The sequence below is a fragment of the Lutra lutra genome, chromosome 7 (assembly GCF_902655055.1).
Source record: "Lutra lutra chromosome 7, mLutLut1.2, whole genome shotgun sequence".
NCBI lineage: Eukaryota > Metazoa > Chordata > Mammalia > Carnivora > Mustelidae > Lutra > Lutra lutra.
In genome coordinates, this window is record NC_062284.1 from 20,978,785 (window position 1) to 21,122,963 (window position 144,179).

A 144,179-nucleotide genomic window follows, 5' to 3' on the forward strand; every position below is an offset into this window, starting at 1 on the left:
TATCTAAAGGAAAGTATCACATCCCTTTTAGCCAACACCTCTACAGGAGGGAGGTGTCTCAAATCTAATGAGACTTAAGGGAATGGACTTGGTCCCATAGCAAGGTAAGAGAGACCTCAGAGAGAGAGGGGAGGGGAGCTGTGAAGGGAATGGAGAACAGGGAGTTGCAAAGATAAGCTTTGCCTTCACACCCATTCTGTTGAGCCGTCTTAGGTTCTCCAAGTTATTCTGAGAAACCCTTTTTTCTAGAACCTGGCAAAGGGCTGAAAAGTTTCTTGGCACCAAAAAGAAAGATTTAGGAATGAGGTAAAATGTAATGGGTTAAGCATTGGGTCAAATAACGCAAATAGCAGGATTGATTAAACAGTCTCAATGTAGCAGTAGCTTTATTTATTAAATAAATGTTATCATTTCTTACATTTCAAAGCCCCATCATCCATGCAATGGTATCTTTTGCTTTTTGATCAATTCACCCCGGTTCAGGGATTTGAACCTGATTATTAAAAACTTCAGTCTTATTTAGTTGTTAACTATTTCTGATCACTATCTTTATAACTAACATAACTACGTAACTAGCATAACTACAGGGAATCTCTCTCTCTCTCTCTCTCTCTCTCTCTTCCCTTGCCAGTTTATGACGATGTGACAGTCTGAGTCTCACATGAGAATGGGTGTAGTGGTTATTTTGTGATCATCCCCATTTCTGTCTGACCTGCTTCCCACCATGAGAAACTTCACTAAAGTAGTAATAGGCATGTAACTTCAGGCCTGAGGCTGGCCTTCTCTGTGTGCTCCCAGACTCCTTCTTGAGTCCTCCCAAGAGATGCCATTGTGAGATGGTAAGGATCCAACTCTTAGCCTCTATGAGTGTTGGTGCCCTCTGCATTAGCCAGAGAAGATCCCTTTCTGCCCCTCTCTGCCCCTGTTTGTATAGTCAAGAGTCGTGGGGGGCTAGGGGTGGTATTAAGGGTTCTAGAGAGTGACCCCTGACCTGAGGATGGGGGGCTCAGTAGTCTGAAAGGTTTTTGAACTTATAATTTGAAGTGTAAGACCCTGTATTCTCAGCCATGAATGGTCTCCGTGATTCTCAACAATTCGACCTTCATGATGTTTCTTTCTGGTTTTAGCCACAGCTTTGCACAAACCATTGAATAGGCAGAGGTACAATTTATTTGTGTTTGCTATCAGGGACTCTATGACAACAGGAAAATGCACATTGGATACTTTATTTTTACACATTAACACAACTCCTGGTCACCCTAGACTATGACAGTGTGATCTTTGACATAATAGTGTATTTTTGTTTCCACCGTGTCATTGTAAAACATAAAACATTGAAACAGAAAACAAAGACCCATAAAAAAATATGATGCCGATGGCTTCTTTCCACTTTTTACTTCTTGCACTTCACAATTTTTTCTTCTCCCCCTTCTTTTTTTTTTTTCATGTTTGCTTTCTCTTTAATTTTTCTTTTTACATAGCTGTTTACTCCTTTAGTAACCTACTGGCGGCACCCAAAGGCATTTCTTAGGCTACTTGGAGGAAATAAATAACGGGAAATAAAGAGGTTGTAGAATCGTTTACTGATTAAGCAATTTAGAGATTGCCTAACAAAGAGATTGTAGAATTGTTTACAGATGAAGCAATTTATTGCAACTGGAATATTGTCACTTTCATCTGATCCTACTCCAACTAAAAATAACCTAAGTTTACTAACATGTGCTAGAGAAATATGACTTTATGTTTAGTGCATTGAATTTTAAATCTTATGTCCAAAGTGCCGGACAGTTTTAATGAAAGTGTTTTCAGAAATTGATGCTATTTAGATGACCAAGATGGTAGTCATCAGTGGTTTCGATTTAAAGATCAAAGAGACAGAACATGTCAACATGCAGTTTCTGTGGAAGTTTTCTCTTGCCTGGCCTTCTGTTCTTCTGTTGTAATCCCAGACACAACTGCCAAGTTACTTAAACTGCTGGCATGTCCAGGTCTGTCTAGTTTGTCCTGACCGGCTTTGGCTTTCCTAGGGTGGCCGTGTAAACTTTTTGACCTTAAAGATGGGAACCCCAGAGTTGGGTCTGGTTTCACAGACAGTAAGTTTTCCTTTTTGGTTCTGTCAGGGACAGCTAGAGATAAATGAGAGATCTGAGAAGTTGTTTCAGACCCACAGTTCTCATCTTCGGTGTCCGCGAATTGTTCTGTATGCTCGGCTTGCCTGGCCGCTTCTGACACAATGTAAGGGATGTCAGTACTGCGAGAACGTGTGATCTTTCGAACTTGATATTTCCATTCTGTCGTCCACTGTTGAAGTGTCGAGAGGTGTGCTGGGTCCATGATTGAACTGTACTCTGTGCTGCAGGTGTTAACCCCGCTGACCGGCTTCCGTCCGCGGGAATACACAAAGCTTCTGGACTTCGTTGTTTTATAAGTACTGAACATTTCCTCAGGGTGATAACGCCTCAGCTTTGCTTCTTCCAGGGGATAGGAAATTGTGCCTTCTATCTGGGTTGTTTCCACTGTGAGCTGAGGGTTTTGAAAATCTGATTTGTTCTGTCCATGCATAACATCTGGTTGATTTACACTTGGGGGAACAGTTTCTTCCCTTTCAGAGTCGGCCTGCCTTCCATCATCTTCGGCTGCAATCCCAGTATCTGGACCTAATTTCAGCTCTGAAGAGTTCTTGACGTTGTCTAATGCAAGTTGACCGCAGTCTGGTGTTGCTGGCGGGCTTGTGCTGGACAAAAGGTGAAGGCTGCCTTGACGCTCTGGTACCAGATGCATTTTTGACTCCTTCTCTTCCTTCATTCGGAAGGAACAGGCTTTCTTCCTGAATCCTGTCCCTGGTGGCATGGAGAGAGAAGCATCTTCATACAGCAACTCCTCACCATTGAAATGGTATCTATACATGCTGTAGCCATCGGCGCTGTTGATACTGCTTTGTCTTAGAAGATAAGTAGCATCACATTCGGAAGAAGCTCGGGACCGGGTCTGTATCAGGTCGGACTTGTCAATTCCTGCGAGATTTTCAAGAGCATTCACCATTCTGCTAGACAGTTCTTCCAGCTGAGAAAGTCGAAGGTCAACAGTCTGTAGGGAAGTTTTCATAAAATTTTCTCTTTCGTTGATTTCTTCCAATCTCATTGACATGTTTTCGACTCTGGGGAACACAAAGGGATAGAATTATTACGCTGAGATTAACTAATTATTAAAAACAGAACTATAATGTTATCATTGTTACTTTATTTTCTGGTCTTTTGAGAATCATGAAGCTCATTGGGCATGTTTTCAAACTTCATACTACTCCATACTTCAAACTACTAAAAATTACTGTGAGGAACATCAGAAAGTAATAGAATTATGGTTAATACATACAGCGAGTACTATTTACCATCCATGGCTCTAAATGTTTTCTATATTCATTAATAAGTACTTACTGAGGCAGTATTCTAGGTTGGTTTAATCCTTATAACAGCCTCATGAGGTAATCGCTATTATCATCGTCCCCATTTTAATGAGGAAATCAAGTCATCATGAAAATAATTTGCCCAAGTTCACATGGCTGGTAAGCAGTGGGGCGGTACACAGTGTACATTTGAATGCACACAATCTATTTTAACATTTGCTTCAGCCTTTGTCTCTTAGAGGCATATCACATTGCCTCTGAGAATAAAAGAAGATACTAGCCTTTAGGTTTTTGAGGTTTGATTATAGTTGCCAGCAATTAATGGTTATAATGATAAAATTAATTAAAATCCTTATTTGAAGTTCAGGGGATTCAGAAGATGAATTGTTGGTAATTAAGTACAGATTATCAGATGGCTTACTTAAGGGACAAAAGATCATTTAATTATCTGAAGAATACCACTAGCTTTAAATTGCTCATTATATTTAATAATTAGCATTCCCTTAATGGGTTTTTTAAAATATTTTATTTATTTATTTGAGAGAGAGACAGTGAGAGAGAGCATGAGTGAGGAGAAGGTCAGAGGGAGAAGCAGACTCCCCATGGAGCTGGGAGCCCGATGTGGGACTCGATCCCAGGACCCCGGGATCATGACCTGAGCAGTCGTCCAACCAACAGAGCCACCCAGGCGTCCTGGGTTTTTTGTTTGTTTGTTTGTTTGTTTTAAAGTCCATGGTAGATTATAAATATCTGCAGTTAGATTTTTAACTCCTAGAAGATCAGGCAACAATTTATGAAACCATAATGTTGTCTGAACTAAAGCCTGCTGGAATAGACTAGGTTTTATATTTCAAGAATGTGTACAAGATGAACTTTTTCAACTGGTTCTTGAAATTTAACACTAAGAGGCAGTGAGGTATGCCTAGGACCTAGCACTGCCTTCTAAAAGTTGGATTTGGGGGCTCAGTGGGTTAAAGCCTCTGCCTTCGGCTCAGGTCATGGTCCCGGGGTCCTGGGATCGAGCCCCACATCGGGCTCTCTGCTCTGCGGAGAGCCTGCTTCCTCCTCTCTCTCTGCCTGCCTCCCTGCGTACTTGTGGTCTCTCTCTGTCAAATAAATAAATAAAATCTTAAAAATAAATAAATAAATAAATAATAAAAGTTGGATTTGGGGCACCTGGGTGGTGCAGCTGGTTAAGGGTCTGACTCCTGATTTTGGCTCAGGTCCTGACATCAAGTCCCTCCTCAGGCTCACATTCAGTGGAGAATCTGCTTGGGATTCTCTCTCTCCCTCTCCCCCACTCACAGGTGCATGTGTTCGATCTCAAATAAATAAATAAATCTTTAAAAATAAATAAATAAAAGTTGAATTTGCCCCCCAGGATGTGATGGGGGTGGGCAGTGGGGATAGGGCTCTGGGCCCTCTGAACCAGGGGTACGGTGGGCCATTCCAGTAAGTTCTTCCCTGGATGAAGACCAATACTTTGGTCTGATTCTGTCATGCCTGGGTTTTCTCCCACCTTCTGATCCTGTCTTAGAAACATACAGGCAGTCTCTAGGGTCACCTGGTTTGCACTTAGTCTGTTTCTAGAAGGTCCTTGCTACCTTCTTTACATATCCTTCTAAATCCTTCCACCTGTTTTCCTTTCTTTCTTCTTACCCACTTCCTGAGTTCCAGCTGCTCTTTTCTGCACTAAGTTTCTGCTCTACGACCATGTATCCTGTTCTTTCCTCACTCCCTGCTACCTCTGTGGTTACCTTTCCCTACATCCTGCCAGAGCTGCTTTTGCCAATGCTGTGCTTCTGTTGGACACATTGACAGCTGTGCTCTGATGTGTGGGAGGGTCTTTGGCTTCTATTCTTAACTTTTTTGTGTGGGGAAAAGACTATTTATATGTCCCCTAGGAAACCACATCATTTGAGCAGGAAGGGTCTGGCTTCCTGGAAATTTGCCACCATGAGGACCAAATTCACTGTGTATGAGAAGTCCTGACTTTCATACCATAGACACTACACCTTCTAAGGGTTCTCTTTCCTCTTGCATTTCGGGGACCAACAGAACTTTCACTATTAATTTACGTGACTTCAAGTAAGATTTGATTTTCTCTGTGAAATGTCATGTCTCCTCACTCACTTCAAATCTATTTTTCTCGAGGATTCCTTTGATGTTAAAATCCACAATGTCCTCTCTAAAGTCAAACTTGAGACCCTCTAACAAATACTACTTTAAGAGATAATGCAGGGGTGCCTGGGTGGCTCAGGGGGTTAAGCCTCTGCCTTCAGCTCAGGTCATGATCTCAGGGTCCTGGGATCGAGCCCCACATCTGGGCTCTCTGCTCAGCAGGGAGCCTGCTTACCCACTCCCCATGCCTGCCTCTCTGCCTACTTGTGGTCTCTCTCTGTCAAATAAATAAAAACTAAAAAGAGAGAGAGAGAGAGGGTGGGAGAGAGAGAGAGAGAGATAATACAAACTCTATCCAAACTCTGAAAAATAAATATACTGGTAAAATATAGATAAATAGCTCTCCTTTTGAATCTTCTATAATTCTCTGCCTATTTTTTCCTGCGTTACCTAATTCAGATACTAGCACGACCAGCCACTCATACATAAAAAGGAAATTTGCTATTTGTGACAGCGTGGATGGACCTAGAGGGTATTATGCTCAATGAAATAAGTCAGACAAAGAAAGAAAAATACCCTATGACTTCATTCATTTGTGGAATCAAAAAAAAAAAAGAAAGAAAGAAAGAAAAAGAAAAGAAAAGGAACATGTGAACGAACAAACAATAGAGCAAAATAAGACCCCTAAATGCAGACAACCAACTGATGTTACCAGAGGGGAGGGGGAATGAGGATCAGCAAAATGGGAGAAGGGGGGTTTGTGGGAGGTATGGGCCTATGGTTATAGAGTAGGCCAAGGAGATGAAAGGTACAGCATTGGGAATATAGTCAGTGGTATTACACTAGTGTTGTGTAATGACAGATGGTAGCTACACGTGTGGTGAGCAAAACATAAGGTACAAAGCTGTCAAATCACCATTGTATACCCACACTAATGTCACACTGTGTCAAACACACTTCAGTAAAAAAAAAAACAAAATAAAAAAAATTAAAAAATAAAGAAATAAGAAGTCATCTGATGCTGAAGTCTCCCTTACTGTACTCAGCCGCCCTACTTCTCTAGCTCCCCAGTCCCCTGCATTGAATAAACTGCCAAGCTCCATAGTGGGACTCTTCCGTGGGTGTCTCTAAATCTCCTCCCTTTCATACTGCCACTCTCTTAATCGAAACTGTGGAAGAATCAAGGTTCATGACGTGGCTTAGATTAAGAAAAATGATCAGATGCTTATTTCAAGCCTATAAAGAGCTACAGCATTGGAGACAAAGTGTAAATGCTTATATCAAATCAAGGGACATTGGATTGAGTTTTAATTTTTTTTAATTTTTAAAAATATTTTATTTATTTATTTGTCAGAGAGAAGGAGAGAGAGAGAGAGAGAGAGCACACAAGCAGGCAGAGAGGCAGGCAGAAGCGCAGAGAGAAGCAGGCTTCCCGCCGAGCAAGGAGCCCATGCAGGACTTGATCCCAGGACCCTGGGATCATAACCTGAGCTGAAGGCAGTGGCTTACCCCACTGAGCCACCCAGGCATCCTGGATTGAGTTTTTATAGTATGCGTGAATGGAGTAAGAAATAAATGAATTTAAGGTCACTTATGTCTGGAATGATGAACCAAAGAGATGGATAATAATCCATCTTCTATGCTAGCCATATTTCATGACTTCCCTCAATTACTTAAGATGGTTCACAAATCTTGACATCCCTAAAAAGAGTGATTTCCATTTCAGATGTAGAAAGACAGACTAGCTAGGAAACACTTTGACAAGAGTCCCAGATCTGTTGACACTCTGAGTGGCAGGAAAACACACAAGAGAAATCTGTCATTTCTGTAGAGCTTGTAGCAAAACATGAACTTCCTTACTTTTCTAAGTCTTAATTCTACTTTCCTTTCAGCAGGGAGTGAAATATTTTTTCAGTATAGCACAGACTACAAAGGTATTCTAAGGCTAAGCGATTTGCTCTTAAAGACATATTTCTCACATGCCATATTTTTAATTTCATATTTTCCTTTTTAAATTTTCCTTTAGAAATTTTCATATGGTAAATCCACTGTTTTTTTTTTTCTGGCATTCAGTCGTATGAATCACTGAAGCATTGTGTAACTTCAAGATGTCACATGTGTTGATACATTTATATATGGCAATGTGATTACCACTGTAGTATTAGCTAATGCCTGTATAATGTCACATAATTATCCTTTCTTTTCTGTGGTGGGAACAATTAAGATCTAGTCTTTTAGTAATGCTTAAGTTAATAATACAGTATTTTTTTTTTTTTACTCTAACCACTATGAGGTACATTAGATCTCCAGGACTTACTCAACTACTAGTTGCAAGTTTATACCCTTAAAGAACATATCCTCAATTCTCTTGGTAATCCCTGGGTAGGCACCATTCTACTCTGTTTTTATCACCTTAGCTTTTTCTGATCTCACATAGACATGAGATCATATGGCATTTCTCTTTCTCTGTTTGACGTATTTCATTTAAGCATAATGTCCTCAAGGTCATCCATGTTGTCACAGATGGCAGGGTTTCATTGTTTCTCATGGCTAAGTAATATTCAATTGTATATGTAAACCATGTCTTCTTTATCCATTCATCTGTTGTGGACCCTTGGGCTGTTTCCACAGCTTGGCTGTTACAAGTAATGCTTCAATAAACATAGGAATACATCTATCTCTTGGATGTCCTGTTTTCATTTTCTTTGAATATACACCCAGGAGTGGAATTACTGGATCATCTGGTAGTTCTATTTTTAAATTTTTGAGGAACCTCTATATTGTTTAACATAGTCTGAACCAATAAGTTTTCATTTCATACCTAGAGAACACAGTGAGTATATTAGCTTTATAAGAAACTGCCAAACTATTTTTCAGAGTGGCTGCACCATCTTATAGTCCCACCAGCAGCGTAAGAAAGTTCCATGAGCTCAGTGTCTTTGTTGGCACTTGGTGTTGTCAATATGTTTTTATTTTAACTATTATAATATGTGTGTGATCTCATCATAGTTTTAATTTGTGTTTCACTAATAGATAATAATGTTGAACATCTTTTTTTAAAAGATTTTATTTATTTGATAGATCATAAGTAGGCAGAGAGGCAGGCAGAGAGAGAAGGGGGGTGGGAAGCAGGCTCCCTGCTGAGCAAAGAGCCCAATGTGGGGCTCCATCCCAGGACCCTGAGATCATGACCTGAGCTGAAGGCAGAGGCTTAACCCGCTGAGCCACCCAGGTGCCCCTGTTGAGCATCTTTTTATGGGCTTATTTGCCAAGACCAAGTCTTCTCTGGTGTGTCTATTTTCATCTTTTGCCCATTTAAAAAATTGGGTCATTTTCTCCCACATTATTGAGTTTTGAAGTTAGAAGAGTTATAGAAGTTTAAGTTCTGGAAGTTTAAGACTTCCAGTATGTTGTTCAATAGCAGTGATAGAGTGCACATCCTTGCCTTGCTCTTAATTTTAAGGGAGAAACAATTCAGTCTTTTACCATGTTAGCTGTGGCTTTTTTTTTTTTATATAAATGCCATTTATCAGATTGAGGAAGTTCCTCTCTGTTCCTTGTTTTCTGAGAGGTTTCTGTCTCTTTTCTTAATTTCATTTTATTCTTTCTTTTTCTTTTTTTTAGAATTATTTTTATTAACATGTACTGTATTATTTGCCCCAGAGGTACAGGTCTGTGAATCATCAGGTTTAAACATTTCACAGCACTCACTATATTCTTTTGTTTTTTAAAAAAATCAGGAATGGATGTTGAATTTTGTGGAAATAATTTTTTCTTCACCAGTTGGTATTATGTTTTCTTTAAACTGTTACTATAGTGGATAGCATGGATTTTCAAATATTGAACATCTTTTCATTCCTAAGATAAATCTTACCATTTGTGGCTAGACTCAACTTGCTAATATTTGTTGTGAAGTTTTTATCTATGGTCATAAGGGCTAGTATCCTATAGTTTTCTCTTTCAATTCTTTGAATTTTGTGTCACGGTCATGCTGGCCTCAGAAATAAGTTAGGAAATGACTATATCATTTACTGTAGATCTTATGGTGGTTGATCTAGGAATACAAAGTAGATAGTAACATTTCACAGTCTACTTAGCTTCAATACTTTACCACTTCAATTGGATATAAAAACATTACCACCATATGGGTCCATTTTCTGTCCATGCCTTCATGCTTTGGTTGTCTTAGATATTACACAGACACATATTGAAAACCCGAACATTCCTTCATTCCTGATGTCCCAAGTTTACTTCTGGTATAGGTTATTCTGTCTGAAGAACTTCTTGTAGTAATATTTTAGGGCCCAACTCATAAAATGAGTTCTCTAAGGTCTTTATTTCATATTCATTCCTGAAGAATTTTTGTTGGATATAGAATTTTGAGGTTGATAGTTATTTCTTCAGCTTTAGAACCATGATGCTACTTTCTCCTGGCCTTCTTGGTTTCTCACAAGAAAACTGCCCTTATTTAAATAGCTATTCCATTATAAGTTATAAATCCTTTTTCTCTGGATGCTGTAATTTTTTTTTTTAATTTGTCTTTTGTTTTCAGAAGATTCTAACATGTACCAGGGTGAGGATCTCCTTGAATTATTCCTATTTGGTGTTTGCTAAATTCCTTTAACATGTAAATTTATGTCTTTCACCCATTTGGGAGTTTTTCAGTTATTATTTCTTAAAATATTGTTTTCTGCATCACACTTTCTCTCTTCTACTGAGACTCTGGTGGCACAGTGTTACACATTTAGTTCCACAAGGTTCCTTCCCCCCCCTGCCCAGTTTATTTACTCTTTTTTGCTCAAATTAGGTAATTTTTACCTATATATGTCTTCAAGTTTACAGATTCCTTCCTCTGTCATTTCTGTTATGCTATTGAGCCTAGCCAGTGGAATTTTAATTTCATTTATTATATTTTTCAGTTCTAAACTTTTCATTGGTTCTTCTTTATATCTTCCATTTTTCCTGAGACTTTTATTTTTCAATTAGTTTCAACATTCTTTGCAATTTTGTTCAAGCATTTTTATAATAGTTACCTTAAAGTCTGTCAAATATTTCAAACATCTGGGGCGCCTGGGTGGCTCAGTGGGTTGGGCCTCTGCCTTCAGCTCGGGTCATGATCTCAGGGTCCTGGGGTCAAGCCCCACATCGGGCTCCTTGCTCAGTGGGGAGCCTGCTTCTCTCTCTGCCTCTGCCTGCCTCTCTGCCTGATTGTGCTCTCGCTCTGTCAAATAAATAAATGAATAAAATCTTAAAAAAAAAAAAGAAAAAATAATTCAAACATCTGCACTACTTTGGCCTTGACATTTATTAGTTTTTTTCTTTAACCCAGTAAATTAGATTTTTCTGAATTCTTCATATTCTAAGTTATTTTAGCTTATATCATGGATATTTCAAATCTTATGTCATGTGACAGAGTCTTGTTTAAATCCCATGACAGATTTTATATTTTTCTTTTAGCAATTGATTGACCTAGTTAAGCTCAAGGTGTAAGTTCCACCATTACTTTTGTTGGCTGTGATCCCAGTTGCAGTTCAATTTTCAAAGTCTTGGCAGTGCCTTTGAAATCTGTCTTGTGTTTGTACAGCCCAGTGATCAGTTTAGGACCTTGATAATTGTCTATTCATTAGTTCAGGACTCAGTACCTTTGAGATCTTTCTTCTTTTTTAATACAGGCATTCACTATTATAATTATTTTGAGTACCACTTTGGCTTCATCCTATAAATTTTGGTTATTTTGTGTTTTCATTTTTATTCACTTTGAAGTATTTTATTTCTTTTTAAAAATGTTTAAATTGTGGTAAAATACATATAATATAAAATTTACCATCTTAACCATTTAAAAATGCACATTTCAGTGGCATTTAGTACATTCACACTGTTGTGCAACCTCAAAGTACTTTCTAATTTCCCTTTTGGTTTCTTCTTTGACTCATTGGTTATTTAAGACAGTGTTGTTTAATTTTCATATATTTTTGAGTTTTCCAAATGTCCTTTTGTTATTAACTTATCATCTCATTTCACTGTGGTCAGAGAACACACTTTGATTAATTTTAATCTTTAAAAAATTTCTTTAGATTTGTTATATGGCCCAACATAGGGTCTATGATCTATCCTGGATAATGTTCCATATGTTCTCGAAAAGAATCTATATCCTGCTGTTGTTGAGCAGTGTTCTGTTAGGTTGAGTGGGCATGTAGTATTATTTAAGTCTTTTATGTTTTTATTATGTCTGTCTAGCCACTTAGGTGTCCCACAGCTATACTAATTTTGATAACTATTCATGTGGAATATCTTTTCCCACCCTTTTATTTTCAAACTATTGTGTCCTGAATCTGAAATGAATCTTTAGAGAGAATGCAGTTAGATTGTGTTTTTAAAAATGTACAGTCTGTGGGCGCCTGGGTGGCTCAGTGGGTTAAGCCGCTGCCTTTGGCTCAGGTCATGATCTCAGGGTCCTGGGATCGAGTCCCGCATCGGGTTCTCTGCTCGGCAGAGATCCTGCTTCCCTCTCTCTCTCTCTGCCTGCCTCTCCATCTACTTGTGATCTCTCTCTGTCAAATAAATAAATAAAATCTTTAAAAAATAAAAATAAAAATAAAAAAAATAAAAATATACAGTCTGACAGTCTTTGTGTCTTAATTGGAGAGTTTAATCCATTTATATTTAATATGATTACTGATAAGGAAGAATTTACCCTTATCATTTTAGTGTTTGTTTTCCACATGTCTTATGCCTTCTTTTGCTCAATTCCTCCATTGCCACCTCTTTCTGTGTTAAATAGACATTTTTTAGTGTACCATTTTAATTCCCTTTCCGTTTATTTTATTATATTTATTATATAATATATTTGAGTTATTTTCTTAGTGGTTGCCCTAGAGACTACAATGAACATCTTAATTTATGACAATCTAATTCAGATTAATGTCAATGTAATTTCAATAGTATACAAAAATTTGCTCTTTTAAAGTTTATCACTTCTTTCTCTACTTTATGTTGTTGTCACAGATTACATCTTTATTTGTTCTATGCCCATCAGTATAGACTAGTAGTTATTGCTTTCTGCAGTTATTTTTTAAATTATATAGAAAATAAAAAGTAGTTACAAACAAAAAATATACTTATAATGTCTTTTATACTTATGTAGGTATTTACCTTCCCTGGTGCTCTTTATTTCTTCATGTAGATTTTAGTTACTGTCTGGTGACCTTTCATTTCTGCCCAAAGAACTTCTTAGTATCTCTCCTAGGGCAGGTCTAGTAGCAAATAAAATTCTTTCAGTTTTTTCTATCTAGGAAAATCTTAATTTCTCCTTCATTTTTTTGAAACACTATTTTGCTATATACAGTATTCTTGGTTGACAGTATTTTTCTTTCAGCACTTTAAATATTTCATCCCACTGCCCACTTGCTCCAATAAGAAGTCAGCCTTTTATTTTATTTAGGATGTTTTGTATGTGATGAGTTCCTTCTTTCTTGCTGCTTTCAAGATTTTTTTCCTCTGGCTTGCAACACTTTGACTATGATTTGAATAAGTGTGGATGCCTTTGAGTTTATTTTACTTGGAGTTCATTGAACTTCTTGTATGTGTAGATTAATATTTTTCCTTAAATTTGGGAAATTTTTGGCCTTTATTTTTTCAGATATTTTCTCCCACTTTCTCTTTTGTCTCCTTCTGGCACTCCCATTATGTGTATGTCATGCTGACAGTGTTCCACAGTTCTCTGAGACTCTGTCATTCTTTTATATTTCTCTTTCTTAGACTGAATAATCTCAGTTGACTTATCTTCAAGTTCACTGATTCTTCTGCCTGCTCAAATCTGATTTTGAGACTCTATAGTAAAATTTTCATTTTAGGGGCACCTGGGTGGCTCAGTGGGTTAAGGCCTCTGCCTGCAGCTCAGGTCATGATCCTGGGGTCCTGGGATCGAGCCCCGCATCGGGCTCTCTGCTCCACAGGGAGCCTGCTTCCTCCGCTCTCTTTCTCTGCCTGCCTCTCTGCCTACTTGTGATCTCTGTCTGTCAAATAAATAAATAAAAATCTTTTAAAAATTTTTTTTCATTTTAGTTCCTATATGTTACAATTCCAGAATGTCTGTTTCCTCCTTCTCCTCCTTCTCTCCTGCTCTTTTTCCTCCTCCTCCTTTTCTCCTTCTTCCTCTTCCTCTTCTTCTTCTTCTTCTTCAACTTCTTTCTTTTTAAAAATATATTTTCTATCTCTTTATATTCTCCATAAGGTGAGACATCATTCTCATTCCTCCCTATAAATCTTTAGTGATGGATTTCTTTAGCTCTTCGAATGTGTTAACGGTAACTGATTTAAAGTTTTTGTCAGAAAGTTCAACATCTGGAACTTCTTAGAGCCAATTTCTTTGAGTGCCTTTTCCCCAGGTGTGGACCATACTGTCTTGCTTCTTTTCCTGACCTTTTACTTAAAACTGGGCATTTTGAGTAATAGAGCACAGCAATTCTTGAAGTCAGAGTCTCTCTCCTCCCCCAGGGTTTATTACTGTTGCTTCATTTTGTGGTAGTTGTTGCTTATTTAGTGATTTTTCTAAAATGATCCTGTAAAGCCTGTATTCTTTGTTGTGGGTGGTCACTGAAATCCTGCTCTTTTAGTTCAGTGGTCAGCTGATGATTGAACAGAGATTTCTTTAAATCTTTGGAATAAAAAAATTCTCCTAGACTTTGCTGAGGGACTCTGTGCATGCACATCTTCGACACTCAACCAGAGTTTGCATCTTTGTCTTAGCCTTCACTTCCTGTTTGCACAGAGCCTTTAGGTAGGCTAGAATTGGAAGCTTTCTGCCTTATCAGGTATTTTCTGAGCATGTCACAACCATATGCATGCACAAGGTCTTCTAGATTCCCAGGAATATGTCAGAGCTTTTCAAAGCCCTATGGACATCTCATTTCCCAGCCTTTTCACTGAAGCTTTTTGGTTAGTCTTGTTTGCCCCAAATCTATTATTTTTTTTTTTTTTTTACCTCAGGGAGTAGGGACTAAAACATTTGCCTGTAAATGTTTTTGAAAAATGCCCTCTCCCCATCTCCACCTCTGGCTAGCAGTTTTAGCCCTTGGCTAGTTCCAAGCCAGGGGAAATTAAGACAAGCCTTTGAGCCAGACTTTCAGGGAATCACCAGATCGGTCAAAACAGATAATTACAATTCTTTGTGGATGGGGTCCTTTTTGCTTCCACTGGTACCAGGAATTCAGGCTATTATTTTCATGATTGCCACTGAACTGAGGAGTGGGGGATGGGACTAGGCAAATTGAAATGCCACAAATCTCATTTAAAAAGAAAAAAAAGATCAGCTATGTTTCTTGAATAAGCACTCCACAAATGGTTGCAAGCCATTGGTTCATTTCCATCTTTCTAAAAAATTTGATTCTGAAAGTTTTGCCAGTTTTATGGAGGGATGGAGTCCAAGAGTTCCTTACTCAATCATTTTTTGTTCACTTTGTCTCCCTCAGTGCTTTAGGTATGTTAATAAGGAGCAGAACCACACACACACACTCACACACGCTTGCACACACACATACACATACAAATACAGTTTGGGGGGTGAGCTCTAAAGTTCATAAGCAGCCTCATAGTGTTACTTTCCCAATCTCCTCCCACTCTATAATCTGCTTGGTATTTCCAGTACCCTGGAGCTCCCTCTTTTCAACATCTAATCAGAAATCTGGGACTTTAATTAATCCACTCTGCCTGCACTTCCACAACTTCCAGGGCCAAGTGGCAGGAGGATAGAGAGAAAACAAAAACCAAAAATTGGCTCCACCTTCTTGGTTTTTGATGAAATAGGTAGGGACTTTGCTAGAGCACTGGATCTCCTACAACTGACTCAGTTAGGGGAAAAATAGGAAGGGAAAGAAGACACTTTTGGAATAAGCAGGATGAAGTCTCAATAATTTTCCTTAATATTTAAAGAGATATGACCTCATGTTATACCCCAGGCTGATAAAGAAAAAAAGTGTTAGTTGTTAGGAATAAGTTCTTTGCCTCCAATGGCTACTCACTCTAATCCAAAACAATAACACAGGTACTCAATCATGCTACTCCTAGCTTAAACACAGTAGCAGCTTCTCATAACATTTAAGATTAAAAGCCAAATTTTATTGCAATGATGGGTACCAAGGGTATGTTAAAAAGAAACCTTATGGCTGCCTGGGTGGCTCAGTCAGTTAAGCATCTGCCTTTGGCTCAGGTCATGATCTAAGGGTCCTGGGATCAAGCCCCACGTTGGGCTCCCTGCTCGGCAGAGAAGTTTGCTTCTCCCTTTCCCTCTCCCGCTCCCCCCATTCATGCTCTTTCTCTGTCTCTGTCTCTCTCTCAAATAAATAAATACATAATCTTTAAAAGTAAAGGAAACCTTGTAATCTCCATTGATAATGTTTCTGTGATAGAAACAGTAGCACTACCTCAGTATTATGTAAAGTGCCACATAAATGCAGATTCAGGTTTTCTCTTCCAATTCCATAGAAGCTCTTAACTTCCTTCTATAAAGATTACTGTTTATTGGGGCACCTAGGTGGCTCAGTCAGTTAAGCATCTGCCTTTGGCTCAGTTAATGATCTCAGGGTCCTGGGATTGAGCCCCACATCAGGCTCATTGCTCAGCAGGGAATCTTCTTCTTCCTCTCCCTCCCCACTGCTTATGCTCTCTCTCTCTGTCTCAGATAAATTAATAAAATCTTTAAAAAATATTTCTGGTCCTTATATACACTCAAGACTTTTCAGAATGTGTTCCCCATCCTTCCTTTCTGTTTCATCTTGTTCTTCATCCTCCAATTTGCTTCACAAACATTCCATCATCTCCAAAATGGAAAAATAAAATTCTCCTAGAACTTGAGAACCCCAAATGTCAGGGCATTTGGTGAGCTCAGTTTGAAAAAACTTGTCCTAGAACTTGCTACCTCTGATGTTTGTAGAACCAGATGAATGAAAGCTGCCTTGGTGATGCCAGGGATCCCAGCCATTGTGTATAAAATTATGTTGTTGCCCTGGCTTCTACTATTATTTAATTAGATTAATATGACTGGATTGTTTTTTATTTTTCAAAATCATATTCATTTTATAAAAGAAGTCAATATTTGTCTTTGAGTATTTCAAATCATTTGGTCAAGTCACTTGTAACTATTACTCTAGTATGACAGTATTTGGCTCAAAAGGACTATTTCTTTGGATGTTAAGTATTTTTACAATACAAATGCATTTTCTTAGACTGAAATACTGATGATTTCTTATCAGGTCTATCTATTTTTGCCAGTTTGAATTCATGGCTTCTCATAATTATTTATGTGTTTGGATTTACATATACATCCCATAAGTAGCTTCACTAGGCTTTTTTTTTTAAATTTAAATTCAATTAGCTAACGTACAGTAGTACATCATTAGCTTTTGATATATTGTTCAATAATTCATCAGTTGCATATAACACCCAGTGCTCAGCCCATCACAAGTGCTTCTCTAGGTTTTTATTTCACACACTGTGGTAGCATTTACTTCGCAGTAAAAATTCTCCCATTTAGAATATTATCGAGAAGAGCCAGAAGGCCATTTTTCTAACTACCAAACTTCCGAGTTTCGGTGGGCAGGTCAGAACAATTTGTGAGGAGTAGGCTTTTATATCAGAGGAAACTAGAACCAAGTGGTATCTACAAACTGGCTGGGACCAACGTGATCATTCTCCTGTCTTCGAATGGAATTGAAGCTGCTCTTGACTTACAACAATATTTGCCCCGCCTTTTACTACTTACTGTGTATCTCCTACTAAAATCCTGGGAGCCCAGACCCCGACTTGTTTTATCAGTCCTAGTTCATAATAGTAGCATTTGCCTCCCTCACCTGTTTGATTCAGAGATTAGTACAGATCAGTCTACAGGGTTTTCTGTTAAAAGGCCACATCCCAATGCCCTCATCAGTCTCCTAATTTGGGCCCGTATATATTCTACTTGTTTTATAAATTCAGAAAGTTAGAGATAAGGGTACCAAATTAGCAACTGACATTGCATATCAGGACTTTGTTTTCAAGAAAAAAGAAGGGCTATGGAGGATCTCAACATTTTGTCAACTTCGGTATTCTCTTTGAGATGTGGCCATATTCATGTTAGGGATGGAGTGCTCCAGCATCCCCACCAGTGGCAATAAACAACATCAGCAAAGGCAGCAAAAACAACAGTGGTAGCATGATAGTGTTGTGTTGTGTGTTACACAATTAAGTGAAATTGTGTAAATGAAAGCACTCGGTGAGGTATGAATGCTATGCAAGTGTACAATAACATGACCATGTGAAGGGGGTGTGATTGCAAATCTCCAGATGCTTTCATTGTTATCTCATATATCTGTTATTTAGGATATTTGGTTTTGGACATTGTACTACTAAACTTGAAAGGAGCTTAATGAAAACACAGTTTTTGTTGTTGTTGTTGTTGTTTTATTTAAAAAAAAAAGATTTTATTTATTTATTTGACAGGCAGAGAGGCAGGCAGAGAAAGGGGGGAAGCAGGCTCACTGCTGAGCAGAGAGACCTATGCGGGGCTCGATCCCAGGACCCCGGGATCATGACCTGAGCCGAAGGCAGAGGCTTTAACCCACTGAGCCACCCAGGTGCCCCTGTTGTTGTTGTTTTTAAGGCACTGTAAATAAAGTTTTCCATTTCATTCAACTACTAGGCACAACAATATATAAATGTGTGGCACTTTGTAGTAACTTCCAAGAGAATACCGATAGATAGCATAACTTTATTGGAGTTTCATAGACTCTTATCTATTAAATATAAGGTCAAAATTCATGTTCTCATGGTAAAAGTCTCTCGTGTATTTCCTAAGGACAGAACTTAGATATTTGGGGTTTTGTAGCATGGTAGTTACCAAAACCTGTTTTATGTGCCATCATCTTTTCATGTGCAATCATTACCCTTCACCTGTAAGGCATCTTATAAATTATATGGGAACATTCCCTTAATGATAGAGCTCAATGTTAACATAAAAACAATGTTAGTGGAACAACTAGATCCAGTTTATACTTGAAGAAACCCATGTTTCAAGGTCCCATGGTGTTCTATATTGAGTTCTAAGACTATTCTTACCCTGTAATTTTATTCCAGGTCTACAGATCATAAACTTGTTTCATCCAGTCCAAATTTTATATCCAGCTATTTTAATTTCCATCTTTGTATGAGGCTGCCTTTTAAGTTTAGTCATTACAGTGAGAACACTCAAGATGGAACCTGGTTGTGCCTACTTACAGAGTTTTTATATGTGAAAGACTAAATGAAGAACAAGACTTAAGTCTTAAATCTTTTGGCTTTCTCATTGTTTTTAATAAACAAAATACTGAAGACTTACTAAAAGAATATTAAGCTCTCTAGGATCTTAACTCTAAGCCACATCATTATATATACCAACATGGCCATACTTCAGACCTCCTCGGTTTCTAGAATTCAAGTCATCTAAATCAGTGGACTTTTCTGGCTATATTCCACTTTCTGTTCAGGCAAGACTCAGGTCAGCCACTCATTGAAGCTCTTAATAATATCCTAGGTTCTCTTTCCCTTACTTTCGGATATTAGTGCCAACTCTACTCCTTCCTCTATTGCCACTAGGACTCCACAGCTGGGCAGGGAAAAATGGTGTCTTGAGGCAGTGTAAAATGTTTATGCTACCATTTGCAAACACTAACATCATTTGTGGTATCCCCATTGATTAGTTCTAGGGATCACAGGTCCCTTTCAGCCTCCCTTTTGCTATGCCCCATGCTTCATTCGCTAACTGCATTCTTGCCCTGGAGCTGTAGAGAGTCACTGATGAAGGTCATAGGAGTCACCTTGACTTGGCCCAATACAAAGTCATATTAGCTAATTTCATTACATCCCAAATATTCCTGCTGAGCAATCGCTTGGCTAGCTCCTTTCCTATCACATTTCCCCTAAAGATGAACTCGAATCCTCCTTAGAAACTTTAAGTCTGTAATATTGCTAGGGGTACTCTTTCCCCAATCCTATCATTCCTTCCTATGCATCTGGACTTTCTATTAGTGTAAAACTCTTGGCCTCTCTCCAGTCCTTTATTTATTCTTGAGGAGGACTGATTTTCTGGTTGGAATTTGGGGACCACGACACCAGCTTGCTTTTTTTTCTCTCTCTCTGAGAGCCAGCTGCCAGAAGAGAGCATGGGTTCTCACTTTGTTTTGTTCATACGGTAAGCTTCGTGGGGAAAGCTGATTCTGCCTGTGAGAACAGAGGTCTGCAAGTGCCTGTGACTGAATGGCTATGGCTAATTCTGGCTAATTCTGTGAATTTGGCAACAACTGAACCACATCCTCTAGCACCTTTATTACTAGTAAAGCCAATACTATTTTTATCTCTATCTGCCTGATATCTGCCTCTGTCCTTGAATTGGCTCTCAAAGGTCAGGTAAGGAACAAGATTGTCATTCACTAGACACATTAAAACTCCCACATTTAATCCCACCCCTTCCCCATAATCCAAGCAACTTTGACTCCTATTAATTTCTACATCAGAGGAATTACCCACCTCCTTTCTGAGGCTCATCTCTCTTTCAGGTCTTCTTCTACTGACTATCTCATTTCTCTCCTTCTTGTCTTTCTTATTATGATCTCTGTTACCACTGTCTCTACTTGATTACTTGGGAAAAGGATGCCAAATAAGATCTCAAGACCATGAATCGCTTCGTTCCTAATCAAGCCTAGAGGAAACCCAACACCTTAACCCAGATCCACAAATATGACAAGAAACCAGTTGACCCAGAGGTTTTGGGGGGAATCCACACCTTCTATTGTAGGTTTGGCTAGTCTAAGACCTATAGATGCTTAAGTATAAGATCAACAGCATTTAAAATGTATGATTTATGAATTATAGCCTGCATACTTGAAAATATCATACATGCAAAATGAAAGTTCATTTAAGTGTTAGATATGAATGAAGAAGAGGTAATAAGGAGACAATGTACGCCATGTATTCCAAAAATCTATAATAATATACCTGTTTTAATTAAATATTAAGTTGGTGCTAAGCTTCCTGGATGCCATGGAAAAAAGGAAAACACACTGGATTACATAATTCTCATTGTTCAAGAAAAGGAAGTTGAAACTTGGACAAAATTTTTTTAGAAAAGATTCTTTTCAACTCAATTGCTCTTGAACCTGTGAACTGAGGGATGCCAAACCACAAAAGGAATGATGTGCTCAACCTTGGATTTTCAAGAGACACAGATTTGGCCTTCAAGTTGTAGATTGATAAAGATACATGTTACTAGGTATTAGCCTGGTATGATGAATATCTAGGTTGACAAATTCTACTTTGGTTGTGCTGGCAGATGTATTTGTAAAATGTTCTTCCACCAGCCCTCTAGGTTACCTGATATTAAACTTTCAAGCAAAGAAATAACACCCTTCAACACCACCAGTTGTTTTGGTGTTTGCTGATATTAAAGATTCTTCCTGACAGTTATGGGTAGCAGAATCATTTGTATATTGAAATTCTTCCTGGTTGCCAATAACAAAATCAAAGTCGCAAATCCAGAGGGAGCATAGTTGGTATCTTATTTGATATTCATTGAGGATAGGATGGAAATTTACATTTAAGTCAGGACATGAACTTTTTAGTCATCCATTCACTCAAAAATTCAAGGTCTTGCTCTGTGGAGATGTGCAGGCTTCTTGACCTAGTCTAAGGTGTAAGGCGGTCAGGGAAGTTTTCCAGAAGGAACTGACATTTGAGCAGAGATCCAAAGGATGAGTAGACAGAGGTTACAACGAGTGCAAAACCCCTAAGGCAGGAAGGGAGTGGTGACTTTGAGGAAATGAAAGAAGGCTGACAAGACTGGCGAACCAAGCATGAAGGGAGGACAGTCCAGGGTGATACTGGAGCTGGGAGCAATGGGAGCCACTGAAAGACTTTTAAAGAGAGCTGTTAGGGAGCAATGCAACAGGATTCGAGTCTAGTGAGTGCACATGAATTGAAAGAGTAGAAATGATTATGGAGAGCTTAGATGCTCTCAGAGCTCAGATGTTTTCCAAGCAACCACAGGAATCCTGGTGAAACATGATGGTAGCTTGTACTAGTGTGCTGGTGGTAGAGAAGGAAAGAAGTGTGTGTGTATGTGGGGGGGCATGATTCATTCACAGGGGGAAGAAAGCAGAATTTGATGATTTGACACTGTCAAATGAAATGGCTAGTGGTGCCACTCTCAGAGCCCAGAGCATGCAAGAGGATGTCCAAATTTGGGAGGAAAACCATGAGTGTGTTGCCGTAAGTCAGCTAAGTGGATATGCTACGTGGGGCTTTGGGCTAAATACCCTGCTTCAGGGTTGTATTAACTAACAACTGGATCATAATGTAAATCTCTGATTGAGAGACTAAATGTTAGATCTCATGAAATGGAGAAGTTGGGTGAAATTGTTAAAACTTCATATATTACTCTCTAAACATTAAGGGAAAGCCATGAATTTGGTTCCTGCACGTAAGCCCTCAAAACACCCTGCAAGGAGGAGCACAAGCACGTAAACTTCCCGTGTGAACACGTTTGTTAGACTGAGTCATGCAAGTTGCTGGCTCCGGTTTGGCAAGGGACTGGCCAACAGCAGGGACTGATGCCAAGCGCGTCTTAGGAAGTTAGGAGGCTCACTCCTAGCCAGACCCTGCAGAGAGAATCATGCCGGGGATGATAAGGAGAACCATCAAATGGCAAATGGTGATGTGAAAAATGAAAAGAAGCCAACATATAAAGTAGATTTTTTAAAATGGCAGAACTATATGAGTGCTCAAAAATTTGACTTAAAAAATTATCATGGGTGTCAAATTTAGGTAAAAATAACTAATTTTATTTCTATTCTTCCACCCTTAGGACCTCAGCTGTCCTGAGGTTAAGAGTGAAGAAAAAGTACCTTCTCCCCAAACCTCCTCCTCCATTTGTCTCTGATATTCACCTGTGATTCAGCCTCGAAAGGGTCAACAAGGGAACCGGAGGGGCAGGAAGGTACTCCGAATCCCTCCTGGAGATCTCAGCCAAGAGAAACAGGAAGTAGATGTTTTTACTGCCCAGCACACTTTCATTCCTATTACGTGTGCATGAAGCCCCAAGAGGAAAATGCAGTTTGGTAGTGACCTGATAACCACATTCTTGGAGGCTTGCTCCAAGAATGGTAAAAATCCAAACAATGCTAGGGGAAGGGGGAAGGGGCAGAAGCAGAGTGAAACAAAACACAATCTCCATTGTAAATTACTGGCTGTGATTAAATCCAAGTTAATGTCCAACAAAAAGTTGAGATTTTAGATTATTAAGATGGGAGTAACTTATCTTTCTCAGGAAGAAATAATTTTTGTATCTTGAAAGCTTAGCAGTTGCTATTAAAACAGAAAAGATGCATTTAAAAGTTGTTTTGAAAATGTGCCTTATCAAGGCCAAAAGTTGGTGCAGATTATCCTTGAATTTGGTAGACTGGATTACAAGGTGACTAGAGCTAGGAGGGGAGATGGGCCAGAGACCTGGAGCCTGTGGGCTGTGGCAGAGTCACTGGCTGGAATGTGTACAGCAGGGAGACTTCAAGGGTATTATAATTCCGTTGTAGTGGTTGAGGCCCTTGATTGGATGGTCTGCTGAAACAGTCTTGTGAATGTCTTTATGTTTATCAATATATACAGGTAGTTGTACCAAGAAACTTTAATCCTGAGTACTGAATGACAGAATGATAAGCTAGAATTCCCGTAGGTGTCATCCTTCTACCTGCGTTGTTGGTTAAACTCTTTGGAACGATGTTTTATCAATGATCACAGTCTTAGTAATAATAATAGCTTACATTTCTTTTATTAAGTGATAAAGGTTCTTAAAAGTTATATGATTAAAAAATATAGATAGTGTGGTTTTATTGTTCCTGTCTACACTTCGCTGGTTCCCCGTTCTCAGCTGCAGGAGGAGCAATAACGAAAAGGTTGGAAAATGTCACCCTTTCTGGTTCTCCCTCACCTGCCTTCATTCGCTTATTCATAGATTGGCTCACACATGTGTTCATTCATTCATTGTGCATTCTGGGAAAGGAGCATCAAGAACATTAAGGTGGGATGAGGAGGTCAGTCCCTAGGGGAATACCATCCTTGACAAAGGCAACCATCAGTCAAAAGACCACTTCCCTAGCCTTTACACAGCCCTGCAGCTGATTTTTCTCTTCATTCGTGCAGGGTCCTGCAGTAAAATCTCCCACTCTGGGGCTGGGCAAGAACCATCAGGGGCTTTTGGTTTGCTTTAGTTTGGGTCTGGGATATTTGCAATACACCCCATCATTCACTTCTATATACAATTTACAATCACCTTTTCACACGAGATATTTTCCCACTCTTTCGGGAGAAAACACGTAAAGAACCCAAAGTGTGAACCAACAAGAGAACTTGGAGGGAACATTTATATGAACATCGGCATCTCTCTTAGAATGGGGCGGGTTGGCTCGCACACCCTCTGTCCGCGGCTGGGCCCCGGCCCCACGCTGGGCTCACCTCTCACAAGTGACGCGGATGCGCTCGTCGCTGGACGACTGCTGCTCGTCCTCCTTCTCCTGGAAGTGCTCCTGGACACACTGCTCCTCGAACTCGTGCAGCCTCTTCAGCTCCTCGTCGCTGAGAAATAGCTCTGCTTAAAGGAAGAAGGGTTTGCCACGTGAGAAATGAGCCCTGTCCACGAAGAATCAATTGAGTTGCGCCATTGCACATTTCACAACCCAACCGGTATTAAGCTCCTTTGCTCCGCAGTTCTGCCACTACTCCAACTGTTTTACTCAAACAGGCGATCATCTTTCCATTGGAGCAGAATGGCTCACTTTTTAACACAAAACACCACTATTACAGCTATTTGCAAAGTGAAGCCAAGTACTATTTTCTGGAGAAACTGTTGCATCTGTCTTATGGATGGAGTCAGGTGGACAGCAGTATTTTTCTATCCTTTTGAGATGCAACAGGTGGAAACATTCTTAAAGGGGCATTGAATTTATACAGACAAGTCATTCTCAAGAACTCTCTCGATTTCTAATCTCTTCATGAGCAAGCTTTCAGTAACATGAATTACTCACAAACTAACAGAACTGGAATAAAATCAACATAAAATGAGAAGCGTTCTGCAAAGAACAGCAGTTGGACTCGGGTGTTACGTTTTCCACAATTTAAGTAGTTCAGCGAGATTTCTGGGAGGGTGTCCAGTTAGAACCCTCTTGAAATTCGTGCAGGATAGAAATGAAAGAGTCCTGTACATACTCAGCCCGCGATCCTGTTCGTCTTGGTCCCCTTCTCTTTTCTTCCTACAGCGGCCACTGAGACGCATGATGATTATATAGATGTGGCTTATAATGATCATTGGTGGAGGTAGGACTGGCCGGTCATGAAATGTCATTATCAGCTGATATCGCTGGAATTTCCACACCTGGTTGGATATGGACTTGACTTCAAAGAAAGTATTGCTTTAAAAAGAATAAAGGTTTAGTTATTTTGCTTTTCATTTTGATTTCCCAGGACAATCGGTCACTCACATTGAAATGAAAATAAACAGTGAAAGGGCCTTTTAGTGCCCTTTAGTACTGACCCCTGAATTACCCTTTTGGTTTATCTATCATTGTGGATTATCTACACCCAAGGACATTTTACTTATATAAATAATTAAGGATTAAGTATATTAAAATGGCTACCTATTGCTCTCTTGAGACACCATACTACAGTCTACTGATTCATATGCTCAGGAAAATATTATTTCATATTTTTAAAGGTAGGAGCTATTCAGCTAAGCATTTTGAAGTATTTAAACCTGAAATACACTTGAATAAGAGTTTGAATCAGATTCTTTCCAAAGCCCTGGTTAGCTCTAAGATTCTATATTTCTGTGAAGTATTTTTCCCTTATATTTTCATCTTAGAAGCTAGAATTTTTAAAAAATCATTTATTAAGCATGGTCACATGCTCAACACATCATGCCAAAATGGGCAAGTTTTACAAGACACTTGATTTTATAATTTAAGCCATCTCTTTCCAAGGCCATTTTATCTTCTATTCTGTTAATAATTAGGAAAACATTTTATATTATATCACAATAATTGTCACAGCTTATGATGTTGACATTGCTTTCTGTGCCTGTGATAATGAATTAAAGGCATGCCTTGATCAAATCTTCCCTATTCCAGGAGACTTTCATCTAAGGAAATATTTTCATCAGATTAAAATACATGTTTAAGTGTTAAAATACTAACCAAGATTGAGTTTAAATGTATTTAAGACAAAGACAAATATCATATGGTTTCATTCGTATGTGGAATATAAGAAACAAAACAAACAAAGAAAAAAAGAGATGAAAGAAAGAAAAAAAAAAAAAAAACCAGACTCTTAAACACAGGGAACAAACTGGTGGTTGCCGGAGGGGAGGTGGGTGGGGGGATGGGTGAAATGGATCAAAGGGGATTAACAGTACACTAATCACTGCCTGTTGAGCACTGAGTAATGTACAGAATTATTGAATCATTGAACTCTATACCTGAAACTGATACAACATGGTATGTTAATTATACTTCAATAAAAAATAAAATATTGGGGCGCCTGGGTGGCTCAGTGGATTAAAGCCTCTGCCTTCGGCTCAGGTTGTGATCTCAGGGTCCTGGGATCAAGCCCCGCATCGGGCTCTCTGCTCAGCAGGGAGCCTGCTTCCTCCTCTCTCTCTGCCTGCCTCTCTGCCTACTTGTGATCTCTGTCTGTCAAATGAATAAATAAAATCTTAAAAAAAAAATAAAATATTGAATCATCAAAAAATTTGTTTAATGTATTTAAGTGTCAACTTTTGATTCACGAATACGCGAAGGCTGATTAAGTTTGAATGAAAGAGATTGCAAAAACTCTGCATATTTAAAAGCCCCACTGAAATTCTGTGTAAATCCATGGCCGCATGAGTGTTCCCAGATTAAACTGGAAATCTGTAATGCAATAAATAATAGGCAAAAGCAGTCAAGAACCTTGATACCTACTTGAAAACCGCAATAAGCAAGTTCACCAGCAGGATGTTGGCCACCAGTAGGTAGCACGCCATGATGGCCGGGGTGAGCCAGGCACCCGGGATACAAGGAGGGAGCCGCTTGCCTTCCTCGTCGTACTGGTTGTCACCACAAGGAGCTGAAACAAAGGTTTGCCCTCTTGTACTTTTTACATAAGATGAATAGAATAAATAACTTACATATGCCATTACACAATCTATTTCTTTTTAAAGATGATTTTTCCCTGATTTCATAAGCAATAATATTCCATATGAAAAATATCAACTCATACAAAGAAAAAAACTCATTTCTGCACTCCGCGATAGTCATTCTTGACTTGACGTATTTATAAACATTTTCCCATTTCTGTATTTGCGTTTTTCATACACATTAGAAATATAATTTCTAGGCAGATAAATCTATCTTTTTTTTTCCTGTACTGTTATCCATTAGAAAGCTAGTTTCTAATGGATAATGGATAATCTGATTATTTAACATCACCTCATGTTGTCCCCTTGGTTTCACTTGTACATGAACTTCAGCAATAATTTTGTTATGAGGAAGGAGGTAAGGATCCCCTCTACCCTCAAATCCATTAATCAACGTTTCTGGTGTCATTTTTGGAAAATCACCTTTTCTTTCTCTCAGTTCATTCAAAATGCCACTTTGATTCTATAGGACCTATGTCCTGAACTAAAAAATAGAATGATCCCAACAGTGATCAGTGAAGTAATGTCCGTGAATTTATAGTCTACCTACTTTTTACTTACTTACAGTTTAAACCTCTCTTGTTTTCTGACACCAGAAAAAAAAAAAAACAAATCTTGTCTCTGACACCAGAAAACAAGAGAGGTATTTAAAACCAGCGTAAGGCTGTCGGTAATTAGCTAAGGGAGAGACTGATTAATACACAAACTTCATGGAGTGAAGTCATCAATTCTGTGTAAACTTACGATTAATTTCCATGGCGTAGACTATATAGTGATTGGAAAGCAGGGTTTGGGGGTTTTTTTAGGTGTGACAGGAAGGGAGGAAAGAAAATAAGATGACAGTTGAGAAAAAAGTAAAACAAATGATTAACAAAACAAGAATGGTTTTGGTTGTCACGAAATGCAAAGTACTCAAGTTTGGGAATTACAGATTCACACTTGGAAGCAGTGGTCTATTTAGATGAAACTGTATACATTATTAATTCTAGAAAATTCATATATATTTCATGAATATTGATTTTACCATATGTCATAAGCAATAAAAAGCTAACTAGTTAAAAATACTGTGAAAAAGATATGAAGCTACTGGCAGATGATCATTTTAACCAACTGGTTAACCAATCAGGCATTCTCCATAGCCCAATTCAAAAACCTCATAAGCACAAATAAATGAAAAATTATTATGCAATAATCAGATCAAGAATCAAAACCTAACATTTAATAGTGTTACTGAAAATAGCCTCATTTGTCTCTTTATCTTCTCATTACCCAATTCAATAATAAAAAATAAAAATACCACAATTTATGTCTGGATCATACATTTACTGAAGCAACTATTCTTCGGAAAGCAAGTTAGATTTTTATGTTTCAGTTTACCAAGGTACAAACACATTCAACAATCGACTTTGAGATGTACAGGTGGTAATGATGTGTTCGGAATCACGTTATAAAAGCTAGGTAGAAGGCATTGGGTGAACTAGTTATCAGTCTAAACCAGTGGCAGGAGATATACTGAGAATCCTGCATTTCATACAAGAAGAGGATGTTCAAGACCATCTATCCCCAAGAAGCAGAGTACTGGAAATAGCAGATGTGCTGTTGTATCTGTATCTCTGACAGAGTAGAACATACAAATGAAGGTATGGCTCTGGACACAAAAACAGGTGTGAAGAGCCTCATTCATCCGTGGGACATTAACTGGTCAGGTGAAATAGGTATAAGAACATTTGAGCTTCACTTCCTATGACACAAGAGACACCATGACCTGGCAGCTCAGCCTGGAGAGGAGCTGGGTCCTGTGCCCCTCAGAAATTCACATAGGATTATGGCTCATTTCCTCTGCTAACATTCAGATTATTGTTGATAATAAAAATTTTTAAAAATTGAACCCCCTGGGGCGCCTGGGTGGCTCAGTGGGTTAAAGCCTCTGCCTTCAGCTCAGGTCATGATCTCAGAGTCCTGGGATCGAGCCCCACATCAGCTCTCTGCTCCGTGAGGAGCCTGCTTCCTCCTCTCTCTCCCTGCCTGCCTCTCTGCCTACTTGTGATCTCTGTCTGTCAAATAAATAAACAAAAATCTTAAAAAAAAAAAATTGAACCCCCTAAGTGAAGAGGAAATTGATAGCCATATGGATAATGGGCTTCGGAGAAGAAGCCTGAAGACGAGGGTGACACAAGGCACCAGTCACCCTGTCATGCTTACCATCTCAGTCTATTGGAATAACACTACCCACTCTGTCTTGGGGTAGAAAGAGATTTAGGTTGAAGAAATATTGGGATATTGGCACTGGGATTATATTCACGGGATAAGATGTTCACCAGGTCCAGCTAAAAGAATGGGAGACTCTTTCGAAATTCTGGTTAATGGTTTTTAGAATAGAAGAAATGACTGATGGCTCAAAAATCCACATTGCATATTCTGCACTTATTCCTTCATAAAATAATTTGATGCTTGTGGCAGAATAAAAAGTAATTCATTTCCAAATTAACACATGCTCTTCCATTAATTTGGAACTGATCATCTGCCTCAGAAGCAGGGAAGAGAATCTTACTATCAATTCTATTCTTACGGTCTATCTGGTCTGCAAACACCTCCCCATAGATCATCCAGTAAGGCATGTAGAAGATGTTTCGGGCCAATTTCCAGGAAGGCTCCTCATCTGGGTGCAAAATGGCTTGACGGGCTACTCCAAAACTCATCAGCACAACCAGCATGATGACCACAAAATACAGCATGTCAATCATCTGAATAGAAAGAAAATGCGTCTCTTACTGTTTTGACTCATGGGCCAGGTTCTCTTGCTTTTGCTCTCCTTGATGACTTCATGAGTGTCTAATTAGGATGAAGAGAGCCTCTTTCCTTTCTCTCCATCCCATCAATGGGCTCCTAGTTTTTATACGCTACACAATACATACATCTTATTCTAGAATGTTGACTTCCTCATTTGCTCTTACTCTTCTCTGCTTTTGTTGCCCATAAACAAATATTTCTCTCTTAACATCAGCAAATAGAGAGAGGGAAGAATTATGAGGTAAGCATGGGAATTTTTCAGGGAGACAGAGGAGGAGATATCTAAGAAAGGAACAAGAAAATGAATTGAGAGTACAGAATATTCATTCATTACACAAATGCTGCATGGTTACAGTGAGCAATGCTCTGGTTACTGTGGATACTGAACTGGTGTAATTCCCAATTTTGGATATCCCTGAAGATGAGAGCCCTTGCCAGGATAAGCTAAACCATATATTCCTTCACTCAAAATGGCTTGTGCTATAAAGAGTTATTCCTAAACTTAAGAGATTTCCTTTCCTCTGGGACCAGTCCTAACACTGAAGCTATTTTAGGTGATATAAGGATGATCTGCTGGCTCATTTTTTTTCTTTCATATTGTATGATTTAATCTGGAAGAAATGTTGCCATGGATTTGTCTTGGTCTTATAACATGAATTGCCTGTGCCCACTCCAGGCCAGAGTACATGGGCTGAAGACTGTTTGGAATACTGGAGGGGGTGTGACCCTAGGCCCCATTTGTTTCTGGCTTTCATCCCATGTTATGAGCCAGATTATTGCCATATATATATATATATATATATATATATATATACACACACACATATATATATAGTATATGTATTATAATATATATACACACACATACATATACATATACAGTATTAGTATTGTACATATATACAGTAGATATATTTCTCTATATAAAGTAGTATATACTGGGTATATACATATACATGCAGTATTAACATGTAGGAAAACTCTGTATTTTAAAGCAAAAATGTTTCCTGCAAGAAACCAACTGCAAAGGAAAGACCAAATGAAGCCTAACAAAGCCACACCCAAGGCCTGGTGTCAGGTTTTCACCACAACCACAACATCCCTAACTCCTAATGGGATGCCGGTACTAACCATCTTTCCAATCATCATCACATAGGGCCCCAGATACTTGTTGACACCAAAGATGTCCAGGACACGAATGTACCAGAAGATGATATCCACACAGTAGATCACTCGCCCATAGCCCATATATGGCTGCTTCTGTAGGCGAAGGATTGCTCCAATCATGAACGTGGAAATAGCCACGAGATCCGTGATATTCCAGTACTCCTGAAGCCAAACTTTTATTTTCTGGCTGAGTTTGCCTGGCTCTGACATGAGGATCTGAAAACAATTGCCAAAGAACAATAAACAGGGAGTGCTGTTTTGGAAGCCTCTTAGAATCTTGGAAAGATAGGACTGGTGGAACATTCCAGGGCATCTGGTCCCATTTCCTACTTAAGACCTTTAAACACTAATCTTCTCAGACGGAGAAAGATATCTCGAAAGGGAAATTCCACGGAATCCTCTATATTCCTAGATGCAGTGTTTCACAAATTCTCAGGAAATGCCTTCTAAATTATGTCCTTCTGGGTGAAATTAAAGCAGCTGCCTCTTGATTTCTTTTTAATTCTCTGGATATGTGCCCATCAGCCCGCGTTCCAGAATTAGTCCAGGAGGAAAGTCTACAGCGGAGATACACCCAGGTGGTCTCACGAAAGGGTAATCTACCTGGTGGAGATGGCAGAATTGGGCTAGCTGTTTGTTTGCCACAATTCCTTTGCAACTTAGATATGAGAAGTGAGGGGAAGGTTAAATGATTTTTCTCCTCCTTGAGATATTACTCTTTAAAAATCACCATTTGTTTGGGGTTCCTGGGTGTCTCAGTCAGTTAAGCATCTGACTCTGGATTATGGCTCAGGTCACGATCTCAGGGTCCTGAGACTGAGCCCTGTGTTGGGCTCTGTGCTCTGCAGGGAGTCTGCTTGAGACGTTCCCTCTGCCTCTCCCCCCATGCACACTCTCTTTCTCAAATAAATCGGGTCATGATCTCAGGGTCCTGGGATCGGGCCCCGCGTTGGGCTCTCTGCTTGGCGGGGAACCTGCTTCCTCCTCTCTCTCTGCCTGCCTCTCTGCCTGCTGGTGATCTCTGTCTGTCAAATAAATAAATAAAAATCTCAAATAAATCTTAAAAAAAAAAAACCCACCACTGATTAAAAAAACACTACTTCCTCAGGGTAAAATTAAAAACATTTAACAAACAGCATGCCACAATACACAGAGAGTGAACCCCATGGATGCAGCTACGGTGTGTAGTAGGGTGGGGATCTGTTGTGCCATGTAGCACCACTTTAGTTATGGAGACTGAGTGGGTCCTGGAGATCCCACAGATGGGATGGGCTGGTATCTAGGTTTTGGCCACAACAGAAGGGATTGAGTAGTTTAACCACCTGTGTACACTGTAGCCTAGGTGGGGGGGTGGCGAGCTGTAACTAGAGGGTGAGCTCCTAGAATAAAGAACAGTATCTTAGGGGTGCCTGGGTGGCTCAGTGGGTTAAGCCTCTGCCTTCGGCTCAGGTCATGATCTCAGGGTCCTGGGATCAAGCCCCGTATTGGGGCTTGATCTGTTCAGCAGGGAGCCTGCTTCATATCCTCCTCCTCTGCCTGCCTCTCTGCCTACTTGTGATCTCTGTCTGTCAAAAAAAAAAAAGAACAGTATCTTAGCACATGGCTGGTGCTCAGTGGGATCATGGTGGCATAGGGATGGCATGGCAGGCCACTTGGGGAATCCCAGTTGTAACACCTGCAGACTTTGTTGAAGCCACCTGGAAAAGAAAGACTAGTAGCAAAGGAGATGGGTTGAAAGATGTTGGATGCTGCACTTTTTTGTGTCTCAGTCTTTCATTAGACTGACAGCATCAAACTACCTTGGCTGGGAAGGAGTTGCCAGTAATGGGTTTTTTGTTTGTTTGTTTGTTTGTTTGTTTTCAGTTCAGTGAAAGGGTTAATAACAATGGCAAAATAATAGTACTTGGTCTGTATCAGTTGGAAGAGGCACATGAAAGTCTTCTGTGTGCTTTTCCAGTTCAAATTCATTTTTTACTTGGATGTAAGCTTTCTCTTTACAAGCTAATATAGTGAGTTAAAACTTGAAGAAAAGTGCCTGGCCTTCTTTCCTCTGCCATACTCTCAGAATCTCCTGAGAGCTCTTCCTTAATAAGAAGGTAGAGTCCCCATTGCAGGTGGTAGGGAGTCATGATTCTGAGTCTTAAGTTGTAGGTAAAACATCATCTTGGGTCTCTCTTTGTTTTTCGTTTCAGTTCCCAGTAAACAGCCAAAATTTGTACCCTGTTGTAGTAATTGGTTTATCTCCTGGAAGCATTTATTACTGCTTTTACAGGACCTGAGACGGTTTTTACTACTAAACATCGTTTATTTTGCTTTTTGTGTGTGTGTGTGTGTGTGTGTGTGTGTGTGTGTGTGTGTGTGTGTGTGTTTAAAGATTTTATTTATTTATTTGACAGACAGAGAGATCACAAGTAGGCAGAGAAGCAGGCAGAGAGAGAGAGAGAGAGAGAGAGAGAGAGAGGAAGGGAAGCAGGTTCCCTGCTAAGCAGAGAGCCCCATGTGGGGCTGTGCACCACGACCCTGAGATCACGACCTGAGCAGAAGGCAGAGGCTTAACCCACTGAGCCACCCAGGTGCCTGCTTTGTGTTTTGATCTACAAATTCAAATCAGAAGCAGAAGACATAGACATCTTAAGCAAGGGAATGGAATAAACTTGGGATGGTGATAGCCCAAAAGAGAAAAAGGTACCATGGTATCATGGGATCATGTCACTCATGATTTGCATGGAGTGTTTTCGCAATGAGAAGCTATATCTGAATTGAAGTCAGCGTTCAGTGGGCCTAGGACAGGACTTTGGAATAATCACCTCTCGTATTTTCTCTAATGCCAGGCTCACGATGTAGGAGATGACAATCCACTCCTGGAGACAGGGCCAGCGTTCCATCCGCACCAGGATGACATAGTTGAAGAGCAATAGGTAGCCCAAGTATGATATCTGAAGGACAGAACAACTGTTAACAGTGTTTGGGGAGATAACACATGTTGGGGAAAAAAAAAAACCCAACAACTTTGAAATCCTATTTTCAGGTTGACAGGTCTTCTAAAATTTGCATTTCCACTGGACTGACTCACTAGAGGAAACCTTCTGTTCATATCACCAGTGCAGATAAACTTTGGGGCAGGTCAGGAGCCATTTTATGCTCTAGGATGATATGGACACTGGCATTTCATTTTCTACATCAAGATGTATTTCTGGCCACTACCACTCTCGTGGGGGAATTATGGAGCTGCACAAAACTATGATAGATGGGGAAATCTTTAATATTTCACTGATGTGTCTTCTACATTCCTGGAAGTTGGAAAATGTTACTTATTCTCCCTGCTTTGCAAATTTCCCTCTTGAATCTTTACACTGCCGACAGATATGGGAGGTTAGAAGTGGGAGAGTGAAAGCTGTCTGCCCAGGTGCACAAAGCTGTCCGGAGTCCCCACAATTAGGATCGACTTATCTAGTATTTGCTGTGGCCACAACATGCTCCCTATCTTTGTGATAAGAAAAGATGCAGAGTTTGGAGACGTATGGGAGTGAGGCATGGGGTGGAGGGAGGTGATCTGAAGTTGATCTGAGGCTGATTCACTGTGGAGTGGATGAAACTTCACCTCCAGGGCCTCTTGCTGGCCCAGGGCTCTTCAGGACTTATGGCAGTGGGGTTGTGTGATAGGAGGGGGTTGTTCCAACAATTGTGTATTTGTGATGTAACGGTTTTTTTTTTTTTTAATTCACCTTCCACCCCTCCCAGTTGTATAGTCTTTACCGGTAATATAGGTAAAATCCCTTGCACCCATGATTTATTCTTTGCAGAAGGATTAGAACCAGAGTTCGGAAAATTGGGCTTCATCAGAATCCCCTGGGAAACTCTAAAATGTGCGATGTCCTCCCACAGGCCAGAGATAGTATTCAGAGGTGCGGGGTGACACTGGGGCTCCTGTGCCTCCTGGCTCTGCCCTGTGCTGAGCTCTCTTGCAGGCCAGGTGTATCAGCGGTACTCAGCTGGTTCTGACCAGAGCAGGTGGGTAGCAGTGGCTTCTCTCATTACCAGCTGTGGCTACCAGAAGGTTCGGTGTCCAGGTCCACAGCTGATCTGATTCCCCATGAAGACTTCCTCTGCCTACTGCCTACCCTATTGCCTAATGTTCCATTTACAGCCTTGGACCCATCTCCTCACCTCCCATCACCTGCTCCTGCCTAGTCCCAAATGGAACCACATGCCAGGACCTGCCTGATGTAGGCTGTAGCTTGGTGCTTGGGACTTCATGTCCCAAGTCTTGTCCCACCCTCCCCAGCCTGCAATGGTTGTGGGAGCCTCTGCTTGCCTGCTGGGGCCTCCTGCAGCCAGAGCCTATCTGTGAGAGTCACAAGCAGGCATGTGTAAAGCCAGGGCCACTCTTGTTACAGATGTAGCAAGATGTTACAGATTAACACTCTTGTTGTTACACATCTTGTTACAAATGTAACACTCTTGCCTCACTCTTGGGGATGGGGAGATAGTGGCCACCAAAGGCATCTGGAGGAGAGTGTGCAGCCAAGCAGTGGTCAGTTGGGTGTGCATTTCAGAGTGGAGAGGACTTGACTTGCTCCCCTGTTCTAGGAGTTTGTGATCTGGGTTCAACCACACTGCTTTGGTAACCCCACTGATATTATGGGGGAAAAAATGGCACCTGTGAGTTTGCTGTTTAAATCATGAGTCATCTTTGTTGGTTTAAAAATAAAACGGTATTTCTCTAAGCTTTTATTACCAAAGGCATTTAATAAATCCTTCATCTTAAGCAAACAGAACTGTTTTGTTTTACAAGGTGGTGTATTTGGGGCTAGAAGGGCCATATACCTACATGCATGTAAATATAGGACAAGATCCCAGATACAGTTTCAGCTGAAGATTTGAGTCAGTCCTGGTTTTGTTTTCATAATTCATTTTAATTCTGTGAACTTTAAAACATCTGTAAAAGCCTTTGACATGTTTGACATATTTCTCAAGTCTCACAATTCTGTGTGTTCAACACTTAGCAAACGCTAATGAGGAAGCCTTACCGTATAGAACCAGAATTTGACAATGGGAGCATTATAGAATTCACAGATCTTCGTTCCTATGGGGATGCTTTTTTGTTTTTTGTGCTCATTTTCTTCATCACCCTTTTTTGAACCAGTGTCTGCATTCGCATCCTGGAAAACAACGGCACACAGCAAGCAGGTTGCTAAATGGGAAGTGCACAGCAGTTAACAGATAGACGTCTTCAAAAATAAATAATTACACCGAGTTCCCCCATTATTGTGGTTTCTAAACTCGTGGCAAGAGAAATCTCAACAATTTTGAGAATGAGAGTGAATTGATACTGTTGCGATCAAGGGTGGCACTGACCATATTCTCCTCTTCTTTCTCTTTGCCGTCTTCGTTCTCCTTGGATGTCTGATATGAGAAGTCATCATATGTGCGAAACTCCAAAAACAAAATGGTAGGGGGAAAAAGAATCCCCATTATAACCTACATAAAAGGAGAAAAAAAAATTTTTTTTAAAGATTTTTAGATTTTTAAGCTCGGGCAATTCTAGAAAATGATCCTAGTATATGTAAAAATTTTAAATTATGACCTTCAGTGTTACTCAATAAACTGAGCAGTCCTAGAAGAGCTTTGTCACTGCTCTGATGTTCTGTGGCTTACTTGGTTTGATATATTGGCAGAGTTGCAGACTGTGAAAAATTTAAGAACTTTCACCAAATTATTTCAGATAGACAGCAAACAGTATTGTGTGGAATCCGGTTTTAAAAAGCAGAGAGTTTACATTGAGTTTCAAAGAAGGTAAATCATTAAATTAAAATATAATAATATGAGTGAGAATAAATACATAATAATACCTTTAGTAAAGTAGATAGAAAATATTTTATATAGAAATGACTTAGATGTAAATGTGAATGTATGGATTAAGAATTAAAAGATGAATGTAATTTGGGCTAGATCCAGACAAAAGGATGGCCTGACCTATGGATGGAAAACTTTGTTGTCATTTTTATCGGTGCTGTGATGTGTACCACCAATACAGAAATCTGTTCCCAATGTTCAGTGCTGAGTTTGAGAAATTTCCCTCAGTGATCCATTATTAAGAACACTACAAAGGGGTTATTTCTACCATATATTAAAAAGTATATACAATTTAAAAATCCATAATTAAGATAGTACGATATAGGTGCATGAATAGAACAAACAAAGGAATAGAATAGAAAGTCCAGAAATAGATTCAAATTCACATCAAAATTAGTATAAGGTAAAAGTACCACCTCAAATTGGATGAATAAAGATGGACTATTTAATAAAAGTGGTATGAGAAACTGCATGATCATCCAGAACACAATTAAGGGGATTCTACCTCTGCCCAGCCTAATGAAAGATTAAAGATTTCACAAAAGAAAAAAAAAAAGTGGTGGTGTGGGAAGAATGTGAAAAAACTATAAAAAAAATCATGTGAAAATTTTTCAGAAAAAGGATGGTTGGAGGAAGACCTTTCTAACTATGCCCACAAATCAAGAAGCAATTAATCTGCATCACAAGCCCATCTCCAAAGGGACCTCCATCATGACTTTAAAGGAACAGGTTCTTTCCGTTCTTTTACAGCTTTATCTCCTGAGCATGCATTCCTAGACCTGGGTTGTCCAGTTTGGGGTCCATGAGTCACAAGTTGCTATGGAGCATTTGAAATGGGGTTGGTCTAAATCAGAAGTGCAAAGTACTCATCAGATTTCAAAGACTTAGAAACAGAAAACAGAATATTAATGATCTCATTAATGATTTTTTCCTATTGATATGTCGAAATGATAATATTTTGTATATAATGGTTTAAATAAATACTAAATTAAGGGGCGCCTGGGTGGCTCAGTGGGTTAAGCCGCTGCCTTCGGCTCAGGTCATGATCTCAGGGTCCTGGGATCCAGTCCCGCATCGGGCTCTCTGCTCGACAGGGAGCCTGCTTCCCTCTCTCTCTCTCTCTCTGCCTGCCTGCCTCTCTGTCTACTTGTGATCTCTCTCTGTCAAATAAATAATAAATAAAATCTTTAAAAAAATACTAAAATTAATTTCAACTGTTATCTTTTTGCTTTTTACAATATACTTTTATTCACCAGACCCAGGTTCAAGCCCCTTGTTGAGAATGTAGATAATGTGTTCTTTCATCAGGAAGCTCTTGGTGATTTTAAGGGTCACTGATACCTGTTAGATTTGTTAGTTGAGAGAAGGGTGTTGAGAATTGGTGATGTTCTAACTCTATCATTTATTTTTTTTTAAATATTTTGTTTAAAGATGGGATCGGGAGGGAGACAAACCATAAGAGACTGTTAATGTCACAAAACAAACTGAGGGGGTTGGGGGTAGGGGGGTATGGGAGAGGGTGGTGGGGTTATGGACACTGGGGAGGGTATGTGCTATGGTGAGTGCTGTGAAGTGTGTAAACCTGGCGATTCACAGATTGTACCCCTGGGGCTAATAATACATTATATGTTTATAAAAAATTTTTAAAAATATTTTGTTTATTTATTTGAAAGATACAGTATAAGTACAAGCAGAGGGGAGGGACAGAAGAAGAAGGAGAAGCAGACTCCCCTGCTGAGCAGGGATCCTGATGTGGGGTTCCATCTCTGGATCCCAAGATCATGACCTGAGCAGAAGGCAGGTGCTTAACCAACTGAGCCACCCAGGCACCCCTTTTTAAAATTTTTAGTTGGACTAAATTTATGAAGACTTTCACATTTCCCTTCATCTATCAGTGGTTACCCATGGTTGAGATCATGTAGGAAATGTGGGCTAAATACTTAATTCTAAATATTTAATTCAACTATTTTCCAGATAATGAATTGGTTTCTTATCATCCACTAAAATATAGCATATGATTATAAACTCATGGATTTAAACATGTATGATATGTTTCCATCTATTGCTATTAGGAATGTTATTGAAAGCCAAATTGTCCCATTTTTGCCTGGGAAGCCTCTTCAAGTGGGCTCCTGGTCTCCTGTTCTTACCGTACCGGCCTTTGAGAGTTTCTTTGCCATCTATGATGCGTGAAGATGCTCAGGCTTATCTTGTACATTTCCAGCTCTCCAGATTCTAGAGGTGAACCCATTTCTCTAAGAAATTCTGTCTCCAGTTAGTGGGAAATTTATTTTAAAACCATAGTCTGGGCTTTGGAGATGTCTGAGACTTTTGGGGAGGTCATTGTTTCTAGGCTTTTCATTGGTCAAAGACGGAATAAGTTCATATTGATGCTTCCAGCTAAATACTATAGGCTTTCTGTTTCCTTTTGTTCCACACTGAGTCCTAGTTCTCAAGGACTGACATGATGTTAGAATTAAAATATCCCTTGCTACTCAGTTGCTTTAACTTTATAGTTTCAGAATAACAATGATAATACTACTATAATCAATTATGATTATTGAAAACAGCAATTTTGGGGTGCCTGGGTGGCTCAGTGGGTTTAAACCTCTGCCTTCGGCTCGGGTTATGATCTCAGGGTCCTGGCATCAAGCCCCGTATCCGACCTTCTGCTCAGCGGGGAGCCTGCTTCCCCCCTCTCTCTCTCTGCCGGCCTCCCTGTCTGCTTGTGATCTCTGTCTGTCAAATAAATAAATAAATAGAATCTTTAAGAAAAAAAAAGAAAACAGTAATTTTTTTGCACAGGTGCTCTGATTATCTCCTCCTTTTGAAAATAATTATTATATCTACATTATCGGAAGACATAGCCATTACATATTATGCTCTCTCCTTCTTAGCCCTCCCCCAGTCTCAGCACTGTAAATAAATATCTATCTGAGGCTTACCATTCGTCCTTATACTGATGCCTCTCTGGTTATTTTGGTTCTTGGAACCTCATTCTCCTAACAGAGTCTTCAGAATTGCCTCCTAGGAATTGCATTTCCTGCTGTTCTTGTCTGTTGGTAAGAGTTAGTATGTACCCTTTATATTTAACAGTCACTTTTTGGGATATAAATCCTGGCCTGTCATTTTTCTTCTGGGAGCATCTTTGTATGATACACTCCATTTTTTTCTCCCTGACAAAAGTGGTTGCTGTTGGAAGTCTGACAATAATGTTGTTGTTGTTGTTGTTGTTGTTGTGTTTTGCCTGGATGCCCAGAGGGTTTTTTCTTTTTCACTAAAATCCACTAATTTAAAAATGTGTGTTGATGTTGGCTCTCCTGGGTTGATAAACTCAGGTTTGGAATGTGTCTTTTCAACATACAATTTCAAATCATTTGACTTCAAGAGAAATCTTTGAATTATATTTTAAGATAATCACTTTGAACTATTCCTGGTTTTCGTCCTGAAATTGATAACAATTTCACATTTTTAACAACCTGAGTGATATTTGATACTGCTGTTTCTTTGTTAATGTAAGTATACCTATTGACATCCGATTTCCTCTGCTCCATTTTAATAGGCACAGGAATATTTTCAGTTCCTACGAAGATGCCTTTGTCAGGAACTGAAATCCTTATCTCTTGTCTCAACAACTTTCGATAGTCTCGATTGCCCGCTTTATTTTCACTTTTTAAAAGATTTTATTTATTATTTATTTGACAGGCAAAGATCACAAGTAGGCAGAGAGGCAGGCAGAGAGAGAGGAGGAAGCAGGCTCCCTGCTGAGCAGAGAGCCAGGATGGATGCGGGGCTCAATCCCAGGACCCTGGGATCATGACCTGAGCCGAAGGCAGAGGCTTTAACCCACTGTGCCCCCCAGGCGGCCCCCCTTCAAAATTTTAAGACACGGAGGGCCTTCTATTTGCCAGAACCACACAGCATAACATATAGTGTCTTTTCTTTACCCTCATGGCTCTCCCATGAGATTGGTATAATATTGTCATGAGGAACTGGCTTATCTGAAGATTAGAATCTCTCCTCAAGATAACCTAATAGTTGGTGTGCCTGGTGGCTCCGTTGGTGAAGCATCCAACTCTTGATCTCAGCTCAGGTCTTGAACTCAGGGTCATGAGTTCAAGCCTTGCATTAGGCTTGATGTTGGGTGTGAAGCCTACTTGAAAGAAAAAGAAAGAGAGAAAGAAAGAAAGGTAACCTAGTCGTTAACGAAAGAAAGAAAGAAAGATAACCTAGTCATTAACAGTAGTAAACAGCAGAACTAGGATTTCATCACAATACACTTTTCCACCCACTACATCCTTTTCAAGCCCATTCATAACCTCATATTCTCTTACAAACCCCATGTAATGAAAACATCACCAATCAAATTAATATTACACAACTTGGGAGTTGTAACGGGATCTATAGAAAGAGTTCAGATGTCTGCTTTAATGGCAGGTAGATGGCCTGTCCCAGGGGGTGTGTGGTTAGTTAGGGTGGACTCCAGGCTCCGTAAACCAGGCACAGCGATTAAGTTGGGCATTAGACCTCTTGGGTTCAGGTCCTGGATCCACGCCTTCCTGACTCAGACCCTGGGCAAATTACTTAAGTCATCTGTAAGACAGGCATCTCCCTGGTGGGGTTGTTCAGAGGAGTAAATGAAATAATCCACAGGAAGTGCCCAGCTCAGCAAGGTGCAGAGTCAGAGCTCACAACACGTCATTACGTACTTTCAGGCCAGGGTTTTTCCTCATCCGCAGCCTTCCCATCCACATGTCAGTCAGCAGCATCTGGCTACAGGTGTGAGCGATGAAGTCCCGATGTTTGGCCGCCACTGCCAGCTTCAGGCAGGTGGAGTTGCTCCAGTTCTTGAGCTCGTAGGTCAGCAGTTCATGGCGATCTGCTCGTCATGCTTATAGGACTGGTCTAACAACTCCACTGCAAGCTGGCCGAAGTCTCTGGAGGGGAAAGAAAACCAGCCAGGGCTGAAGCTGCAGTGGCCACACACTCTTTGTTAGAGAGACGTGTCCACAGGGACATGATGGAGCCACAGGACTCAGAATCCTTGATTTCCAATCTTCTGCGGTTGGGAATCTCATGGGGTATGTCCCCAGATGGGAATGGCTGGGACCAGGGCTCTGTGCTCAGTCATGTTGGGGACTGACTGCTCCTGCTGCAAATAGACTTTAGAATGACACCGCATTTGCCCTCAGTTCCCAGGGACACAGAGACGAGGAGACGAAGTTCTTTCCCTTGACTGTTCATGGAAAAGGGATGTAGACAGAAAGGAGAACAAAGTCCCTGTGGCAATGGAAGTCAGAATATGGCTACCTTCTATGGAGTGTATGGGTGGACATTGCAAGGGGATACCAGGAGGGCTGGTAGGTCTAGGTAAGGTCCTGTTCCTTGACCTAGCTTTTGGTCATACCAGTATGTTGTTTGTGAACACATACGTTTGTATGGATGCCTTTCTCTGCACGTGAGCAATGTGGTCACAAGAGAATCCAACACTCTCAGTGCAATGAAAGAGACAGGTTCTAGTTGTCATGGGGACCTAGAGCAGCCAGGGCCCCGTTGTTGGAGGTGGAGGATGGGAAAATAATGGGAGCCAAGCTGAGGAGAAGGGAGGAGAGGATGACACAAGTTGAACTAAAAATATACAAATTTTTTAAAGATCTTTTTAAAAAAAATTATTTACTTGAGAGAGAGCGAGCGAGAGAGAGAGAGAGCACAGAGGGAGAGGAAGAAGCAGACTCCCCACTGAGTTGAGATCCCAAGACCCTGAGATCAAGACCTGAGCTGAAGGCAGACATTTAACTGACTGAGCCACCCCAGCACCCCTGTAAACATAAAACTTATTCCATTTTCTGGATGACATTCCAATACTCAATGGCAGTCATCAACATTCCCTGTTCCTTCAACATTTTTCATGGAATGTGGTTAAAATAAAGTTCCAAAGTGATCGCCCTTCATGAAGTTTTTGTTTCTCCATTTTTTGTAAGATTTCATTCCAATGATGAGCTGAAGGATACAGAAGGGAGGAATTACATGTGGGGGAGTGGCCTTCCCTGTTCCCTGAAAAGGAATGCTCTCTAGCCTTAGGTCCTACAGGCTGTAGGGTGACGACGTATCACCATGAGAATCCTCCAGGAAGGAGAGGGACGGTGTTTACCAACTCACTGAGACAGGGGAATACCACCCTATTTCTTTAGATAACCTTAAATTCCCAATGTTTAGAAATCTAGTGATTTTGGAAATCACTAAATCTAATTTTATTTAGAAAATAAAAGCAGTGCACCTCAGAAAAGAAAGATGTCAGATGTTGGCAGAGTTGCCTGTGTAGGCCTCAAGTTCCTGGGTCTATAAAGTTGTATTGGGACTTCTGGGTTTTGGTTCTGCATGTAAGCGGCTTGGAAGTGACCAGTCTGTCCTCACAATAAGTGAAAAGCTGGACAAACTGAAAATTGACAGCTCTTCTAAACTCATCAGAGAATTGAGATCACAGCGCACACTGCTGCTCTCCAAACTGCAGAGACAGACAGAGAAATAAGTCAGTGTGCCCTGTTTCTTAACAATGCCTGCCGGAAGAAGAAACTAGTTAGCCATAGACTAACTTACTGGGTGTTATGAGAGCCTAATTGTCCTGGGAGAAGGGAAATACCCAACTGCGGGACCCTCTGGCTGTCCTGTCCCACCTAAATGAGAGAAGGAGCACTTGAGAAAGTCAAGTTGAGAGGTAATGTCACTAGAGTTGTACTCCTCTGTGTGTTTCAGTGTGGAAATCTGTTTCACTGTCTTTGCCTTAACATTATGTTTCCATAGTTCCCGTGAGAGGGCAGTAAAAAAACAAAACAATGACAGTCTAGAAATACCTCAGAGAAACAGAAGGAAAAATATTGACATGATGGACAAAGTGATTTATGACTAAGCTTTAAACATAATGGGACTTAAGTGAGAAATGCATTTGCGGAGGGTGCTCCCGCAAGGGGACAGGTCCTCAGGACAATAGTCTCTCCCAGTTCTTAAATTCCTTTGAGACACTCACTTTGAGTTGTTGTCCAGATCCTGGGAGATATCGTCCACCAGCTCGCTCTCGGAGGACTCATGGGCCATTGACTTGTACAGCTTACAGGCCACAAGGGCCTTAGCCATGCTCTCCTCGCCTCGCTGCCAGAGGAAGACCGCCATTTTCTGACGCTTCATCAGCACAGCCCACACCATCAGCTCGTGGAAGGGGTACTGGAACCGACTCACAGCAGGGTCATCCACATCAATGTCAATCTCTTCCTCCTTCTTCTTCTTTTTCTTCTTCTTCCCTTTGGCTGGAGGCTCATCATCCTGAGGGGAGACAAGCACCTTTTTTCACGCTTCTGTCATAAGTGCACAGCAAAGGATTTCATGACTACCAAAAAAAGGAAAACCTTTTTCTCAGTGGTAATAAAGAGATTTTGTAAATACATCTGAGGTTCCCACTCAGTATATCAATTCTTGTGGAAAGAAGGACATGTGTTTATTATAATAAGGAAAACACTTAAACCCAAAATGGACTGAAAAGGCATGCTAGAGTTTTATGACTTTATGCTTCTGGGTTGGCAGGTTGTTTTTTTTTTTTTTTTTTTTTTCACAAGCCTTTAAAAATTGAGGGGATACAAATAACAAGTATAATGGGCATGTGGAGGAACCCTCTTACAATGTTGGTGGGAATGAAAGCTGGTGCAGCCACTGTGGTAAACAGTATGGAGGTTCCCCAAAAAGTTAAAAATAGAGCTACCCTATGATCCAGTAATTCCACTGCTGGGCATTTACCCAAGGAAAACAAAAACACTAATTTGAAGAGATACATGTATCCCTATCTTTATTGCAGTATTATTTACAATAGCTAAGATGTGAAAGCAACATGTGTCCATCAACAGATGAATGAATAAAGAGGTGGAATTTACACACAAAGCAATATTACTCAGCCATAAAAAAAGAACAAGATATTGCCATTTGCAACAACATGGATGGACATAGAAGATATGATGCTAAGTGAAATAAACCAGACAGAGAAAGACTAATACCACATGATTACACTTACATGTGTAACCTAGCAAACAAAACAAACAAATAAGCAGACAAACAAAAATCCCAGACTTATATACAGACAAAAATCTGGTGGTTTCCAGAGGGGATGATGTGGAGGGATAGATGAAATAAGTGAAAGGGACTCAGGGGTACAAACTTCCAGTTATAAAATAAATAAGTCATAGAGGTGAAAAGTACAGAATAGGCAATATAGTCAATAATGTTGTAGTGACATTGCATGGTGACAGATGATGATAAGACTTATTACGGTGAGTGCGGAGAAACATATAGAATCGTTGAATCAGGGCGCCTGGGTGGCTCAGTGGGTTAAGCCTCTGCCTTCGGCATCGGCATCGGGCTCTCTGCTCAGCAGGGAGCCTGCTTCCTCCTTTCTCTCTCTCTGCCTGCCTCTCTCCCTACTTGTGATCTCTGTCAAATAAATAAATAAAATCTTAAAAAAAAAGAATTGGTGAATCAGTCATATATGGGAAACTAATGCCACATTGTGCGTCAAATATACTTCAATAATAAATTTTTGGAAAAGCCTGACGACATGCTACAAAACTGAAAGAAAGAATACACTAAAACACAAACAGCATCACGGGAGAGGTAGTTTATTTTCTTGGGGAAGTCTCCCAATATCAATGTCAGACATAGGTGACCAGAGATGAATAAGAAAATGTAGAAGGGGAGAAAAAAAAAATGTTGTAGGTTTTCCCTATCAATGTTTAAAGGAAGCAAATGTTCCTTTGTAAATGAGCTTTGTCCTTTCAGGTGTGTGGTGCAGAGGGAAGGCCAAAATTTCCATTTCCTCAAGGGATTGTTCTGAAAATAGAACAGGATCCAAAAGAAAGGTGGGTCATGACAGGGAGAATCGGGGTAAACCTGGGAGCAAGATTAATTAGGTGGGCTCAGATTACTGAAGGCTAAGACTTCAGTACTCAGTGGAATAACAGACATGGATATTCATTCCTTTGCAAACAGCTTTCCCATCAATTACCTACACTTATTCTTCAATGACTCAGAGGTTGTGAATTTCTTCCATTCCCTCAGATGAGGAAGTTGTGGCCCAAAGTCTGAATAACTTGCCCACATTCATACAACTACAGTGGCTGGGTTGGAGGTCTGGCCCTCCAATTCTTATCATGCGTTATTCATGACTGACCTAATTGTTATAGTTTCGTTTTTTAAAAAATTTAATTCAATTTTATTTTTTTCAGTGTTCCAGAACTCATTGTTTATGCACCACACCCAGTGCTCCAAGCAGTACCTGCCCTCCATAACACCCACCACCAGTCTCACCCCACCCCCCATAAAACTCTGTTTGTTATAGTTTCTTTCTTTTTTTTTTAAGATTTTATTTATTTATTTGACAGAGATCACAAATAGGAAGAGAGGCAGACAGAGAGAGAGGAGGAAGCAGGCTCCCTGTTGAGCTGAGAGCCCAATGCGGGGCTCAATCCCAGGACCCTGGGATCATGACCTGAGCCGAAGGCAGAGGCTTTAACCCACTGAGCCACCCAGGCACCCCTGTTATAGTTTCTTCATGAGTTGTAACATTTCTACTGAAAGTGCCATACCTTGTCCTGGATTTAAATGTTTTTGTTCTAATTTTCTAAATGGTCACAGTAAAACTACAGTTACAGTAATTTAGGGGAGGTTGTTCTATATAGGTTAAAAATTGCCACATACAGAGGACATGAACAGACACTTCTGCAAAGAAGACACCCAGATGGCCAACAGATGCATGAAAAAGTGCTCCACATCACTCGGCATCAGGGAAATACAAATCAAAACCACAGTGAGATACCACCTCACACCAGTCAGAATGGCTAAAATTAACAAGTCAGGAAATGACAGATGCTGGTGAGGAGGCAGAGAAAGGGGAACCCTCCTACACTGTTGGTGGGAATGCAAGCTGGTGCAACCACTCTGGAAAACAGCATGGAGGTTCCTCAAAAAGTTGAAAATAGAGCTACCTTATGACCCAGCAATTGCACTACTGGGTATTTACCCTAAAGATACAAACGTAGTGATCCGAAGGGGCACGTGCACCCGAATGTTTATAGCAGCAATGTCCACAATAGCCAAACTATGGAAAGAACCTAGATGTCCATCTACAGACGAATGAATAAAGAAGATGTGGTATATATATATAATGGAATACTATGCAGCCATCAAAAGAAATGAAATCTTGCCATTTGCAGCAACGTGGATGGAACTAGAGGGTATTATGCTTAGTGAAATAAGTCAATCAGAGAAAGACAACTATCATATGATCTCTCTGGTATAAGGAAGTTGAGAAGCAATGTGGGGGTTTGGGGAGGTAGGAAAAGAATAAATGAAACAAGATGGGATCAGGAGGGAGACAAACCATAAGAGACACTTAATCTCTTAAAACAAACTGAGGGTTGTGGGGTGGGGGGCTAGGGAGAGGGTGGTTGGATTATGAACATTGGGGAGCATATATGCTATGGTGAGTGCAGTGAAGTGACTAAACCTGGCGATTCACAGGCCTGTACCCCTGGGGCTAATAATACATTATATGTTAATAAATAATAATAATAATTAAAAAATAACATTAAAAAAAGAAAAAAATTGCCACATAGAAATTTAAAAATAAACACAGCTTTCCTTTCTTTTCTTTTCTTTTTTTTTTTTCTTTCTTTTTTTTTTCTTCACAGGTCATTTTATACAAATTTTTTCTTTTTTAAAAATTTAATTATATTTATTTTTTTTAATTTTATTTTTTTGGTGTTCCAAGATTCATTGTTTATGTACCACACCCAGTGCTCCATGCAATATGTGCCCTCTATAACACCCACAACCAAGCTCACCCAGAGTCCACAGTCTCTCAAGGCTCATCTCCCCCTTCAATTTCCCCCAATTCACTTTTCCTTTCCTTCTCCTAATGTCCTCCATGTTATTCCTTATGTTCCACAAACAAGTGAGACCATATGATAATTGACTCTCACTGCTTGACTTATTTCACAGCTTTATTTTCAAGAACATACTAAGTTAGCCCTGCATCAGGCTCCATGTTGGGAGTGGAACCTGCTCAAGACTCTGTCCCTCCCTCTGCCATTCTCCACCTCTAAAAAATATATATATAATATTCTTTATATTCTTATATATTCTTAATATTCTTATAAGAATATTATATATTCTTATACATTCTATATGTATATATTCTTAAAATATATATATATATTTTTAAGAATATACCAAATTAAGAATATACCAAATTAAATAAAAATCCCCAAATGGCTATGAAATGTTATAAAACAGAAGCCCTTTAAGCCTACCTTTCAATAATACATAATACCAAAATACTAATTATATAAAAATTCTTTTAAAATAGTTTTTTATATAAATAATTATATGTATATTTACTTCCTAAATACATATTTTTTCCAATGTAAATTTTCTTTTTTTAAAATTTTTTTTTTATTTTCAGCATAACAGTATTCATTGTTTTTGTACCACACCCAGTGCTCCATGCAATCCGTGCCCTCTCTAATACCCACCACCAGGTTCCCCCAACCTCCCACCCCCCCACCTCTTCAAACCCTTCAGATTGTTTTTCAGAGTCCATAGTCTTAAAATTGCTAGAGAGAGGATATAACAAACAAGGAGTTAATTTTCCTAAACTGCTACAAAGCAACAAGAAAAAGAGAAACATCTCAATAAAATAAGAAAAGATATGAACTGGAAGTATAAAGAGAAATGGACACATCCACTGTCACAGTAAAGAGTCCCTGAATGTACTTCACTTCCAAATGAACTTGGAAAAAATTCCTAAATACGGAAACAAATTAAATTACATAATTATCAATTTGATCTGACAGATAAATATAAGAAATGTTCCTAACAAACCAAGAATGCACATGTATTTCCACCATACATGGATCATTAACAAAACCCCACCAGGCATTATACCCCAAGTCCTTTGAGATTTTCCATCTCAACAGATTCCACATACTACAAATCACATAGTCAACTTATCAAAGAATAAAACTAGACATCAACAATAGTCGGATAACAACAGAGGAGTCTGCATCTGGAAAAATTTAAATGCACTTCTGGATTTTAAATGCTCTTGGATTAGGGATGCCTGGGTGCCTCAGTCAGTTTAGTGTTTGCCTTGGGCTCAGGTCATGATCCCAGAGTCATGGGACTGAATCCCTCCTGGGGAAATCCCTGCTCAGGGAGGAGTCTGCTTCTCCCTCTCCCTCTCACCCTCCTGGCCACCCCTCCCACTTCTGTTCTCTCTCTCTTTCAAACAATAATAATAACTTTAAATGCTCTTGGATTAAAGAGGAAATTATAAACAATTTAGAAATAAATGACAATGAAGGTTCTACTTACCTAAGCATGTGTGATATGAAAACAATGCTTAGGGAAAAATTTATACCTTTCATGTGTTTATTGCAATAAAGGGAAGATTGAAAATGAGTGAACCTCTCATCAAATGGAGTCTATAAAAACAATACAGTAACTGTAGAAAGTATATGGAAGGAATGAATGAAAATGTAGGTGACGTTAATAAGAACAAAAACAGAAAAAAATAAAGCTGTTTGATACAGCAAAAATACCAGTCAAATATATAAGACAGTTTGGTCAAGAAAAAAACAAAAAAAGATATAATTTTAAAAAATCAGAAGGGCACACAACTAAGATATTGAGGAGACTGAAACAGAATATAATATAAAGATTTATACCAATGAATTTGAAAATCTAGATGAAATAAATTGTTTTCTAGGAAAGTCTAAAGATTTTATTTATTTATTTGAGAGCAAGTGAGAGAGAGAGAGAGAGAGAGCGTGCACAAGCAGGGAGGAGGGGCAGAGAGAGAGAGGGAGACTCGGACTCCCCACTGAGCAGGGAGCCCAGTGTGGGACTCAATTCCAGGACCCTGGGATCATGATCTGAGCCAAAGGCAGAGGCTTAACCAACTGAGAGACCCAGGCACACCCCTCCTTTTTTAAAGATTTATTTATTTATTTGTGAGAAAGAGAGAGAGAGGGAGCAAGCAGAGGGAGCAGCGGGCAGAGGAAGAAGCATGCTCCCTGCTGAGCAAGGAGCCTGATGTAGGACTTGATCCCAGGACTGTGGGATCATGACGTTTTCTAGGAAAGTCTAAATGACAAAAGTGGACTCCAGAAAATAGAAAGCCTGAATGCACTCATGAAGTGGTTATGAAGGTGGTGAAAGATATACCTCTAAAAAGAGAAGTGGGTCTAGGCTATTTGGGCGAACCTTCACCCAAAAGATCAACCCTACATGATGTAAACAACGTGAGAGAATAGGAAATTATAGAAAGTTCCATATCGCAGTCCTTGTAAGACCACAGCTCCATCAACAATGATGTAACAATGTTAAAAAATCAGTCTTCGCAGTGAACACAGAATTGACACCTTCCACCCTGAGTCCATATAGAAATCAGGATGCTATTTAACTCATGAATTTATTTGAGAAGAATCTTAACAATAGTCTTAATTTGCTGTTTATGGTATTCTTCCATTCGTGTACATATTTTCATGTCTAGTGCTTTGTTCTTAAGGTTCCTTGTTAAGCTGATTTCTGGGTGCTTTTGTTCTATTGGGAGAGAACTTTAATTGATTTTCCTGAATTTTCTACATACAAAATAATATTTTTGCTCTAATAATTTTTCCTTCCTTTTAAGTATTCTTTTTAAGTAATTATTTTCTCCCCTTTTGGCGTATTCTTCCTTTAATGTTTATTTTTTCATGTGGTACAATTTCTAGAAAACTTTAAAAAACTAATGGGGTTCATAATGATGGCAATGATAATGGGCATGCTGGTCTTCTTGATGTGAATAAAAATGACTCGAGGGCATTAGTGTTCATAGATTTCTTCTTTTTTTTAAATTTTTTTAAATTAATTAAAAAAATTTTTTATAAACATAATGTTTTTTTTTAATTTTATTTATTTGACAGAGATCACAAGTAGACAGAGAAGCAGGCAGAGAGAGAGGAGGAAGCAGGCCCCCGCTGAGCAGAGAGCCCGATGCGGGGCTCCATCCCAGGACCCTGAGATCATGACCTGAGCTGAAGGCAGAGGCTTCACCCACTGAGCCACCCAGGCGCCCCATATAATGTATTTTTATCCCTGGGGGTACAGGTCTGTGAATCGTTAGGTTTACACACTTCACAGCATTCACCATAGCACATACTTTTCCCAATGTCATAGATTTCTTCTTACTACATACATGTATTTTTTTTAAGATTTTTAATTTATTTATTTGACAGAGAGGAAATCACAAGTAGGCAGAAGCAGGCAGAGAGACAGGCAGATAGAGAGGGAGAAGCAGGCTCCCTGCTGAGCAGAGAGCCTGATGTGGGGCTTGATCCCAGGACCCTGGGATCATGACCCAAGCCGAAGTCAGAGGCTTAACCCACTGAGCCACACAGGTGCCCCTACATACATGTATTATTAATCCTATCAGGGGGTATTTTTTATCTTATCATTCTATTTTTTCATTCTGTTTCTAGTAAACTTTAAAAAAAATTAAGGAAACTGTTTTTCAATTCATCTTTAGCATTTGTTGAAAATGCTCTTCCACCATTTTCCTTCTTTGACCTCTTGATATGATGCAATATACTCAAAACTTACTAACGTTAAATTATATTTGCATTCTTAGAAGACTTTAATTACTTCCTTAGAACTTTTAAAATATGCCACTGAATTTCTTTCACTATTATTTATGATTTTGAGGGGTTTTTTGTTGTTCTTGTTTGTTCTCTGTTTACTTTTGGAACTATGGTTTTGCTAACTCTATAAAATGAATTAAGTAGTTTTTACCTTTTTTGGAATGCCTACTATCCTTTTCTATAATTTGAGTATACTATCTAAATAAATGGTGGTGTAGGGTAGTGGATCGATCCATTGAAAGCAACCGCCAGTCTACATTAAACCAATACAACACAAAGAGGGCTACATGTATTTGATGAAGATATAAAACCAATGAAAACATGTCATACTTACTTCCATTCCTAGAAGTTTAAGAGCTTTAGGCTGAATAATAAAAGAAGAAAAAAACATCCATTTAATCAGATAACTAATAGTAGTAGCAGTAATGTTAGTAGTACATTGGCAGTGTTGTTAGTAGGGGACAGAATCCTGGGTTCAGAAGTACTTGGTATCATTAACAATTAAGGGAAATACCCAAGGAGAGGAAATGCTGTAATATGGACACTGTTTCTGGACAGCCAAAGTCAGGTAAGGAGAAAGATGTGCAGACACATGACCTAGGTAGAACCAGAGAGATTCACTAACAGAAATGCAGACATGGAGCTTGTGAGGCTTGTGAGGGGGGTGAGAGGAGAGCTTCATGGAAGATCTGACATTTGAGTTGGCCTTGTGATAGGTGTGGCGTTTTGATCAGGGGAAAGACATGGCTGGTACAGTAATACAATTCGAGTTTGGCAGAGGTTTGTGGTCTCCCATGACAGCATGGGACAGCTCTTAGGCTGACAGAAGCTTGGATGCTGTCATAATGAGCTTGGCCGTGATTCCTCATGTGGTGGAGAACACTGTAAGTATTTGAGCAAGGAGTGCAGTGTCATGTCTTTTGCTTTGGAAGATAAAAGTGGCTACAGTGGTAGGATGGATTGGAGAGGGCAGACAAGGGAGCTTGGGAGGAAGCCTACTATAGACAAAAGACAGGGAGCAGGTGTAATCCATGGGCCGAGGGCCTGCCTTGCTGAGAGCGGTAAAGGCTGTGGGTAAAACACGGGCATCTCTAGGGACCATGCAGCCTCACACCTGGATAGCTACAGGAGGAAGGACAGGTGTCCTTGGGGATGGGGTGATGAACTTGGCTTTGAACAGGCTGAGTTATATTGGAAAGGACAGCAGGGGACCATAGAACATCACAAGTTCATTTTGTTCTACCCTCTTAGGTCCAAACAAGTTGTTGTAAAGGGTCCGAAAGCTCTTCCGGGTATAATTGCAGCGGTATGCCCCACCCATGAGATACTCCAGCACAAGCCCTATGTCGATGAGGCTGATGTGGTAATCAGGTGGCAGGTTGCCCTAGAAGAAAAGAAGCCGTGTCTCAAGCCTTGCAAGAATGCATTCCAAGTGTGGTCTTCATCACACACCTTGGGCATAAGTGGCCATTCCTGACTACCTCTTGGGTGCTGATGTATGGAGTGGAGCGTTAAACAATATTCAGTCTATTACCATATGAGTGAAGGAGATGAGGGGGTAAGCCATACTTCAAAAAATGGGTTAAACTTTTCCAGTGAGAAGAGTTAGAAACCCATGAGAGTGCAGGGTAGAGCCCTGGGCTTGTCCATGGGCTGGGTCAAAATGGCTTGCAGCGTGCCCGTGTAGATGTAGAGGAGAGGGGTTGCAGCTGGCCTGGGACCTCCTTTGTGAGAGCTGATGAGTCACGCTGAGAAGGTGCTTTGATAGCTGCTTCCGAGGGAGAAGCCTGCTTTAGGAGCCTGGAGTCCAGCTTTCGTGCTGAAGGAGGAAGTGACCCACATAACGGGAAGGAGGACTCTATAGGAGGCACTGGGAAGAGTATCCTTGGGGCTGGGAATTTCTTAGAGAAAGCTCCACATGGTGCCCTGTGACTTTTTGGGGGACAAAGCATCTGGTGTGACTGGGAATCAGTGAAGGGGCAGAGTGTTTCAACAAAATACAACAGGGTATGTTGAGACGAGTTTGGCCAGTCATTGGCGTTGCTGGACAGCTGACTTACTCAGGGGGCAGAGGGGACCAGTGGGTTGTAAAGATTTTTGTTTTCTATTATTGATGGTTTAATTTCACATGGTTGAAATGATGGTGGGAACCCAGGGTTCAAATGCAGATTACACATTCTAAATGTCCTCCCTTTACTTCAGAACTGGCCACATTTACTGAATACTTCACTCAGTAGAAACTTGCATTAACAAGTTTGTGCAGCTCCTGTCTGGATTCTCCACCCTATCCCGAATGCCATTTGCAAAGATAAGGAGACGTAGCCCTGCCCTCGGGGAGCTCACTGTTCTAGAGGAGGGGCAAAGCCACAAACCCTGAGTCTGGCCCTGAACTCCTGAACTCTGGGTGGGTGAGAGGGTAAGCAGGGACCTTCTGTAGGAGTCACACGTGAGGGGGCTAGGAGTGGGAGGAGCAGAAACTGCAGGGGACAAGGAGGAAGGGTCCTGCAGACAGGAGCACTGCATGGGCCCCGGAGAGTCTAGCATGTGTACCCCGTGGTGGGGATGTGATGGGAAAGAGTAGGGGATATTGATGAACTGGGCCCACGGGGGTACAATTTTCTTGGAAGATCTTGAACTTCATGAGATTTTGGAGGATTTTAAGTCGGGGAGTCCTGTGTCTGGGATGGTCATGGAGTGTGGGGCCGGAGGTGGAAAGAGGATTCTTGAAGCCATTTAGGTGAGAAATGGTTGGGTCTGAACTTGGGTAGCTGGGGCTTTTGAATGTTTGCTCTTCCTAATCTAAGAGATCTGGGAAATCAGATTCCTGATGGAGGAAGCAAGGGTACTGGTCCCTCTTGGTTCCCAGACCCACCAATAATTCACGGATCCAATGAATGTCTGTAGAAACTGAATTCTTATATTCTTAGAAGTAGATATTTCTATAAAGGATGGCCAGAATATCCAGGACTCTGAAAACTCTCTTCTCTCATCTTAATCATTTTCTCTTGCTCAGAATATGAATACACGTTCCACTCTTTGCAAGCCAGACTGCATCCTCGAGAAATGAATCACTCACACCTTAACTCAGTCTAATCCTGTAGCCTGTGGCAACATGACAGATCAGGGAGCGGACGAGATCCTACAAGAACACACATTCTAGTAGTCAGCAGCAGTGGAAAGCGGGGGAAACATCTATCACTCACTAATGAGAGAACAGGAAGGATGACTGCTTCGGTCCAAAGAACACACACAGTGACATGAGGCATGTCCTTCTGGAAGCTGGCTCAGTGAAGGAGAGAGCCACGGATCTTAAAGGAGATACAGAACAGGAGACTCCACTGACAGCTGCAAGCTCAGGTCAGGGGTAAGATGACACTCCCTGGCTATTGCCTCAGGCAATGGAAATGGTGCCAAGATGCCGTAACCAACAGTCATTCAACACGAGCCTAGCATGTGTGCGGATGAACATGAAACGTGAAAAAGATATATTAGTTTGAAGGAAGTTCTTTTATGGAGAGAGGAGCTCCTTATTTCCAATGCCCCCAATAATATGACAACACATTTCAGAAATGTAAAAATTGCTTTATAAAATGTCTTATTGAAAGATGCCATTGGGTAGAATTGCAAATGGCAAGACTGACCTTTTTTACATCCCTCACCAGCAAATGAAGTGTGTTCGGTGGACCCAGCCTCTGAAAGAGAAGCATTCAGCCAATTAAACGTGTTTTTCTCTGAGTTCTTGGAGCTAAAGCCTACCCTACTCTGTAGAAGCAATGACTTGTGAGAGCTGGACTGTAACCCACGATCAGTAAGTCTCTCTACAAGATAGGACTGGTTGGGGTGAAGAAGTACCCAACGCGTTCAAAGATACGTTAACTGCTTTCTACTGATTTTTTCTAGAGAGCCTCTTCTGTGCAATATTGTGTGAGAAATTCAGCAAGGACCAAACAAGTGCTGAGGACTGTTTTCACTGTGAAAAACTTCAGAATGGGGACAGGGAATGTAAATTCTCAAAATCCACATTGTAATAATAAACACCAAGAGGATTTCACCCGTATACTTGGATTTTCAGAGAGTGGAGCTCTTTGCCGGGAAAACTCAGGGAAAGCTTAGTTGTTCATTGTTCACTGAAGCTGCTTTAAAAAGTGGGGGTCCCGGGGCACCTGGGTGGCTCAGTCGTTGAGCATCTGCCTTGGGCTCAGGTCGTGGTCCGGGGATCGATCCCTGGATCAAGCCCGAGTCAGGCTCCCTGCTCAGCGGGAAGCCTGCTTCTCCCTTTCACACTCCCCCTGCTTGTGTTCCCTCTCTCGCTGCCTCTCTCTCTCTCTCAAATAAATAAATAATCTTAAAAAAAAAAAAACTGGGGGTACCATGGAACTGCTCACCCGGGGAACTTTTCACTCTGCTAATGATTTAGGAAGCTAGATTCCCTCTTTGTATAAACTAGTCTTCACATACCACACACCTGGTTCTTACTGCCCCTGTCTGGTGAGGCAAGGTCGTAGCTGGTAAGGACGTGAACCTAAGCCATGGCCTGCATGGGGAAGAACAGCTACTTGCCATTAAATGATGCCCCCCCCGCCCCCTCCCCCCCGCCACCAAAACCAGTGGTCCGGTGACTCATTTGAAGGGCAGTAATGCAAACCAGGCACCGCTGATGAATACCATCACAGGGCAGCTCCCCACGGCCCTCCCTCCTTCTGGAACACTCACCGTGTTGTAAAGCTCTTCCAGCCTCGGGATGGTGAGAAAGTGCTGCATGTTCACTCCGTTTTCAATCAGGAGCTTCACGAAGTCCACTCGATCTAAGACCAGAGCATCTAGCATGGCCTGTTCCAGAGCGTTCACCTGAACGAAGCAACCAGAGGGGCCCCTGAGAGGCCTCCCAGAGGGACTCCAGCAGGAAGCCAGCGGGAGGCATCTGGGAAAACGCAGTCGGACCTTACAACATGCTGGACCTGGTTCTCTTTGCCATCCGTCTGGACTAAACATGCCCCATCTCCCCTCTTTTTTCTCAGTGTGGCCCCTACCTTTCCTATCCAAGTATCGAAGCTTGATAAAAGGAAAAAAGTAAATGCTTCTCTCCTCTTCAAAACGAATTGAAGGAAGATTCAAAACTAGAGCCAGACTGGTATTTTGTTCTCTCCAGTTCCGATTTTGTTTTAATTAAAATCGAGCTTATTTGCTTTTCTTTTGAAATAAAGATGGGAAAGAAAAACCTTGTAAGCTGTAGCATTCTTGGCAAAATGCAGCTAACTCAGTACTTGCACCTCCGAGCTCTGGACTCCATAAACAGTGTACTCAGAAGAGGTGGATTGTAATAGCTTAGATGCTATTATCCATTGTGTGTACCTCTGTCCTTTAATAATGACAGAAGCTTCAGCATTCGGTGTAGCGTGAGGCCTTCTGGAGAGAGCCCCTGGGAGGGTTTGCCTACTTGACTGAGGATGACTGGCATGGTCACTGTGTGGAAATCATGAGCATGCAGCTGCCACCAGCCGTAGTGGCCGTGACAGTGCCAGTCACATGTCACTGCAGCCGCCCTTCCGTGCTCGTGGCCTCAAAGCAGCAGCCCAGAACACGGTGCCGCATGTGGTTCAGCCTCCCTGCCCAGACGAGTGCTGTTACTTGCACATCCCAATCGTGGGCCCCTTCTTCTGTTCCCTGAATGGTGTTTGTTTCAGAATAATTGGTTTGTTTCCATATTTTAAGGCATCAAAACACATTCCCCCACAGGGCAGGAATGTCTGGCGTTTGTGAAACCCACCATTGCCTTTTGAAATACTGACACCATTCCATCCCTGGGCTGCCACTGCCTCCCGGGACTCAGGGCCTGTGTGGGGCTAAAGCAAAGGCAACAGGGACTGCCCCTCGCCCTAGAGAAAGAGGGTGACCCACTTGCGATGGCTGTGATCCCAGGAAAGGGGAGCAAAGACTGCACGTACCCAGTTGAGCAGCTCGATCTTCCGGGGGTCGGTTTCCTCCTCCACCTCCTCTTTCACTTTCCCTTTCTTCTTGCCCTTTCCTTTCCCTCTTCCCCCCTTGGTGGTTGCTGTTGGTGGCTTCTTTTCCTTCTCTGTGACCTTGTTATCTGTAGGGGGGGCCAGGCTTCCCAGGGGCTGCAGTCCACAGCAAACAGAGTTGGGAAAAGATGTTAGGGCTGCTCTTTCTCCCAAGACAGGTGCACGCTCCCCCTCTGGGTGCACACACATGTGCACATGCATACACATATAAGCACACAGGCACCAATGCACAAACTTGCACACACATGCATATGCACGCACACGCACACACACACACACACACACACACACCTGCATGCACACACTCAGTCATTGCAAGCCTGTCACCCGCAGGAGGAGGCCCTGATACCATCAACCACTGTTACCTATGGGCTTGAGGAAGCACATTTATGTCCTTAAAGTGGTTGACATTTTGAATCATGTGTGTTTTTGCTGAGTGGTAGGTTCAAAGGCACCAAAGGGAAGTTGCTAATGTAGAAAGGAGAAAATGACTGTTGAAGGGATCAGAGACAATGGATAAGTCTGGTATTCCTGAGGATGCCTCTTTGGCTAGAATTGTGACTGAGCTTCTTGGTGGGTAAAGAAGGCCTCCTGGGGGTTATGGAGCTGTATGGAATGTGGCAACAGACTGAATGCATCAAGGGAAGAATGTTGTTTCACTCAGAGAATAGGAGGGACTGCAGAGGTGGGACCCGGCCCCTGGGCCTGCCTTCTGGTCACATGGAGAGCATGGTGGGGTGGGGGTGGGGGGAAATGGCCCTGGTGCAGAGTGACACCAACATTGAAACAAAGCTGACTCCTCCAGCTGTTGTCTTATCTTGCTAGACTTGCCCTGTCCTCTGGCCAAACTCTTTTGGTGAACCGCGTGCAAAGTCTCCCTCCCCTCCCTTCCCATGCTCCGCTCCATAGACTCCATGCTCCTGCTTCCCATCTGCCCATGGCTCTGGCCATGGCCATGGATGGCTGTTCTGGTGCCACTGTACAGGTGTATCCCAGTGCTTCTCACGCTGGGCTTTTAGCGCATCTGACTCTGCTGCCTGTTCCTCCTCAAGCCTCTTTTCCCTGCTTTCTCAGGCACTGCATGCTCTGGCTTTCCTGTCCGGCCACTGCTTCTCAGCAAAGGTGGTAAATGCTAAGGGTCTTTAGGGCTCTGTCCTCAGCCCCCTTCCTTACTTCTGTACTCCACCTCAACAAGCTTGTCGAGGCCCTTACTACCAGTCCCCATGCATTTGCCCACGACCTGTCCTTTCTAGCCTCAGTCCATGTCTCTCCCTGGAGTTCCTACTGCCAACTTAGCACCTCCACTTGAACAGCTCAAAGCCCTTTTGGCTCATCATATCCAAAACCACACTCAAAACCACCCCCTCCAACCTACTCGTCTTCCAGAGTCCTTTAACTCAGTGAAGTGGCAAGTCAGAGAATAGAGGGTGATTGCTGACTTCTCACTCCCCACAAGGCCCTCCTCCATGATTATATTGTCTCTAAGTGCAATTGTGTTCAATGCTAAATATTACTTTATTCTGTCCCATTCTTGACTTCTGACTCTACTCTAGCTCAAGGTGATGTCTCTCTCCTGAATCACTTCAGTCGCTTATTAACAAGGCTCCTTCCATCTGCCATTGTACCCACCCAATGCATTGTCTGCATTAAATCCAGAATGATCCTAAAAGTGTAAATGAGACCATGTATCTCTCCTACTTAAAATCCTTAAGTGGAGCAGGCCAGAGGCCAGAGATCGGACTGAGGACACCATGCATGTTTGTGTGGTTCCTGGTCAACACAGATGTGGATGAATGTCCTGGCTGACTCCTCAGGCAGACAGGACTCTTATAATCTCAGGAAAAAGTGACACAGCATTCAACAAATAGTGCTGGGAAAACTGGACATTCACATGCAAAAGAATGAAGCTGGACCCTTATCTATTATCTTATATAAAAAATTAACCCAAAATGGATCAAAAACTTAAATGTAAAAGCTAAAACTACAAAACTATTGGAAGAAAAACTAAGGCAAAGTTCCATGGCATTGGATTTGGCAATGACTTCTTGGATATGGTGCCAAAGGCAGTGAAAGAAATGATAGGCAAATGGGACTTTATCAAAATTAAGAACTTGTGCATCAAAAGACAGTATCAACAGAGTAAAGGCAACACACCTAATGAAGATAATATTTGCAAATCACATATTTTATAAGATATTCATATCTAGAATTTATAGAGAACTCCTAAAATTCAACAGCAACAAAACCCATACTGACTCAAAATCAAGAAAAGAACTTGAATAGGTATTTCTTAAAAGAAGATCTGCAAATGCCCAAGTACACGAAAAGATCCTCAAAATCATTAATCATTAAAGAAATGCAAATCAAAACCACAATGAGAGGACCCTTATCAAAAACAAGTGTTGGCAAGAATGTGGCAAAATCAGAATCTTTGTGCACTGTTGGAAGAAATGTAAAATGATGCAGCTGCCATTGAAAAGTTTGGCAGCTTATTAAAAAAAATTAAAAATAGGATAACCATATGATCCAGCAATTCCGTTCCTGGGTATATATCCAAAATGATTGAAAACAGAGTCTCAAAGAGGTATTTGTACACCCATGTTCATAGCAGTGTTATTAAAAATAGCCAAAATGTGGAAGCAAGCCAAGTGTCCATTGATGGATGAATGGATAAAAAAATGTGGTCTATACGTACAACAGAATATGAGTAAACCTTAAAAAAGGAGGGAATCCTAATACATACCAGAACAGTAATGAACCTTGAGTATACTAAGCTAAGTGAATTAAATTAGTCACAAAATGATAAATACTATATGATTTCTCTTTTGTGAGGTGCTTAACATGGTCAAATTCATAGTGACAGAAAGTAGAATGGAGTGCCAGGGGCAAGGGTAAGTAGGAAATGGGGAGTTATTGTTTCACAGGTATAGAATTTTAGTTTTACAAGATGAAGAATCTGTGGATGGATGGTGATGGTTCCACTACAATGTGAATGTATTTAATGTCACTGAACCATACTCTTCAAAATGTTTAAGATGCTCACTTTTATTTAAATATCTTTTGCCACAATAAACAGATTGGGTGGAAAAAAAACAAAAACAGAAACAAAAACAAGATGACACAGCATTTGAGGTAACAAAGGGCAAAAGACCAGAAGGAATAACACAAATTGCCAGCCATCTTATTGGGAAGAGCTTCAAGCGTCCCTATGGAGAATTCACGTGAGGAGAAACTGAGGTCAACAACCAACATCAAGTTGACAACCCTTAATGAACCGTCCTAAAGTGGATCCTCCAGCCTCAGTCAAGCCTTCGGATGACAGCCTCCCAAGGCAATGGCTTAATTACAGTCTCATGAGAGCCCCTGAGCCTGAACTATCCAGCTGAGCCATTCCCAAATTCCTGACCCATGGACACAGTGTGAGATAATATTTGTTGTTGCTCAAAAAAGAGAAGTCCTTAAGTTGTTCCCCAAACCCTTGCCCCCAGCCTTCTGCCCTATACCAGGTCTGCAGCACTCTGTAATACACAGCTCCTGGTTGAACTGCAGCCTCCTCCCGAGTCACCCCCTGCCCACTCTGCATTTTAGAAAAGACACTGGTCTTTTTTCGTTCTTCAATAAATTATTTAAAAATGTCCAGTTCTTTCTTGCTTCAGGCCCTTTACGCGCTCTTCTGTCTGTATGGGAGGTGCTCACCCCTCAGTCTTCACCAGCCAGCATCTATTCTCCTGATAGGTCTCAGTGTTAGTTCACTTTTCCTGCAAGGTCTTCTCTGGGTCACAATAAAAAGTAGCCCTCCCATCTCCCACATTCTGTTTCATGGGCATGTGCATTTTTCCTTTTTATCAATTACTATAATTTATAATCCTGTATCTAGTCATTCAATGATCTGTTTCTTGCCTTTTCTTGCCCTCTCTCCCACAGCGTGCCCCACACCGGCATCACACAGAGAGTTCTGTAATGGCTGTGGCAGGTCTGTTTTATTTACCCCTGTCTCCCCAGAACCCAGCACATGGCCTAGCACACAGGAAGTTGTTGATCAACTTTTGTTAAGAGAATGAATGAGTAAAAATGTGGATTTTTTAAAAGAAATTTACTTTGGTTCAAAATAGCCAGAGAAGAGATTGGTTCTATCATTTGCTGCTGCTAGGTGAGTGAGAGGAGCAGAATCCCTCCTCTTCTCTTTTAACTTCTGTCTTTGCCATTGGAGAGAATTAAATATGGTGTAGATGTGGTCAGGCAATGTAAGAGAATTCCTAGATGCTCAAACAAGCTTACTCATTCTTCCTTCTAGGGTCATACCCTAGGATTCTAAGAGCATGGTTGGTAATCTTAGAACGGTAACTTTTAGCCTGGGCCAGTAGACTTCTTTATTTTGAGGAGGGGCTTCAGGGTCTGCTTGGGAGGAGGTGGCCAATGGTGGGGGAGGGGCTTGGCTCTTATCTACTATATATGTTGCTGCTCTACTCAGGATGCCACTTGTAGAAAGGGCTCTTCTGGAGGAATCCCAAATAATAAGAGAGGTGTGACTGGCTGGAAGGAGGGTAGGAAGGGTACTTGTAACATTTGAGTATACTGGGAGGAAAGTCAGATGGTAAGTATATTGGGTGACAGAATTTCAATTTGAAATATGTTGATAGGTTGATATGATGGACTGAATCTAGCACAGTGAGATGTAACAAGGAATGATGTCTTCAACTGGGTCCACCTGGGCCCAAGAACACCTAACCTCAGAACTGCAAGATGTGGTTTATCAGGTGCAAGCATGATAAAACTCTTGGAAATTTCTGCAGATGGAAACTTAGTACAAGAGAAGAATTATATATTGCTGTATTACTAGCTCCAACACAAGGATGTGGCAGTCCTACTCTGGGCTGCATAAGGTGTTAATTTGGGAGCACTACTCTTTTAAAAGGATATGGGATGGCATGGACCATATCTGGAAGAGGAAATTCCTCTTTGGAACCTTAAATACAGGTTAAATGATCACTTGCTGGGGATGTTGTTCATAATATTCCTTTATTATCCATGTAATGCCCATGGGGTCTGTACTGATGTTCCCTCTTTCATTTGTGATACCAATATTCTTCGTTAGCTTGGCTAGAGGCTTATTAATTTTATTGATCTTTCCAAATAACTAGAGTTTGGTTTTGTTGACTTTCTCTATTGATCTCCTGTTTTCAATGTTATTGATTTGTGATTTAATTTTTATTCTAATATAAGCTTTCAATGCTAGAAATTTCCCTCTAAGCAGTGATTTGCTGCATCCCACACATTTTGGTAAGTTGTATTTTCATTTTCATTTAGTTGCAAATATTTTAAAATTTGCTGTGAGACTTCTTTGATCTATATGCTATTTAGAAGTATGATGAGTAAACTTGGGAAAATATTTTTTTTAAAATCCATTTGACAGACAAAGATCACAAGTAGGCAGAGAGGCAGGCAGAGAGAGAGAGAAGAAGCAGGCTCTCCGCTGAGCAGAGAGCCCGATTCGGAGCTTGATCCCAGGACCCTGGGATAATGACCTGAGCCGAAGGCAGAGGCTTTAACCCACTAAGCTACCCAGGCACCCCAGGAAAATATGTTTAACCTCTTGGGAGCATCAGCTTTTTCCCAAATTCTAAATGAGGACAATCAGATCTATTTCAGAGTTCTGAAGGCTGTAATGCTCATGTATGTGAACACATGGGGCAAAACACAGTGTATAATCTAAACATCAGGTATTATCACCAATTGCTGCTTTGAATTTAAGATTCTAGTTCATGTGTTTTACCAAGGGCAAGCCTTTGCCTATAGATGGAAGCCAAATGAATAGTTCTCATCCTGAAAAATAAGCAGACATTTCTTTCTGTTTCAGAAATCTCAGGGAGGCTGGCCAAGATTTGTAGATTTTTGTCTTTAAAATGGACAGTGGTCTAGAGGTCCCCAAACCTTTTGCTCATGGATGCTCAGACTGAGTTGGGCCTATTTCCTTAAAAAAATTGCTAGCCCAAGTTTTTGTGACTCAGTATAAATAAATTACCTTGTTATATGTTCATATCAAACACTATTCTCTCTCTCTTTGCCGTTGTTGTTTTTGATAAAACCTTTTCACAAAGAATTTTGTTGGGGAAGTTGTGATTTTTGTACTTAAAAAAATATAGGTAGAAGAATATTAACAAGTAAAATATAACGAATAAGACCCGAGATTGCTTTGTCGTGAACTAATTATCAAGGCCAGCCCACCATGAGTTCTCTGTTGTGTCAAGAATTCCAGAAAAAATATAGATTCACAGCCACATAGTTAATCGAGTGCTTCAACCACTAAAGGAAGATTTTGGAGAACATATACTGCATTGTGGGGAGACAGAAGGATTTTTGGTTCCAAGTTATAGTCTTAATCACGTCTCCTGCTTGTCCATGGAAATGACTTGCAAAAGACTATGATAAAGAAAAATCTATAGGGGCGCCTGGGTGGCTCAGTGGGTTAAAGCCTCTGCCTTCGGCTCAGGTCATGATCTCAGGGTCCTGGGATCGAGCCCTGCATTGAGCTCTCTGCTCGGTGGGGAGCCTGCCTCCCCGCCTCTTTCTCTGCCTGTCTCTCTGCCTACTTGTGATCTCTGTCTGTCAAATAAATAAATAAAATCTTTAAAAAAAGAAAGAAAGAAAGAAAAATCTATTTCAAGAAGAGGCAGACAAGAGCTGTTAACAAATTTCTGGAAATACTGATGGGCAGTTAAAATCATGGAGAGGAAGCTGATGCCCAGAAGGACTAATGTGGAAGGAGCAGTAGAGGTGGGACCAGGTTTTTAAAGAGTAAGAGTTAGTGCTGGGTGGAAAGCATGGTGATTAGTGGAAGGACTGTCTACAGAGCAGGGGACCACGCATCCCGTCTTGTGTGGCAGGCTACCAGCCCAGCGGGCAGGTGCAGAATGACGGCATTCCTGAGCTTCATCCCCAGGCAGAGACTGTAGAACAGCTAGCTGCTCAAGAATTGGAAGGACCTGCTTAAAGAGGCCTGGCGCTTCACTGGTCTGTTCCAGTCTGCACATGGCAAAGCAAAGCTGTTCAGTGATAAAGTAGGCTTCCTACACTAGCCTCATCCCTCGCTCTGAAATGAGGATGGACAGGCCAGGATCTGCAATAGAAAAAGACGAGACGAACTTAATGGGAGCAGCTGACCGGGGAGAAAAATAGAGATAATTGAGGGAACAGAAGAGGACTTTAAAAAATCCAATTTGTATCTTCAGGGATTGCATTCATGAGATGAAAATAGGCTGGCATGAAAATGGAACCAGCAGGAAGTAGGAAAGCCTAGAGTTGTTTACGACAGGTTCTCATTCTGTATACACACCCCCACAACCCCCACACATACAATCATATTGCACACACAAACACCCTCTTACACACTACACATAGCACACACACACACACAGATACCATAGGTATATACCACACACATGCACACACACTAAACCATGCATGTGCATACATCATATACCCCCTCACACATAACACATACCCATATACATGCTACACAGACACACAGACCCTACACCCCAAAGACCACACACATACACACACACACGCGCGCGCGTGCGCGCACACACACACACACACACACACACACGATTCTCTAGGCCTCCAGGATACCACAGAACAGAATTTTTAAAAAAAGAAAAGAAAAACAATGCTGTCCATACAATCATTGTATTTAATTTTAATGGGCTCTTTTCTTTCTTTTCCTTGAAAAGGGTAAGCCCCACTTCTCACTAGCAAAGATAAAATATTTACTGTTCATTTCTTCAAGAGCATTGGTTTGAATCTATAATTACAGCTAGTAGCTCTTCTGGCTGGTACTTTGAAGTTCAATAGCAACATCTCCTAATGATCCTAATGGATTACACATTGGATCATCAGAAACCCCAGATAATTTCCTAAGATCTGTGTCACGAGGGAGAACATACTGATCTATCGTCTGTACAAGGTCAAGGTAAATGGTAGAAAACGAAAAACACTTATTTTCACCGGCCAGCGGGGCCCAAACACAAAGATCTGACTTCGTGCTATGTCCACGCGGTTCCAAGCCAGTGCCAAGCTCAGCTGGTCTGGAGCAGAAGCATTGGTTCCTGGAAAGGCAAGAAACGAGGCTCTTCTCACTCGGTGCCTGGACCGTCCTGGTTTGGCTGGTGCTGGGCGGTTAGCATGGGCTTCCCGGGGTTGACGCCCACCCCCCAGAAACCAAGCACTCCTGTCTTTTCTCTTGCCCCTGAGTGTCTACTCAAGCCCCAAAGCTAAGAACTTCCTATTCTCACAGAATTGCCTGAGAGGAGGTTGGAGGCAACCTCTTTCCGTACCTACTTGGCTTGGTCTCCCTGGAAGGGACGGAGGAGGCACCTGGTGACCCCAGGACCCTCATCTGCAAGAGGCATCTGTCAGGCCAGGGCAAGGGGTGCTGTCCCTTCAAGCCAAATGTGAGTATAGGCCAAGAGCAACAGCCCCCAGCTGCAGGGAGACCAGCATAGGACTACTGGGCAGCTGGCCGAATGGTGACATTCTCCTCTCTTATCCCTGCCCCCTTATGGCCCCAGAGTAACCAAGAGGCTGGGAGGAAATGTGTGTCCTGGGAGTGACCCCAAGTGTGGCCAGGTTGCAGCCTATCATTAGGAGTGGGATGGGGAAATTGAACACAACACTGTGGGATGCAGTGATAACAAATGAAAAATGGTTCGTGGTCACCTCTATGACGAAATCCTTAATGACAGACAAATAGAAACTGGTCTGACTTCAGCCATCACAGGCCACTGGGACCCACAGAAAACACCCCTTCCCGGGAAACCCATCGTGAACCTGGTCGTTCCCCATGGCTTCACACTGAGATAACTCTAGGCAGCCTCATGGGCTCGGGAGCCTATCACCAATAGACACAGTTCCTGGCAGAAGAGGGAGAGGGGTTTCTGACCATGAGCAAAGCCCCAGGTGAGGCCAGCACCAAGAGGCCAGGAGTCGCTGATTCCTGAGAGCTCACCTTTCAACAGGGCAGTTAAAATTGCCATCTCGATGTCTTGCTGACCCTCGGCACCCATTCTAAACACGGTGACCTGAAAACGAGTTAATCATGAGAAGACTAGGTAAAGTCAAGCTGCAATTGAGAGGGCGAATCGGGGTGTTTTTGAAAAAGGACCATAGAGCCTGACATGGGATGCAATGATTCAGAAAGTGCATCAATTTTAAACCAGGTGCCTTTCATTTCCATGAGGGACAACCTTGCTCATCCAGGCTCTGAGTCCTTGCCTGGGTCCCTGTTTTATTATTTTACCCAATCTGCTTCAACACCCCCGGAGAGGAAAGAGCTCATTCAGGATCTATGCACTCCATTATCTAAATCACAATTGGAGATGACACAATCATTTCCACTCAGAAATGTGCCCTATTCATAGGAAATTTGTAGATTTAGAATTTTGTGCATATTCCTCTACCAGCATTATTAGGGAGGGCAAGGAGTGGGAAATAATTACTGTATTTGGAAAGTGAAGGGACAGAATTTTGTAAGCACACCTAAAAGGGTGTGTTTGTCACTCCTCAAGACTTGACATACAATTAATGTCATGAGCCTCAGAACTGGCGTGATGTGGCATGGGATCACCTGATGTTTGCCAGGATCTGAAAGCACCCCAGTCCCTCATTTGTGCATGCGTACTCTGCTTCCATCACGTGGGCCTAACGGCTAATTTGGTAGGGATTTGTAAACTGACCCTTGGCAAAGCCTGAACTAAAATATGAGCGAGTCCATCACGCACACATGGGCAGAATTAGCAAGGAAACATAATTCTCTCTGCGGAGCTGGTTTGGACATAAACTGAAGACACTTACAAGTTCTTTCTTTTTCATGCACTCCATTATAATTGCAAACAGCTGATGCGATTGTGTCTTGTTGTAATTAAATGTTTTCTGAATGGTAACTAGAAGCTGATCCTTGAGGGATTCATTTATTACCCTGTTCGAAGGAAATGCGAAAGAGAAGAAAACAGCACGAGTTAAATCTGTACGTGAATAGATCAGAGAACTCTAGGTTGGTCTGGTGTCTTTGACTTGAAACTTTACCATTGGAGGCTATCCCAGGCTGGGAGACAAAAGGGGACCGCAGTCAAAAACTGCATTCACACGTGTCCTAAATTCCAGGCTCGCTGAAAACCTTATAAGGGAAAATGATGTTGGAAGGGAGCATATTCCCCCAGAGAAAGAATTCCGTAAGAAACATCATGCCCTTGATGGCTCCCTCACATGCTGACCTCAGAAAATGGGAGAAAGCTAGTAAATCTTCATTATTTAGCATCTTTGGAATGGCTCAATGTATCACTTACAGTTTTCTTCTTGGTCTAACAAGAAGGCAGTTAAAAACCCACCCTCTGCAACAGGTCAGAAATCCTACCCTCCGTCTTCACAGTACTTGTGTGCAAAAGACAGAATGTCCGACGCTCGTCCACTGCCATCACAAATGACCACGGGGACTGGAGGGTCTTCTCGGAGATATTCCAAGACAATGGAAACCACATTAGGGCCTCCTTCTACCACCAGGCCCACGAGGGGCACACCCTGCCCCAATCCTGCAACATAAAATACATTCATCATAGAGACCAGTCATAGAGATCAGTCATGGCGCAGATTACCTGGGAGGGCAAACTCGGGCCACCATCATTAGCCTGGCAGGGACTAACTTGTTCCCCGAGTCCTCCATCTATCTCCGTCAGATAATAGGACTCTTCAGAAACTCAGTAGGAGCAGGCTAACTTCTGGAGGCAGAACCAACAGAGTGAACTCTGGAAGAATTCAAGAACTCGAGATTTCTGGAGAGGGAAGACAGTGGAGGTGGAGAAGCCACTGAGACACATTTGTTTTCTTGACAATTTCACCCCGGGCTGGGCAGGACAGGTCATACACTGAGCATGTTTCACCTAGTGTCCCTTGGTTGTGATGGGAGTTACTTGATGAGCATTTTAATGCATGGCAAGTAGGAGAAATGTCCTTCGTCTCATCATTCTGAAGGCCTTCAGAGAAAATCTGCTAGCATAGGAGGAGGAAATCTAAAAATTTCAAGTGGCTGAATTCAGAGTTTTGGGTTTGCTTCCATGATGCACCTCTATAGCCAGGGACTCTTAAAAATTTTTTTTGAACACGCTTGTCTTCTCCTACCAGGGTAATCTCCGTTAAGTTCATTTCAGCGAATATGCACTGAGGGTCTGCCTGGTGCCAGGCCCTGGCCAACAGATACTGGAAAAAATGGATCAAGACGATGTGGATCCTGCCTGAGATTTGCAACCCAAGCAAGTCTTGGGATTCCAGATTCTCAGGAATAGTGTAGCCAAATCACTTTATTTTCTATAAACAGTGTAAAATTGGTTCTTCTTGGTTGAGGCTGGACTCCCCGAAGCTCCAAACTGTGAGAGATGACAACTGAGCACCCCTTTGCTGTCCCTGCCCCACTCAGAGCCCTAGGCAAAGGATGACAAAGGGAAGCCCACAAGTCACATGGACAGATGCAGTTGGGTAGCGTGAAAACTTACAAGTCCGAGACAATGACAAATGTGAGAACAAAAAAATCAGTTATCAAGCAGTTTATCAATGGAGATTTGAATCTTGGAAATCCACAGTCCCCTTAGCAGGCAAGCATTTTAACTGCTTGTGCCATTCTATAGCCCCTTCATTAGCCTTGATGATGACTATTTCCAGGACTTAGACTGGCTTTCACAAAAATCTTATCAGTAATGGTAAAAACAAAATACTCTTTAAAATCTCTTCATCATATTTTGGCAGTAAGAACTGCTGGAGTATGAACATGTTCCAAGAGATGACACCAGTTATTTTCATTCTAACTGGTATTGTTTCATCTGGTTGTGGTTTGCTCCTTTCTCTTGAGCTTGACCTCACCAACCTCCCCTGGGCAGCAGCTCCGCGGCAAGCCATGCCATCTGGACCAGCACCGGTGGAGCCATGGGGGAGCAGATGTCCTACAACCGTATCTTAGTTTGGGGGATAGACCCAGAGCTATAGAGCTATTTAATGTAACGATCACACTAACCCTTACTTGATGGAAGAAATCCGACCTACATCTTGGAGTGAGAAGCTTTCTTCCTGTTCAGACATTAAGCAAATAACTATAGTAATTACAGTGGAAAACGTGGTGGGCAATGCCATCACCATGACAACCGCCACAGGGCTGTTTCTTGCACCATCCCTCCCAGTGAACCTGGGGCAGAACATCGCCACACAGCTCAGTGAGTGTGAGATTAGGTAGGTGGCCAGGGTGAGGGGGCTGGAACAAGTCTGTTGATCTGTTGTTCAGTGGATCTAATGAGAATCAAGGTGAAAGCTCTCAACACCCTGGGGAAGTTTCCTTTTCAGCCCAGGTTTCACAGCAGCCGTGGCAGCCCAGCACCCATGGCCTTCGCTGGAACTTACTTGTGTTAATCTTCTGCAGAGAGATGTGCTTCTCCAGCTGCCTCCGCAGCTTCACCTCTGCACCGTATTTGCCCAGGGTGCCGTTGTCAGCCAGGATGAAGTGAGTGTGCGAGTTGTTGAGCAATGAAAGCTTGCTGAGGGGGTTGGACATGGTCTGGTACACTCTTGTTACCTGGCAAAATGCACAACACAGATCAGAGCTGCAGAACTCAGACATGAAGACTAACGGGGGAAGCAGGTAGAATTCAGATGTATCCTCAAGGTTACAAGTGCATGATCCACTTATAGAACATTGTTGGAATAATAAAATTATAGAGATAAGGGGCAGATTCGTGGCTGCCAGGGGTTAAGGAGGTAGGAGGGGTGGGAAGGAATTAGGTATGGATGTTAAAGGGCAACATGAGTGATCCTAGTGGGGATGGAAATGTGCTACATCTTGTCTGTATCCATGTCAATATCCTGGGTGTGATACTGTACCGTAGTTTTGCAAGATGGTACCATTGGGGAAGGGGGGTTGGCATATGGGACCTCTATTATTTCTTGCAACTGCAGGGAATCCACAATTATCTCAAAATAAAGACTGATTTTAAAAAATTACCAATATCTGGGGAGGAAACACTTACATCCTTTCCAACCAGGTCTTCCTTATTCTCCACGATGCCCCATGGAGCGATTCCTATAGCACAAACCCGACCTCTGGACTTGGAGGAGTGGTCTTTTAAGGCATCCCCTACATGGCTGATAACACCTGTAAGCAGCCATGAATCATATTTTTAGGCCCAATACCTCCCATCACACCATTAGTTATGAACTTTAGGGGTCCCTTCTCTGAGCCACTCCATTCCCTATGGAATAGGGTTGAAGCATATAGATCTTCATCATTAAAAGGAAGTACGCTGAAAGTCCAAGCTCATAATAATTAGTCATTCAGCATTAGCTCCTAGAAAAGGGAAATCAAAAACCCAAAACTAGAGCAATGGTGCATGGACTTCCTTTATAAATTTCTGGGACATAAAGAGGGAAGTAAGTGGGGGTGCCTTGGAAGTCACTGGGCGCATTTAGCTGAAGTTGAGTCAGACTGCCTGGCGTGTCCCTAACCTCTCCCTGCCTCAGTTTCCTCTCCCATAGGACAGTGGAAAGGATTGTCAGGGGTCCTCAGTGAAAATGAGGCTTGTACAGGGCTTGGTTCAAGGAATGACGTTGTGGGTGCTGGAAAAGTTGACCATTACTGCTATCATATCAAAATAACAAACAAGCTACTGGGTAAAGATTTCACTTCTGTCATAAATATTGTCTGGTTGCAATGCATTTTGTTTTTTGACCTTAATTATTCAGAAGCTCTTTGGGAACCACCATGAGTTCTGGGTTTGTATGTTTGTTGCAAGGGAATGAGGTTGTTCTTACCGGTACTGACGCCCCCAGTGAAGATCCAGGCCCCAGTGGTCATGGCGGCCTTGATCAGACCTTTCCCAAAGACCTGTTTCAGCTTGGGCTGCATCTCAAAGTTCTGGAGGCCTCCATGCACAGATATTAAGAGCTTGGGGAGTTCCAGCTGCCAGTCTTTCACCATAAGATGAAGCAGTGAATCTGGCTTGGTGTCATAGGATACTCGGATATACTGTAAAAGAGTATGTGACACTCAGGACCATTCCTGGTTTTCCTCTCATATCACAGGGAAACAGCGCTACCACTCTTGTCCCGAGCAAAAGCTGTCTTGGCTTTCTGTTCCTCTGTATGAGTCTGTGGCCAAGTGAGGGAAGGGAACTTTGGAAGCGCTGCCAGATTTTAGCAAATAAAAATACAGGACTCTCAGTTAAATTTGAATTTCATGTGAACATTGAAAAATGTTTTATTGTAAGTATGACTTCATGCCATATTTGGGACATACTTATACTAAAAAGTTATGTGGTTCATCTGAAATTCACATAGAACTGGCTGTCCTGTGTTTTACCTGGCAAACCCTTAATCTTAAAAAAATCAATTCTAAAGCTGGCTCAGCTAGAACCATGGCTCCAGAGGTTGGACAGAGCAATGTTGAGGGAGCAGTCTTCTGGCCGCACTGAGTGGGTGCTGAGAATGGGGATCCTGGGCCAGCCTCTGGACTTGACTTTCCCCCCAAGGAAAGGAAGAGGTTAATGGTCAGATATCTGCCTTGGCCCCTATGAACCACTTCTTTGTGTCCATGCCAACGTGTAGGGTGCCATTCCAGAAGTCCCTATTTTGTGCTATTTGGAATACAAATGCATTTTATTTGCACAATGACGTTGGGCCAGTGGAATAAAATGAAATTGCAAAAATGATCTGACTGGGCATGTGGGAGTATTATTCAGAATTAGCTGAAAGGAATCACAGTGCTAATGCCTCCCCTCTCTGGCAGGGCTCATCAGAAAGGCAGAGGGCACTCCCTGTTTACACGCAAATGTGAAAGACCTCAGTCTTCTTGGGCCAACTGAATGCAGGCCCAGGGAGGCTGTGGTCGGACTTCAGAGGGAACCATTTCCAGACACTCCTAACCCATTTAAGCGGGGTGGGGCTTGAAGGTCCACAGTCATAAAAAACAAAACCAAACCCCAAACAACCCCAAAAAACAAATAGCGTAATTTCTCACTCATCACTGGAGATAGAGTGATGAGTATGGTTGCATACTTGGGCTGGAGCATAATTTGTGGATTCACAACTCTGGTATGAATTTAGTGACACTACTTGTTTTTTGGGGGGGGGGGGGTTGGTGTTTTTTTTTTTTTTTTTTTTGTTTTTGTTTTTAGAATAGCACTCAGTTTCCAAATCTCATGACTAAAAAGTTGAGTGTGCAGATATATTTCTTGCCTTTGCAATGAAATATCTAGGAAGACTGAGCCACGCTCTTGAAAGAAGACCCAGGTGTCTGCCATCTGGGGGTCTGGGAGGCTGTGCCTCTGATGGAGACTGTGGGCTCCCTTCCAAAGGCCTCTCTTACCATGGCTTTATTGGAGTATCCTCCACCCTGGAATTCAAGAGCTCCATAGGAATCTGTTGGGTAGCTCTGGGTGTGTTTGCTGACAGACCATTTTTCAGGCTGAGTCTCCACCTGTTTATTTTCCTCTTCATTATTGCCAGATGTTACGCTTGGCAGAGGGGGGATATGCTGGTTGGTGAACTGGCCACAGCAACACCTGAAAACAAAGGTAAAACAGAGTCTTTCCATAACATTTTCCTCCTTACGATGAGTTCATCTAAACAGAAGGGTAGCATCCAAACAGGGGCAGACTAACACCTTACCTGGGGTTTGTAGGGGTAGAAATGCTCCTTATGATGGCCGTTTCCAGATAACCAACATATATCTATTTATATACCAGTCCATTTAAAATCCATCAGATGGCTGCCCTTCTTTACCGAACATATTTATCTCTTTCTGATGTCTTGAAAATATCAATATAGGCATCAATTGTTGGACATTCTGTGACAAAGTATAACATGCCCTCCAGATATGGAGTTGACCTTCCAGGATTCTTCAATATTATTGAATTCTTCTGTTGCTTCATAAAACACTTCTCTACGTAAGTCACATTGAGAATATATTTCTTTTGCTGCTTATACTTTCATTATCGTATTTAAGAATATTTTGTTAAATCCAAAGTCATGAAGATTTGCCCCTATGTTTTTGTCTAAGAACTTTATAGCTTTAGCCCCTACATTTAGATTTTTGATAGTTTTGAGCTCATTTTTATATATGGTGTGAGGTGGGGGATAACTACGTTCTTTTGCATCTTGACATCCCGTTGTTTCTGTACCATGTGATGAATAGGCTGTTCCTTCTTCATTTGCTTTGGCCACCTTGCTGAAACATTGATTGTCCATAGTTGCTCGGATATGTTTGGACTCTCAATTCTATTCCATTGGTCTGTATGTCTACCCTTATGTCACTACCACACTGGCTTAATGACTGTAGCTTTGTAGTAAGTTTGGAAATCAAGTAGAGTAAGTTCTCCTACTTTGTTCTTTTTCAAATAAGGTTGTCTGGGCTATTCTGCATCCCTTGCAATTACCTATCAACTGGCTTGTCAATTTCTGCAAAGAAGTAAGCTGTAGATCCTCTTGTGAATATTGCCATCTTAACAATATTAACCTGTTCTGACCCATGAATGCGGGCAATTTTTTTTCCAATTATTTAGATCTTTGTTAATTTCTTTCAACACTGTTCGTACTTTTCAAAGTAGAGGTTTTGCACTTCTTTTGTAAGTTGATTCCTAAGTACCTTATCTTTTATTTATTTTTAATTTTAAAAAAAATTTTAGGTAGGCTCTGTGTCCAGCGTGGAGCCCAAGGTGGGGCTTGAACTCACAACCCTGAGATCAAGACCTGAGCTGAGATCAAGAGTCCAAAGCTTAACCAATTCAGCCACCCAGGCACCCCAGTATCTTATTTCTTTTGATGATATTATAAATGAAATTGTTTTGCTAGTTTCACTTTCCTATTATTCATTGCAAATACATAGAAATACATATGATTTTTGTGTATTGATTTTTTTTTACACTGTGACTTTACTGAACTTGCTTATAAGGTACAATAGTTTTTTTTTTTTTTTTGATGATTCCTTAGGAGTTATTATATATAACATTATGTCAACAGCCAATAAAGATAGCTTTACTTCTCCCTTTCCACTACAGATGCCCTTTATTTCTTTCTCTGAATTACCTTGGCTAGGACCTCTAGTACAATTTTGAATAGAAGTGGTGAGAGTGGACATCCTTGTCTTGTCTCTGATAGTAGGAGCAAAGCATCCAATCTTGCACCATTGAATATGATGTTAACCGTGGATTTTCATAGATGTCCTTTATTAGACTGAAGGAGTTCTACTCCTATTTCCTAGGACTTCTTTTTTTAAAGGAAAAAAGGGGTTGGACTTTGTCAAATGTTTTTTCGTTGTCAGTTGAGATGATTGTGTGACTTTTGTTATTTATTCTATTGGTGCGATGTATTGCATTAGTTGATTTTCTGGTGTGAAACCAACCTTGCGTCCCTGGGATAAATCCCAGTTGATTATGGTGTATAATTCTGTTTTATATTTCTCTATATTTGGTTTGATAGTATTTGTTCAGGATTTCTGCATCTGTACTCACAGAAGATGCCATCATATAGTTTTCCTTTCTTGTGATGTCTTTGTCTGGTCTTAAAATCGAGGTAGTATTGACTTCATGAAACTGAAAACTGAGCTGGGGAGTGTTATCTAATCTTCTATTTTTTTAATTTTTTAGTGAGAAATTAGTATTAATTCTTTTCTTTTTAAAAAAAATTATTTTATTTTTTTTTCAGTGTTCCAAAATTCACTGGTTATGCCCCACACCCAGTGCTCCATGCAATACATGCCCTACTTAATACCCACCACCAGGCTCACCCAACCCCCCCCTCCAAAACCCTCAGTTTGTTTCTCAGAGTCCAAGGTCTCTCATGGTTTTTCTCCCCCTCCAATTTCCCTCCACTCACTTCTCCTTTCCATCTCCCAATGTCTCCCGTGTTATTCCTTATGCTCCATAAGTAAGTGAAACCATATGATAATTGACTCTCTCTGCTTGACTTATTTCCCTCAGCATAATCTCCTCCAGTCCCGTCCATGTTGATACAAAAGTTGGATATTCATCCTTTCTGATGGAGGCATAATACTCCATTGTATATATGGACCACATCTTCCTTATCCATTTGTCCATTGAAGGGCATCTTGGTTCTTTCCACAGTTTGGTGACTGTGGCCATTGCTGCTATGAACATTGGGATACATATGGCCCTTCTTTTCACTCCATCTGTATCTTTGGGGTAAATACCCTGTAGTGCAATTGCAGGATCAAGGGTATCTCTATTTTTAAATTTTTAAGGAATTTCCACACTGTTTTCCAAAGTGGCTGCACCAACTTGCATTCCCACCAGCAGTGTAAGAGGGTCCCCTTTCTCCACATCCTCTCCAACACTTGTTGTTTACTGTCCTGTTGACTTTGACCATTCTAACTGGTGTAAGGTGGTATCTCAATGTGGTTTTGATTTGAATCTCCCTGATGGCTAATGGTGATTAACATTTTTTCATGTGTCTGTTAGCCATTTGTATGTCTTCTTTGGAGAAGTATCTGTTCACATCTTCTGACCATTTTTTTGATGTGATTATCTGTTTTTTGAGTGTTGAGTTTGAGGAGTTCTTTATAGATCTTGGATATGAGTCCTTTGTCTATAGTGTCATTTATGAGTATCCTCTCCCATTCCATGGGTTGCCTCTTTGTTTTGTTGACTGTTTCCTTTGCTGTGCAGAAGCTTTGATTTTGATAAAGTCCCAAAAGTTCATTTTCTCTTTTGTTTCCTTTGCCTTGGGAGACATATCTTGAAAGAAATTGCTATGGCCGATGTTGAAGAGGTTACTGCCTATGTTAAATATTTGGTAAAAGTCATCATAAAAATTTTTTAAAGAGATTTTATTTACTTGTTTGACAGAGGGGTGGAGAGAGAGAACATAAGTAGGCAGAGCAGCAGGCAGAGGGAGAGGGAGAAGCAGACTCCCCACCAAGCAGGGAGCCCGATGTGGGACTCCATCCCAGGATCCTGAGATCATGAGCCTAGCTAAAGGCAGCCACTTAACTGACTGAGCCATCCAGGCGCCCCACTTTGTGGGTAATTTTTGATACTAATCCTATGCCTTCATTTCTTTCTTTCTTTTTTTAAAGATTTTATTTTATTTATTTGACAGACAGAGATCATAAGTAGGCAGAGAAGCAGGCAGAGAGAGGAGGAAGCAGGCTCCTTGCTGAGCAGAGAGCCCGATGCAGGTCTCAATCCCAGGACCCTGGAATCATGACCTGAGCCGAAGGCAGAGGCTTTAACCCCCTAGCCACCCAGATGCCCCCTATGCCTTCATTTCTTATAGGTCTATTCAGATTGTGTTGTTCTTCTTGAATTAGTCTGGTAGTTTGTGTCTTTCTTGGAATTTGATAGTAAGATTGGTAAGTAATGCCCTTTTATTTCTGATTCTAGTAATTTGAATTTGTTCTCTTTGTTTCTTCATTGAGTTAGTTAAAGGTTTGTGAATTCTGTTGATCTTTTCCAAGAACTACCTTTTGATTTCATTGATTTTTCTCTATTGTTTCAAAATTTTCTATTTTTTTAACTTCCATTTTATTCTTTATCATTTCCTTCTGCTTCCCTAAGATTTAGTTTGCTCTTACTAAGCCCAGAGGGGGAAGGGGTGGAGCTGTCTTGGTTCAAATACCAGACTGTAGCCCTTCTTACTGAATTTTTGTTGGTGTTTTTGCATAGATATTTCTTTATTTCCTATTGCCCTTTGGGACCATTTCCAGGGACTGTTAAATGGTTGTTTATTCATTCCAGGTTTTTGTTTTTTTGTTTTTGTTTTTTGTTTTTTGTTTTGTTTTGTTTTGTTTTTTCAGGGTGCATTTTTTTTTATTTGTTTGCCTCAGGGAAGAGTAGAAGCAGGTTTTCAGGAGGAAGAGAGACATATTTTCCTCACAGGGTAGCTCCCTGAAATGTTTGTGGAATTTTGCCAAAAAATATTAAGGCTCAGGTAAAACCCAGCCTGAGTTGTTCCAACTCTGAGGATTCAGTGTTTTGGGTTCTAGTTTGAATCCTTTGAAAAGACATATAAACCTTTCAGTTTTAACTGCAAAATGAGGGAAACAAAGCACTTTTTTCCTCATAGATGTTTAAAAACAATCTGAGGGGTTTGAAGTGGCGAGGGGGTGGGAGGTTGGGGGAACCAGGTGGTGGGTATTAGAGAGGGCACGGATTGCATGGGGCACTGGGTGTGGTGCAAACACAAGGAATACTGTTATGCTGAAAATAAATAAATTTTTTAAAAAATTTAAAAAAAGAATTAAAAAAAAAATATAGAAAAGTAACTCAGAAAAATTAAACCAAAATATCCAATAACATATTAACTAACTAAAAATAGCCAAAGATATTTGATCAAAGAAATACAAATATGAGCTATCTTTTCCCACTGATTTCTAAATTCTAAATTTTTCCAACAGTATTTGTATATGTAAAAATGTTATTTTGTGTATAAATATTATAGGCCCTCTGAAAGAAATTATGCAAAATGTATCAGAAGTCTTTAAAAAGTGAATATGTTATGACCTACCAATTCTATGTCAAGAAATTGATTCAAAGGAATTAATCAAACAGGTATGTGAAGTGTGTAAAAATTGTGAACAAAGTTATTTACTATGACACTGTTAATAAAACCAAACTTGGAGACATTCTGCATATTTACCAAGATTAGTTAAAAATGTAACAGAACACTATGCAGCCATTAAAAATATAATTTGTTGCCTAGGAATCATATATGAGATGATATATTAAGTGAGAGATACGGTATCTTTTTTTTTTTTTTAAGCCCGTGCTAGAGAATGCATCCAACTCACAGAAGAGTCTCATGTGTGAGACCCTGAGGCCCTTTCTGCTTCTTCTGCTGCCCAGCCACTTGGCTGTGTGGGGCATTGCAATGCCAGGAAGGCTGGCATAGGTAGTTTCCTTCAAGGAGGTTCCAGGTGTCACTGAAATAAGGAGGGAAATTTATGTGCAACAGAAGGAAGACTTTTGTGATCTTTGGCATTGTCCCTTACAGCATATTTCTTGCCCTTGGGTTTAAGCAGGGAGGAAAATCTATGCGGTGGTGGAGGAAAGGACGGGCTTGGGGACATGACAGGGCTAGGGTTGAATGTGTCAAATTTGACCTACGTGATCTCTGAGAGTCTGTGCACTCTTTGTCAGTGATCCTACCTGCATGGGTTTCATATTGGGTGAACATATGGGTAAAACATCCCCCTCTGGCTCTCCAAACTCCACTCATAGCTATTGTCCTCAGAGATGGGAAGGTTTGGCTAAATTCATCTCCAGTCACTTTCACAGCTTTAGAAGACCTACTGCTTAATTTATAACAGATTCATTTCCATGTAAGTGAATGAAATTGACATTTTGTGTACAAAGTCTGCCTTTACACAGAGTTACATCTAGTTCACTTAACCGCTCAGAACTTTCCCGTGGTGGAAGTGCTTGTTTATCTAAATAACATTATGAATCTCTAACAAAAGGCCGTGAAGTTACCCTGGAAATCTGTCTAAAGCTATCAGCATCTTGTTCTCCTAAGACTAGGAGGAACACTGTCAGCCCATCTGGTTATGAGAGCTCACGTTAGATTAGGATGAGTGTCGGACGGCAATCTTTCCTGCATCTTAACAGAGAAGCTTCTTAGCTGAAGTATTCCATGGTTAATGCCTCCCATGGGGAATGGATTCTGACCATTCTTCTTGCATCGTACCCCCCCCCCCAACTTCACAAACACAAGAATAGTTTCTGGCACCTGGTAGACAAGTGCTGGTTTGGATAATGTCTTAGTTGTGACTTCCAATTTACCTGCTAGGGTCTTTAGTGCTGGGAATTACAAAGACACATTCTCTTTTGCAAAAGGTTTTTTCTATCCAAGCTTTCTGTCCCTGGAAGAGAAAGAAATGAAAATTATATTGATATCATCCCAAAGTCTAGTCGGATTTCTCTCTTTTACTTTTATAAAACCACAGTGCCACTAACAGAAGCCCAAAACATCTGCATAGATGGTGGAGGTAGCTCTTCAAGGATCTTAGCTTTGGTTCCTTTTCAGAGAAATGGCTTGGAAGTATGTATTCATGGTTTCCATAGGGTTGCAAAAAGTAATCTTTGCATGCAAATCAGTCTGCAAAGGAGGCATGATACCGCCCTGGAGTAAGCCAGTGCCTGGACAAGCCCTGGTGTGAAAGTGAGTTACTGGAGAAGCCAACCAACCAAGTCTGCAAGACTCTGGTCAAGATTTTGTTTTGCTGTCAAGAACGTCATCTTCTGTGGGTTTCTAGGCACCCACACACCATAGTAATTTTACAAGTGGGCTCTCTGGTGCTCAGATTCACTGCATATTATTTTTATAATTTAAAATATTGAAAGTTGTAAGGAAATGGACGCTCATATAACACAGTTGCTGCAGCTGGAAGTTGGTACAATATCTGTCAAGGGCAATTTGGCAATAATCTCAAAATTGCAAAGCATATACCTCTGGACATGTCAGCATTTTACTCTACCAATACGCCTGAACACATGCAAAATGCACACTATGCATCCACCATTTATAATATCCGAAGACTTGACATCACTTACTGTCTTCCAGTAGGGGATTGTTACCTGTGTTATGGAAGAGTCATTCATGGAATTCTCTGTGGCTATTAAAAAAAATAAAAAATACTTTCTCTGTGTCAACAGGGAAAGATCACCGAGCTGTAGTAAGTGAAAAAGCAAGACATGGGATAATCTCTAGGGTATTGTCATTCCATTACATAAGAAATATGTATATGGAAGTACTCTTGCTTGAAGGTAGACACAATATACTAGGAAGGGTTCACAAGAAGCAGCTAACACTGGTTGCTCCGGGAGGTGGGTGGATCCAGAAACCTGGGGGACATGGCGAAGAGGAGACACTCACAAATGGAGTGCTCTTTTAAATTCTTGAAAAAGATTTTATTTTTTTTTTTAAGATTTTATTCATTTTTTGACAGAGATCACAAATAGGCAGAGAGCAGGCAGAGAGGGAGAAGCAGACTCTCCACTGAGCAGAGAGGCCAACGTGGGCCTCCATCCCAGGACCCTGGGACCATGACCTGAGCCGAAGGCAGAGGCTTTAACCCACGGAGTCACCCAGGCGCCCCAAAAAGATTTTATTTTTTAACAGCCATTTTAGCATTATAACAAAATTGAAATGGAGGTAGAGAGAGTTCCCATATACTCCCTGTTCCCACACATGCACAGCCTCTGTCATTATCAGCACTGTCCATCAAGAGTGGTACGTGGTTTACCAAGGTTGAACCTACACTGACATTTCATAATTATACAAAGCCCATAGTTTACTGTAGGATTCACTCTTGGTGTCGTATACCCTATGGATTTGACAAATGTATAATGACACGTATCCACCATCACACTATCACACAGAGCAGTTTCACTGCCCTAAACATCCTCTGTGCTCTGTTTTTCATCCCTTCCTCCCCCCCTAGCCGAGACCCTGGTAACCACTCATCTTTTTACTGTCTTCACAGTTTTGCCCTTTCCAGAATGTGATACAGTTTGAATCCTATCTATGTAGCCTCTTCAGATTGGCCTCGTTCACTTACTAACATGAATTTAAGATTCCTCTATGCCTTTCTGTGGCTTGATAGCTCATTTCTTTTTACATGCTGAGGAAGATTTTATTGTCTGGATGAGCCACCGTTCACTGGAGCTGTTGGCTTCTGAGCTTAGGCAAATATGAATAAAGATGCAATAAACACATATGTGCATGTTTTTGGCTGGGCTTAAGTTTTTCCTTTTAAACTGTTGGGATATTTTCCCCTTAAAATTTTTGGGATTTCATCAAGATAAAAGGCTTCTGCACAGTAAAGGAAACAGTCAACAAAACAAAGAGGCAACCCATGGAATGGGAGAGGATACTCATAAATGACACTACAGACAAAGGACTAATATCTAAGATCCATAAAGAACTCCCCAAATTCAACACTCAAAAAACAGATAATCACATAAAAAATGGGCAGAAGACATGAACAGACACTTCTCCAAAGAAGACATACAAATGGCTAACAGACACATGAAAAAAATGTTCATCATCATTAGCCATCAGGGAGTTTCAAATCAAAACCACATTGAGATACCACCCTACACCAGTTAGAATGGTCAAAGTCAACAGGACAGTAAACAACAAGTGTTGGAGAGGATGTGGAGAAAAGGGAACCTTCTTACTCTGTTGGTGGAGATGCAAGTTGGTGCAGCCACTTTGGAAAACAGTGTGGAGGTTCCTTAAGAAATTAAAAATAAAGCTACCTATGACCCTGCAATTGCGCTACAGGGTATTTACCCCAAAGATACAGATGGAGTGAAAAGAAGGGCCATCTGTACTCCAATGTTCATAGCAGCAATGGCCACAGTCACCAAACTGTGGAAAGAACCAAGATGCCCTTCAACAGACAAATGGATAAGGAAGATGTGGTCCATATACACTATGGAGTATTATGCCTCCATCAGAAAGGATGAATACCCAACTTTTGTATCAACATGGACAGGACTGGAGGAGATTATGCTGAGGGAAATAAGTCAAGCAGAGAGCGTCAATTATCATATAGTTTCACTTACTTGTGAAGCATAAGGAATAACATGGAGGACATTAGGAGAAGGAAAGGAAAAGTGCATTGGGGGAAATTGGAAGGGGAGATGAAGCATGAGAGACTGTGGACTCTGAGAAACAAACTGAGGGTTTTGGAGGGGAGGGGGATGGGGGTTAGGTGAGCCTGGTGGTGGGTATTAAGAAGGGCACGTTTTTGCATGGAATACCAGGTGTGGTGCATAAACAATGAATCTTGGAACAGTGAATAAATAAAATAAAATTTAAAAAGAAATATGAGAAATTCCATCATAAAGTCATAAAAAATTTTAATTACATAAATGTATAAACTATTTAAAAATAGAAAAAGTTTGCCTGTAATGCAAAAGTCAAATAAAACAAGTTTTTAAGAAGAGAAAAGCCCTAGGTGCTGTCATTTTTCATTTGCCAACCTCTTATTCCTCTACGTCCATTTGTTGAACATGTGTTTTGTACAAGGTGCTATGTTGAGTGCTTGGGGACTTCCAGGGCAGGCTGGGTCACCAGCCCCCAGCAGTGCTGTACTGTGTGGCGCCTGCACACACTGAAGGATGTTGGCAGCACAGGGTGGCTTGCTGGAGCCCAGGGAGGCAGGATGCAAACCTGTCTCCTTTATTGGGGAGCCAGCATCATTCTCTGTATCTCCCTTAGGCCTGGCTCAATGCGAGTTGTGCTATTTGTGTATGTGCTTGTGTGTGCTTGTGTGATGTGTTTGTGAGTGTGTAGGATGTATGTGTGGTGTATGAGTGTGGAGTGTATGGGATATAGGTACATGTGTGGTGTGATGTGTGCACATGTGTGGTAGCGTGTGTGTGAGTGGGTGTGATATGTGCAGTGCGTATACGTGTGTGATGTGTGCAATGTAGGTGGTGTGTGTCATGCATGTGGCATGTGTGCTATGTGGCATGCGGTGTGTATGTAACATGAGTGTGTCTCTGATGTTGGGTCGGCAGGCACACGGGAATGCAGCCACCTAGCTTGTGAAACCTGGAAATCCTGAGCCAGACCTTGGAGAAACCATGGAAGCCAGAGCCTCATGTCCTTGGCCACCGTCCCACCGTCTCCAGGGAGCGTCGCAGTGTGACTGTGACCTGAAGGTCTGGTGGCCCTCACCCACCTGGGCAGCAATGCTGATTTAGGAGTTCCCTCGTGTCCATGGATGTCACCTCCTCAGAGGGGGACAACAACACCCACGTGTCACAGAGGCTCTCCCCAGTGAGGTCAAGTCAGGACCCAATGCCCCTTTTGTTGCTCTGCAGAGTCCTGGCCCCAGTCTTAGGCATGCAGAGACAGTCTGATCAGGGTTTTCATCCTTCTGGATGGACCCATGAGGCCCCAAGCCTTTCTGGGAAGATCGTAGAGTCAGCCGGTCACTTGGCTTCTTTATGAATAACAGGAAGGATTATAATTCAAAAACTTCCCTAGGGGCCTTCAAAAAAGCAACGCTGTATACCTTTCTCCCCAAATAATTTAATGACTGCTTGAAAACCACAGTCAATAAGGGGGAAGTGGCCACATCAGCCCAGGGGAGAAAGCTCGAGGTGGCAAGCCCTGTCCCCAATCCTTCTCGTGTGGAATGTTGTAATAATCCAGTGTGGAATAGCTAAGCAGAGCATTTGCTGTCTGGAGAGAAAATATGCTTCCCTTTTGCCTGACCTTCCTCACTTCCCAGATAAGGTGGGAGGGCACTCCCCACCCCCACCCCCCCACCTTTGAAATAGAGTCATAGTATTTGGACTATATGCCTTCAATTAAAGACAATAAGTGTTCTAACAAATATTGAATTCCCATGAGTAGGTTAGCTTTTCACAGAGACATAGGATAGCAATTCTGAAATTTCTTTCTGTGTATTCAAGGACAGAGCAAAGAAATCCGTACATTGTGTATAATAGGAGCTGGATTTCTCACTATTGGAGGATTACAAACGTGGAAGGTGGGGAAGGTTAGAACAAATCCCTGTAGCAGGAGATTGAAATTGAAATGATCAGTATGAACCCATGGTTTGTAATGTGTAGAGAGAGAAAAATTTATATAGGTATAGGTGCATGTGGTCCCTTTCTACACACACACACACACACACACACACACACACGATGAGTATATATAACATATTGTATTAGTTACCTATTGCTTAATATAACAAATTGATCCCAAACTTAGTAGCTTAAAACAATAAAATTTATTATCCCACAGTTTCTGTGGACCAGGAATTAGAGGAGGCTTAGCTGGGTGCTTCTGACTCTGTCTCTCTCAAGGATTCAATCAAGCCATGGGTTGGGGCTGTGATCTCATCTGAAGGAAATCCACTGGGGAGGACCCATGCCTAGATCCCCCCTGTGGTTGTTGGGAATACCCAGTTCCTTTCCAGGCCTGTGGGCCCAGCACCTCACTCGGTTTCTTGCCCTGTGAGCCTCTCCACAGGGTGCTCACAACATGGCAGGTGACCTCCATCAGAGGGGGAAGCATAAAAGTCACAGAAGACAAAAGTCACAGTCTCTCTATAACCTCATATTTGAAGTGATATCTCATCACTTTTGCTGTATTCCATGCGTTGGAAGAGAGTCACCTAGTCTTACTCCCCACACTCAGATGGAGAGGATTACTGTAGTGTAAGTGGACGTTAAACTTTTTCTATTCTAATGTGAGTGCCTGACATGAAGCCTTTGAGTGCTGAGGCACCCATGTCAAAGACATCCAGTTCCAGTGAACATATTGCAGGTGTGTGACACAGCTACTAGCAAAACAACCAAATAAAGAACCAGGCTTCCCCCTATTCACGAAGCTCCCTCTTTCAGAAAGCCCTGGGTGACCTTGATACCTGACCATTGCCCTTCCTGTGCCCTCGTTCTTGCTCTCATGCTTGAAATTAGCCATACAGAGTAAACCCTCAAAACCCCAGACCCCCCACACCTTTGCACCCTAATAGAGGTAGAGTTCTAGGTCTGCACCCTATCTCTAGCCATGACCTCGCTGTGTGGTCCTTGGGTGTGCCATATACCCTCCAGGCTTGTGAGTGATAAATCTCGTTCCTCAGTTTCCTGCTGGTTTTTGCTGAAGTGCATCGTGCAATCATGATAAGAAGGACAAGGGCTGGTCCAGCACAACATTTGTCCCATGAAGGGAATGCCTGTGTGTGCTTGCCCTGAGTAACACAGGCCCTGGCAAGTGCCTCAGGTATTCTTAGTCAGGAATTGGACCAACACAACAATTCCAAAGGCATGAATATCAGGATACCACAAATGTTGAAGGAATGCTAAAAGTCGTCGGTAAAAGTTTGAAGATTTAACAGGGCACTTACATAATCTCATACTATCTCTCCCAGATATTTGCTAATGATAAAGAGGAAATTAATGGTTTGACATTGGAGAAATCTGGCAAATACCCCCAAAAACCAAGTGAGCATCACCAGTAATGGAACGAATATTCGTCATGAACCTCCTGATAAAATGCATGGAGAATAAAGATGCCAAAAAATACATAACCTGTATCTAATCGGGAGGAAACCTCAGACAACCTAAACTGAGAGGCATCCTACAAAATAACTGACCAATACTCTGCAAAAATGTCAAATGCCATGAAAGACAAGGAAAGACTGGGAATAGTTCTAGAGGCTATAGTCACATGACCACGGAATGCCCTCCCATCTCTGGGCCATGCTGTCTTGGTCCCGCCCCTCACAGCCCCTCCCCCTGCTCCCTCTCAAGGTCCCACCCCCTGCTAGGTTCTGCCCTCTCTGCCTGTCCTCCCTCTCAGCCCACCTTGCATAACCAACCAGCCAGCGGGCACTTCCAGAAAGCCTGTGCCTACGCAGTTGGCAATCAGAAAACCAATGTCCAGTTCCTGGAGGACGAGGCTCAGGTCCCACATCATCAAAAGAGGAAATGCCACCTGCCCCACAGGATTTAATATGCTGAGGTGGATGAAGGACTTGGAAAGCAGTAACGTGCCTCTCGTTTTTATTAATGTCTGTTCTGTCTCAGGCAGCATTTAAATTCCTCCATCACAGAGTCCTCCCCCGCGAGCATATCATTTGCAAGCAGGTGCGGGACATCTGTGACCCCAAGGGAGCACTGGCTTGCACATTACCCAGCAAACTCGGGACCTTTTCAGAGTGCCAAGCCCCAGGCCTTGCTTGTAGCCCTGGACAAGAGCAGCAGCTGGCATCCTCCAAACTCAATCCATTATCCCTCTGCTTCACCAAAAATCCTTTTTTTCCCTTCTAATGAATAAGCTAGCATATGACTAACATACTTTCCCTGGAGGGAAACAGTGCTTTGCTTGAAGTATTAACTACTTATTTTTTTTTTTAAGTTTAGTCCTGAAGAACATTCTTGTTCAAAATTCTAAGTTACAGCTGGGTCTCCAGAAATGTTCTAGAATCTTCTGAGGGTAAACAAAAGGCACAAGAACCATTCTTTGAGCACAATCTTTCACACTGTTTCAGTCTCTGCTCAAAGGTACCCTCTTCAGGGAGGCTCTCTGACTCCCCATCCCATCCCCAAGCCCTGCTCCCTGTCCTTCATACACTTTATCCCACTCTCTTACCTTCTCCCTCTCCTGAAACCCTGTTCTGTTCTCTGCTTTATCCCCAGTGCCTCCAGGAGTGCCTGGCAGAGAGGAGGTGCTCAGTACCCTGCAATGACTAAATGAGTCAGTAAACCGCCCAGATGGAACACTGCCAGGGCTGTTCAGCGCTTATCAACACTGCCTACCGCAGTCTTGGCCCCTGAGCCCAGGCTCCCCCAGCGAGGTGCATATGGAACAGAAGGGAGGAAACCCAGGTCACCTGAGGAGAGTCTCTGCTCACCGTGGGGGAGGAGCTCAGCCTTCTGGGTGGCTGCACAGCACTGATGCAGGTGAAAGGCAAAGGGTGGAGGACCCTTTTGTCAAACATTCCTCCTTCCCCTCCAGCCTCTGCTACCAGGGCTGAGACTGCCAACATAACCACACAGAGCCAGGGAATCTTGTGCAGCATGTCCTTTGAAACGGAAGAAGAGCAGAGCCCCTTATGGTTCATTTGTAAACCCTTCAGGTACCTCCATTAGGTTAGATATTGTCCACTCATCCAAAATATTCCCGCCCATCATGAATGGTTATTTTAAACGCTTTAGGGCAAGATCACAGGAACATGGGCACTGTGAATTAAAACCTGGCCTGAGAGAGTGCACTCTCACTGGACAGTCTGTCTGCGAGGTGGAATGAGGGGACACGGAGATGGTGCCACCGTCATGCTCCCCAAGCCCTACGAGTGGTGACTTTTTTCATCTCTGAGATGGAAACTGGATTGCATAGTTTGAGCCTCACCTGGGATAACACTTGTACAGTATCTGGGAGATACCAGTTTTTGTTTTTAAGATTTATTTATTTGAGACAAAGAGAGAGAGAGAGAGAGAGAACATGTGAGCATGTGGGGGGAGGGGCACAGGGAAAGGGAGAAGCAGATTCCCTACTGACCACAGAGCCCAATGTGGGGCTTGATCCCAGGGCCCTGGGATCATGATCTGAGCTGAAGACAGATGCTTAACCATCAGAGCCACCCAGGTGCCCCAGGGAGGTACCAGATTTAAAGAGAAAACATGGTCATTGTTTTTATCACAGGATAGTAAGATGCATGAAGGAAATTGAGGTTGTATGTTGTCAAGGCTTCAATTGGTGGTTCAAAAACCACCAGGTGCCAGGAGTCTAGAGGGGGTAAGTATAGGGGGGAAGGGACTTGAACTTCCTACTACTTCATAGTACAGGTAAGATCTGAAAAGGTGGGTCGGAGACATCTGGGGCCAGGGAACGGTGGGGTGGGAGGAACAGCATGTGCATAGCAGAGGGAGCGAGGATGCCGGGATGGGGGCAGGGGATGGATAGTGGAGGGGGAGGGATGAGGGAAGGGTAGGTTTCTTGTGCCATCCTTCACCTGGTGAGATTGGAGATGGGCTGTGAAGGGGCAGGAGAAGGTCCACCATGAGATGAGTGTTTTAATGGGGGCTTCTCTGGAGAAGTGAGGTGCAGGCAGAAACCAGGCCACCGCAGACTCATGTTCCATGTCCTTTGTGAGTGTCCCCACCTGGCCAGCGTGGGGATGGCTGGGTTCGGGGCCATGGGCTAGGGATGGAGCAAGGTAGTCATGGCCGGTGCCCTCATGGGACTTCCATTGTGGTCAAGTAACAATGAACAGCAAACAAGCAAGGCAGCAGATAAACCAGAGAAATTGCCGATTGTGCTAAGAATATGAAGGGGATAAAGAAGAGGGTGTGATAGAGTACGTGGTCTCCACGTGGGGTGGGTTGGAGGGATTGTTAAGTTGGGAAGTCTTGGCTGAACGGCTTACACATTGAAATGGAGACAAGAAAGACCAGAGAAGAATTCTAGGGTGCTGGGGGGGACCTGCGAGGGAGAGACCTGGGGTGGTGGCTGAGGAACATGGACTGGGCATGTAGCAGACCTTAGAACTGGAGAGGCAGGTCGGGCATGTCCCACAGGGACTTTAGGTCACAGGAACTGGTGCACAGAGGAGTCAGTCGCATGAACCTCTGGGGATGGCAAAGGGGATGTGGGGCACCAGCAGGAAGACTGGAGTGTGGTCCAGGCAAGATGCGTTAGAGGTCTGGACCAGCCTGGGAGCAGGGAAAGTGGAGTGGGGTGGGCAGACTGGAGATAGTTGGTGGGGCTGGAGGGACAGAGAATGGACCTTGTGCTGAAAAGGTGAAGGAAGGGGAAGCCAAGAATGGCCCTTGGTTTTCTGGCTTGTGGACCTGGGTGGCTAGTGGTACAATTTATGGAAGTGAGACTAGCTCCAGAATGGATTCGAGGAGGAGAGCCCAGGCTCCAGGGCCCCCTTAGGGGTCAGGGACAGCAGAGGGGTCTCATAGCTGCTAGCTACACAAGTTTGGGACTTACTATATAGGTGCTTCTAAGATAATGGGAATCACTGAGATTGCAAAGAAAAGACCACACAACTAAGAGAGAAAGGCGGCCTAGCACTGAGGCCCAGGGATCGGAGGAGGGAGCTTCAGAAGAAAGGCTGATGAGTTGGAGGACAGAGGCAATGGTGCAGGAGCCAAGATGGTCCCTCTGCTGAGGACTGTGTGCCTGTGATGGGCCACGCCGGATGATGGCTCAAGAGCACGGGGCCTCAGGACCTCCCCCTCCTGCCCCAAGTAGTCCAGACCCTGCAACCCTACCCCTGCACCCCCATCACCCCATCCCATCCTGAGCCTTCTTAAGGTTGTCCAGGGTCTACCAGGTTTTTATTATGATTTTTTTTTTTTTTGTAAAGAAAGGAAAAAAAGAAAGAAATACTTATTGTAAGCATGACCAAGATAATTTTTGTATGGTCTGGGTTTTGTGGTCCCCCAGATGCTCATTGTCAGACTGTTCTCTGGACCTTTACGAAGAGTTAGAAGGCAGGGCCCGAGGACGTGCAGGCAGCTGGCACCAGTCCCCGCGAGAAGTTTCCGAGGAAGCCCGGAAATGGTGGGAACTGGAGGGGCGGGAGGAGTCAGGAGAATTGGACCTTCTGGGACATGTGCACACAGTGGAAATGACCTTTTAGGAGAGGGGCAGGAGGAAGGAGGAGTTTTCAGGGGGACACGCTTGAGAAAGCTGGGGCTGGGATGGGGTGCTGGGAGGGTGGGGGTGGGGAGGGCAGAGAGTGGAGGGGGTAGGGGATCGGGGCCTGGACAACTTGGGGGAGGCAGGAAAGGAAGGGGAGGGGCAGGGTGACAGGGGGAGGCAGGAGGCAGGGCCAGGAGGACAGGGAGTGGCTTTTGGCCTGGGCAGATGTGACCAATCCTGGGATGTGACTTCCAAATATAAGAGTGGGTTTACTGTTAGGCAAGTCTCTGTTTACTCAGTGGCCCTGTTTTTTGGTCCAAAATTAACAGCAAACCTCACAGTGAAATGACTGATTCGTGGACCAATTTAGCCAAAAGAAACTGCTTGTCCGCCGTGAGTATTTAAAGCACATGCCTCAAACCCTCATCCCGGGGCTGCATGTGGTGCACATGTGGACTTGGTTTGACCCTTGTATAAAGAGAAGAATCAGCTGCCATGATTAACCGAGGGGGGATTACAGGCAGAAATCTTGACTTCTGGCTTCTCTCGAACGCCCTCGCTCTGTGGGAACACCAGGGGACATCCCTGCACAGTTGCAGGTGGCTGTGCCCCTGCATATGAATCGTGCCCCCGCATATGCAATCGTGCCCCCTATCCGCCCTTGCCTGGCTTCTGGGAGCACCTGTGGGCCTCGCCTGGGCAGCACCCGAATGCCTGGAAACTCTCCACCCCAAAGAATCAAACAACTTCCCCGCCAAGCACTGGGACAAACCACCCATCTTTGTGTGCACAAGGATTAAAACTCCACAATTGTTCCTTCCTCCTCCACCTGTCACGCACTCACCACCCATATAGGAGATCTTGGGCCCCATCCAACAGGCCATTTCTGGGTGGTTTTGGGAGATACTTCTGCCCTGGCCTCTCAGGGAGACTTCTGCCTCACTGCCCCCAACAGCAAAGAGAACCAGTAGGAGCCCCATGTAATGGCCCACTGTGTGGCTGCCCCTCAGGCACCAGGCCTCAGTTTTCACATCTATAAAATGGGATGATAACATGAGACTCCACGATAATGCTTGGAAGAGCTCCAAGATCTGATTTCCTGTGCTTTATTGACAAGTCCACAGGAGGTAACCTGCAGGAAATGCTGAGGGTCATTAGAGCCCCCTCCCCTGGGCCAGGGTTCCCTCTTCTCTGGATCCCAGATCTCCAGCCCTCTTCTATCAGGGACCCTCCCTGGGACACTGTAACACCATCCTCCAGACTAGAGTCATGGGAAAAGAGCTTCATCTTTAGGCCACAGGAAGTGACCTTTCTCTTTTTCTTTAAAAAAAAAAATTGAGCTATAATTCACATACCCTAAAATCTACCCTTTAAAGGGTATAGTCAGTAGTTTTTTTTTTAGTATATCCCCAAAACTGAGTAACTGCATCACTGTCTAATCCCAAAGTGTTTTTGTCATGCCTAAAGAAAAGTCCTTTGCTTATTGGCAGTCATTCTCCAATATCCCCTATCCCCCTATCCCCCTATCCCCCCAGTCCCTGACAACAACGAATCTGCCTTTTATCTCTATGGATTTGCCTATTCTGGACATTTTGCGTAACTGGAATCATACGAAGTGTAGCTTTTCGTGGCTGGCTTCTTTCCCTTGGCATGTCGTCCTGGGTAGCAGGAATGTAGCAGGTGTCCGGGCTTCATTCCTTTTTCTGCCTCAGTAATACTCCACTGGGGGAGCTCAGCCATCAGGGGACATCTGGGTTGTCGCCACTCCCTGGCTATTGCTGTCCTAAAGACATTTCTCTTTGTCGAGGGAGTACCAAATATGGCCAGGAAAAAAGGAAGCACATTTACTAGCTTGTTAAGTTGTGTTGGTGATAGGAGATGCAGAATGTTTTCCTTTCATTTCTTCATTGTTCGTATCGTGTTTTTAATTTTCTAAGGAAAATGATAGTTGACTTTAGAAAGAAAATGGAGCCCTCATGAATGGAATTAGTGTCCTTACAGAACAGACTCCAGAGAGTTCCCTTGCCCCTTCCACCATGTAGGGGGCACAGTGAGAAGATAGCCATCTGGGAGCCAGGAAGCCCTCCGCGGACCCCACATCTGCAGCTGCCTTGGTCTTGGACTTCGCAGCCTCCAGACCTGTGAGAATTAGGTTGATGAGCTCCTTGATGTATATATTCCATTGTAGTAGCCTGAACGGGTGAAGATGAAAGTCTTGCCAGGATCCAGTGAATGGATTTCATCAAAATTGGGTTTTCCTGGTCACATGGGAGCCCACACCCACTTGCTTTTGGAATGATCATTCTCGATGCAGTCAGATCACAGAAGATAGTGTCTTAGTTCAAAGTGGTGCTGCCCCAATGTCAGAGACTCACACGTGCTGCCTGCCAGGCAGACCTCACCATAAGTGAGGAGGTTGCTGACCTTTGGGTGGAATGCAGGGCGGTTATTAGCCCTGAGCAAATGCAAATCGTCCATTAGGAGGAAAAACCAAAGCAAAAGAAAAGAAAAGGAGAGCCGACTGAGCAATCAGGTACTTAATGCTACAGCTGGGCCAGCCACACAGGTAGCAGCTGGGATTGGGCTACTGAGTCTTGGATACTTGCTCCTGATTTTTTACTGTTGACAGGAAAGACCTCCAGGTCCCACAGACGCAGCAAAAGACCGCAGACCCAGACTGATATTTTGATATCCTGGAAGGAAGGTCCTGTGGGACCAACTCACACATCCACTTTTCTTGCACCATTTGAAGGAAGAGAGGAAACAAAAAAGGGCCATGTGTTGAGATAATCCAACCTCCCACCCCTGCAGACGACTCTGCTGGTCCGGTCAAGAATGAGGACTGATGCACAAGGAACATGAGGGGTTTTGACTCCAGCTGAGGGCTCTCCATTGAGCCTGAAGAAAAGGGGTGAGCTATCAGGAGCTCAGGTAAGATGATGGGTTGGCAGGGGTGATGGAGGGAGGAAAGGGAAGGTGGCCAAGGTCAACTTCTAGCCCCAGCCCCCTGCAGAGCCATCTGAGCAGAAAGTGCCTGCAAGTCACATGCCTTCTAGAAGTCAGATGCCTCTGCTCCCCACTTCCAGGATCACATAAGGGTAAGACCGACAAACACTTCTAAACACAAGCTGTGCTTCACCGATGGGAGTGGCCACTCTTCGTCATTATAGCATGGGACCCAGGGCTGGCCCATGTTTTTTAGGATCATGCTTTTGAAGGAGGATGCTTTGCCCTGTAGATGAGGGGAAGCCATAGTTTCTGGGTGCCAGAACTTGCACAGCCCTACATGCCTCTTCTCCTTCTGATGCTAGAGACCCATAGCTGGTAGGCATTGAGGTCAGGATTGCTGCCTCTCCCAGAAGGGGCCAATGGGTGCTGAGCGGAGCCAACTCTTCTCCCTATCTCTTCAACAGAACCTGGCTCAGAACACTTGCTTCTGGAAAGGGGTCCCCAGGGTCTGTGCCAGTGTTCCTCAAAGTATGGTGCAGGGGCAGTGGTTAAAAAATGCCGAGATCGGGAGGAAATATTTGCAGATCAAACACACACTAAAGAATCAACATTTAGGGGCGCCTGGGTGGCTCAGTGGGTTAATGCCTCTGCCTTTGGCTCAGGTTGTGATCTCAGGGTCCTGAGATTGAGCCCTGCATCGGGCGCTCTGCTCAGCAGGAAGCCTGCTTTCCCCTCTCTCTCTCTGCCTGCCTCTCTGCCTACTTGTGATCTCTGTCTGTCAAATAAATAAATAAAATCTTAAAAAAAAAAAAAAGAAGAAGAAGAAGAATCAACATTTAGGGCGCCTGGGTGGCTCAGTCTATTGAACATCTGACTCTTGGTTTTAGCTCAGGTCATGATCTCAGGGTCCCGGGGTCGAGCCCCATGTCAGGCTCTGTGCTCAGTGGGGAGTCTGCTTGATATTCTCCCTCCTCCCTCTGCCCCTCCCACTCGTCCTCTTTCTTTCTCAAATAAGTAAATACATCTTAAAAAGAAAAAAAGAATCAACATCTGAAATAATATAGGAAATAACAAGTGTTGGTGAGTGTGGGGGAGAGATCTGAACACTTGTGCACTATGGGTGGGATTCTGAAAGGGAGCAGATGCTGTGCTGAACAGTCTGGTAATTCCCCAAAAGTGAAATTTAAGATTACCATACGATCTAGTAATCCCACTTCTGAGCACACACCCCAAGGAATTAAAAACAGGGCCTTAAGGAGAGGTTTGTCCATCCCTGTTCATGGCAGCATTATTCAAAATAGCCAAAAGTTGGGAGCAACCTAAGTGTCCGTCTGCAGATGAGGCAGTGAACAAAATGTGGTCTATCCCTACCATGGAATAAGATCAGCTTTGAAAAGGAAGCAAGTTCGGACACCTGCTACAGTGTGGATGAATCTTGAGGCTGTTATGCTGAGTGAAACCAGCCAGTCATGAAGAATGACTACTTACACGAGGGACCTCAAACAATCAAATCCATAGACACAGTGGGATGGGGGCTGCCAGGGGTTGAAGAGGGGAGATGAGGGGTTCGTGTTTAATGGGTAGAGTTTCCATTTGGAATTTCCATCCTAGAGAAGATGGTGACGATGGCCCGGACAGCAACGTACATGTCCTCCATGCCTGGGAACGGCACCCTTAAAAATGGCGGGGTTGGTATGTTTCATGTTGTGTGTATCTTGCTCTAATTAAATTCAAATTTTAAAGAATACAGATATCTAGGCTCCACTCCAGGCCTTTGAATCAGAATCAGGGTGTGAGAATCTATATTTTAACAAGCTTTGGAGATCTGTTTGGGTCCTTCCAAGCCAGACAGCTCAACGAGCTGCAGGTTCGTGGTGTAGAGGGAACAAGTCAGAGGGAGGACACCTCTGATGGCAACACTGGCACCTGGGTACCCAGGGAAGGAATCAGTGCTCAGAAGATGCTGAGCAGGCGTGGCACAATTGGGCTTGGTGTGCCTTTCTTGGGTGATGCCTGGAGCCAGACACTGACCTCAGGGTGCTCCAAATTCAGTACTTAAGATAAATAACATTTCATATGAAATTAAAAAAAAAAATCCACGCAGAGGGTTCCTTGTGAACACAACATCAGCATGTTAAAGACAAGTTCTCTGGTTGCTTGTTTTATGATCTCACATCATGGTGCGAAGGTTGTCTCCAATCTGCTCACAGTTCTTGGCTTGGGCCACCGACCTGAATCCACTGGGTGGTGTGTGAGGCCTCACAGCGGCCGGCCAGCACGCTGGGCAGTGGGAGGCTTTTTAGATAGTCGTGTGTTTTGACTATAGAGTTCTTATTCACTTTTCCCACATGGGTTAAAACATGAGAGGATATTTTGGTAAACGTATGTAGGGCACTCATTGTTCCTTCTCCCACAGACTCCAATATGGCTCAGCAGGGTGCCCACAACAGGTCACCGGTAACCATGGCAGGCCGGCCCTCCGTGGCGCACACGCCTGCCGGGGGATGGTGGGAAGGCCTGTGGGGACTGTGACAGAGACTACCTCCATTTTGACCTTAGTCTGTAGTTCTTAACAAATCAAGTTCTTTCCAGTTTATCTCTTAACTTGGGCAAAAGATCCAGTGGCAAAGCATCCTGTGATGGGAGCCGTAATGGCGACTGGCCTGATGCCAGCAAGATTCCACGTGATTGACTCCACGACAATGATGCCCCTGACCTTTAGTCCCATTGCATAAACCCACTGACCTTTGTCCCACGTTCTCCTTCTATGAACCTAGAAGTATTTCTAGCGCTTGGGAGACAGTCCTTGAGAAGTTGGTCTGCTGTCTTCCCAGTGTTGGCCTCACTGAAATACTCCCTTTGTTTTGTCACCCCTGGTCTCTCTGCCTTCAGATTTTGTCAGTCGCCAAACCTGGCCTGTTCGGGAGTCCCAGAGTCAGGGGCTTCGACACCCCTGTACCCAGGCTACAAGGGGACCTGGGATTATAATGAGAAGACATGTTCTAGAAGACACAGCAGATGGGGACGGGGTGGGGCTGGGAGTCACGCTATAACATGAAGAGGCATGGAGGTCCTTTGGCCTGGGCGCTGCTCCCCTATGAGGATGGAGAAGCTTCAGCTACAGGGCCCCACACTCACCTCTCCAAGACCTGAAACTTGATCTGGAGCTCACCGTTTTCTATTATTTTCCTGCCAGAGCTGGCCCCCAAGGTTTCATGCCTGGAGCACAAGGTGGGGGTGGGGAGGGGGGGGGGCGGCCATTTCCATGGGTTGGTGGGGGTGGGGTGGGAGGATGGTGTGGGTTTTTTTTTCTTTGCTTAGAATTAAAAGCAAACAAGCATCCCTAAACTAATAAGTGCTCCATGGCACAAATTAAAAAGATTGAGAAATGTCTAAATTAAAAAGTGATTCTCCCGGGGCGCCTGGGTGGCTCAGAGGGTTAAAGCCTCTGCCTTCGGCTCAGGTCATGATCCCAGGGTCCTGGGATCAAGCCCCACATCGGGCTCTTTCCTTGGTGGGGAGCCTGCTTCCTCCTCTTTCTCTCCGCCTGCCTCTCTGCCTACTTGTGATCTCTCTCTGTCCAATAAACAAATAAAATCTTAAAAAAAAAAAAAAGTGATTCTCCCTCCTTCTGCTTCCAACCCTTAGCCTCCCGCAGTAACGCTCAACAGTTGCCCTTCAGACTTTTCCTCCTGTTTATTCAAACACACACACTCTTGTAAAGAACGTTTTAAAACGATGGGTTAGTTGGGATGGCTGGGTGGCTCGGTTGGTTAAGCCTCTGCTTTCGGCTCAGGTCATAATCCCGGGGTCCTGGGATCGAGTCCCTCCTTGGGCTCCCTACTCAGCGAGGAGCCTGATTCCCCTTCTCCCTCTGCTGCTGCTCCTTCTGCTTGTTCTCTCTCTTTCTGGTAAATAAATAGGTAATTTTTTTTTAAATGACAAGTTAGTGACATTTATGGGCATCTTTTGAGCCATCGTAAAATGGGTGCCATGAAAGGACTGCTTTTTTTCTGCTTCTATACCTGCTAGGACTTGTACCCCCACCTCACCCATGCCATAATGTATGTCCTCCCTGTAAAGGTCAAGGAGTTAATGATTTCTCTGGAGTCTTCCAGCACCATAGATAATACGTAAAGAGTGACTGGGCGAGATCAGCATATACATTTTCCAAGACCACTGGCTCTCCACACCTTGCCACCTAGACCCCTGGCTCCAGAGCATAAATGCCTTCTGGAGGACACCTGAGGACTTGTCCTTGTTTCATCCAGTGCCAGAGAGGACAGTACAACAGAGCACCATCCTCAAGAAAAACTCCAGACCCCAGGCGAAGATGAGACACACTTTCCTTTCCTTGCTGCGTCTCCCAGACTCTCTTTATCTGGTCTATGTCCTCAATAAACTCTGCTCTCACTTCTTAGTGGCTTGTGTTTGATTTCTCTCCCACATGAAGCCATCCCTCTCTTGGCCGGTCCTGCAGGACTCCCTCCGGGTCCTTGGACCCGGCCAGCCTGCAGCCATTGCACAGAAAGCCTCCTCACCCTTCAACCTGTGGGCATGGTGTTTCATCCTGTGACTTTCTGGGCGTATTCTACATGGTGTCACACCCTGAAAAGAATCTTCCCAGTGGGTTTGCCCCAGAGCCTGAAAGTTTTACTCTTGAAGTCATTTCTTTGGGTTAAGGCTTTAAAGGTGGTCCCTAAAGTAAAAATGCGACCCAAGGTGTGGGGGAAAGAAAAGGAGTCTGGATTTTAACATACCTATCAGCTCCCAGATTCACCGTTTCTTACATTTATGACCTTGGCCAAGGTATTTACCTTTCCTGAGCCTCGACGATCTTGCCTGTGATGTGGGATTGTTGTATGGGTTAAATACGATTTAGTGTGGAAAAACCTCAAGCCCCTTGTCCGGCGGAGATCGGTATTCAGTAAACGGTTTTTGAGTTTCTTAAATGAGCAAGAACTGGATGAAGAGTATGGGTAGGATTTCAGCTTCCCATTAAATGCCCAGGGTCTGGTAGGGTCAGGTAGGGTCGGTAGACATTGGAACACATTGCTCCTAATTCATGGTTCATGGTAGAGGCAGCAGGAGGCCAGTGGGAGGCCGGGGCTGAGAGTCAAGCCCAGCCCTGACCAGCTGTCCCTGAGTTGAGGGACGCTTTGATGAACCAGGGACTCTTCCCTCTCCAACTCACAGCTTAGTCGTCAGCTCCGACAATGTCAGACATTAATGTGGGTTTGTGTTTTTCCAGGGCTTTCTTTCGCCAGTATTCTCCCTCTCTGTCCTCATGGCAGCTCTGCACTGATGATATTATCATCCATGCTAAATCAGTTTCTTGGGGCTCCTGGGGACCAGTGTGCATGCATTAATCAGCAAGCACCTCTCATATTTCAGTACTGCTTGTGCCGATCGGCCAGTTTGCAATAGCCAGCTCTGAGAGACCGAAAGCCAGGATGGGACCGATTTGGCAGCTAGAATGCAGAGGGAAGTTACTCAAATAAGAGGGCTAAGCGTTATTAGCACAAGGGAGATGGGGGAGAGGCAAAAGCAGAGAAGGAATGTGTTTTGTTTTGCAGAGTCAACAGTTCCAGCCAAGGAGACCCCCACCCTGCCCGGGTGTTTCACCTGAGAGCCCCTTGCTAGATGGGTCTCGCCTGAGAGCCCCTTACATGAGCCAGTTTGAGCCAGACTGGAGCTGAAGCCCTCCCCAGAAGTCCTCCTGAGCTGTCCTGAAGTTACCTTTAGCTCATTATGAAGACCTCCTATGGGTGGAGTTTTCCACCACTTTTCAAATATGCAGTGTGTGCACTAGCAAGTGGACATGTTGGGCATGCGCAGTGGAACTAAGTGCCTAAGGAATAGAACGTGTCCAAGTTCCTTAATGTATATGCAAGCTCCCTCCCTGCCCCCCTAATACACTGCACTGACCCCACCAGAGACAGTGTTTTGAGAGTTATCTCCCTGTCTTCTTCTTCTTCTTCTTCTCCTTCTTTTATTTTTTTAAGATTTTCTTTATTTGACAGAGAGAGATCACAAGCAGAGAGAAAGAGAGGAGGAAGCAGGCTCCCTGCTGAGCAGAGAGCCCGATGCGGGGCTTGATCCCAGGACCCCGGGATCATGACCTGAGCTGAAGGCAGAGGCTTTAACCCACTGAGCCACCCAGGTGCCCCTCTCCCTATCTTCTTACTTGAAACAAATAATATAAACTTTTTTGCTTTCGACAGGGGCACTCCTACAGGGACCAGTCTTGGCAGGGAGCCTGTGGTGAGAGTGGCTGTGCAGAGATGCGTGGGGGGCTGGGTGTGGAGGAGGGGGCATGGCTGAGCATCCCAGATGCCGTTCACCTTTGCTGGGTTCCTCTAGGGCTGTCCTAACCAATGTGGTCTGCAGTGACCCGGGACTCAGGCCTGCACCTGGGTTGCTCATGGATTTACAGGTAAGTGTTTCCACACACGTCAGCATTTTACACTTGGGAGGGTTGTGGCAAAGAAAAATCTATCTTCAAAAGTTCAGTGGGACCTCTTTGGCCCCCGATCACCTTGTGTGATGTGACGGAAAGCCAGCGGGCGTGTGTTTCACAGGGATGGTAAATGACGCTCCCTTACCTGGTGGGCTCTGCTGGTTGCGGGTGAGGCGAGTGTACTCAGCCCTCGGGAGCTCCCGGGTGGACGTGGCACTGTAAAGGTGTGCACGGTGGAGGGGGACAGGGCAGGAACAAGTACTTCTCTTGTTGGGGAAAGCAAGGAGGGGGCCTTTGGCTCATCCTCGGAGCCTAAGGAGAATTTAGCTGGGTGCAGCGGCAAAGAGGAAATGGTCCCTTGGAAGAGGGAACTGCAGTAGCAAGGCAGAGCACCCGATCCCGTTTCCTGCTGTACTTGTCGCACAGAACTGAGATGCCACCGTCGTTGGGCAGCAGAGGTCTGCAGACAGCACATGCTCCCTCCCTGTGGTTTTAAACAGGGTGGAGGGATCAGAGCTTTGGTCGGGGCTCTGGGAGGTGAATGGACATCAAGAGGGGACACTGAGTCACGGTGAAGTCACCAGTCTGGGCTTTGCAGAGCCCTGTCCCTCCTCATGCATCTGTGTGCTCTGGCTGATTCCAAAGGTTTTCTCCAAAATAGGCAATGCTTCTGAGCTCCTCCCTTTAAAGAGGAGAGAAAATCTTTTGGCATTGTCTGGGGGAGCTGAGCAGCCACATGCTGGAATCCGGCAGTTCTGCCCCAAATACGCTCCTGCATGTGTACACCAGGAGACCCCCCATGCACGCTCACATGGCCCCATTCATGGGAACCCTAACAGAAAGCAGCCCAGACGCCCAGCTGCAGTAGGAGCTATAGTCTGTCATCACATATTCACCCAAGGGAAGCTGATATGGCCGCGGAAACAGACAAACCACACCATCTGAACGGCTCTCAAAACATAACACACAGCAAAAGAAGCAAGTCCCCAAGGACACACACAGTGCGAGTCTATTTATACGAAGTGCAAAACCAGACAAAGCTAAACAATGTATTGTTTAAGGGTACAGTTGCAGTCGTAAGGAAACAATAGCAAAACTCTAGAAGAGTCCGCAAAAAAAAAAACTGGTTGTGTTTCCAAACACCAGCAGTGAAGAACTCAAAAAGGAAATTAAGAAAACAATCTCATTTATAATGACATCAAAAAGAAGAAAGTATCTGGGAATAAGTTTAACCCGGGAGGTGAAAGACCTACAGGCTGAAAACGAGAAGGCATCGCTGGAAGGGGAGAAGACCTGATTAAATGCAATGTGGACCCATGGCCGTGGTTGGAAGCCTCAGCCGCACACAGCTGGGGATGGACAAGTGCCCCAATTTTCCCTTCCCCCCATCACCAGTTCCTCCCTGATTGGGAACTTAGGACTGCTGCAAGGGTCTCAGGGGAGCCCCTCTGCAGCTCCGCTTTCTGGTTCAGCCAGCGACACCTGGCTGGCTTGCTGAGGAGGGCCAGCAAGTTGGGAAGCCACTGTGTATAGAGCCTCCCTGATATGGTGGGAGGGCCCAGTTTGGTCTTCCCTGGCTGGGAGGGTACAGCACAGTGCTGATCGGAGAGAGGACCGGAAAACCAAGACCGGCTGGCTCCCACGGGGGGCACCTTCTCCTTTTCAGTGCTCTTTTACCGCTCTCTAGGTCCCTGTCCACAGGGCTTCCCCCATCAACACTCCCAGTACCTGGGAAGGTTCCCCACACCATCGGCAGTGTGTGCCAACAGGGACTGTGTCCCTCAGGGACTGTGATGACAGCTGGGGCCACCAGGGTGGGGAAGGACCCCGGGTGGCATGCCAGTGGAGTCAGCTGGGTGCAGTTCAACGTGTTGCCTCAGGCAGCCAGCTCAGGAACCAGACTGCTGCAGCTGGTCCTTGCTCCTCTTCTTTGCTGGGGTGACACTTCATAGACAATATTGTATTCACGGAAAAGGGTGTAATAGTAATTGTACAAAAAATAGAATTGGGTCTTCACTGAGAGTGTTCTGCTGACCTCAGACAAAGGGCGTGTGGAGCTTTGTTTGCTCATCTGCCTCTCTGAGCCTGCCCTGCTGAAGGTGGGTCTCACCCAGGCACCCCCTTCCTACCAAAGGGATGGCTGGAACCACCCACCTTTGAGCCATAGAATCGGGCATTTAGGAAGGGCTAGCCCAGATCCCTGGTTTTACTTCTCGGGGAACCAAGGTCCAAACCCAAGGCTAGCTGGTGGCCTACTTGGCTATGGATGTGGTTCCCACTCACAGACTCTTTGCAGCATGTTTTTGGCAGGCAGCTGAGCGATACCTGCCACAGGGTCAAGCATATATATCCTTTGACCCACTTAGGTCACCAATAGGTCTACTTCTAAGGACCTATTATCTGGAAATACTTTTACATGCATACATGGAAGTTTGTTGCAGTATATTTTGAACCGAGTGAAGGATTAGAAGCCTCCAATTTCTTTTTTCCTCTCTGTCAGGGACAGGTTAAACCAACGGCAATATAACGAATAATGGGCTGTGCAACACTCAGACATTCTGAAGAAGAACTTTAAGTTCTAGAGTGTAAATATCTCTATTATGAATTGGAAAAAAAAAAAGTTGTAGTCAGATCTTTCTCTTATGATCCGATTGTACAAGAACAAACCTTGAGATGCGCCTGGGTAGCTCAGTTGGTTAAGCGTCTGCCTTCAGCTCAGGTCATGATCTCAGGGTCCTGGGATTGAGTCCCGTGTCGGGCTCCCAGCTTAGCAAGGAGTCTGCTTCTCCTTCTGACCCTCCGCCCCCTGCTTACGCTCTTGTTCATTCCATCTCTCTTTAAAATGAATAAATAAAAAATCTTTAAAAAAAAAAAAAACACCAAACCTTGAAAGGTCTAGAGCTGTGTTGTACAACATGGGAGCCACTGGCTGAATGTGGCTATTAAGCCCCTGAAATTTGGCTGGTCTTAATCTCCATTAAGATATATGCTGTGAGTTCAAGTATAAGTCAGAAAACTGCCATTTTTTATGTCTGACATTAGAGCTTAGGAAAAGGGCAGGGGATAGTATTTGGCTAGATTTTGAAGTCCAAAAAAAAAAAGGACATAAAATATGTCATTAATAAGTTGTTTTGTTACAACAACATGTTGAAATAATAATTGGGATATATCAAGTTCAGTAAGTTCTAAAATTAATTTCCCTTATTTTAGCATGGCTTTCCTTTTCTTAACGTGGCTTCTCTACAACTTAAAATTATGTCTGTGGCTCAGGCGTGACTGGGTGCCCTCGTTTAGAACGATAGATAACAAACCACCAAGCATGCTTAGCAGGATGGGGGGAAAAATTAGGATAAGTGTGTAAACCAGGACCTTCCCTTGGCTCTTCTGCATGGTCATACAGTTTTAGGTATTTGTATGTAATCTCTCCACTGATTAACAGAGAAAGGATGCTATTGCCATGATTCCTGGTAGCATGCTTTCCACTCCATCATGCCTAACAAATGTGCCCTCTCCAATGCCCTATCTCCAGGCAGGGTCTGTGGCTCATGGAGAGAGGCCACCTGCCCTTTCAGCACTAATTTTACATTGGGGCATATCGAGCATGGCCAGCCATTAAGGAACGGGCACAGGACATGCTGTCTCCGTGCCACATTCATGTGGAGAGCAGACCAGGCAGGATGAGAGCCAGAAGCAGTGGGGGAAGGTGGAGAGACACACAGCACCAGAAGGTCTGGCAGCCGGGGAAGGGAGCACTGTGAGCTGACATTAGCTCATTTTCCTAACGCCATTTCTAGCACTGGAAATATATCCTTCCCCTGATGCAGATAGCAATTGAAGGCACGGTTTCTGGAAAATAGCAAGATAAATTCTAGTAAGTGTTTCCTGTGGCAGCCTGGGAAAAGTGCTCCTGTATGTGATGTGTGTCTGAGGCAATGAACCAGCCATTTTCTGGACCCTGCTTGCTCCCAGTGGATGCTGTAATTCGTTCACGGACTGCAGAGTCTAGGAGAGCTGGAGAACGAAGGGGCATCACAGCCACTGACTGCCTGGGGTGCCCTGCACGTCGACGTGTCTGGCTACTCCCTTTTTAATGGAGGGTTTAAGATGTTGAACCCCATTAGCTTCTAGATTATGGAAGAAAATCACGGAGTGGGTCCCATTATTCCCCTGGATGAGAGCTTCTATTTTCCCAAGCCCAGAATTTACACACACACACACACACACACACACGTGCACACACAGACTATAGGACATTCTCAAAAATATTTTCAACCAAAGCAAAAGAGAGAGTTCTAAAAATATTAACTGCTCCAAGTAAGAGGATTTTAAGTTAATAGAAAGTGTGTTTTGTTTTCACTTAGTTCAGAATGAAGATGACTAGCCACTTAAAATGCCTGAATGTCATTCTGTTTCTTGTACTTATCAACTTTGCAAAGCAAACAAATGAGAATGCAAAGAGCCAAACCAAACAAAATTCCAGACTTCTCCTAGAAAAGAACCAATCAAACACAAACAATTACAGCAAACACATTCAACGTTAGTTGGTGTTTTCGATTGCATTTTCTGGGGGCCTGAAACACATTGTAGACAGTGGCCAATTCATGCTGTAAATTCCATCACAAATGCCATGAATTAAAACTGCTGCTAGGTACCGTATAGAGTGATAGTTGGTGAAGATTGCCAAGGACAATCCTTCCTTAAAGTCAAGCCTGTATGAAGTCCGCTCCCAGAGAGGCTGGCGTCCTTTATAATTCTTCCCTAATTATTTAATTCAACAGAGCAAATTTGTCTCCTATTTTTCCCTCCCTACCTTTCTGGCCCTCCTTCATTCTCAGTTCCTACTCCTAGTTAACTCAGGAACGATTCCTGTAAATACTCCCATTCTTTGTCCCTCTACTCTCTATTTCGGCGAAATTTTAAAAAGAATTTATTTATTTATTTGAGAGAGATAGAAAGAGCACAAGTTGGGGGGGAGGGAGGAACAGGGGTGAGGGAGAATCAGACACCCCGCTGAGCAGGCAGCCCAATGCAGGACTCCATCCCAGGACCCTGGGATCACAACCTGAGCCGAAGGCAGATGCTTAACTGACAGCCACCCAGGCGCCCCTCTGTTCCTGCTAATTTTTGCTAAGGTTTTAAAAAAAGATAAAAGAATTTAAAAAGGTATAATTTCTGGTAACAAAAGGAAAATGTATTTTGTTACAGAAAATGATTAAAGTAAAAGAAGAAGAAGAAATATACCAAGGAATGAATAAACATCACCCAGATGGCCTTCATCCTAAAATAACAACAGATAGAATTTCAGTGTATTCCTAGGCTTTTTTCTGTGAATAGATTAGACATATGTGTGTGTGCGTGTATGTGTGTGTAATGAAAAACATGTCCATTCTGCACTTTGTCATTACGCATTCTTCTCTGTCCTTCTGCAAATGGCTACATTATATTTCATCCTGTGGATAGACTATGATTTATGAGCCCAGTCCCCTGTTTTGGACATTGGGTTGCTCCCGTGTCTCCCTTCAGTAAACAGCGCTGTGTAAATCTTGGCTTCGCTTCAGGATTATTTCCTCAGAATGGGTCCCGACACGTAGAATTGTACTTTAGTACACACGCCTGCACTACCTTCCAGAAACCCATTCCTGCTTCCCACCGGCAGTGAGAGGGAACTCCCACCTCCCTTCACAGTCCTGTGTAGTGGAACCTATCTTTTCCCTGAGGTTTGAACTAACAGTTGGAATCAGCAGATAAAGGCTTATAGGTATCGCCTCTGCCCCCCTACCCCAAAGAACTTTAGTGACCGCAAGGGCTTTCGGGAAGAGGCACCTCTCCAGGAAGCAAAGAAGCAGAGGTAAGATAAGGAGTGACAGGCAAGGAGCCTAAACTCTGCAGTTGGGACTTCCGTGCAGACCCCTGGCACCTACCTTTAGAAGGCAGCTCTGAGGGAACGGCAACACATTGGAACCTGGCTGACACAGGGCTTGTCCCCTCCGGGAATGATCCCGGAGGACTTGTTGGCTGAGAATGGATACACCCCTGTCCAGCCAGCCTCCGCAAGAGAGGCCCCGGGAAGCAGACTTCCCGACTGAGCTCACCCCAACCTGAGCTTAGCCCCACCTGGGCTTACCTGCTACAGTGGCAGAGTGGGGAGGGCGAGCTCAACCCTCTCCAGCTTCCTCCTCAGTCCAGGCAGGAAGCTGGCAGAGGCCAGCCCACCCTTTAAGAGCAGAAGTCCACATGAGGAGCATGTGAGTGCCCGTGCCGGGGCCCTCATGATCCTGGTGAGGCGATGGCCCCATGACCTCGCTCCCGGGCCAAAAAAGGAAACCAGGGCCCCATGTTGCCAGGCTGCTCGGTGTGGGATCCCATGAAAAGAGCCTTAGGATCTGAGAGAGATGGGGGAGCTAGAACTTTCCCTTTGAAGTGACCCTCCCCCCCAGCCCATCCTTCCCCTGCTAGAAATGTCAGCATGGTTTGCATAATTGAGACAATTGGACATAATCATTCTTTCAGAAGCCCCTCATCTGTGCCAGGGCCCCAGGGAGCCCGGAGACTGCAGCACATGGCATTAATCAGCCATAATCCTTTCTCAAATCATCTGAGCTTGAGCCAGAGGTCGCGGTGAACTCCACTGCCCATGCAGTGTGAGTCCCACATGACTCCCGTCCCCATCCGGGTGCTCCTAACCCCCACTGTCCCCACACTACCAGCAGCTTGCATGACCCATATGCACAGTCCCCCTAAAACTGCTATGGGGGGGTATGCTATAAGGATGTTCATGGATATTCCAGCTTTTAGGAAGCTTTCTCAGACTAGCAAGAGACAGAAAACCCAAACCTTGAACTTCTCCTGTCCGCTACCCTTTAGGCAGGGACCAGGTTCCCCACACACCTGTGGGTCTCCTGGGCTGCCTCCCTCATCTCCCAGAAGAGTGGACAGACAAGCAGACAGACTGGACACAGGACAGTTAGGGCAGTTTCCATTTCACAGATGAGGACACTGAGGACTCTGAGTGAACATGGGTTGTGGAGCAGGAACGTAAGTTCCCCCCATCGAGCCCTAAGGGGGTGGAGGCTGAACCTGCGACCATGCCCCCACCGCAAGCTGCAGAAGACCATACCCACACCTGGAGGCCCCCTGGGGGGTTAGTGAGCCTCTGACCTCCAGAGGTGGATGTTAGACTGCGCAGATGGACCAGGCCATTTTCTGGGGAGGGAGTCTGCCCTTTGTTTCGTCAGCTTCCTTCAGGTCTGTTCCCCCCAGAGGGTGACAACCTTGTCCCAGGAAAGTGGGCCCAATAGGAGTGACTTTGCCCATGGTTTGCAGGTGCACACAGCCTGTCAGAGGGCAGCGCCCACCCAGCGGCAGCTCTGGCCCAGCGCCGGGGGTGTTTTCCTTGTCAACTCATGGTTGGCTCTAGATAAACTAACAGCTTCTGGCAGGAGTTCCTCCAGGGGTCAGAGCGTATCTGTAATGACAATATTTTGGATGGCGCAGGTTGAGACAGAATTGAGGAGGCAGGGTGTTCCTGGGATATCAAGAATCAAACTGAAAGCCATTGGGAGGTCCCTGTGGCAGGTGATGGTCTTGCTGTCCCTGTGTCAGGCTCGTGCTCCATCATGACTACAAAGTATAGAAACCTGATGTCCCACGCCAGGCATCTGCCCCGTCTCAGCCCATCAGTCAGTGCCTCTCCTGCCAAGGGACGCTATTGTCACTAGTCAATAGTGGGTCTGGGGTCAGAGAACATGGAGAGATGGAGATTTTGAGCCTTCCAAAAGTGAACAACCCTCCTTGCTGGCGCTGGCCCAGTGAGGCAGGCGACCGGAACTGCCAAGGGCAGCATGGCAGCCCGAGCCACCTGTGGCTGCCCGCGGAGAACTCCAAGTTCATCCAGTCGGAAATGAAATGTGCTCTGAGCGTACCACACGCAAGACGGCCAATGCTTTATATTGACTACATGTTGAGATGATATTTCAGATGTTTTGGGTTGAATAAAATGTATTGTTAATTTTTTTTTTTTTACCCACTTCTATTTATTTCTTTAAAGCGACTCCTGTTAAATGTAAAATGATGTCTGTGGCTCACAGCTGTGGCTCACGTTATATTCCTGTTGCCTGGTGCTAAGCTAGAGCCGGGGAAGGGAGGGGGGTCCTGAGCAGAATTCCCATATTCAAGAGGTCTCCTCCTCTGGGCATGGCACCTGGAAAGAACCCGGTGCTAGGAGATGATACACGAGAACTGTGGACACGCTGTTCGTGGGTAAGGATTATTACGTGTCTAGGGAGCAGTCTGAGCCGATGATATTAGCACTGATGTTAGTGACGAGGAAGACACATGGGGTAGTTCACTGCTGCCAGGTCCTGCCACTTGGGGAGGAACCAACTCGATTGGTCTGCCAGCCTGGGAGGTGGTGCATTTCTTATCCTGGGTCAGGAATAAAGATGCCAAGGAGCCTAAGGAATATGCATCTTGCCTGTGATCCCAGTTGGTGAGAGGAGCTAGGATGGTGACCTGTGTGGTCACCAGTGTGGGCTCCCTTGAAGGCAGCAGGCAACCAGGCACCGGAGGAAGAGGGAGGAACCCAGGGTGGTGCCAGTCACACTCTGTCTCTGGGGTCTTGGTTCGGGTTCCCCGCAAAGGAGACTTTGAGACAAGTCCATGATGTTTCTCGTGCTGCTCTGTGCCCTGCATTTCCTGACCAATAGTAAGATCTTGAGACCTTTTTGGATTCAGAAGCGATTTTTTGATAAGACCCACTGATGACATGTGTCTTTCCATCAGGAGGCACCTAATGTCCACTTGTCTGCCTTTTGTGATTTTGGGGGGTGTCTTGATGATGATTGCCTAGAGCCTTTGCATCGCTAAAACTTGCGAAAGGGTGATCTTCAGTTCTGGCTTTCCTTCATCATTTATTCACTGGAATTCGCTTATGAAGAGAAACCGCCTGACCAAATTGGTTAGTGTGGTTCACACAGGAAAGGCAAAAGGTTTTGGTTTCCAGGGTAATGAGTTGGTTCCCTGGCATGATCCCAAGGTGACTAATGTGTTTCTTTTTTCAGAGTGTCAGTGTGTATGAATTCATAGATGGAAACATACTCGAAGAATTTCAATTCACAGCAGTAAATTTCCTTATTGTTGTTCAAATTGTCCCAATTTCACACGGGCCCTTGATTCCTTCTGGCACGACACCAGGAGTCTCTGAGAGCATCCTTGCTATTTGGAATGAAAAGGTGTTTCATGCTCATGTGGTACATACATTTCTTGCCCTAGACCTGGATGTGGCCATTTGTCCCATTTTAGTGGGAAATGGTCCTTAGAAACCAGGATCTGCCTCTGAATTGAAGTGTTTCTAGTCCCTGCAGTTGGCAGAATGGTGATATTTTATATGTGTATGTACATACAATATACATATGGTATACAACATATAATAATTATTTAACATAATTATGTATAAGATATAAGACAAGAGAAAATGCACCATAAATTCATACTGACAGTTCCAATTCTAATTTAGAAACACAGCTAATTTACTTACATCCTGATTTTATATCTGTGTCTCTTTTCACTTATGCTGAGTCTTATTCCTAATGATATTAACATAATTTGTCTTTTACTTTATCCTAGCTGCAGTTTCAAAGCAACAATGCCAATATTACCATTAATAATACAATTCCTAAATGCAGTTTCAAACATTGTTTTATTGTTCATTTTGACCTTAGGTATATCCTGTTTGAGTTTTAAAATTACTTAAAATAATTCTCCTCTATGAGGTTATTCTGCAAATTTAGAGACACAGTTGGATTCACTTATTTAATTTTCTTTTGGATTTTTAGGAATTGGTTTTTCAATTTCATTTTTTTATAATTTTATAAAACATTTATATTATTGCAAAACCAAAACTGCAGATAAGATTTATTCAGAAATATCTGGCTACTGGAGCTATCTCTCACCCTTGTCTGGCCTCTCAAAAGTGAACGAAAAAATTTTTTTTAATCTTTCCATTTTTAAATATTAGCATATAATATTAACTTCATATGTATATCCCTCCTTTTTTTCACATAAATGGAAGGATATTTTACATCTTTATTTTTCCTGGGCATTACTCAGCCTCTCCTCATTTCTTTTTGTAGTTGTAAAGCCTAAATCCTTGGGTGAATGAATGAAAGTTGACTCAACTGGATGGACACTTTGGTGGTTTTCAATCTTTACAGGTCTCATAACAATTAAAAGCCATGCTACACATTCTTTTGTGCTTTGCCAGGATTCTTTAGCCTAGATTCCTAGAAGAGAGATTGTGGGAATTAACAGTAAATGGATATGTGATTTTTCTAATATTATAAAATTCCCCTCCAAACAGGTTACCATTATGTATTCCACCAGCATTTTATAAGCGTTCCCCACTGCCTCATCTACAGAATATATCATGAAACTTTGGGATGTTTGCCCATCTTATTAAGAAATGGTATCTCCATATAGTTTTGGTCTGTAGTTCTTTTTTCTTGGGAATGGTACTAATTCTTCTTTACAAGTTTGGTAGAATTTACCATAGAAACCATCTGGGCCTGGGGTATTCTTTGTGGGAAGGAGGGCAGGTATTGCATGGAGCACTGGGTGTGGTGCATGAACAATGAATTTTGGAACACTGAAAAAAAATAAGTTTAAATTAAATTTTTTAAAAAAGGAAAAAAAATAATAGTTCAATCTCTTTACTTTTTGTTTTGTAGATCAATTCCGATCGATTTCTTCTTGACTCAGTTTTAATAATTTGTGTCTTTGAAGGAATCTGTCCATTACTTCTGAATTTTCAATTTGTTGGCATGATAGTCTCTTGTAAGCTTTCTTATTTCTTAGATCGGTGGTGGTATCCCTTCTTTCATTCTCATTTTAGTAGATTTAGTCTTCTCTCAGCCCCCACCCCGACCCCCGCCCTGTCAATCTAGCTAAGGATTTGTCAACTTTGCTGATTTTTTAAGAGAACTAACTTTCAGTTGCACTGATTTCTTGTTTTGGTTTTCTATTCCCTATTTTATTTCTTTCCATTCTAGCTTAATTTCCTTCCTTCTGTTTGATTTGATTTTAGTTTGCTCTTCTTTTTTTGGTTTTGTAAAGTTGAAGGTTAGATTACTGATTTGCAGTCTTTCATTATTAACATAGGTGTCTAAAGCTATCAATTTCCCTCTCACACTGCTTTAGCTGCATTCTGTAAGTTATGGTATGTTGTGTTTTCATTTTTGTTCATCTTAAAGTAGTTTCTAGTTTTTCATGTGACTTTTTAACCCATTTATTGGTTAAGTGTATGTATAGTTGTGAATTTCTCAAATTTCTTTCTGTTATTGATTTTGAATTTAATTCCACTGTGGTTGGAGAACATACTTAGCATGACTTCAATCCTTTTAAACTTACTTAGGCTTATTTCCTGGACTAGCATATAGTCTGTCCTCGATAATGTTCCATGTGAACTCAAGAGGAATATGTATTCTGCTTTTGGGTGGGGTATTAGATGTCTGTAGGTCAATGTAGTTTTAATTTGCATTTATGTTACTATGAGTGAAGTTGGGCATCTTTTCATGTTTCCCATCCAAGTACTAACCAGGCCCGACCCTGCTTAGCTTCTGAGATCAGATGAGATCGGGCGCGTTCAGGGTGGTATGGCCGTAGACGCATCTTTTCATGTTTAAGTGCTATCTGCATTTCTACTTCTGTGAACTTTCCACATCTTCTGTTCATTTTTTAAATGGGGTCTTTTTTTTTTTTAATTCTTAGAGCTTGTTCATATCAAGATGGTGAACGTGTAACTGTGATAAAGTCAGCAAATTTTTCCACCCTCTTGTCATTTGTTATTTAACTTCACTTACTTGCCTTGGCCTCCTGCTTCCTTGCTATCCATAGTTCATCAATTTAATTCACCACTGACATCACCCTTTCTCTCTTTTTAAAAAGTTTTTATTTTAATTCCAGTTAGTTAACCCACAATGTTATTAGTTTCAGGTGTACAATATAGTGATTTGACAATTCCATACATCACCAGGTGCTCAGCAGAACAAAGGCACTCCTTAACCTCCATCACCTAATTAACCCATCCCTCCACCTCCCTTTCCTTTGGTGATCATCAGTTTGTTCTGCATGGCTGAATCTGATTTTTTATCTCTCTCCCTCTCTCTCTTTTCCCCTTTGCTCATCTGTTTAAGAAACATCTGTTTTTTAAATTCCACATATGAGTGAAATCATGTGGTATTTGTCTTTCTCTGCCTGACTTATTTGCTTAGCATTATACTCACTAGCTCCATCCATGTCATTGCAAATGGCAAGATTTTATCCCTTTCTAAGGCCAAATATATTCCACTGTATATGTACACCACCTCTTCTTTATCCATTCATCTGTCAATGGACACTGGGCTGCTTCCATATCTTGGCTATTGTAAATAATGCTGCTATAAACATCAGGGTGCATGTATCCCATTGAATTAGTATTTTTGCATTCTTTGGGTAAATACCCAGTAGTGGGATTGCTGGATCATCAGGTAGTTCTATTTTTAACTTCTTGAGGAATCTCCATACTGTTTTACAGAGTGACTGTACCAGATGTGCAGTCCTTCTGACAGTACACGAGTATTCCTTTTTCTTCACATCCTTGCCAACACTTATTTTTTTCTTGTGTTGATTTTAGTGATTCTGACAAGTGTGATGTGATATCTCATTGTAATTTTGATTTGCATTTCCCTGGTGGTAAGTGATGATAAACATCTTTTCATGTGTTTTTGGCCATCTGTATGTCTTTGGAGAAATGTCTGTTCATGTCTTCTGCCTATTTTTTAATTAGATTACTTGTTTTTTGTGTGTTGATTTATATAGATTCTTTATATATTTTGGATGCTAACCCTTCATCAGCTATGACATCATCCTTTCTGCACTGTGAAGAGGTGTGGGAATGACTCAGATATGACTTCCAATGTTCATAGGCTAGTATGGGAGATGTCACCTATACAAACACATTTGAAATACAAGACAGACTACAGGAAGCATTCTAATCAGACCTGCCAAGAAGTAAAAAATATAATGGGAGAGAGAACTTATCAGGAGGAGGAGAGGTGCTCCAACTAGACATATTTGGGTGGCAGATTTGAGGAAAGGAGGCACTTTATGCAAAGAGCTAGAAGGGGGATAAGCAGGGCCTCAGGCAGGCCTGCAGACCTTGTGACCTGAAGCATAGTTCCGAGACCAGGAGGGGTGATGAGCAGGGAAGGGGGAGGTCCAGGCTGGAAATAAAGGGGAAGATGGGAGATATTTGGGGAGGGCTCAAGCTAGTACTGGCCAAGCAGAAGTTTTGTGAATTCTGACCTCAAAGTCTTGTTCTAAAGTACCTTCCTTCTCAAAGTCTTATTTGGGGTAGGACTTGTATCTGGACAACAACATATTACTCCTGGGATAGGCTGCAGAGGTGAGTTTCCACTTTCTATATTTCTGGATTGTTTATATACATTTTAGACAAGATAGTGGTAAGTGCTACCTGCATATAAGGCAAAAAAAAAAAAAAAAAAACACACACACAAGAAAAAACAAAACAAAAAACAAGATAGTGTTGACTTTGAATGACTTAATTGGCAGAATCCCTGAAATAAAGAAGCTGAGATGGTAGATTAAAAAGATATTATTTGTGGGGCACCTGGGTGGCTCAGTGGGTTAAGCCTCTGCCTTTGGCTCAGGTCATGATCTCAGGGTCCTGGGATCGAGTCTTCTTTGGGCTCTCTGCTCAGCAGGGAGCCCGCTTCCCCCTTTCTCTCTGCCTGCCTCTCTGCCTACTTGTGATCTCTCTCTCTCTCTCTCTCTCTCTCTCAAATAAATAAAAAAATCTTTTTAAAAAAGATATATTTGCTTTGTAAATTAAATTCACATTTCATTGAACAGTGCCTCTGCAAATGAAGAAGGCTAGAGAGGAATTTAAAATCTTTGGTATTGTTATCAAAGGTAGTCATAAAAAATAAATGAATGACTAGATTAGGCAGAGACCTACAAGTCTATCAGCGTTTTTGATCACCATAAATTTGCCTCCACTTCTCTGTAAATTCTCCACTGACTGGCAGATATAGTGGGTTTTTCCACTTGGGGGAACTAAGATCCTCAAACAGTTGGAACCCAGGCTGTGGCAACTCCACTCTCTTGAAGGCAGAGGTCCTTCCTGGTGAGTCTCAGGAGCCAAGTTGGCCAAGATATGCTGGCCATTCTCCAAAGGATTCCCAGCCTTATCAACAGTTGAATATTGACAGCAACCTCTTTTTATAACCCTTCTCTGTTCCACATGGCTCCAAGCTTGTGGGAGCTGGAATTCATAGTATGCCTTCATTGCTGGTCATTCTGCAATGGAGGACAGAGGCTCTGGAAAGCCTACCATGGAGATATCAGTTGGAAGATCCCAAATGCACAGTGGCTTCCTGTCTGATCATGACAGCTTCCTTTTCATTTTTTTCTCTTTTCTCTTCTCTTTTATTATTTACTTTTGGCAGTGGATTATGTTGCAATGTTGGCAGATGACGTGAGCTAAGATAACAAGCACATGGGTGAAAAACCTGCCAAACATGAAACATTTTTTAGTTTCCAGAATAATCGCCACAATGAAAATAAAGCCAGTGACTTTGCTGTAGAAATCATCCATTATGTCAAAGTTTTGTGGAAGTCTTATCGTGGTGTAAATGTCAGGAACTGGTATGGCCAATCTGGGCAAAGCAGAGCAGTGTGCCTGGAGCTGCTAAGGGTGGCCTCATCACAGCTGGAGCTTCTGGAAGTTCCCAAAAAAGAGCACTATCTGAGCTGGTTTTCCTTCTCACAAAATTCTTGACATCTCATTCATCCACCAGTCCACCAACCACACATAAGGAGCTGGAATTACTCGTGGTAATCCCACATTACTATTACAGTGATGGAATCTATCCAAGTCGGAATGTAACATTCTGCCCTTTGGTGGGACCTAAGAGTGTACTTCCAAATTCCAAGCACACGTTGTGGTTCATGCTTCTTAAATACTCTTCGCTGTGGAGCAATGGCAAATCTCCCAAAATGTGAATCCAGTTGTGTGAAAGTCACTTTGGCCTTTTCTTCCTTTATGATATCTGTGGTCCTGAGAAGAACTTTGGGCAGGAGCCATGGCAAGAAGTTATTTCACCTCTCTGTGACTTGGTTTAGAGCAGCTGACGCATAAGAAGAACAGATCTCTGGGAGATAAAAGACGTGCATGAGCCTCATGAAGCCAGCTGTGCTTTCTCACAGATCAGCACTGAAAGATGCCTCAGAACGTGAAGAGTTCTACAGGCTGTGCTCCCTTGACACCTGGCACAGAAGTTACTTATATTTCATGCATCATGCCTCACTGGAAAGGGAGAGCTCCTAATGGTCTTCAAGATAATTTCCTACCAGATGCATCTCTTTTGAGTAATGCTTCATAGCTACTAAAATTTGGATTTTAACCAATTTGGTTGCAATAACCCGTAAAGCAAAAATGCACTCCAGACAAAAATTTAGGCACATCCAGTAAATCTCAGTAAAGTTTTAAACAAAAAGTTCCGGGACGAGAGTGCCCTTGTTACTTGAATCTTTGTTTCGATTAGCAGAATGACTTTGAATTTTAATCTTTTGAAAAAAATCTTTTGAAAAGCGTCTGAAAAACAGGCCAAGGCAGGCTGCTAAGGATAAGTGTAACAAGTGTGAGCAAACAGAGCTTACAGATGTTAAGGGCTAGTTTTGCAAAGGGTGGAAACATTAGGAGAGATTCCGGCATTCTATTTTTTTAAACAGTTTTAATAGAATTCATTTTTTATTTTTTTAGGAATATTTTTACTTTTTAAAGATTTTATTTATTTATTCATGAAGGACAGAGAGACAGAGAGGCAGGGGCAGAGGCAGAGAGAGGAGCAGACTTGTGCAGAACAGGGAGCCCCATGTGGGACTTGATCCCAGGACCCTGGGATCAGGACCTGAGCCGAATGCAGATGGTTTACCTGACTGAGCCACCCAGGTGCCCCTAGACTTTGTTTTTAAAAACAGTTTTAGATTTACAGAAAAATTGAGAAAATAGTATAGAGAGTCCATATACCCTGCACTCTTCTATTATTAATACCTTATATTATTATAGTACATTTACACTATGAAATAAGAATAGATATGGTATATATTTCTATGGAAGCATATATACTATGGTATATTGTTATAATTAATGAGCCATTATTGATACATTATCATTAACTAAACACTATATCCAGATTTCCTTAGATTTTTCTAATGTCTTTTCTTCTGTTCTAAGGATCCATATTCCATTTATTTTTTTCCAGCTTTATTGAGATACAATTGACACATAACACTGTGTAAGTTTAAGGTGTACAATGTGTTGATTGGATACATTTATAAATTGCAAAAGGATTACTGCCTTAATAGAAGCTACTGCCTCCATCCTGTCACATGGTTACCATTTCTTTTTTGTGGTGAGAACATTTAAGATCCATTCTTCTAGCAACATTCAAGTATATGACACAGAACTGTTACCATCATCACTATGTTGTACATTAGATCCCCAAACTTGTTAATGTTACAACTGGAAGTTTGTACCTTTTAACCAATTTCTCCCTACCCCTCCCCCACCAGCCCCTGCTAACCACCGCTCTGTGCTCTGTTTCTCTGAGAGTCTAAAAAAGTTTAACTTTTTTAGATCCCACAAGAAGTGAGATCATACGGTATTTGTCCCTGTCTGACTTATCTCACTTAGCATTATGCCCACAGGATCCATCCATGTTGTTGCAAATGGCAGGATTTCCTTCTGTCTCATGGCTGAATCATTCTACTTTTTAAAGATACTTATTTCTTTCCCAGTTGACTCAGAAGGCAAGCAAACAAGGAACACTTTGGTTCAAGAGATTGTTAGTAATTAGTCCCAAATTTTCCATTGTCCTGGGAAAATGCTTGGCTGAGATTTTCCTTTCTCATCATGCCCAGTTCCTTCCCCCCAAGGGGGCAATTATACTTTTTTTTTTAAGCCACTGGGATGAGGAGGAGTGGTGTCTGCTTTGAGGAGTCCCTACCTCAGAGATGCTGCTTCTTACAGTATTGCTTCTGCCTGGGAGCAACATTCTTTAAACTTCTAAAGTGGGCTTTTAAGAACTTAGGCATTCTCAAAAAATGATCCCATGTGTATTAAATTGGGGCAGTTCTGCATAGTCTCTTTTCCTTTTGAAGAGTTGCAGTGCATATTAGGATATTAAAGGCTCTGAGAAGTCATGCAATGAAGAAGCCTCTTTACTATTATGGAGTCCAGCATTTCCTAAATTCATTGACCCTGGAGTCTTCTCACTTTTCTTCTAAAATACTTCTAAATATCTCTCAGAGCCAAAGGAAGGATTTGGGAAGCCCCAGACTCAGGTAACCATGAACTTAACCATCTGAGGAACCCATGAACTATTCTGTGTTGGAGGAAACTTAGTCCCAGAGGTCCCATTCAAAGGTCTGGAGAGTGTTTCCTGATGGTCCCTCCTGAGGGCTCTTTTGGCTTTGGTGAGATGGAATCATATCCCAGCGTGGATTCTACCTAAGCAGCTCCCTCTGTGACTCAATGATCTGGTTGGGGAATGGTCCTTGATGGGGAGTGAATCTCCCAACTAAATCAGCAGTAAGAGGGAGGCACAAGTAGCCCTGCCCCTGCCCCTACCATTTCAGACTCTAGGGAGAGCATCTGCATCCTGAGCTTCTCACTAGGCTGTGACCACTGGACCCAGGGCTCTCTCAAAGGCCACTGGTTGCACTTAGCCTTCTGTGAAAATCTGGTCTCTGGGATCGAGCCTGGCATCTGCATCAGGCTTTCTGCTCAGCAGGGAGCCTGCTTCCCCCTTTTTCTCTGTCTGCCTCTCTGCCTACTTGTGATCTCTCTCTGTGTGTGTGTCAAATAAATAAATAAAATCTTTAAAAAAAAAATCTGGTCTCTGTGGTTCTAGTTCCACATACACCAAACTAGCAAACTAGCTGACTGCCTTTCCCGTGCAGGGGTCTTCAAACATGCCCTTCTTCTCGCCATCTCTTTCTTGGCCTTTGACATTTTATCCAGCACATTTGCTAAGCTTGGGCCCTGCTTTCTGCGTCCGACTCGTGTTCCACATGGGGACAGCATCTCCACTAACCCTTCCCAGCCAGCTCAGCCTGGGCACTGTGGCCCTCTCTGGCTGTCATAGCACCTTCTGTCCTAGCACCTGCTGCTGTAGATGGGAACAATTGTACACAGCCCTGTGCTCCCTGCTGTACATGACCCCCCTGCCAAGGGCCTCATCATAAGGCAGGAGTCCCCATGTGCCTACTAGGTGTTCAACTGGGTGTTAAATGATCTGCACAGCTCCCCATGGGTAGACATTCTTTCTGTATCATGCTACACAGCTCTGGGCTTCCTACCTTGTGTGCTGGAGGTTTTGCATTTGCTGCAGCCCATCTTGGAGGGCCCCACAGGAGCCTCTGCTTTGGTGATGCTTGTGGGGTTTCCACCCCACCTGACTGCCTTGCCTCTGCTCCACTGGGGGTCATCTGGCTCTCTTGCCCATCCTCACTTGCCTGCCCAGTCCCCAGCTCTGCCCCTTCTGGGAGCTGCGGAAGGACAGTAGTTGACCCCACTCACTGTTGAAAGGTCAATAGCTTTCCCCTGCCTTCACTCATCTTACAGAGTGACCTAAGTAAGACTTGCAGACCAAGTGAAGACACGAGCCCCAACCTGTAGATTCAGTGTCATCAAATTCGTGTCTTTCTTTTGTTTTTAAAGAATGCAGATGAAAGTCATTTTTATTTGTAATTAATTTAACTTGTTACCTACAGTTTCCACATCTCCAACATTGATAACAGTTGTCTTGGTTTATTTTGTTACCATCTGAAGATGGTGTGTGCAGGCAAATATGACTACAGGCTCAGAGATGGAAATGTTTCTGAGAGGTCTACACCACCACTCTAGAAAACATTGCCCTAGTGTCAGATCTTCCTTGGGCATAGGGAAGTGGGAAATTGCCCACATGATTTTGGAAACTGTTTGAGGATGAGCTGGACTTAACCTGGAAACAGAGAAGAGAAAGGATGAGGAGAAGCACTGGCTTCTCCATAGTTTGAATGGCCCTGAGACTCCCCCATAATAATTGAAATCCCCTCCTTCAGCTCATAATTCCTAATAATAACCACATCTTTTCACTTTCCTATAAAGCACTTTACATTAAATAAACTTAAATTTTTTGTTATGGAAAACTGTATGTAACAAAATTTATAATTTTAACCATTTTAAAGGGTACAGTTCAGTGGCATTAAGCACATTCATATTGTTGTGTAAGCATCACCAACACCCATCTCCAGAACTTTTCATCATCTCCATCTGAAACTCATGCCCTCTTACCCTGGCAGCCACCCTTATACTTTCTGTCTCTATGAAATTAACTTCTCTAGGGACCTCATATAGGTGGAATCATGCAATATTTTTCCTTTTGTGACTGGCTTATTTCCCTGAGCATGATCCTCGAGGTTCATCCACGTAGTAACAAGGATCAGAATTTCCTTTCTTTTGAGGCTGAATAATATTCCAATGTATGTACAGATCATGTTTTGCTTATCAATTCATCAGTTAATGGGCGTTCTGGTTGTTTCCACCTTTTTGCTGTGAATATGTTGCTATGAACAGGTATGTCCAAATATCCAGTCCCTGCTTTCAATCCTTTTGCATATGTACCCAGAAGTGGAATTGGTAGATCAAATGGTGATTCAATTTTTAATTTTTTCGAGGAACTACCATACTGTTTTCCACAGCAGCTGCATGATTTTATATTTACACCAGCAATGCAGAAGATTTCTAGTTTCTCCACACCCATTTGTGGTTCTCTGTTTTTGTGTTGTTTTTAAATAATAGCCAAACTAAGGGTTGTGAAGTGGAAATTACTTCATAATACAAGAGCATTGTGAAGGAGATACAATAATTGTCTCCATTTTATACATAAGACACAATGAGTCGCTGTGAGATTAAGCAACTAGTTTAAGACATCACAGCTTGGGGTGCCTGGGTGGCTCAGTGGGTTAAAGCCTCTGCCTTCGGCTCAGGTCATGATCCCAGGGTCCTGGGATCGAGCCCTGCATCGGGCTCTCTGCTCAGCAGGGAGCCTGTTTCCCCTCTCTCTCTGCCTGCCTCTCTGCCTACTTGTGATCTCTCTCTGTCTGTCAAATAAATAAATAAATAAAATCTTAAAAAAAAAAAAAAAAGACACCACAGTTTGTAAATGGCATCTACAGAAAAAAAAAATTGAGCGGTCAGTCTCCAGAGCTGTGCTCTAAGCCTACCTGCCACACTGCTTCTCTGCTAGACATACCAGATCCTGTTGAGATTTACCCTTGTTCTGTTCTGTCACAGCTTTCTTGGTAGATATTTAGACTAAATGTTCCTCTTGAGTATTAAAATTTTATTTTATTTTATTTTTTGAGTATTAAAATTTTATTTTATTTTATTTTTTGAGTATTAAGATTTTAGAGAAAGAGGATTGGATGGAGCCTTTCCTGTGCCAAGGACTTTTCTCCTTAATGCTTAACACAATCCTGAGAACCGGACTCTCAAACCGTGGTACATTCATTCCCTGTGTTTCTTTGGGTTGGGACCTTGAAGAGCTACTCTTGGGGGAAAAAGGTGAAGAGACCAGCTTGTAGAGGAACTGTAACTCAGCTTAATGTTATATGTGTGAAAACTGATAGCCTTGGTGCTTTTATTTAAAAAAGAATATCTAGGGGCACCTGGGTGGCTCAGTGGGTTAAAGCCTCTGCCTTCGGCTCAGGTCATGGTCCCAGGGTCCCGGGATCGAGCCCCGCATCGGGCTCCCTGCTCGGCAGGGAGCTGGCTTCCTCCTCTCTCTCTCTCTCTCTGCCTGCTTGTGATCTCTGTCTGTCAAATAAAAAAATAAAATTTTAAAAAAATCTAAAATTAATATCTAAGTTTTCACCTTAAGAAACTAGAGAAAGAAGATTAAATCTAATATGAGAACAAGAAAAGAAATAGCATAAACAATGAATCTTGGATCATTAAAAAAACAAAATTAAATTTTAAATTAAAAAAATAAAAAATAAAAATAAGAAATAATAAAAATTAGAGCAGAAATCAATGAAATTAAAAGCAGGAATCAGTAGAGAAAATAAGTTGACCCAAAGCTTGTTCTTCAGAAAGAGCAATAAAATTGACCAACCTTTAATCAGGTTAACCAGGAAAAAAGAAGACACCATTACCAATATCAGTTACGAAAGAGAAGCCATCACTACTGACCCAATGGACATTAAAAGGGCAGTAAAGGAATACTGGAATATTACAAACAACTCTATGTACACAGATTTGACAACTTTGATGAAATGAACCAATTCTTGAAAGATACAATCTATCAAAACTCACACAGAAGAAATAGATAAACTGAATAGGCTTATATCTGTTCAAGAAATCAACTCAATAATTAATAAGCTGACAACACTGCATATTATCACAGAGATGGGTTCACTGGTGAATTATATAATACATTTAAAGAAGAAAATATGCCAATTCTCTACAGTCTTTTCCAGAAAATAGAAAAAAAGGGAATACATTCTAATTTATTCTACAAGTCCAGCATTATTCTAATACCAAACTACTACAGACCAACATCTCTCATGAACATATATGCAAAATTCATCAACAAAATATTAGAAATATTAGAAAATCAAATCCAATAATATATTTAAAAAGTTATATATCAAGGCTAAATGGGATTTATTCTGAGTATCCAATATTCAAAAATCAACTAATGTAATCCATGACCTTGAGAGTCTAAAGAAGGAAAATCATGTAATCATATCAACAGATGCAGAAAATGCATTTGACAAAATAATAACCATAAATCATAAAAACTCTTAACAAACCAGAAATAAAGAAGAATGTCCTCAACTTGATAAAGAACATATACAAAAACCCTATAGCTAGCATTATACTTAAGGGTGAGAAACCAGAAACTTTTCTGCTACGATCAGGAACCAAGCCAGGATGCCTCCTCTCACTACTCCTTTCAACATCATACAGAAATTAGAGCTAATGCAACAGATAATAAAATGAAACAAAAGGCATACAGATTTGAAATGAAGAAATAAAACTGCTTTTGTTCCCAAATGACATGATGGTCTATGTAGAAAAATTTAAAAAGGCTGGAATATATCTATATCTATATCTATATCTATATCTATATCTATATCTACTTTAAAGGAACTAATAGGGGCGCCTGGGTGTCTCAGTGGGTTAAGCCTCTGCCTTTAGCTCAGGTCATGATCTCAGGGTCCTGGGATCAAGCCCCGCATGGGGATCTCTGCTCAGCAGGAAGCCTGCTTCACCCCCTCTCTCTGCCTGCCTCTTTGTCTACTTGTGTCAAATAAATAAATAATATCTTTAAAATATCTTAAAAAAAGGAACTAATACACAATAACAGCAAAGTTACAGAATATAAGATTAATAGATCAAAGTCTATTACTTTCTTTTCCAGAAATGAACAATTAGAATTTGGAATTAAAAATACAATGCCATTTACATTTAGCACTAAAAAGTGAAGTACTTAGTAATAAATCTAACAAAATATGGGCAAAATCAATATGGAGAAAACTACAAAACTCTAATGGAAGAAATCCAAGAAAGGTGGCCTTAGGTTTGAAGATGACTATAGATACAGTGCCAAAAGAATGATCTATGAAAGAAAAAAATTGCTAGGTTAAACTTTTTTAAAAGAAAAAAATTCTACTCTTTGAAGGACACTGTGAAAAGGATGAAAAAACAAACCAGAACCTGGGGGAAAATATTTGCAAAACATTTCTGATAAAGGACTTACACCCAAAATATACATATAACTTTAAAAACTCAACTATAAGAAAAAAAAATCCAATTAAAAGTTGGACAAAAGATCTGGACATCTCACAAAAGAAGATCTACAGATGGCAAGTAAACATATGTTATCAGAAATAACAGGAATTGCAAATTAAAACAAAGAATACCAGCACCCATATATTAGAATGATTAAAACCTTAAGAAAGAAAACATCAAATGTTACCAAGGATGTGGAACACCAGAAACATTTACTTTTGCTGGTCAGAATGTCTCGCCAGGATACAGTTTGACTTTTCCTACAGAGCTAAGCAGAGTCTTACAATGTGATCCAGCATCTGAGCTCCTAGATATATACCCAGATGAATCCAAAACCCATATCCATACAAAAATCTACACACAAATGCTTATAGCAACTTTATTCACAGTTGCTAAAACTTGAACAATCTGTCCTTCAAAAGATAAATGAATAAGCAAACTGTGGTAGAGTCAAACAATGGAATATTACTCAACACTAAAAAATGAGTTATCAATCCACAAAAGACATGAGGGAAGCTTAAAGGCATATTGCTAAGTGAAAGAAACCAGTCTGAATGGTTGTATGATCACACTATGTGAATGATAGTATAATTCCAACTATGTGGCATCCTGGAAAAGGCAAAACCATGAAGGCATTTTAAAGAATAGTTGCACTGTTGGTGGGAATGCAAGTTGGTGCAGCCACTTTGGAAAACAGTGTGGAGATTCCTTAAGAAATAAAAAATAGAGCTTCCCTATGACCCTGCAATTGCACTACAGGGTATTTACCCCAAAGATACAGATGTAGTGTAAAGAAGGGCCATCTGTACCCCAATGTTCATAGCAGCAATGTCCTCAGTCACCAAACTGTGGAAAGGACCAAGATGCCCTTCAACAGATGAATGGATAAGGAAGATGTGGTCCATATATACAATGGAGTATTATGCCTCCATCAGAAAGGATGAATACCCAACTTTTGTATCAACATGGACGAGACTGGAGGAGATTATGCTGAGTGAAGTAAGTTAAGCAGAAAAAGTCAGTTATCATATGGTTCCACTTACTTGTGGAGCATAAGGAATAATATGGAGGACATGGGGAGAAGGAAAGAAAAAGTGAACTGGGGGAAATCACAGGGGGAGATGAACCATGAGAGACTATGGACTCTGAGAAACAAACTGAGGGTTTTGGAGGGAGGCGGGTGGTGGGTTAGGTGAGCCAGGTGGTGGGTATTAAGGAGGGCATGTATTGCATGGAGCACTGGGTGAGGTGCATAAACAAAGAATCTTGGAACACTGAAAAAATAAAATAAAATAAAATAAAATCTTCCAAAAAATAAATAAAAATGAAAAGAACAGTTGATGCCAGAGGTTCAGTGACATGCGAGTGATATACTGGTGGAGCACAGGCATTTTTAGGATGGGAAAACTATTCAGAATGATATTGTGATGGTGGATATATGACTGTGCATTTTTCAGAACTCATTGAATGTACAATACAAAGAGTCAACCTTAGTGTAATCTATGAATCTTGATTAATAATAATGTATCAATATTGGTTCATCACTTATAACAAATGTACCATATATATTGCAAGATGTTAATAATTGAGAAAATTGTGAGAGGGAGAGAGGAAGTATATGAGAATTCTCTGTATTATATGCTCCATTTTCTATAAACCTAAAACTGCTCTAAAAAATATGTTCTAGTAATTTAAAAAGTACATGACATCAATAGCATGTAAGTTGAGGGTACTAAATAGATTTAGAATTCTAAGGTCTTTGCATTGGCTAGAAAGAGGTAAAAGTACTAATTAACACTACACCTTGATAAATCAAGAATGTGTGCTGTAGTCCCAGACAAAAAATAAAAGTGTAGGAAAAGATGTGATCTCCAATCCAGTAGGGAGGGAAAAGATAACAATAAAAATAATAAATCAATCTAAAAGAAGGCAGAAAATGAGAGAAAAGGGACATAAAACAGGTGAGAAATAGAAAGTGCAAAGACAGTAGTTTTAAATAACTATATCAGAATTTATATTATATATAAATGGAATAAGTGCTATAGAGAAACACCAAAATTTTCATGCTTTATATATATTTTTAAAACCCTATCATATATCATTTGCAGGAGACTCACTTAAAATACAAGGATATAGCAAGCTTGAAACCAAAAGGATAGAAAATGTCATAACTAATGTCCAGCAAAGCAGATGTTAAGTTAAAAAGAATGACCAAGATACAGAGAAAGATAATGAGAAAATGTTCAGTTCACCATGAAGTTATAAGAATTCTAAATACATATACACCTAATAACATAGCTTCAAAATACACAAAGCAAAAATTGGCAGAATCTCAAGAAGAAATCATAATGAGAGATTTAAACATGCCTTTCTTAATGATTGATAAGAAAACAAACAAAAATGAAGAATAATACATATTTGAATAGCACAATTCAAAAAATGATTGAAGAGACATTTATAAATTTCATCTAACAACAATAGGCACCCATAGCAAAATGCATGTAGGAATGGGTTGCTTTCTCTTAGGGACACCTTCTTTGATCAACACATGTACACATAGGACCTGGGGTTCTAAGAGATATTCCCATATCCCTCTCCCTCTCCATTTTCCTTCAGAACTCTCCTACCATCCTTTGGAAGGATTCAACATTCCAATGGTCCCTTTCTGTGGGTCCAGGTTCCAGGAGGTGGGGGCCAGGAGTTGGGAGGAGGAAGCTGATACTGGCAGTGTGGACAAGATGAATTCCTGGAAGGTTTTTATCAGGTGCTAACCAGAGGAGAAATGGCTTGACTTTTCAAAGCACTTTACAAATGTATAATCTTGAGTTGAGATTAGCCTGCAGTACAGATGTGTGAGGTTATGAGGCTAAATCCCCAGGTTTTCCCACTCCTTGGAACCTCTCTTGGGTTTCTAGGTGATTCGTGACTTAGACCATGGAAGAAGGGATCATCTCCCACCATATCTCACAGAATTCCCTTAGATGACCAGTCAGTTATGATGTTTCTGAGTCTCTGCCACTCCAGACCTCCTGTGGGCAGCTGGCATCTGGATGTGATTCAGGGTTGTCAAAGACCTACCAGTCCAACAGGGGCAGACAGTCTTCAGTTTAGCAGAAATTCATTCTACTGGTTCTGAAGGACAGGGCTCATATAGAAAAATTTGGAACAAAGACAAACGGTACAGTTCCACAGAAGAAAGGAGGTGAAAGGAGGTGAGCAAGGGAAGCTCAGAGCCCAGTTCTATAGCAGCCAGCAGGTGCAGCCCAGGACAGAGAGAGGGCAATGCTAACATTCCATTTTGGTCTCACAGTTGTTCCCAAACCTTTACTACAACTTGACCTCATATAACTGCCTTGGCTAGGTTGTTTGGGGGGAGGGGTGTTCCACAAAGGGTTCAGACCCAAGTTTGAGATAGGATGGTGCCTGGGTGGCTCAATTGGTTACATGTCTGCCTTTGGCTCAGGTCATGATCTTGGGGTCCTGGGATCAAACCCCACAATGGGTTCCCTACTTGGCAGTGGACCTGGTTCTCCCTCTTCCTTTGCCACTCCCCCTGCTTGTGCTCTCTCTCTAATAAAGAAATAAAATCTTAAAAAAAAAATAAGGATGGTGACAAGGAGAGTTGCAGGAATATATAGGTTGGGGGTGGGTAGGCATGGGAAATTTCCAGCCATCAGCTGTGACTGTGGAATAAGACCTGGGCAGTGCCAAGGATTCTCAGATATCTTGGAGCAGACACTGCCCTCCGTGATTAGGAGAAATGAAGTAATGTGGTCTAAGTGTTAAAATGATGCCTGGAGACTGGAAGTTGGGGCTCCCATGGCTAGTATAGTCAATGCCTGGCATCTGTCTCTATTCTACGAAGAAGGAAAAGTGACATTCTTTCCTGTTTTGCAAATGGGAAGCCTCAGACCCAGGGAGGTAGTGACTTGGCCCACATCACACAGCTGGTCCATGACAGAGCCAGGACTGAAACAGAATCTTGATCAGCCAGGCCTTTGATTTATAGATCCCCAGACCTGTGCCTCCCCTCCCCATTCTGCTGACCATTGTTTCAACCAGGGAAGACAGGATGGAGAGCTTCCTTCTTCCCCGTGAACTCCAGAATGTGTCCTTTGGGAATGGTGACCCATCATTGGAGGGACCAGGCCTGCCACCATCCAGGAGTGATGTTTACAGTATTCAACAATGCACATCAGCATTGGTCAGTACTCAACAGTGCAACAGTTGTGGGGTTGAAATGGCTAATAGCATCACCATCTCACTGTCCTGGGCTGTTCCAGCTGGCTGCTGTAAAATCTGGCCCTCCCCTCCTCTACTCTTCTTGTCTTTCTCTTGTGGAACCGCAATGCTTGTCGTCGTCGTCGTCTTCTTCTTCTTCTTCTTCTTCTTCTTCTTCTTCTTCTTCTTCTTTTTCTTTTTAAGATTGATTTATTTGTTTGAGAAAGAGAGAGAGATGGAGAGCTGAGGGGGGAACCTGACACAGAGCTCGAACCCAGGACCCTGAAACCATGACCTGAGCCGAAATTAAGTCCACACTTAACCTACTGAACACCCCACGTGCCCCACATGTCTTTGTTCTGAATTCTCCTGTCTGAGCTCTGTTCCTTGGAGCTGGGCCATAAGGATGCTGGCTGTTCTCACCTGGCTGGACTGCACAGGTGCAATCCTGCGGCACACCCCCCCTTTCACCAGGAAGGTGTGCATACCATTTTGGGGCCTCAGGAGTTTGGTGACATTCTTATTTCAGGTGCCTCAGCTCCCTTCCTGCCCACACCTTGGGGGAGGACAGTGCTAGACAGTGATGACCAGCCTGTGCCAGGGCTTCCCTGCTTCATGAATCATAGAGCCACCTGCCTGTCAGACACAGGCACAGGTAGGCATGCAGAAGGCAACCTCCCCCTCCCGAACAACACCCCGGACAGGATCTGGGTGCAAGACCAAAGCCAGGGCATGCAATCCGTGCTGACAAATGGGCCCTGTCCTCAAAGGGGCTCTGGGCTTAGTCTTTTGCTCTGCTTTGCCGACTTAAGATTCTTAATAATTTTTGAGCAAGGGTCTGTCAGCATTTTAATTTTGCACCCAGACCCAGCAAATCTTGTGAGCATTCCTGACAAGATCCCCTCCAGCTTCAAATCAAGAGTCTGCATCCAGCGCCAGCCGAGGGGCACAGAGATCAGCCTTCCCAGCTTCGTGTGCTGTTGCTTTTGGTTGGGTCATCTCTTCACTGTGGACTGGTGAGGGAGAGCCCCGGGGCTTGGCAGCTCCCTTGATCAGAGGCTCGGCCTCAGGGGTAGTCAGACTGGACTGTGCAGGAGAGCCCATCCCAAGAGCTATTGGGGAACTCTCACAGTGCCTACCCCTGTGCTCACCCTTCAGCTCTGTCCAGCTGGGGAGTCCTGGGTAGGCTGCCCTCTCCACTTTGGCAAGATCTGACAGGCCAGTTTTCTGGACCTGGCTGTCCGGAGACCCACCTGTGAGCCTGGATTCCGTCAGTTTAGCTCTCTGCTGCCCCCACCTGGCCACCTCGGGAACCAACCTGACCTCCTAGAGTTTGCTCTGGTTCGCTCACATCCTAAAAAATATAGGACCTTGCTGATATTCTACTGTTTTTGACGCACCCGAGTGGCAGTTTTTAAATGTTTCGACCTAATACAATTGATCAGAAGCGTCTTACAAATCGGAGCTGAGGGACAAAAAGGAGTAAAAGACATGTCAATAAAGGACAATCCCAACAAATAACTTCAGCACATGCAAAGGATATCGCAAAGGATAGTTTGTGTCTGTTGCCTGTGGGGACAGCCCTAGGTGATGGCCCAGGAACTGGCTGCCCATGGGGAGTGAATAAATGAGGAGGGAGGTGTGTCCAGAGGTGACACTGGTTGGGGGTGGGAGGCGGGCCAGGCCTTCGGTAGAGACACGCTAGGCAGCCCAGGGAAGGGAGGGAGACCTCCATCATCCCCACGCAGCCCACTGTTCTTGTGAGAGAGAGATGTTGTCTCCTCCTGTGAGGAGAGGCGAGCGGGGGGCATCTGACCCCTGTGTGTGGTGCTTCTCCTAGCCCAGAGGTTACAGAATATTGGAGAATAGTGCAAGCCTGCTGTGGGGCAGAGACCTGGTGGGGCGATGCCCCAGATTCTGGCGGACCAACCTGGCAGGAGGAAACATGTGAAATTCAGTCTGTGGCCAGGAACACTTGCACATTCTATAGCGTTCTGAGCCTGAGTTTTCCCACCTGTGATCTGGGAACCAAAACACCTCCCTCTTCCACGTCGCAGGTGGGTCAGGTCTCTAGAAGGGATGCATTTCCAGATGGTAACATACCAGGATGCTGCCATATAGGCCAGGAAGTAGCCACTGCCCAGAGTTGCCTGGATGTCCCACCCCTCCCCTGGGACCTCGGGTGCATAACCGTGACCTGGCAACTGCTGAGTTAGTCCAGGGTACATCTGGGTCCCCTAGGACCTCCTTCAGTGCCCTGCCTGGTATCTGACCTGTCTGCACCGACATTGCTGTTTACAAGGTCCCAGTGAGAAGCCAACACAACCAGACGCAGAGAAAAGACGTGTGGACTACATACACTGGCAGAATACTCATGGTATTATTATTACTAGTGGAGGCTGGAGGGGTCGGGGAGGGGGCCGGGGATCATGAGGATGGAGGGGGTCAGTGAGAGGGCATTTCGGTCTCCCAGCTGCTTTCACACCCCGACACCAGGCTCAGCCCATCTCCCTCTCGCCCTCCTCTCGCTCTCTGTGAGTTTAGTTAGTTCCCTGTTTCTTCTATTACGTTCCTTACGTTCTAAAGTGATGGCGCTTGGCAGCTGTCCTCAAACAGTTTTGTTAAAACGTAAATCGCTGAGATGAGTCCCTGCTATCAACATAACCCAAAGTGATGCTCTTGGCCAGGCTTAGCAGCCAGGCCTGCTTTCCCTGGGTTCAAGGTTTTATCCACAGCCATTAATCACATGAAAGCAGATATTAAAGGAGCATTAGCCAGGCCAGCTGCTGCACCATGTCCTGGGCCATTACGGGGATTACCCTGGACTGCATCCTCCCCACCTCATCCCTGGGTTGCAGGACATTGTGCAGCCTGGGAGGGGAGATGGGGGGCTGGGGGTGGGAGTGGGGGAGGGGTGCAGGCAGTTCCACGACCCCCAAGGGTGCCTGGGCCTCCAAGTTACATACAAACTCCTGCTCCCCTGCCCTCTCCGTGGCCCTCTGTCCTCTCAGATCCCTGCAGTGAGTTACTGCCCCCAGCCTGGTAACAGCAGTGAAGGTATGCCAGGGGCTCCACAGGCAGTGGCAAACAGGCAGGTGCTCCAGCAGGCTCTAGGAGCAGAAAGGAAAGGCACACTTTGCACCTCAGGAGCCAGGAGGAGGAATGCCAGCAGGTGGCTGCTCCGTGAGCAGAGCCGTAGGCAGCAAGCTCAGCCCCAGGCCCTTGGCACGGCCTTGAAGTAGCCTGGGCGGGTGCTTCTCAGTCCAGCCCATGGTGACTTCCGAGGGCACCCTGCATGCAGGGCTAGCTGATTCAGTGCTTCTGTGGCCACTGGGTCCTGCCAAGTCCCAGCTGGTAAATAGTCAGGCACATTTTCTTTCTTTTTTTTTTTTAAAGATTTTATTTATTTATTTGACAGACAGAGATCACAAGTAGGCAGAGAGGCAGGCAGAGAGAGAGAGAGGAGGAAGCGGGCTCCCTGCAGAGCAGAGAGCCCGATGTGGGGCTCGATCCCAGGACCCTGGGATCATGACCTGAGCCGAAGGCAGAGGCTTAACCCACTGAGCCACCCAGGCGCCCCAGGCACATTTTCTTTTACTGACTCCCCAGTAAGCCCTAACTGATACTGTAATGGAAGGGCCACTGGTTACCCAGCTGAGCGCACGCCCCCACTGCTCCAGCTGATGCTACTCTTGCTATCAACCATGATTACCAGTATTATGAAGCGCTTGGCTTCAGAGGGCCCCAGGGAGTGGGCAGCTGCCCTCTGCAGATTCCCCTTCCATGTGGAGACCTCTGTCATCTTTACCCTGAACGGCTCCCGGTGGCTCACGCGCAGTGGGCCAGGAACTCAAGTGCAGTGGCGTGTTGCTCAGTTTTCGTTTCAGAGATGCTCAGATAGTCTCCTTAACCAGCGGGGGATTTGCAGAGCTGAGAATTGGGCTGCAACAGGGCAAATGGAAAGAAAAGAATACCAATGGGTAGGATGCAAAGGCCGACTCCACGGAGGCCTTCCTTTCCCTTGGCGGGGCCTCGATGACCAGGGAAGTGGCTCATTCATTCTCTAGCGTTTGTGGCTCTGGGACACGAGGTGGGCAGAGGCCTGCTCTAGGGAGCTGCTTCTCCAGACTGAGAACAAACAAACACACACAGCCATCCTATGAAGTACTGATTAGGGCAGGGAGGAGAAGCTAAGGGGGATGCGGGCTGGGGGTGTGGCTGTCTCAGATGGGGGTGGCCCCAGGAAGGGCAGCAGTGAGCCCCACTGCTATCTGCTCAGGGCATGATCCGGAGAGAGAGCGGCTGGTGCAGAGCCCTCAGGTGGCGCCTCAGGTGGACAGGAACAGGGCTGTCATGGGGCTGGAGTGCTGGAGAGGCACAGGAATGGGGCAGGGCCTCGCAGGAAGGGGTGGGCCCAGCCGAGTTCAGCAGGTTACCCATTTCTGGGCCTCAATTTCCTCAAATGAAGGGATGGGGCTGGTTCTAAGCATCTGAAAAGCACTCATGTCCCAACACAGAGAGAAGCCCAGTACAGATGACCGCATCTTTAGAAGCAAACACTGACTGGTACCCTAGATATGCATACACGCATACACACCCTGGATACACACACATCAGAACACGTTTACTCGAGCCCAGAGAGAGGGATGGCAGGTTGCACAGCACACAACTAAGTGGGCAGGGGAGCGGGGGGAGGAAAAAGAAAGAGCCCCCTATACGCGCATACATATGGATGAAATACCCAGAAATGCAAGACAGAGTTGACCGGCGATCTGCTGATTTTTAGGGGTACCCCTAAAAGAGTGAGTGGAACACTAATTTGCAGAGTGACGAGAAGGATGTTCTTCTGTTGCAGTCAAGACAAGTCCACCAGCCTGGGGACTTGATGCCTTTCCGTCCCCCTCTGTGTTTATAGGCGGCCCTCTGTGTGTGTAGCAGTCCTAAGCAAGGCATGACCTGTGGGGAGTCGCCCCTTCCTGGCTATCCTGGGGGCTAGTGGCGCTTCCTCTGGATGTGTGCTGAGAGGGGCGCAGATGTGAACTCTGTGGGGTGTCGAGTCTCCATGTGTGCGTCTCCCACCCTGGCAGCCCCTGCCACGCTTGCTGTCTGTGCACGGGGACTATCGTCCACCAGAGAGCACGTGCCATTTACAATTACGCATTTGAAGTACTGTTTTGTTCAAAGAAGCATTTCTTCCAAGCCTGTGGAATGCGAAATCCAGCCAAACCCAGTAACAATTCGCCCAACCTCCTCCTTCTCCCCAAATCTCAAAGCTCAGCCTTCCTGGCTAATCTCCCTTTTACAATTGAATCAATAAACTTCATAATAGGTCAAAACCAATTGCAGTAAAGGGATGTTCGGTGGCCTCCAGAGCTGGGGGCCTGCAGTACCTTCTCCCGCTCCACCTGGTCCTTCAGTGCCCCGCCCCCATCGCTCCTCTCCCCTGCCCCTACTGTGCTTCTGCCCCTCTCAATTCTCCTCCTGTTGGCTGGACACACTTCTGCTGGAGGGCCTTTGTGTTGGCTGTTCCCTCTGCCTGAATGCTCCTCCCACAGGCATCTGGGTGGCTTCCTCCCTCCCCTCCTTCACATCTTTGCTCTTTGCCTCCTTCCCTGGGGCCAAAGTCCAGTGGCAACCCTTTCCCTGAGGTTCCAGCCCCCCTGCTGTCTGCTATTCTCCTTGGCAGTGTCCATTGTCTGGTTGACCCTCCCAGAAAGGACGTCTGCCTGTGATGACAGTGTTGTTTTCTGATTTGCTGTCACCAGGTCTGCAGCTCCAAAAACACTGCCCGCTACAGGGCAGTGCTCAGTGTGCTTGCTGGGTGGACGATGGTATACATTCGGGGTTTGTTGTTGTTGTTGTTGTTGTTGTTGTTGTTGTTTGGATTTGTTTTTATTAAAGCCACGTGGTGGGTTTGGAGAGAAAAACAAGGAAGGTGCCACATTTCCCACCAACAACTTACTGGCTAATGGTAGGATTTTGTTTGCCTTTCAGTCAGCATTCAAAAAATGAAAACTGTGACCGATTAGATTTGTTTTCTTTATGGCATAAAATACGTAGAAAGTAAGGCACATGCAAGGCCAATTCTTTTTACTGGTAAGAAACTGAGGCCCAGAGAGGTTGGGTGGCTTCCCTGTGGTCACACAGCTGAGCTGGGAGTTGGATTGAAGATTTCCTTCTCAGCTTTCTTCCGCCTCCACACTCCAAACTGCTCTCAGATTCGAGGCTGGTGCAGTCCCTGAGCTGAGAATGGGGCGTGCCAGCATGGTGGTGAGCCCACCCGCAGACCGTATGACGCTGCTTGTGGTCACACGGGCCTTCACTAGATTTTTACCTGCGCTCACGTGAGGAATGTCTCTGAGGACACAAATGGACTGATGTGGAAAACAACAATACTTTCCTCAGAACACTCCTGGGGAGGGAGCTTCTCTGACAAAGGGACAGAAAAGAGGGGCCAAGACCCCACCGGGGGGGACTGGCTGCCGAGCTGCCTTCTAGAGACAGTGGGCCTGGTTAATGGCCTGGGCTTATGGTGTCTGACCTCCTGGGTGCTAGAGAGTTGTTACCCCGGGCTACGGTGCTGGCAGACTTGCTAGGACCCATGAAAGAAATGACAGAGTGGCCAGAAGCAGGAGGAGGGTCAGAGATCGCCAAGGCCGTCGACTGAGTCCTCAGTATTCCCCAAGAGCTTTACAATATGTCCTTGGGGAGAAGGGGGGCAGCCCAGGCCAACTCGAGGGTCCAACAAAATACGAAGCCACAAGGTGCTTTCCCCATTCAAAGATCATCAGATGCAATGGGACCGACAGTAGTTGTAAGGGCAGCAGGACCCTGGCCTCCGGATCTTTCCAAACGCTGGTGAAAGAACGAGAGTTGACTAATAAGCCCCAGCGAGCGAGACGTCCTGGACAGACCCTCTAGCTGTGGCCAGCAGCTCTGGACCTTGGGGTGGCCCGCTTGGACTCAGCGGCACCTCATGTGCAAGAAAAGAAAGCAGCCAGGAGCCTCTGAATTTCAGTGCGTCAGGGCCTCCAAAGCCAAGAGGGAGGGTAAATTCTCACAGAAATCTCCCAGGCTCCCCATAGGGCAATAGAAAGACAAAAGAGCAGCTGGTGAGGGCTGTCCTTGTGTAAGTTTCGGAAGCCAGTCATCTGTCATCCAGCCCAGGGAAGGAGCGCTCCCTGCACCCCCACCCCGGGGCTTGATGCTGGTACAGGAGACTAATCATCTCACCCTGCTCCCCCGGAAACCTCTGAGGAGTGGGGAGGTGGCTGTGTGGTTTACCAGTACACAGATATGGCCCTGGCATGATCTCAGAGGTCAGCTATAAGGTAGCTGGGCACCCTCAGGATCCCTGAGGCTTTCTGAGCTGGGAGCCCAGGGCGAGCACCCCAAGGTCTCCAGCTTTCCCTCCTCGTGGTCCTGGGGGTAGCTGGCGTGCGCCCTGCATGCCCCAGGTAGAAATGGCACCAACCCTGCATATACACCCCCTTCTGGGGGGGAGGACAATGCCTGGGGCTGAGATGTGGACCTGCACGTGAGAATGGCACGCATACGGAGATGCTGGGAAAGGACTTAGCCAAGGGGCCACCATCTAAGGTCTGCCTGGGAGGGAACGGTCATGGACATGGGCAAGTACCAGTTCCTGGATGAGAGCGGGAGAAACCAGCAGGAAGCAGATCGCAACATTTGCTGGGTCTGCTCCTGAAATGGGGACGAAGAGGGAGGAGGGGAACAAAGGGAGGGGCCAGGGTCAGGCCAGAGGACAGACCCTCCGCCTCGGGGCTCTGGCACACCCTGGTGGACACAGAAGCTTCCAGGTGCCCAGCTGCATGGGTACAACTGTAGCTCCCAAGGATCTCGGGGCTGCGTGGAAAAGCACATAAGCAGAGGGACACCAGAGGCCCCTGCTGGCTTTGGGGCAGGGATGTGCAGAGAAGGTGGCTTTTAGAAATCCCTGCCAGCCATGAGAGTTTACTCCAGTCTCTGAGCGGTCATATCTAGCTATATGCACAAGTTACATCGTGTGTAACCCCAAGAAGATAGCATTCCAGCTTAGATAAAGTTGGGGGGAGGTTATTCCAAGATTTCATAAGGATTTCAGTAGAATTCACTGGCTCTGTGTGCTGTAGCATATGCATTTGGACCAAACGCTGTTCTCGTGAGACTTAGAGAATAAACTGAGAGCCGCACACAGCCCCATGGGTCTACAGGCTACTGAGGCTGGTCAGGGGCATCTTTAAAATCTCTCTTCCCTCCTGACAAGGTTCTGCCAAGCCCATTGATTCTGAAACTTGAAAATATTCTGTTGGTGGACATCAACAATGCCATTTAAACAGCAAAATCTACTTTTTCTTCTTTCTTTAACAAACATTTCAATATTCTATGATTATAGATTATAGTGTCCCCAGGGCCTGGGCAACTAAAGTTTGCACAGAAAGTTAGGAATGAGGTGGATATTCCATTTCATCCACAGGTGCTAACTCACAACCTATAACTCACAACCCATGCTTTTCCCATAGCCTAAAGTGTCATTTCAGAGCTGGGCTCCAGAAATGGTGACCTATTTTACCTGGAAAGCTTTCTGTGGGGAACTCCGGGTTAAATGGAAGTATCTTTCCTGCAGGACTTATCAGAGCCTTTAATAGACTGATATGCATTGTGAATCTCTGAAAGGGCCCTCTGTGGTCCCTCTGGTTTGGGTCTCAACATGCCCAGAGGCTGACGTTTCCAGGGTCTACTTGGTGTTAGACTTTGGAGGGTCCTCCTGGGGATCCGGAAGCAGGAGGATGTCTCAGTTACTTATAGCCACTCCCACCTGACGAGTTAGAGATTTCCACTCAAGCCTACATCCTCTTGCCCTCCTTCTCGGGCTAACTGAACAAAGCAACCAAATGTTTCACAACCTTCTTGGCCAGAGTCCTCCCCAGAATTTACAGGGTTGCCTTCTGCCCTTTGTTGTCTCTTTTCAAGAGTTTCCCCCTTGCCTCCTTCGGCCAGGGGGGATGGCCTGCTCAAGATCACGTAGCACCTTGACACAGCAGTTCTCCTGAGTATTTACTTCAAGGAAGGTGTGGAGGCTGTGTTGGCGTTTCAGAGGCATGGGGGCTCTGGACGGGTGTTGGCCTGGGCCAGCAAGCAGCACAGACCAGCGCCGTGGTGTCTCGGCCCTGACCAGACCCGGCTGTCAGCCTGTGGGCCCCTAGGGCTGTCCAGCTCCTTCACCCCCTCACCCCTCTCCACCCTGCCCCCCCTCCCAGCTGGCTATTTTCCCCACTACCTACTCCTTCATACATAGACCCCAGAGGCCACATCCCACGTCCGACCTCACATCTTCCTTGCTGTCTCCTCCCTCGCCTCCTTCCCTGGTACTTCAAGGGGCAAGGTCTTTGGGGAAACACCACTAACCCATTTCCTGCTCTGCCTCCCACCTGCTGGCCTAGTCTGAGGCCTCTGCCCCTCAGAGCAGAGGAACCAGGTAAATATACTTTCTGCCACTGGGCTAAAAGTGGAGAATATGGAACAGGAAGGAATCCGAGAGGTTGCTGGCGCCTGTTGGTAGATGGGAATGACATGCCAAGCCCCAGAGAGGGGCTAGATAAACAGGCCCAAGGAAGACAGTCGTCATGTGGGTGAAGGGAGTGTTTGCTGGCCAGTGTCCTGTCCTTAAGCTGGGGACCCTCTGTGGCACGCCCCCAACTCAACTCAAGGGCCCTTGACCACAGCACTCAGGCCCCATGCCACTTCTCCCAGAGAACTCTTGCCTAGAGAATGCTTCTCAGACATGGGCATGGGGTCTGGGGCCAGTTCTTAGGCCGGGGTGCCCCCCCAGAGCTCTGTGTTCACACAGTTCTGAGGCTGGTGGGTCAGACCCGGCTGCCGGAGCTCTCCCAGGACTTGGTACAGAGCACTCTACAGGGCCCCTGGAACGAGGCTCTTTTTAAGAGACCAACCACAGCAGAGCCTGGATGGAGGCTCCTCGGGCAAGCCTCTCACCTCGGGAAACCTTCCTCGGCTTGGAAGCAGACCTGAACCCCTGTTCCATGGGGAGGGGAGGTGCAGAGTTCCCTGCACCCTCGCACTCAAAGTATGTTCTGAGCACAGAGGCTGCAGACAGCGAGCCAAGGGGCCCTGTCCAGAGAATGCAGCACACACGGTCTAAGGTTCAGACACGAGCGTAGTAATTTGAAGGAATCAATGGATGTCTGTGGAATTTAATAAATATAAAGATAATCCTAGGGCTTTGATTTTGTACACCTTTTGAGAACTTCATGTTTTAGTCATTCTTTTTTATTGCACTCCATGAAAGTATCGGTCTTCGACGGACTGACAAGTTAACAAGACAGCACCTGGCCGGGTACCCGAGGCAGAGTTCTGACTTTACTCCACATGCGATAGTGAAGTAGAGAGAGAGAGACCGGTGGCAGGTGTGGTGCGATCTGTTCCCTTCATCCCAAAGAACAAGGAAATGAGGCTGCCTGGGTCTGCTCCTTCCTCAGAATGAAAATTGTCTTGGATTTACACATGGAATTCTGCATTCGAGTGGGTTCCCCTCACAGGCTATGTGTGAGTTTCTGCGGGACTGGCCTAGCTTCCAGCAACGTCGTGAGGAGGTGGGATGACCCTGCCTCATGGAGAGTTGGATCTGGTCCTAGTGAGGAAGGTTGTCAAGGTAAGACCCCCCCCTCCACCCCCCCCTCCAGCCCCCTGAGCTGGGCTCTGAAGGATGCCAGGGCTGTGGAGGGCGAGCTTGGTGGACTGAGCCCTGCCTGAAGCTATAGAACAAACAGACGGACTGAGAGGAGGGAACTCAGATCACCCAGGGCCACCTCGCCAACGCCTTTCTCTGTAGGACTTTCTAATTTTCTAACGTTCTAAGGCTTTCATCTTAGTGAGAATTCAGCTACTTCTACTCCTGTAGAAGGAGCTGGGGCGGTCCCCATGGCAGGACAGTAGGGTTTACCCTCACTCTGCCCCTGGCTTACTTTAAAAGTACTAAAACATTTTGGGGGTACCTGGGTGGCTTAGTTGGTTAAGCTTCTGCCTTTGGCTCAGCATGATCCCAGGGTCCTGGGATGGAGCCTCATGTTGGGCTCCCTGCTCAGCGGGGAGCCTGCCTCTCCCTCTCCCTCTGCTCCTCCCCCTGCTTGGGCTCTCTCTCAAATAAGTAAATAAAATCTTAAAAAATGAAAGTATTAAAATATGTTTAAGTTACAAAAACATTCTTTTGTTTTCAAAATCAGCAACAAGACTCTGCCACAGGAAGGTGAAGTCCCACAATTCTATTGTCATCGATGTTGTGACTTTCCTCGTGGCCTTCATGTTTTCTTCGGTGTTTAAGAGGAGGGAGAGAGACAAAGAGAGAGCGAGAGAGCACAAGCATGTTGGAGATACAGCTTAGAGTGAACTACCTCTATGTATGTATGTATTTGTGTAGGATTTTCTTGCGTGTTTTAGATTTTCTATGAATAGTGCACTTCCGGGGGTTGCTTTTTTCCTCAACAAGGTATCAATGTTGATACAGGTGGCTGGGGTCCTTTGTGTTAAGTGCTGTGTAGTATTCCATCGCTTGAATAAACAAAAGCTGACCTAGACCCTTATACACTGGTTTTTTATAGCACACAATGCTGACGTGAGCATTTGTGTACATTTCACTGCATACATGTACTTGAATTTTTTGAGGTAGACCCTAGGGTATAATTGCTGGGCTGTGCAATTATTCCAGTTTACTTAAGACCATGACCATGGACTCCAAACTGTATCTTTCAGCAAAGTAAGAGGTAGACACGCATGAAAGCACTACACAAGGAATCACAGTCACATTTTCCACCTCCCACAAGAACACTTGAGGCTTTTCCTGAAAGAGCGACTATTTTTGCCAGCAGGATGGGGCTCCAGGAACCTCAAAGACTGCTGGCTTCATTGGTTCAGGATGCCATGCTGGGCATTCCCGTCTGAGACCAAAGGAAGACTTTCAGAGGTGGGAAGAGGCGACCAAGGGCCAAATCTACCTTTGACGCCTAAAGGTCCAGACAACTTGACCCTTGGAAAGCTTATGTAACAGGTAACTTGTGTTGGGTTTTTCCCACAGGAGCAGCTGGTGTGTTTCAGCAAACACTGGGCGGACAGATGTGGCTTTCGGTTAGGAAACAGGGAACAGCACCGAGCTAGCGACATCAAAGAGAGCCAAGTATGCAAGAAAACAGAGTGAAAACAGTCGGCTTTCTGCCCCCCTCCCCCGCCGTGATTTTGTGGATGATTCCTAGCACCTCCTTAAAGCATAGCTTCCTTAAAAGCCACGGGTATTGTCTTTCCTTCTTGCATTAGCCATTTTGCTTCTTAGCTTGAGGGCTGGCTATAAATAGACCTCAGGGCAAACTATGCCATTAAGACTTTTAACTATGTGCAGCTTTTGTAGGAATTTGGCAGAGATGCCTCGGAAGTAGTGGGGGTTGGGCGGCCGTCGTCATCCCTGTCTTTAGACTCGTAATTTACAGTGAGCCGTCCTGAAGGAACGGTTGTGAGTGTATCTATAAATGGGATGCCGTTTTTCCATCTTCATCAAAGTTTAAGTGCTTTTCCCACCCTCCTCTCTTGTTGAATTCCCTGCTCCCAGACCCTACCAATTGCAATTTCTGCAACCGCACACATAAGGCGGGATACCGGGCACAGGTTAATAGGGGACTTTAAGTTTAAGAACAACAAAAGCTTGTTCCTTTTCACACTTGATCAGAAAGAACAGTGTGGGGGAGGAGTCAAGATGGCAGAGAAGTAGCAGGCTGAGACTACTTCAGGTAGCGGGAGATCAGCTAGATAGCTTATCTAAAGATTGCAAACACCTACAAATCCAACGGGAGATTGAAGAGAAGAAGAACAGCAATTCTAGAAACAGAAAATCAACCACTATCTGAAAGAACTCTACGGAAAGCGCTCAGGGAACAAAAGCTCCCGAAAGCAAACCCAGCAAACCCGAGCGGATTACTCAGCCCGGCCCGGGGTAAGGGCGGTGCAACTCCGACTGGGGCAAAGACGCTTGAGAATCACTACAACAGGCCCCTCCCCCAGAAGATCAATGGGAAACCCAGCCAGGACCAAGTTCACCTACCAAGGAGTGCAGTTTCAATACCAAGGAGAGCGGCGGAATTCCAGAGGAGAAGAAAGCAAAGCATGGAACTCATGGCTTTCTCCCCATGATTCTTTAGCCTTGCAGTTAATTTAATTTTTTTTTCTTTTACAATTATTTTTCTCTTCTTCTGCTAAATTTTTTTAACTTTTACCGTTTTCTTTTTTAACGTTTTTTTAAATAGTTTATCTAACATATATATATTTTTTCCTTTTTATATTTTTTATTGGCTTTCTTTTTTTAATAGTTTCTTTTTTTTTTTTCGTTCTGAACCCCTTTTTATCCACTTTCTCCCCCCTCACGATTTGGGATCTCTTCTGATTTGGCTAAAGCATATTTTCCTGGGGTTGTTGCCACCCTTTTAGTATTTTACTTGCTCCTTCATATACTCTTATCTGGACAAAATGACAAGGCAGAAAAATTCACAACAAAAAAAAAGAACAAGAAGCAGTACCAAAGGCTAGGGACCTAATCAATCCAGACATTGGTAATATGTCAGATATAGAGTTCAGAATGATGATTCTCAAGGTTCTAGCCGGGCTTGAAAAAGGCATGGAAGATATTAAAGCAACCCTCTCGTGAGATATAAAAGCCCTTTCAGGAGAAATAAAAGAACTAAAATCTAACCAAGTTGAAATAAAAAAAGCTATTAATGGGGTGCAATAAAAAATGGAGGCTCTCACTGCTAGGATAAATGAGGCAGAAGAAAGAATTAGCGATATAGAAGACCAAATGACAGAGAATAAAGAAGCTGAGCAAAAGAGGGACAAACAGCTACTGGACCACGAGGGGAGAATTCGAGAGATAAGTGACACCATAAGATGAAACAACATTAGAATAATTGGGATTCCAGAAGAAGAGGAAACAGAGAGGGGAGCAGAAGGTATGTTGGAGAGAATTATTGGAGAGAATTTCCCCAATATGGCAAAGGGAACAAGCATCAAAATCCATGAGGTTCAGAGAACCCCCCCTCAAAATCAATAAGAATAGGTCCACACCCCGTCACCTAACAGTAAAATTTACAAGTCTTAGTGACAAAGAAAAGATCCTGAAAGCAGCCCGGGAAAAGAAGTCTGTAACGTACAATGGTAAAAATATTAGATTGGCAGCAGACTTATCCACAGAGACCTGGCAGGCCAGAAAGAGCTGGCATGATATCTTCAGAGTACTAAATGAGAAAAACATGCAGCCAAGAATACTATATCCAGCTAGGCTATCATTGAAAATAGACGGAGAGATTAAAAGCTTCCAGGACAAACAAAAACTGAAAGAATTTGCAAATACCAAACCAGCTCTATAGGAAATATTGAAAGGGGTCCTCTAAGCAAAGAGAGACCCTAAAAGTAGTAGATCAGAAAGAAACAGAGAGAATATACAATAACAGTCACCTTACAGGCAATACAATGGCACTAAATTCATATCTCTCAATACTTACCCTGAATGTTAATGGGCTAAATGCCCCAATCAAAAGACACAGAGTATCAGAATGGATAAAAAAACAAAAACCATCTATATGTTGCCTACAAGAAACTCATCTTAAACCCGAAGACACCTCCAGGTTTAAAGTGAGGGGGTGGAAAAGAATTTACCATGCTAATGGACATCAGAAGAAAGCAGGAGTGGCAATCCTTATATCAGATCAATTAGATTTTAAGCCAAAGACTATAATAAGAGATGAGGAAGGACACTATATCATACTCAAAGGAACTGTCCAACAAGAAGATCTAACAATTTTAAATATCTATGCCCCTAACGTGGGAGCAGCCAACTATATAAACCAATTAATAACAAAATCAAAGAAACACATCGACAAGAATATAATAATAGTAGGGGATTTTAACACTCCCCTCACTGAAATGGACAGATCATCCAAGCAAAAGATCAACAAGGAAATCAAGGCCTTAAATGACACACTGGACCAGATGGACATCACAGATATATTCAGAACATTTCATCCCAAAGCAACAGAATATACATTCTTCTCTAATGCACATGGAACATTCTCCAGAATAGATCACATTCTTGGTCCTAAAGCAAGTCTCAACCAGTATGAAAAGATTGGGATCATTCCCTGCATATTTTCAGACCACAATGCTCTAAAGCTAGAACTCAATCACAAGAGGAAATTTGGAAAGAACCCAAATACATGGAGACTAAACAGCATCCTTCTAAAGAATGAATGGGTCAACCAGGAAATTAAAGAAGAATTGAAAAAATTTATGGAAACAAATGATAATGAAAACACAACGGTTCAGGGGCGCCTGGGTGGCTCAGTGGGTTGAGCCACTGCCTTCGGCTCGGGTCATGATCCCGGGTCCTGGGTTCGAGCCCCGCATCGGGCTTTCTGCTCAGCGGGGAGCCTGCTTCCTCCTCTCTCTCTGCCTGCCTCTCTGCTTACTTGTGATTTCTCTCTGTCAAATAAATAAATAAAATCTTTAAAAAAAAAAAAAAGAAAAAACAACGGTTCAGAATCTGTGGGACACAACAAAGGCAGTCCTGAGAGGAAAATATATAGCAGTACAAGCCTTTCTCAAGAAATAAGAAAGGTCTCAGGTACACAACCTAACCCTACACCTAAAGGAGCTGGAGAAAGAACAAGAAAGAAACCCTAAACCCAGCAGGAGAAGAGAAATCATAAAGATCAGAGCAGAAATCAATGAAATAGAAACAAAAAAAAAAAAACAATAGAACAAATCAACGAAACTAGGAGCTGGTTCTTTGAAAGAATTAATAAGATTGATAAACCCCTGGCCAGACTTATCAAAAAGAAAAGAGAAAGGACCCAAATAAATAAAATCATGAATGAAAGAGGAGAGATCACAACGAACACCAAAGAAATACAGACAATTATAAGAACATACTATGAGCAACTCTACGCCAACAAATTTGACAATCTGGAAGAAATGGATGCATTCCTAGAGACATATAAACTACCACAACTGAACCAGGAAGAAATGGAAAGCCTGAACAGACCCATAACCAGTAAGGAGATTGAAACAGTCATCAAAAATCTCCAGACAAACAAAAGCCCAGGGCCAGATGGCTTCCCGGGGGAATTCTACCAAACATTTAAAGAAGAACTAATTCCTATTCTCCTGAAACTGTTCCAAAAAATAGAAATGGAAGGAAAACTTCCAAACTCATTTTATGAGGCCTGCATCACCTCGATCCCAAAACCAGACAAGGATCCCATCAAAAAAGAGAACTACAGACCAATGTCCTTGATGAACACAGATGCAAAAATTCTTGCCAAAATACTAGCCAATAGGATTCAACAGTACATTAAAAGGATTATTCACCACGACCAAGTGGGATTTATTCCAGGGCTGCAAGGTTGGTTCAACATCTGCAAATCAATCAATGTGATACAACACATTAATAAAAGAAAGAACAAGAATCATATGATACTCTCCATAGATGCTGAAAAAGCATTTGACAAAGTACAGCATCCCTTCCTGATCAAAACTCTTCAAAGTGTAGGGATAAACGGCACATACCTCAATATTATCAAAGCCATCTATGAAAAACCCACCGCAAATATCATTCTCAGTGGAGAAAAACTGAAAGCTTTTCCGCTAAGGTCAAGAACACGGCAGGGATGTCCGTTATCACCACTGCTATTCAACATAGTACTAGAAGTCCTAGCCTCAGCAATCAGACAACAAAAGGAAATTAAAGGCATCCAAATCAGCAAAGAAGAAGTCAAACTATCACTCTTTGCAGATGATATGATACTATATGTGGAAAACCCAAAAGACTCCACTCCAAAACTGCTAGAACTTGTACAGGAATTCAGTAAAGTGTCAGGATATAAAATCAATGCACAGAAATCAGTTGCATTTCTCTACACCAACAACAAGACAGAAGAAAGAGAAATTAAGGAGTCCATCCCATTTACAATTGCACCCAAAACTATAAGATACCTAGGAATAAACCTAACCAAAGAGACTAAGAATCTATACTCAGAAAACTATAAAGTACTCATGAAAGAAATTGAGGAAGACACAAAGAAATGGAAAAATGTTCCATGCTCCTGGATTGGAAGAATAAATATTGTGAAAATGTCTATGCTACCTAAAGCAATCTACACATTTAATGCAATTCCTATCAAAGTACCATCCATTTTTTTCAAAGAAATGGAACAAATAATCCTGAAATTTATATGGAACCAGAAAAGACCTCGAATAACCAAAGGAATATTGAAAAAGAAAGCCAAAGTTGGTGGCATCACAATTCCGGACTTCAAGCTCTATTACAAAGCTGTCATCATCAAGACAGCATGGTACTGGCACAAAAACAGACACATAGATCAATGGAACAGAATAGAGAGCCCAGAAATGGACCCTCAACTCTATGGTCAACTCATCTTCGACAAAGCAGGAAAGAATGTCCAATGGAAAAAAGACAGCCTCTTCAATAAATGGTGTTGGGAAAATTGGACAGCCACATGCAGAAAAATGAAATTGGATCATTTCCTTACACCACACACGAAAATAGACTCAAAATGGATGAAGGATCTCAATGTGAGAAAGGAATCCATCAAAATCCTTGAGGAGAACACAGGCAGCAACCTCTTCGACCTCAGCCGCAGCAACATCTTCCTAGGAACATCACCAAAGGCAAGGGAAGCAAGGGCAAAAATGAACTATTGGGATTTTATCAAGATCAAAAGCTTTTGCACAGCAAAGGAAACAGTGAACAAAACCAAAAGACAACTGACAGAATGGGAGAAGATATTTGCAAATGACATATCAGATAAAGGGCTAGTGTCCAAAATCTATAAAGAACTTAGCAAACTCAACACCCAAAGAACAAATAATCCAATCAAGAAATGGGCAGAGGACATGAACAGACATTTCTGCAAGGAAGACATCCAGATGGCCAACAGACACATGAAAAAGTGCTCCATATCACTCAGCATCAGGGAAATACAAATCAAAACCACAATGAGATATCACCTCACACCAGTCAGAATGGCCAAAATTAACATGTCAGGAAATGACAGATGCTGGCAAGGATGCGGAGAAAGGGGAACCCTCCTACACTGTTGGTGGGAATGC

At 43.2% G+C, this 144,179-nt stretch overlaps 1 protein-coding gene across 1 annotated transcript; it reads right to left on the reverse strand.

Annotated features, from left to right (window-relative positions):
* Positions 1-693: 693 nt before the first annotated feature.
* TRPM1 (transient receptor potential cation channel subfamily M member 1) lies at positions 694-99,353 on the reverse strand. The gene is given in 28 exon segments (XM_047737024.1): positions 694-3,157; positions 24,035-24,167; positions 24,785-24,987; positions 26,533-26,677; positions 27,492-27,512; positions 29,317-29,491; positions 30,669-30,920; positions 33,512-33,640; positions 35,735-35,866; positions 36,063-36,185; positions 41,270-41,430; positions 41,433-41,497; positions 43,585-43,877; positions 51,612-51,641; positions 52,521-52,661; positions 54,919-54,969; positions 55,991-56,125; positions 57,223-57,396; positions 65,308-65,408; positions 66,308-66,380; positions 67,153-67,276; positions 67,712-67,886; positions 69,739-69,910; positions 70,362-70,486; positions 71,143-71,356; positions 72,695-72,890; positions 79,125-79,204; positions 99,024-99,353. Coding segments are annotated over 28 exon segments (5,226 nt in total). The 3' UTR covers positions 694-1,884.
* Between the last annotated feature and the right edge of the window lie 44,826 nt (positions 99,354-144,179).